This window comes from Bos taurus, chromosome 8, assembly GCF_002263795.3.
Source record: "Bos taurus isolate L1 Dominette 01449 registration number 42190680 breed Hereford chromosome 8, ARS-UCD2.0, whole genome shotgun sequence".
In the NCBI taxonomy this organism is placed as follows: domain Eukaryota; kingdom Metazoa; phylum Chordata; class Mammalia; order Artiodactyla; family Bovidae; genus Bos; species Bos taurus.
This window is the reverse complement of record NC_037335.1, coordinates 73,509,222-73,629,834: the sequence shown is the minus strand read 5'-3', so window position 1 is coordinate 73,629,834 and position 120,613 is coordinate 73,509,222. Positions and strand designations below refer to the sequence as shown.

The following is a 120,613-nucleotide window of genomic DNA, read 5'->3' as shown; positions in this document are numbered from 1 at the left end:
TCCTGCATTGCAGGTGGATTCTTTACCACTCAGCCACCTGGAAAGCCCTTTATCAGCTTACTTGAGATATAACTCACATACTCTACAATTAACCCATTACAGAGTTGTGCAGCCGTCTCCACAATCTAATTCTCAGTTTATGTCACCTCCAAAAGAAACGCTATGCTCATTAGTTATGTCTGATTTTTCCTAACTTCTTACATTTGATACTTATTCCATTCATTATTTATTTGGGTGTTTAAGAATTTTTCTCTGTTCAGAGTATGTTTTCGTACTACTTCTAGTTTGGCGATTTCTCTTAGGTTTTCTCTGGCGCCTAATTTATGGTTAATTTGGGGAATGTTCCATGAATATTTGAAAAGAAGGTATGATTCCTGTGTTGAAGACAGCACATTTGACATATCTATTGGAACTACCTTAATAATTATTTAAGTTTTTTGTATTTTTTCCCCTCTGTGTATTTCAAGAGGTCAGTTAGTATTTCACTCCTGATATGTTTCTGTTTCTTCTCTTTTGTTGTAATTGAGGCTTCACTATTTGATGCATAGATGTTCATAACTGTGTCTTTATCATTATGAATTGGTCATAGTTTTGTCCTCAGTCCAACCTTGTCTGATATCATGATTCTGGGTTTTATTACTGTTGTTGATGTTTGTGTTTAGTTGCAACATTTTGAGAAGGCAATGGCATCCCACTCCAGTACTGTTGCCCAGAAAATCCTATGGATGGAGGAGCCTGGTAGGCTGCAGTCCATGGGGTCGCTAAGAGTCAGACACCACTGAGCGACTTTACTTTCACTTTCCACTTTCATGCATTGGAGAAGGAAATGGCAACCCACTCCAGCGTTCTTGCCTGGAGAATCCCATGGATGGAGAAGCCTGGTTGGCTGCAGTCCATGGGGTCGCACAGAGTCAGACACGACTGAAGTGACTTAGTAGTAGTAGTAGCAACATTTTGATGTACTTCTACCCATTTTTTTTAACTTAAAAAAAAATATTTATTTTTAGCTGTGCTGGGTCTTTGTTGCTGCATGGACTTTTCTCTAGTTGTGGCCAGCGGGGTATTCTCTAGTGGTATGCGGGCTTCCCATACCGCAAGAGAAGTGGTAGCTTCTCTTGTTGCGGAGCACGGGCCCTAGAGCACAGGCTCAATAGTTGTAGCACAAGGGCTTACTTGCTATGCGGGAAGTGGGATCTTCCCGGACCAGGGATCAAATCCATGTACCCTGCATTGGCAGGCAGATTCTTTACCACTGTGCCACCTGGGAAGCTCAGCAGCTAAACCTATTGTGCACTTAATCTGAGCCAGGCTTTATGAATATCTCATTGAGCTAATTTCCTATTTAATTCTCCCAACCACCTTAGGAGTTAGGTATTGTTACTATTTTATAAATAAGAAAACCATGACACTTGCTAAGTACCATACACATGATGGCGATACAGCTGGTACTTGGACCTGGAACCATTTGACTGCCAAGTACAGACTCACCACTACCATGCTCCCGTTTCATTTCCACACACATGTGAATGAAGCTGCCAGTGTATTCTGATTATCGTCTTGCTTCTTAGCCTCCAAGGCACTGTCTAGAAAAATGGTTCCAGTTGAGCCAGATTCCTCTTGACCCACATTTAGAGATCCCACCTGGATACAGTCTGCGTTACCCTAACCAGCTGCACTGCCAGGCACCCTTCCTTTGGAACTTTTTTACTATAGATCACAGAGTTCCTACTTATCAATTATGGGCTTATGCAAAGTTCAGTATGTTAGGTGTAATTATTTACCATTTCATTGGTAGGAAAGAATGTTTCCTTTCAGACACTAAAAAAAAAAAAAAAAATGCTGCCTAAATGCTGGTATGTTAATCCAGGGAGTGATTTCTCTCAAATTATAGTTTTACTTTGCTTTCAAGAGAAGAGCCATAATTGTATCATGCAGAAAATGTTTTCCCTTGATCTCTGAAGTTTTGTCAAGTTTGAGAACACTGCATTGTTATTGCCTTTGAAAAAATAAGGACCAAGTGATACAAATCAGTCAGGAAATGGACATTTTGGTCCACAATTTTTGGAAATTGCTTTGGTACCTATAACACTGATAGCTAAATTAGGACCTTAACTTGTCTCATTATGTAACAAATCTTTGTCTACAACCATTCTGGTGCAGACTGCATCCAGATTTTAAATGTAGTCTATTGGTCTAGAACTTTCACTTTTGGGAAATTGGCCTAACAAAATAATCAAAGAGGTCTGTCCATGGATAATCACTGCAGTATTACTGGCCACAAAAAAACATAGATAAAAAATCTAGATGTGGCCAACAGAAAGTCAATAACAGTGGTACTTACTTCCTTGTCATGTAGTCATGAAGAATGAAAATGTTGATCAGTGATGGGAAAATGTGGGCCATCATGTGAAAACAGTTTACACAACAGTATGAATAGCCCTCCAGCTTTTGTATCTATATGAAACCAAAAGAAATGTATCTGAGAGGAAGAACTGTGGATAGACTTGATTTTTATCTTCCTTTCCTGGCAGTCTATTAAAGAAGTGGTTAAGACTGTGGGGTCTGGAGATGACCCAGTTGGGTAGTATTTACGAGTCATGTGGCTCTGGGCAAGTTACTTTGAGAAAATAAGTTAATTTGTGTAAAATCCTTAGTAAAGTGCAATTATCATCATCATTACCATTATGAAATGGAAATTAAGTAAAAATACATATGTCTTTAATATCAGAGAGGCATCGTGTATAAGATAGAGCAAAAAACATGGGACCCAGAGTAAGAAAAACTGATTGAGTCCAGGCTTTCCAGTGATGAGATGCTGGGCAAGTCACATCCTCTCTGAGCCTGATCGAGGGTGAGCTAGGAAAAGTAATCCTCTTTCACCATCTCGGGTATGTAGTAGGCATCAAATGAGATGTTTGTAAGACATAACCATGATGTACTCTGCAAACCATTATTGTGTGTGTGTGTGCTCAGTTGCTCAGACGTGTCCAACTCTTTGTGACCCCCATGGACTGTATTCCCACCAGGCTCCTCTGTCCATGGGTTTTCCAAATAAGAATACTGGAGTGGGGTGCCATTTCCTCCTCCCAGGGATCTTTCTGATCCAGGCTCCAACCCACATCTCCTGCGTCTCCTGTATCAATTGGCAGGTGGATTCTTTACCACTGAGCCACCCAGGAAGCCCATTATAAATTATATTGAGTGTTGATTGCATATTGTACCCAATTACAAATAATTTTGCCTTGTCTTGGCCCTAAAGCAGAAGAGGTGTGAACTCAGTGGTTTCAGAAGGGAGGAAAGGAAGCAAACATGGTAGAATCAAAGCATGAGCTCTGAGAGGCCTTCTCATCCAGTGACCAGATCAGCTTCTCTGCAAGGCCCATCAGCACTCAGCTGCCAGCTGAGACAGTGAAGAGGCTCAGAGGAGGAAAGAACTTTATAGTATTTTCTTAGACTGGCAGCATTCCTGGTGTGGCATTTCACCACATCCTAATCACCTTGTTCTTTCCTACTGAAGGCAACAGCTACCTGGCCTGATCAGTGGATCCTTTCAGGCAGTACTAAGTAAACTGGGCAGCAAGAGTTTGATCTGGATTGGGGCTAATACATTAACATTTTCAAAGATCCTGTGAGGAAGCAAAATGTCACTTGGAAAACTTCAAATTGTGATGGTTCATTCTGCCGACTCTGCTGAGAGATTCGGAGGATAATAAAACAATAATACATTTGAATTCTCGAAAGGGACAGATACTGCAGTTTTCTTTGTAGTGACTCACAATTAACATGACCCTCAACACAACAATTTTATATTGTGTCATCTTTAAAATGAGGAGTTTGGTTTAATGAAGTTTGAGGTCCCTTTAAACAATAAAGTAATTCTTTGATGTATAGGTCAAGATTAATTAATGCTAATGAGGGACATTATTTGGTATTTTGAAGTGAACACTTCACCTGTAGTAATTTTTCTCTCATAACCTTTAATGGAGTTCAGAATTAGAACAAGAACACCAGTAATAGAAATTAAAATGTATTAAGAAATAAAAGCATCAAATATAAATATGAACATAAAATAACTTTTTCTCATTTTAAGCTGGGGAAGACCTAACTACAAATGAATAACTCTTTGGTTTGACTATAAAATAAAAAATTAAATCCCAGTTTATAGTATTTTGAGCAGATTAAAAAATGAGTGTTATTAACTGTGGTCTTAAACCTGACAGTTTGTAAAATGGACAATTTCCTTGAAGGGAAAACAGCCAAAACTCATTTAAGTAATAGATAATTTGTATAACTTTATGTCTTCAAAAAAAATTAAACTCAGTTAACGTTCTAAAGAGACCCAAAGGGCATCACTTGTGAATTCTATCCAACACTGAAGGAAGAAATTATATGAATTCTGCCTACAGTCTTTGATAACATAAGTAAGAAGAGAAACTCATTTTATGAGGTCAATACTACACAGACCAGACAATGACATTGAAAGATAAACAAACTATATGTTAATATCCCTCATGAACCTTGCAAAAATACTCAACAAAATACTAGCAAAAGAATCCAGCAATGCTCTGGGAATGCAAGGCTGGTTCCACAGTTAAAAGCCAATGTAATTCACTATGTCAACATCATGAAGAAAAACTACATGATCATTTTTAATAGATACAGAAAAAACATCTGGCAAAACCCAACATCCATTCATGATTAAGAACGCTCAGAAAACTAGGAGTAAAGGGGAATTTCCTCAGCCTGGTGAAGACTATCTACAAAAACCTACAACTACTAAACTTAATGCTAAAAGACTGCATGCTTGTTCCCCTGTATCGGTGATGAAGCAGGTTGTGTCTAGCATCACTACTCTTTACACCATCATACTGGAAGGTCTAACCAGTGCAGCAAGACAAGAAATAAAAGGCATTGGAAAGGAAAACTGAAAAGACTGGGAAAAATAAAACATTTATTATAAATAATAATAATCTGCAGACATGGCTATGTAGAAAACTTTAAAGAAATCTACATAAGTAATCTGGCAAAGTGTCAGGATACAAGGTCAATATACAAAAATCAATCGTATTTCTAGATATTAGCAATGAACATTTTGGAAATTGAAAATTTTTTTAAAGTACCATTTATAAAAGCACACACAGAGAAAACCAGAAAGTACTGATAACGTATTTGCGAGATCTTTATGCTAAAATCTAAAAACACTAATAAAAGAAATCAAAGACCTCTATGAATGGAGCAATATGCTGCTGCACTCATGGACTGGAGGGCACATATTAAGATGTCCTCTCTTCCTGAAGTGGTCTACGGATTCAATGCAAATCATTAGCAAAATCCAAGCAAGTGGTTTTGTTCTTGTCAACAGGCTGATTCTAAATTGTATATGGCAAGGCAAAGGATCTAAAATTAGCAAAAGTTCTCAAAAAGAACATAGCATTTATGCAAAGCTACCGTGATCATGCAATGTAGTATGAGTGAAAGTTCAGACATAAACTTAACAGAATAGTTCAGCAATAGACTAATGGTGTGTCAACTGATTTTCAACAAAGGTTCAAAGAAAAATGAACCTTAATCTATGTATGGTACATATGATTTTTATATGTAGCACATAAAAACCAACTCAAATGGATTACATTCACATCACTAAATGTAAAAACTGAAAACTATTAAGTTTCTAAAATATTTAAAAAACTTTGTCACCTTGTTAGGCAGATTTCTTAGATATGATACCGAAAGCATAACCCATTAAAGAAATAGTTGAAAAAGTGAACTTTTGTGAAAATTAAGAACTTCTGCTCTTCAAAAAGCTCTGTGAAAAGAAAAAGAAAGCAAGCCTCATTCTGAGGAATATTTATAAAGCACATGGGTGATAGTCTTGTAGCCAGATTATAGGAAATAATATCTGACTAAAAATATGTAAACACAATTTGGCTTATCATTTTTACTTTTTCTGATTAACAAAGATAAAACATGAGATTTTTATCCTTAGTTAGGGGTATATTTGTGACAGAACTTCCATTTTTGGAATGGAAATTTGACAATATGTACCAAACTTTAATACAGTAATTTCTAGGAATGTATCCTAAAAATCTTACACACCAAGGCTGGTGTGTATGTTCACTATTCCAATACTTCCACTTGCAAAAATGAAAATAAAAATCTCTCTTGATGACAGGACTAGTAAATAAGTAATGTATCAGCCACAAATTGAGGCTATTCGAAGGGGAAATCTGGCTTCAAGTATGCCCAGAAGAGAGCCAACAGAAGTACATAAAAATATGAATGGGAATTTTCTCTGCATGGTTACTTCTGGGTATTTTTTATTCTTTCTGAAGAATAAATTCAGAAGAAAAGTTAAATTTTTTTTTTAAAGGAATTTAGACATTCCAGAGTTAAGAGCAACATGAAACTCCTGGTCTTCTTTATGGTACATAAGGATCTGATTTTGCAAGAAGAGGGCAGGCTGAGTAATCTCTGACTAAAAGAAAAGGCAGCTCATAATTTTCAGTGTCATTTTTGCTACTTCTGCAGTAAGGCAGACCATGGACAGATAGCAGTTGACATCTGGGTCGCCCCTCAGTCACTCACTCTAGGGTTGTGTTAAATAGTGGTTTTGTTTGGGCATAAATACACTTTTAACTTCCCCTTTGTTTGGTTCCCAGTTTGGTTCTTAATAATGAAGCTCTTTTGGTATCTCATTTATGCATTCTCAAAAACACCTCCTAAATGTTGGTCAAGACTCACCTAGTGCCCCCTAGTGGGAAAGTCCTCAAATAACTGGCTGCTATTCACATATTTTTGTTTGCTGAATTCCTTCTTTTGGAGAAAACTAAATTTTGTAGTGTCTTCCTTTTTACAGGTAGCGTGCTAAGGTGGCCTTTTCATATGTATTATTAACTTTAGGCGTGCAATTCTTATGTAGTAGGTCACATAGTTTAAAACCATTATGCAATAATCTGTCAAGCAGACAAAACTCAATTTATTACTACACTTACAACATTTGAGAATCCCAAGATTTCTCTGAACTTCTGATTAATACTAAAGATGTCTTGACCTTATATGCATAGTTGTAAGATGAAGCAGAATCAGTTTCCAAGGCTTTTTGGAGAGGAGGGGTGTGTAAAGAACTTTTTTTTTTTGTAAAAAACCTTTTTAAACCGTGGTGTGTCTTTTGCTCTCACAAACAGCTTTACTTATAAACCATCTGAACGTGTAAGTACCTAAAATAGTAGTGCTCTTATATACTATAGTAAATGGGCTTCATTCTTGATTGCCTAGCACTACCTTTCTATTCTGAAGGTTGGAGCTTGGTTTTGTTCTTCTATAAGTACACACTACTATCTCCATTTAGTGTCCCCCAGCAAGGTAATGGCCTAAATTTCACTAAAAATACTTTTATCAGTTAACTGTTTCGTTTTCACAAATAATTTTCCAAGAATAAACACATTACTTGTATAAATATTGTTAAAAAAGGTAAGAACCTCAATTTTATTGTTTTCTTTAGGAATGTCTATGACCAGAATAATTCTCACATTTAAGGTTTTTTAAAAATCCTCACTTAATCTGAAAGGAAAAAGTGTGAATGCACTTTTCTATTCCAAAAGTCTAAGGGCTTCACAGAAGAAAGCTTAACATCCAACAGTTACATGAACATGTTTATATAGATACAGAGATTTAGATAATAACTATTGCCCAGCCACTAAAGATCAAGATTAAAAGAATGAAAGTTCTCCTACTATTATTTTTCAAAAAGGTTGAGCGAGAGGGACAGAATATGTATGTTTATAGGTGTCAAGAGAATGGGAGAATATTAAGCAACTTGACAAGACTAAGTTTAACTTTTATTAATAAAAGGATTAACCATGACCATGAGTGGCTGGGCTTATAGTTTGCTACATCAAAGAAATTAAAAATTGATTCTTAAGAATATTTATAATAGCATTCATTTTATAGAGGCATTTTAATTTTTAAGCAATGTTTTTTGTAAATATATAAAACTAACCCTTAGTGTCATGGAGGAGAATCATCATAACTACTGCTAAATCAAAGAAGAATTTCCGAGAGCTGCCTGACAATGTTCATCTCAACACCTACACCCAAACTTTAGGGAAACAATCTCTCTTTAGGGAAAGATCTGGAAAACTGCCTGATCAGAGTCATCAGTGTCTGCTTGTAGCCAGGGAATAGCCCACTTCCAAGTCAAGCATGAAGAATAACACAAAGTACAAATGTACCCAAGATCCCCAAGTAAATTAGGAAAAGTGCCATTATTTTAAGAATTATCAGACATATAATCAGTGTTTAAATACAAATTCCGATTTGTTAAGTCCAAAAGATAACAGTAATTTTATTACATATAATTTCTCCTGTGTGCTAAAAATGTAACTTACAAGACACAGTACTTGTATACCTGTGGAGGGGTTACGGTGGAGTTGTTGAATCATTTTTCATTGATGAGAACAGAACGACAAGGTAGTGGACAGATAAGCACTTGGGTCCTCTAAAATTCAAAGCGGTACTACTGCTCAACCAAAACACACTACCATTCTGTTAATATGAATGCCTACTCATTTATCTTTTAAAAATAAAGTCCATCTTTTTCTCCATTAAAGCTTCTGCAAGATTGACACAAGGTTCCTTCTACCTGTTAAAATAGGGGTGCTCTTCATCTTTGGACAAGGTATCACCATTTAGGGAAAATGTAATCATATACATTACTAAATTTTTACTTGAGGCAGCTGTTGGAGTCCATTAAGCACTTTTGGAACACTGTACCTTTAAAGTTTGTCTTTAATATTAATTGCTTTGGAAAACCAAAAATAGAAGAAAAACATCTATGGCAAAGTACATTTCATTCAGATTTGACAGCAGTAAAATACGCGCCCCCCCCCCCCAAATATTAGTGCAGTGTCAATTTTGTCTATGTAAATCACTTGAGGATAGTTTTGTTATGGTATGACTGAATAACCAAAAAAGTTTTAACTTGTTTAAAAAGTTTGTCTTTGACTTAGTATTCAGTAATGCAAAAATGAAATTAAGCACTGTAAAAAGTCTTTAAAAATGAAGTTCTACAAATGTGGTTCCCATTTACAACAGTTTTCATGAACAGATAATGAATTAAGTGTAGACACAATGTATCCAGTACCCTTATAACTACAATTAAAAAAAATCTCTAGTAGCATGTATATAGATCGTGATATCTTTAGGAATACCAATATATAGTCAAAATATGTTCATACAGAACCAATACCTCTCCTTCTCCATGTAAAGAACACTTTTTAAAAATAATTAACAAAAATACCAATTAAACAGTGGAACCTCATTTCACTTGACTGCACCCAAAGGTATGACACAAAATATTGGCTTAAAGAGGTAGATTAAAAAGAAAAAGGAAACCAGATTCTCCATTCTTTGTCACTTTTATTCAGTAGTAGTATTTTTTTTCCTTATTTTCAGTGCCAGACACGGCAAGGAGTGATTACAGCCAACTGTTATTAAAACATTTGTTCGCAACATGTACCCCCTTTACCACTGACCCCAAACTGACTCGTGTGCTTTCGTTCTTTCCTTTTTATACCACCACCAAGACTGGGTGGAGGGGCAAGGGGAAGAGATGGAGGGGAAGAGTCCAGGAGCCAGAGAGGAGGAATGCTACAAGCCACAGTAAGAATGAGCTGTATTTAATTTAAAAAAGGGGAGGAGGGGTGTACCCCACAAATGATACAGTAATGAGGATACACAATTAAATCCCATAAGCATGACTGAAGGCTTTCACTGTGTTTGACGTCATCACAATGGAAGGCATAAAAAGTGGAGTAAATCAATGTTGACACAGTCCAATCTAGTCCATTAGGCAAGATGGTGCAAGAAGTCATTTAAATTAAAAGTGCCCTACCCTTACCTAAATGGCTAGCAGACATGGAGAACACCACAGGGAGGGATCCACAGAGCTTTCTCCATGTAGCTATGGAAAATGTGTTGTCGAATGGCACATTGTCAAACACTGGAAAAGGGGCGCCACAATGGACCTCTCTCTTTTTTAAGTACGAATGCTAGATTCAACTATCTCAACTAAGCAGGAAGTGGGTTCTTCTGCTAGGAAGGCCAACCCTAATTCACTTTGTCTTGAAATATATACAGATTGTTTGTAGTAGCTACAGCAATGATATTTTCCTTGGGGTGCCAGGCTGTGTGAAGTATTTTCTTGTTGAAGTCTAGGCTGTCGACACTGATTTCATCTTTCTTTCGCTTGCCACTTGCACACACTTTGCGTGGCTTCAGAACCGTGCGAGGTTTATTGTTTTCTCGTGATGCTTCCAGGGTTATGTCTCGCTTTGTGTTCCGGTCAAACATTCTGAAGAAATTATTGTAAGATCCAGTCATGACAACACTGGAAAAGGAGACAGAGCATCCAGTCAAATAATGAAAATGAGTTTTCGATGAACATTTCGCTGGTGAAACTCAGCCTACTGCTCCAAAGCAGGAGCTACTGCAAGCAGATCTGGGTTTAGGGAGAGGGCTGCTGGCACCAACCCAGAGACCGATCACTGGAATAAACTAGGAATACGGTATTAGTACTTTGATGTCTATTCATGACTCCTTTCATGACTGCCCAAACTGTCACCAAAGTTGAAAGCATCCTCAAGTAAGGCTTGTAAGTAGTAGTGAATGGTCTAAATTGAAAACATTTACAACCCCAGTCTATGCAGTCCTCCAGACCAGCCAACCAACAACAAAACATAAAAGTATGGTATACACTTCTAAGAAAACAAAGCTTTATTCTCTGATTTACATTATAAGCTACTGATGTTCCCAGGACACGTCAGGTTCAGAAAACAGCTTCTTATGAATGCTTTAAAGAAATCTGCATCAAAGAATATAAAACAAGTAGCATATATGATTTTTATTAATAAAAAACTCACTTAACCTAAACAATATATTGTAAACAAATATTTTTGACAGATATTTTTATAATTTCTGTAGTTTAGACTGGCATTCCCATGTTACCTGCATTTGTGAGGTTTTAATGGATTTTAATGGATTCTGACACCTAGTCTATAGCTATTTAAAAGGTGTTGCTAGCCAGCATTTCTATGGTATTCTTGCCAAGTATAACCTGAATCTAATCATGAGGGAGTATTAGACAACACTCAAATGAAGGAAAATTCTATACAATGAATGGCCTGTGGTTTTAAAACAAGCTGAGATCATGAAAGACAAGGGAAGAATGAAGAACTGTTCCAGATTAAAGGAGACAATGAGATGGGACAAAGAACACGATTGAGGGAACTTGTGATATTTACAGGGATCTGTGGATTAGACAGCAGTACTGCATCCATGTGAATTTTTCTGCCTTAGATGCCCACACAGTCATTATATAGGAGAGCATCTTTCCAAAAAAAATTTTTATGTTAAGGGAAACAAACAGTTTTTCTATAGTGTAAGATGCTGTTCAAACACAAGGAGAATGAGCTGGTGTAGCTGCGCGCTGCATCCTACTCCAGCAGCGCCTTCCCTTTTCTGTTCCCCTGATGCCTCAGGCAGGGCAGTGGTGGTCAAAGGCGAAGCCTGCTTACTCCTTCAGCTTTACTGTGGCCAGCCTACTACGTGGCCTCATATTATAACCAGATAAAAATAATTTAAAAAAAATCAGACAACAGATAAATGATTCAAGTTCTGTTATCTTCAATAGCACCAGGAAACCTGAATCACTTATCAGGCTTCAGTGATAAAACTATTGTTGAATAAAGTACTCTAATGAATATCTTGAAGGTAGGTTTAGTAATTCCAGAATTATGTTTTCTTTTACTATTGTCTGTTCTCCTGGAACATAATGAATGGTAAATAAATACATGGAACAACAGACTGGTTCCAAATCGGGAAAGGAGTACATCAAGGCTGTATATTGTTACCCTGCTTATTTAACTTATATGCAGAGTACACCATGCGAAATGCCGGGCTAGATCAAACACGAGGTGGAATCAAGACTGCCGGGAAAACGATCAGTAACCTCAGATATGCAGATGACACCACCCTAATGGCAAAAAGCAAAGAATTAAAAGAGCCTCCTGATGAACGTGAAAAAGGAGAGTGAAAAAGTTGGCTTAAAACTCAACATTCAGAAAACTAACATCATGGCATCTGGTCCATCACTTCATGACAAATAGATGGGTAAACAATGGAAACAGGGACAGACTTTATTTTTTGCGGCTCAAAAATCACTGCAGATGGTGACTGCAGCCATGAAATTAAAAGAGGCTTGTTCCTTGGAAGAAAAGCTATGACCAACCTAGACAGCATATTAAAAAGCAGAGACATTACTTTGCCAGCAAAGGTCCGTTTAGTCAAATGTGATTGTTTTTCCAGTAGTCAGTCATGTATGGATGTTGAGAGTTGGAAAGCTGAGTGCCGAAGAACTGATGCTTTTGAACTGTGGTATTGGAGAAGACTCTTGAGAGTCCCTTGAACTGCAGGGAGATCAAACCAGTCAATCCTAAAGGAAATCAGTCCTGAATATTCATTGGAAGGACTGATGCTGAAGCTGAAGCTCCAATACTGTGGCCACCTGATGCAAAAAACAGACTCATTGGAAAAGACCCTGATGCTGGGAAAGACTGAAGGCAGGAGGAGAAGGGGATGACACAGGATGAGATGGTTGGATGGCATCACCAACTCAATGGACATGAGTTTGAGTAAGCTCCAGGAGTTAGTGGTGGACAGGGAAGCCTGGCATGCTGCAGTCCATGGGGTCACAAAGAGTTGGACATGACTGACTGACTGAACTGAATAAATACTGACAACCAAACTGAAAAGATTAAGACTTATCCTTTGAAATAATGATGCACATTTTGATGGCACAGTAAAAAGAAACTGTACTATGGCAAAGCTGTGGATTATAACAAGCCTAATCACTCATGGTAATATGGTTAAAATAATACATAGTAATTACTTCTTCTCTTCTATGAGGTATTGATGTAGTATCCAGAAAAACTGGTGTGTAAAACTCCAAATGAAGTATCTATCACCTAAATATTTCTAAAACCAATTTAACAGCAAAGTAACAAACACACTGAAATTTCACCATTTAAACTACTGGTATGTAAAAAAAGTGATTGATATGGTTCATTAAAGGGATAAATTAACATTTATATAATAACATTATAAGTTTCTAGTGTATTTTCACATTTACTTAATGAAACACAATGTTTAATTTTTATCTGCCAATATTGCTGTAAGATTTCAAGGAAACCCTGGGGAAAATAAAGTTGGGAAATGTAATTTATCTCAGTTGAAAAACACATTGGCCATTAGCAAATGTGGCAATCATACTAGGAGTGAAATAGTAAATTTCTTTCCTCTAACAATTCACATTTGAATAAGATGTTCGGTTCAAATTAAAATCAATTTACCTGTCAGATCCATTCCAACAACATTCAAATTTGTCAAATATGCAGTCATTTTCATACAGTGAACAAAGTTTACTTCTGAGGTATTCATGCACCTGGGGCGGGGCAGGGGAGAAAAAAATATTATACACACACACAAACACATGGGTACTTAGCTTGTATCACATGATCTACTGCTCTTGAAACTGGAAAATGATTCAACAAGTCTGTATCTTTTTAAGAAGGAATATATAGACACATGGATTGAGTGAAACTCACTCAGTCGGGTCCAACTCCTTTATGACCCTATGGATTGTACCCACCAGGGTCCTCTGTCCATGGAATTCTTAGATCATATACATACTTTAATCTCATTAAAACTCAATTCTCAGAACAAAACAAAAACTCAATTCTCTGAGAAAGAGTAAAGGTACCGAGCTCCCCGTTCCACAAATACACATTTTTCATTCATACAACTGAGAGATATACCCTCTTGGGGATGGCACATTTACTCTTTGTAAGTTTGACTAAAATAGGCCAGAAAACATCTTAAAATGGCACAGATAAGACACTGATTAAAGAATATATAGCAATATTTGAATTTTCCAACACTTGATTTTCTATTAATTGTTGATTAAAAAACATATAATACTGTGGCTTTACTTCCTTTTTAACTACCGTTTTTGGGGCATAACTAACTGAAGCCTACAGTACCATTAAATGCATATGTTATGCACTGCATGACCCTGCCCTGATCCAGTGATAAATTATATGGTTACTTCATGTATGCATCATGGAAATATCTGACACACTTGTTATTGCTTACACACAATATGTACTCGGTCACTCAATCATGTCCAACTTTCTGTGACCCCATGACTGGCCCACCAGGCTCCTCTGTCTATGGAATTCTCCAGGTAAGAATACTGGAGTGGGCTGCCATTTCCTCCTCCAGGGATCTTCCCAATCTAAGGACTGAACCTGCATTTCCTGTGGATTCTATATTGGCAGGTGGATTCTTTTACACTGAGCCACCTGGGAAGCCCATTTCTTATATAGTACCCAAAGCTAATGAAAATAGTTGTTTTTTTTAAAGTACAATTCTATATTCATTAGTTTTCCACAAAGGGATCAACTAGAAAATAAATTTTTTAAGTATTCTTAGAAATGATACATTTCTATATTAATATTACTATGTTGTGATCATAAGGGAAAAAAAAGAGTCTCCATCTCACTGTTCTTTTTCATTTAAATGAGAACCTTAAAATGAAGTAATGATAGAAAAGAACAAGTACTTTCTCAATGCTTAGAATTCTCTATGAAACAACCTAACTCATTTTAAGTGTCTGTTTTATCTTTAATGGAATGATTCAGACCACTGTGTGTGACATTTTAAGTGAAAATCTGTTAACACAGAGGATTTACAACACTTGTGGGTTAGGACCCACCATGAGTATGTGAGGCAAATAGTAATGTTAACATTACCCTTCCATCACATAACAGGTCAGCTAGATGCTTATACAAACTCAGTGGGAGTTGAATCTGCACCTGCTACACTGAGTATGATGTGAGTCTACTCCAATCACTAAGCCAGGCCAGCACAGGTAGAAAAACTGCACCCTGTCCCAGCTGTGCACATCTTCATTCTCTTCTCCAGAAGAAAGGGACCCACGGGAGCAGCTTGGCTGACAGGGAGAATCCAGAATTGACATTCTATGACAGACAGGCAGCCCCCAAAGCTGTCTGCTGGGTACTCATATGCCCCTCTCCTTCAGCTTAAGACAACAGTTACCAGCCAGTTCACCTGACTGGGCAACACGCCAGGGTTAACCTCTAATTCAACTAGCACTGTCCACACTCCATCTGGGATGCCTCTAGTGAAGGCCTGGCTATTCTCCCCCGTCTTCTCCCCAGACCTCGGTAGAGACCTAAATTCCATCCTCACTTCAAATGTAGATAACAGTAGGAAAAAAAAGTTATCACTGAAACAAATTGGTAGCTTTACATTTTAATTGTAAAACTAAATAGAAAACACAATCTATAAAAGTAGATATAAATTTAACATAAGGAAAAGCAGTGTATTCATGGATCTCTGAAGGAAAAAGCCCAATGGTGAACATACACTTTGTACTAGGGTTAACACATACAGGCTATATACTCATTGAAAGAATTCCAAATACCTGGTATGTTTCCACAGGCCTGTTTTCCATATTTAAGTCCCAAATTTTGACTGACAAATAGTCTCTAGTCATCATATATCGACCACTATGGCTGAATTTTACATCAGAAATTGAAGAGATGATTTCAGAAAAAAAAGACCTGTTACTGGGATCTTCAGGTTCTTCAAACACTGAAAACAAGCAAAAAAGGTTGGGACCATCTGTAATTACTCTGGCTTGGACAAAGCATTTACACAAAACATTATTCACAAACTTCCTAGCAGTGAGCTAAAAATGACAGGCTAATAAAGAACTGGAAAACATCTCAAAGAACATCTGTAAGATTGTAACCTCCCTGAGAGAGTTTCTTAGGAGAATGAGAATACAGAAGCTGAAGAAGCAAAGTACATTATGTAGCACAGCACTTTCCAGAGTCACGTGGCTAATTCACCAGAACCAGACTTGTCTGCCACATCTGACATGTGTCAGCTCTGTGGTCCTACATATACCTCACTGACTTTGCCTATACCGTCACCACAAGACACAGACCACCTTCGCCACTCCCATGCATACCCACGGTTTTCAGTGGTCAGGTAAAATTAGATTGATAAGAGGTATGTAACAGTCTTTGTAAGTTTTTTAAAAATTCAACATGGAGGTAAGAATAATGCAACCCCTGAATTTCTTAACCTTGTACTCTTCAAACTTAAACGAGCCAAAGAAACCTCTTCTCAGGAAAAAATCTTCCTAGGAAGCCCCAAACAGGAAGGAAGGGAGTGGGGAGAAAAAAGAGGGAGGCAGGCAAGAAAGGAAATGTTCTACTTGCAGACAGGACTGGAGAACCCAAACCCAAGTTCCCAAAGAATAGCATTCTATTAAAAGTACATCTACTGAGACTCAACAGATGTGCCCCAGAGATAGTCTTCTATGTTTTTCCAGTAGGAGAACCTGTAAAGTCTCAGGTTACCAAAAGGTACAGGAGGTTTAAGACCCATGTGCTGTGCTTAGTCGCTCAGTCCTGTCTGACTGTGCAGCCTCATGGACTGTAGGCAGCCAGGCTCCTCTGTCCATGGGATTCTCCAGGCAAGAATACTGGAGTGGGTTGCTATGCCCTGCTCCAGGAGATCTCCCCAACCCAGTGACTGATCCCAGATCTCCTGGAGGTGGATTCTTTACTGTCTGAGTCACCAAGAAAACCTATGTACATGTAGTTACAACGTCTGAAGACAAACAGAAAATGTTATCATTTGAAAATAAACTTACGTTTAGAATGCCTATCACAGAGGGCGGATGCCCTCATGTCACATAACCGAATGGTTCCTTTACTGCTACTGTATACAAATGTGTTACAGCTGTTGGGATGGAATTCTGCAGCTGTAATCACCTCTGTCAGCTCTTCCATATTGGCAGGCTTGATATCCACAATATCTGGAGAGCATTTTATTAAGGAATTTCCACTTAAAAGAAAGGTCAAGTATAATTTTATATTTCTCAAATCTACAGCTCATTCACAGACTTAAGCACACATATTAATTCTATTTTAGAATGTAGAGGGTTTTTTTTTTTTTTTCTGAGTATGATATAAATCCCAGAAGACATAAAGAAAAGATTGCTAGGCCATCATCCTAAATATCAAGAGCTTACCATATTTCCAAACAAAACAAAAGGAAAAATCTGGAAGGCAGCACAATGGGGAAGCTGCACACAAACAATGGAGCTGATTTACCTGATATTAAAAAGGTGCTTAAAAAAAAAAAAAAACCTCCAATAAGAATATATGCAAATCCAATGAAAATTTTGGAAAAGAACAAAAAGAAATGGTTGAAAAAATATGAAAACATGCTGAAGTCTACTAAGGATGAAAGACGCAAATGAAAACAACTAGAGACCCTTTCACTAACTAGACCACGAAAGGTATAGGAAAGCAGGCATTTTTTATGCATTACAGGCAGACCTTGTTTCTTTGCTTTGCTTTACCGTGTTTCACCTATCAGTTCACTGCACTTCACCTATGATTTACTGCATTTTTTATAAATTGATGTTTTGCAGCAACTGTGCATCAAGCTAGCCTATCAAACACCATATTCCCAACATCATCAGCTCAAACCTTTACATTATTATTACATTTGTTTCGGCGATCTGTGATCAGCTCAGCTATCTTTGATCCTGTAATCGTGTGGGGGTGCCATGAACTACACACACAAGGTGGTGAATTTAGTCAACTGCTGAAAGGACAACCAAGGGCTGAGAACATTACAAAAACTTAGCTGATAAAGCAGTGGCAGGGTTTGAGAGGGCTGACTCCAGTTTTGAAAGAAGTTCCACTTGCGTGAAATGCTGTCAAACAGCACTGCAGACTACAAAGAAATAATTCATGACGGGAAGAGTCAAAATTGATGTGGCAAACATCACTGCTGTCTTATTTCAAAGAAACTGCTACAGCTACCCTAACCTTCAACAATCACCACTGATCAGTCAGCAACCTTCAACGAGGCAAGACCCTCCAGCAGCATAAAGATTACCGCTTGCTGAAGGTGCAGGTGATGATCAGCATTTTTCAGCAATATTTTTAAACTAAGGTATACATATTGTTTTTTTTTAAAAAGACATAATGCAACTACATACTTTAATAGACTACAATGTAGCGCTAACATTTATAAGCACTGGGAAACCAAATAATTTGTGTGACTTAATTTTAGGGCAGTATTCACTTTATTCTTGTGGTCTGCAACTGCATCTGTAGTATCTCCGAGGTATGCTTGCACTGGTAGAGTATGAATTATAGTACAGTGTTAATTTTTCAAATGATATCTATTTGGAAAGATATACATTAATAGTAGTATGATAATTAACATTTATCAACAACTTAAGTACTTAAAAACAAACATGTATATACATTTCTATATATGTGTGTGTGTATATCTCATAATCACAGAAAATTTTTAGGAGGATAACATAAACAATGAGAAGTATTTAGACCATCATGCATCATGCCACGGATCTTTTTCCAACCTTAATGAGAATACTTTTATAATTAAAAATATTTTAAAGATAATACTCCACATATTTGTTTCTGTTACAAGAAACAGCTATTAAAAGTTTTTCTATTTTCATAAGTACAGAGAAAAATTCGTTAAAATTCCAAGAATCCAGTTTTTAAATTGATACATTATAAGCCTTTTATCAAATAATTTCACCCAGTGTTTAATAACACAAAAAAGTGCTACAAAATAATAAGCTATTATGTAAGAATCAAAACACCCCAAGGAGAGAATGAAAATAAATCCAGTATGAGGATAACATGCCTTCTTTACCCAACACCGAAAAAGGAAACCAAATGGATACTAAAACTCCTGTCTGTTATTTCCAGATGCCAAAGATTAATCCGCAAATCATCTGCAGATAAATATGTTTCATAATCACTATTAATAGAAATTGAGTTGATGTGATATGTATGAGCATTGGCAAATATTCTTCGTGGACTGGCCTCAACCATTAGATCCATGGGCCGAAAGACTGGCACCTGTCAATAAGACATGAAAAAGAAGTGATTACAAAATATTCACTTTCTACAAGAGAACTGAAGGTTCAGAAGACTTCATTACTCCAGTTTCTGAGGTAATATTAAACACCATAATACTACACAGATTTAGTTTTATAAAGTAACTGATATTGGTTGTTTAAAGTGCTGACAGGGGAAGAAAAATGAAAACAAATTTGCCTTCCTACGCTGGGGTGGAGGAAGCACAAGCTGGAATCAAGATTGCCAGGAGAAATCTCAATAACCTCAGATATGCAGATGACACCACCCTTATGGCAGAAAGTGAAGAGGAACTAAAAAGCCTCTTGATGAAAGTGAAAAGTGGAGAGTGAAAAAGTTGGCTTAAAGCTCAACATTCGGAAAACTAAGATCATGGCATCCGGTCCCATCACTTCATGGGATATAGACGGGGAAACAGTGGAAAGTGTCAGACTTTATTTTTTGGGGTTCCAAAATCACTGCAGATGGTGACTGCAGCCATGAAATTAAAAGATGCTTACTCTTTGGAAGGAAAAGTTATGACCAACCTAGATAGCATATTCAAAAGCAGAGATATTACTTTGCCAATAAAGGTCCGTCTAGTCAGGGCAATGGTTTTTCCAGTGGTCATGTATGGATGTGAGAGTTGGACTGTGAGGAGAGCTGAGCGCCGAAGAATTGATGCTTTTGAACTGTGGTGTTGGAGAAGACTCCTGAGAGTCCCTTGGACTGGACGGAGATCCAACCAGTCCATCCTGAAGGAGATGAGTCCTGGGTGTTCATTGGAGGGACTGATGCTGAGGCTGAAACTCCAATACTTTGGCCACCTCATGCGAAGAGCTGACTCATTGGAAAAGACTCTGATGCTGGGAGGGATTGGGGGCAGGAGGAGAAGGGGACGACAGAGGATGAGATGGCTGGATGGCATCGCTGACTTGATGGACATGAGTTTGGGTGAACTCCGGGAGTTGGTGATGGACAGGGAGGCCTGGCGTGCTGTGATTCATGGGGTCGCGAAGAGTCGGACACGACTGAGCCACTGAACTGAACTGAGAGCAATACTATCAGAATTTATAGTTTTTCCTAGTTTCAATCTTTTGCTTGAAAGACTTGCAAAGCTAATAAATGTTTATGATTTAAAGTGGCTAAAAAGGAAATCAGCCCAAAGCATCAAATTCTTGGTATTTTTCATTGCAACTAGAAGATTTAGTCCATTTTTATTTTTTTGATCTCCAAAGAAAGTTAATCTTGAAACTTAACCTTCTAATAGCTGACAACCAAACCATAAGAACAAAAGAGAGCATGGTGGCATAGTGAAAAACAAAACAAATCAAAACACAGTCTTGTGTTGAGTCCTGGTTCGGCCCTGGCCACGGTGAGACTCATCTGTAGGTCGGGGTCTGTTTAAAATTTGAGTCTTTAATGTTGTGTCTGGTCACACAATCTTGGGAAGGGGCAGAGTGTAATTATTCCTATTCATGTTCTGTTGAGGATCTAGACTACATAATAACAGTACAGAAGACTATTCATTGGAATCAGATTTTTTTTAACATGTACTTACACGTAGTGTAGTGACTGTAGTAGGATCTCTATACCTTCCATCTTCCTCTTTCAAGTTATACCCTTCCGGTCTTTTGTCCCTTTCACTGATTTTCCATAACTTTATTGTTTTATCTGGGAAAAAATAAAGAAAGTCTTAAAAAATGAGAGATTAACCTCGACAGAAGAAACACATTTTAAGTATACTTAAACATGTGATTTCATATCTCACCCAAAAGGATCCCAAGAATAAAATCCCTGATCCGACTCAACAAAACACAAACTTTCTACTACCAGGTGAATAAAAACATCTGTACATATAAAAACAGCACAGAAATAAAAAAAATCTATGTTAATGCCACTCATTAAATATCACTTAATATTAAAATCAGGTCACAGCCAGGTCCTTATCCTTCAAAAATTATTATAGCTAGAGGGGGCGGGGGAACTCTGTGTGTGTGTGTGCGTGCGCTAGAGGGGGTGGGGGAAACCGTGTGTGTCTGTGTGTGTGTGTGTCCATCCCCTGGAGGAGGGCATAGCAATCCACTCCAGTATTCTTGCCTGGAGAATCCCCAAGGACAGAGCAGCCTGGTGGGCTACAGTCCATGGGGTCACAGAGTCGGACACAACTAAGTGACTAAGCACATGCTTAGTCATATGTCTATATATGCATAATGCTTAATATTTAACTTTTACACACACAAAAAGTCAGTTAAAATAGCCTAAGGGTTAGTCGCTCCTTCATGTCTAATTCTTTGCCACCCCATGGACTGTATAGCCCACCAGGCTCAGTTTTTCCTAGTTCATGGAGTTCTCCAGACAAGAATATTGGAATGGGTATCCATTCCTTTTTCCAGGCTATCTTTCCAACACATGGGTGGAATCTGGGTCTTCTGCACTGCAGGCAAATTCTCTACCATATGAGCCACCAGGGACTATTTAGAGTAAAAGTTACATTTGTGATTCAAGTAAGTACAAGGCCCTGAAAATAGTTTACCAATTAAAAGCATACATCCCCAAGTCCTTCAAGACAAAATTATTCAGTATCGAGAATATATAAAATAGTGTTTTTTACAATAAACTTTACCTCTGAAGTAAGTCTGCAATGAGTGTTTCCATATACTCTTTACCCAGTTTTTTCCTTATGTCAGCATCTTATGCAACCACGGTACATTTGTTGAAACTAAGAAATTAACATTCCACGTTACCATTCACTAGACTTCAGACTTTACTCTGATTTCATCAGGTTTTCCACTAACGCCTCTTTCTATTCCAGGATCCAAACAACACTGTATTTAGCTGTCACGGCACCTTAGTCTCTCTGCAACAATTTCTCAGCCTTTCTTATTTTTCTTCATCCTGACAGTTCTGAGAAGCAGTGGCAAAGTGTGTGGAATGTACCTCCACTGGGCATGTCTGTTGTTCCCCTCATGATCAGATTGAGATCATGGGGTATCAGGAAGAGCCCAGAGTGAAGTAAATATATACATAGTACTGACATGACTTTTCCACCGGTGATCACTTGGTTAGGAAAGAAACTGCCAGGTTTCTCCACTGCACACTTACTCTCTCCCGCTTTGGAAATGAGGCATTAAATCCATCTATGTCTAATAGGACAAGTTACAGTCCGGGCAGGGAGGAGTATCCATCCACATGTTATTTGGAATTCTCTGTAACAAGCACTTTCTCCCCACTTATTTACTCAACCAACCATTTACATCACGATGGAATCAAGCACATTTATTTAACTCTGTGTGCCCAAGTGGCCCAGTGTAAAGAATCCACTTGCCAACACAGGAGATGCAGGTTCAGTCCCTGCGTCGGGAAGATCCCCTGGAGTAGGAAATGGCAACCCAATCCAGTATTCCTGCCTGGAGAATCCCATGGACAGAGGAGGCTGGAGGGCTACATCCCATGGGGTTGCAAGGAGTCGGACACAACTGAGTATGCATGCCCATTATAAGCTTAAAACTGGACTTATAAAATGCCACATCTTAATGGCCCTTCATATGCAAATGAGTATACCAGAATCTGAAAGGCAGTGTATAGAGTAATTTGTAGTGCTCTATACAGAGACATAGCAGGGACTCCTCCAGCCTGGCCACCCCTCTGCCCAGTGGAGAAGAGCACGCTAAGCACCACTGTGGGTGCCCCAGCAGAGATGACATGTACACAGAGAGCAACTGCCAACTTTACTAGCTTGCAGCTAACTATTTCATCTGAACCCTATGTACCTGGAGTTTTCAGGTATATTGCAGTTAAGTTGGAGAAGGCAATGGCACCCCACTCCAGTACTCTTGCCTGGAAAATCCCACGGGCAGAGGAGCCTGGTAGGCTGCAGTCCCTGGGGTCGCTAAGAGTTGGACACAACTGAGCGACTTCACTTTCACTTTCCACTTTCATGCATTGGAGAAGGAAATGGCAACCCACTCCAGTGTTCTTGCCTGGAGAATCCCAAGGACAGGGGAGCCTGGTGGGCTGCTGTCTATGGGGTCGCACAGAGTCAGACACAACTGAAGTGACTTAGCAGCAGTTAAGTTATATGTGTTTTCTATGTGCCATTTGGTTTACATATATTTATATAATTTAGGTAAAGAATGACAAATTTTAGAGTATTTAACCTGTCCCCAAATCTATCATATAAATGAGCCATGCCTGAATTCTACATTTTGGAAGAAATTCTCATCTAAAGATTATAAGGATGAACCCCTCCAACACCATCACACACACATTCCCATGATTTCTTATGGCCTGCTCAAATTCATCATCCTTATTAAAGATCCAGATAAAGAAATCACAATAAACTTATCAAACATTTCAAATAAGATGTAATTAGTTTGTGGTTCCTAGTAGTGTTATAGAAAAAAAAGAAAGAAAAAGAAAATAAACTGGGCAAACAGGTTTTTGAAATAAATTAAACTTCAGAACAAAAAATTTTAAGTGATAAAATCTGTGACTTAAGAGAGTGCTAAAAACTTTTAATGGCATAAACAAAAGACCGAGAAGTACTACACAGTATCAGTGCAGTACTTGTGAAAAGGCAGGTTGGGAATTTAAAAAAAAATCTAAATTCTTATATGTTCTACAGTATTTTTTAGAACTTTTGGCGGGGGGGGGGGCTGTGCTGCTGGGCTTGTAGGTTTGTTGCTTTCTTTCTTTTTTTAAAGATTTATTTATTTATGGCTACACGGGGTCTTCGTTACTGTGAGCAGGCTTTCTCTAGTTGCAGCACGCGGTTTGGGGGGCGGGGCAGAGGCCTACTCTCTAGTTGCGGTGTGCAGGCTTCTCGTTATGGTGGTCTCTCTTGTTGTGGAGCATGGGCTCTAGGGTGCTTTAGTAGTTGCTGCCCATGGGCCCTAGAGCAGAAGCTCAGTAGTTGTGGCACAAGGGCTCAATTTTTCCACAGCATGTGGGATCTTCTTGGACCAGGGATCGAACTTGTGTCTCCTGCATTGGCAGGCAGTCTTTACCACTGAGCCACCAGAGAAGTCCAGCAGTTACTTTTACCTGGAATTTTGGGCTTGTAGTTGAAGGTACATGAGAATAATCAAAGTCCAAAAAACTGCACACAAGAGTATGTGAATATACTCATTTTCTGTGAAGAGGGTTATTAGATTCCTCAGAGAATTGTTACAGTCAAAAAGTTAAGAACCATTGCTCTACAGTGTTCCCCGACATTGTGAATACTGATATCTCAAGTGTTTCAGAAGTTCAGAGTCCTGGTGTTCCCCTCACCACAGAGGGTTAGAACAGGGAACACCAAAGCTACCAAGTTTCCTTTCCAAGTGGATGTGCGGCTTTTACATACAATCCAAAAAGCTTCTTATTAATAAGCTGTTAATACAAGCTATTCACAAGTGAACTTTTATTAATTCTATATTCAAAGACCCATGGTCAACAGATTTTAGAGCTGGATGTTTCTGCAACATACAGAAACTGAAGAGAATTCAGAGAAAGGCAAAGGAGGTTAAAGAGAAAGAGAATAAAGTCACCCGAATAAACATTAAATGAATAAAGTTATAAGAAGAGGACTATGAAATTATTTAAGTAAAAACAATCTGGGAAATACTTGAATAGCGACGATCACAGAAAGCCAATGCAAAGATGAAGACTAATTCTGATCACTCAAAGTTGGAACGTTTGGTCCTATTCTCCCTCAGTCTCCCCAGCAGTTTTCTAACCTTTCTGTGAGTATAAAGACTCATTACACTATGAAGAGAGAAAGTACAGATATTATGCTGTCTGTCAGAGAAAACTCTACCAAATAATACAGAGACACTGCTCAGATTTAACCGAAGTTGACATTTTTCCATATTTGCCTTCTCTCTTTTCAAAGAATAAAGCTTTTCAGATGCAGCTCAAGTCCTACTCCTCTCATCGCTTTTCCTATTCTCAGCACCCCCAGATACTGTGGTTTGTAAAATTTCCATACTTGTTACATTCTTCCACATTGGACTCTACTTTTAGCACAAAAAATAATACAGCTACCATCCCAAAAGTTGTGTTTTACTTAGTATTCATTAACAACAACAACAAAAAACCCCAAACAGGTACAATGCATTGTGTATTGCTCTTAAAAATAAGCTGTATTACTAATCAATGATTTTTCAAATTTACATAATCCTATTTGGGGAACACTGTTTTTTCTGTCTACACAAAAACAGCACTTAGATTCACGTAACCCCTGACCCAACCCTTGGAATTTCCAGTGGTTTCTCCTGCCACTGAGCTCTTGTCGAGTTCAGTGTCTATAAAGGCTGGGCTGATTATATGATGCCTTATTTATTTCAAATCACAAAGGAAACCTGCATGGATAACACGCAGAGATACAAATGAGAACTGAGATGAAATGGGGTTTGCTTTCAAATAATACTGAGAAGGCAGGGTAAGAAGTACCAACGAAACACAACTGGTGATGAACTGAGAACTGCTGAAGCTGGGTGTTTGGTATATGGGACTTCATTATGCTACTTCAGCTTGTATTTTAAAAATTCCCCTCTATAAAAAATAAAACAATTTAGCCTGTAGGAAGTGAACTGCCAAAATTACTACGAGCAAACACACTTCCTGGGACATTTACTTCCAAAGTAGAAACTGCCTAAATTGTATAACACATATTGCATGCATGCTTAGTCACTTCAGTCATGTCCGCCTCTCTGTGACCCTATGGACCATGGTCTGCCAGACTCCTCTGTCCATGGGATTCTCCAGGCAAGAATATTGGAGTGGGTTGCCATTTCCTTCTCCACAATAATACACAGTGGATGTCAAAGAGCAGTACCTGAAGTGCTCTTTGAAAGAACTCAACTGTACAAATCAAAACTGAACCAAGATTAGAAACCAACATACAACATGAATAAACATATAGCCTCCATTTATAATGTTGTAAATTACAAGCTTTAAATCATTATTTCTATGTATTTTTTTTTAATAAGGAGAGGAAAATGCAGTTCATGTTATCAGCCTGTGGTATCATTCTGTGGAATGCATTTCCAAGAATTTGACACAGTGGGTGAGAAGGCCTAAGGTGACGAAGTGAAGTGAAGTGAAGTCGCTCAGTCGTGTCTGACTCTTTGCGACCCCATAGACTGTAGCCCACCAGGCTCCTCTGTCCATGGGATTCTCCAGGCAAGAGTACTGGAGTGGGTTGCCATTTTCTTCTCCAGCACTTAATGTTTTCCACTGTGTCAACCAAAGTCACCTGAGTTTAGATTCTGCAAGTGCTAAAGAATGGTGAGTTCTAGGTGCTAATATCTGATTTTACTAATACCAAGGGGATGAGAAAATGGAAGTCTTTCCCCAATCCTTGTTCCAACATCAAAAAGCTTTTAATTTAAATTTTTACAGACTGGCTACCCAAAACACCTGGAAGTACTCCTCAACCATGCTAATGACTCTCTTTAGACCCAAATCCACAGGGATAAGCCAAGTCACAACTCAGGTGAAAATAAGAAGAACAAAAAGAAATGACCCACTTCTTAACCTGTCATAAAGGACTTTAAATTCTTATAGTCATTATATAATTCTAACCTTCATTTAGTAACTCTTCCTACAGAAACAAGACAGAATGGCAATGAGGCAACTCCAGTTTGTGTCCTTCCTGAACGAGGATCAAGTAGGACGAGCACTCTTCTATACAGTGTCCTGGAGTGGGGACTGTCCTTTGACAGTGTTTTGCATTTATAGTATGAAATACTCTTTGGAGAGTTAGGCACAGTTAAAAAGGAAGAGGGAAGGAAATGAACACATACTGAGCACTCACTGTGTACACCAGGAGTCATCCCCACAACCAGATGGTAGTGCAAACCCACCACCCTGAGTGTGCACACGAGGAGACCCGAGCAGGGTCAGCAACCTGCCCAAGGCTCCTAAGCCAAGAAGGAGCAGGAACAGAATCTGACCCAAAGCAGATGTAAACCTCATTCTTTTTACTACAAACAGTGTGTGTACTAAAGACAAGGACACCTAAGGAGCTCTTTCAGAGAATTTAAAAACTGAAAGAAAATAAAAAAGGAAAAGACAAAAAAGAGTTTACATTCTATATGAAGAAGAATATTTCCAAATGTCTATCTCCAGAGCCCTCTTAACAACTACTCCTCTTTGAAAAGGGGAAAGAAACCCACAGGATATGTGTACATAGTGGGTATATGAAAAGAAAAAATGTACACTTACCATTGGTAGACAATAAAAACTGAGCAGCATTTTTCTGGGGTAACCACCTAATTTTGTTGATCTTTTCTTCTATTTCTAAACTTTTCAAGTAGTCAAACTCTGGTTCATGGCTCTGAAAGGTGCTGTAAACATTATATTCTCCTCTGCTATGAGACTGGATTTTGTTCTAAAATGGAAACAAAAATATTTGGACCAGTTGAGAAATATTTCAAAGTAATCAAACATTTAATCAATTCTAACAGACCCTGTATCATCTTTTATACAATTCTATTGTTTTTTATATTTAAAGCTTCCAAGGAATCAATACAAATGCTTTCAAGAAAAAAAGGAAAAGCTAGATAAATCCTTTACTTAATTAGGCCCAATTTATTAGGAAAAGTGATATTAAAATATGTATCATTTTGATTGCTACTTTACCGTTATATATGACATACTTAATAGAGGACTACTGAGCATACATACCAAGTTTCATCGAAAAAGTAAAGACTAAATAAGAAAAACTCATCAGAAACAGCAGAAAGAAGGATGAGGCACACCTTGTTTCTCTGCCTTTCTCATGCCTGTCTTTAGGTCGTTTCACTGCTGGAAGCTCTTGAAGAGAAGAGCCCTCATAAGTGCAATGGAACATTTGACCCCAACCTCCCCTACTCAAGACCACATTTACAGGGCTGTACTACTCACTGAGACCACATCCAACACTACCCAAAACGCTAACCCTCCTTAAATTATCTTTCTTAATTATGAGCCTAGCATACACCAATGATTTATTTAGTATCAGTGCGAGTGAATATAACATAAGCTACTGGATAGAGACTACTTGTGAACTTCTTCAGTTAACACTAATACCTTAGCAAAAATGAAAACTGTAATCATTTCTAGAGTTTGACTTATTAATCCATCATCACACAATCAAAAACATTTCCAACAAAAACATTAAATGTCTAATTCAAAGAACCAATGGAAAATTCGTTTAAAAGAAAGGTTAGTATTTATAATCAACTATTTCAACTAAATATGAATTAACAAATGAAATGTTTAAGATGATGTGATACTAAGAATAGCCTATTGGTCATTATTATTACTCTTTATAAAAAGAAAATCTTATTGAATCATTATCTCATAAGCATAGGTTTTAGGTTGTTGCTTCCAGTAGTTTGATTATCTGGATTGATCACTCATGGTCACAGTTGTATCTGGATTAATTATTATTGAGTGCATTCACCAATACTGAGAATGCAGAACACATCACAGAACATAATGCACACTGGGGATGTGGAAAGGGTAAAATTCAAACTGAGAATCTCGGTCTCATTATAATACTCTTACACCAAATCTAATAACCCAACCCATTTAATAGCTATATACCAAATCTCTTTACAAGAAATTCCATATATCTTCCACTGAAAATTACTTATTCAGTCTCAAAACATTTGTCATATTATTCTCCAAGAAAGTTACAATAAACAGCAATTCAATTTTTTTTCTTTTTTTTTTTCAATTCAATTTTTAATATGAATGCTATTTTCAATGTAAGCAAAAGACTACAGTACTATGTACACTGGGTCCCAGAGGTGTACAGAGATTTAATAACAGAGAATCTCAGCCTTCAGGTAACTTGTGTATAAGAAACTTTAGTCAAGAGTAGAAACTGAAGTTCATATAATTCAGGTAGGCCTGAATTAGGACAAAAGTGGAACTGCTGGGCCAGGATGGTCTTTTCACTAAATAGTTTTCGGTTTATTGGTTATTCATCTATTCAATATAATAAAACAAACCCTGACCCTTACTACACCCACCTTAAACCACTCATATAAATTGACTTCAGGTGAATTATCAGGAATATAACTGTAAATGCTTCTAGTACAACACTATCCAAGAGAGCTTTCTGCAACAATGGAAACAGTCCTTATCTGTGCTGTCCAATATGGTAGCCACCAGTCATATGTGGTTGTTGAGCACCACTGTAGCCACTGTGACTAAGGAAGTGAAGTTCACATTTATTTTAACTAATTAAATTCTAAATAGCCACATGGAGCTAGTAACTACCATACTGGAAAGCACAGATCTAAACAATAACAGGAATATATTATCTTCCTGGACCTTGGGGTAGAGAAGTATTTCTTTTACAGGAAAGAAAAAGCAGTTAAGTCTAGAGAAAAACATAGATAAACTGAATTATATTAATAACCTCTACTTATCAAAAGATATCATTCCGAAAAATAAAAAGGTAAGTCATAGAATGGGAGATACTTCCAACAAATACAACTGACAAAGGGTTAATATTCAAAAGGTGCTAAGCCTACACATCACTGAGAAAAACGACAGACAATCCGGTAGAAAAAAGTGCAAGAAATTTTAGTAGGTACTTCACAAAAGATGACATCCAATGGCCCATAAACCCATAAAAAGATGCTGAACCTCAGTATTATTCAAGAAAGTACAAATTAAAACTATAACAAGACACCCTCATAATCTCAAAATGCTTAAGTTATAAAATTAAGGACAAAGCATTGGCAAAGATGTGGAAGAGCCAGAATTTTCATACATTGTTCATGAGAATAAAATGGGCAGAACCACTTTTTAGTATTGTTGTTCAGTCGCTCAGTCGTGTCCGACTCTTTGCGACCCCATGGACTGCAGCACACCAGGCTTCCCTTTTTACTATGCTTTTTTCTTTTTAACTTTTTACTATGTTGTCTTACAACTTTTTATTCTTTATAGCCAGCCACAAACTGAACCAACCAAAACATCCACATCTGTAACAGAATGGATAGATAATGGTACAGTAATACAGAAGACCACAATACGGTAATGCAAGAGAGCAAATTATTACACCAACAAAAACTGAGCAAAAAGGCCAGACACAGAATGCTTACTGTAGATTCCATTTATAAAAAGTTCTAAAACTACAGGCCAAACTAAGTGTTAAAAGACTTATGAAGAGGAAAGAGAAAGGAGTGGCTTGGAAGGGGAATGAGGAGGGTTGATGGAAGTGGGGAAGTTCTAGCTCCTGACTGAAGTATCTGCTGCGTGATAATCCACTAGTGTTTTGTGCATTTTTCTGTGTATATTTCAACAGAGTTAAAAACAAACAAACAAACAAACAAAATAGCATACAAATTGTGTGGCCACTTTGAAAATAGTATGGGGGTTCCTCAAAAATATAAATAATAGGGACTTCCCTGGCACTGCAGAGGTTAAGACTATGCTTCCACTACAAGGGCCATGGGTTCAATCCCTGGTTGGGAACTAAGATCCCGTATGCCACATCGAGGGGAAAAAAAAAAGGAACTACTGGATGATCTGGCAATCTGGGTATATATCCAAAAGAAGTAAAAAAGGAATCTCAAAAGACATTATTCACAATAGCTAAGAGGTAGAAATAATCTAAATGTCCACTGACGGATAAGTGAATAAAGAAAATGTGGTAGGTGGGTATGTGCCCACACATGTGTATATACATATAAATTATTCAGCCTAAAAAAATAAATGAACTCCTCTCATAGGCTACAACATGGATGAACCTTAAGGACATTATGCTAAAAAAAAAAATAAAGCCAGTCATTAATGATAAATACTGCACAATTCCACTTACATATATGGATTATCTAAAGCAGTCAACCTCACAGAACAGGAAGTAGAATGGTGACAGCCAGGGACTGGAGGGGGGCAGGAAGCTGCTGTTCCTTGAGTACAGGGTTCCAGTTATTCTGGGGGTTTTGCTGCACAGTAATGTGCATGTGGTTGGCAAGACTGTGCTGTACACATGGAAACTGCTGGGAAGTTGAATGTTATATTTTGCCACAAATAAATACAGTTCAGTACACAAAAACAAAACGAAAATTACAAAAACACATTCAAACAGTTATCTATGAAGTGAGAGGTGAATGGCAGCACGTTATGCAAATCAAAGTTCATGTGTGCACTACTGCACACCTATATGCAGGTTTACTTAAATAAAGGGCCTGGCCATGACCTCCAGTGGCAGTGTCACGAACTCAAGTATGCCCCTGAGATTCAACCAACCAAAACAGAAAACAGCAGTAAAATCCAATGGTGTTAGAGCCAAACAAACATTTGGAAAGAGAATTAGAACTTCATTTCTTACACAAAAATAAATTTCAGAGGGAGCCATTCTTCGATTCCAATTCAGTGTGGGTGACAAAGTGAAATTTAGAAGTTGTCTACTTGATATTTAAATCTTTATTAAATCTTTCTTTAAAAAAAAAAAAAGTACATAAAAGCAGCTAAGAGAAAGTACAGTAGTGAATTTCTATATAATTCTCAAGTGAAAAGGCGCTTCTAAATACAAAAGTGAAAGCAAAGAGCAGAGAAAGGTTGACTTCTGACAAGGTAAGAAGAAAAATATTTAAAAGTTAAAAAAAAAAAAGCACACTAGGGAGAAAAGTGCATCGTAAGACAAGGTTACTACCTTTCATGTGTAAAAAATGTTACTATCTTTTCAAGTCCTTAAAAATAATTAGTAAAAATATTAACACTCTTCCCCTTGAGAGATGAAAAGGTCAACAGTTGGTAGCTTAGCTAAAAAATGGTCAGCAAATATATAACTACTCATCACTACTACGCAAAATTAAAGAATAATGTTTTGCCTTTAAACCGGTGAAGAATTTAAAAAATGATAATGGTCATTGCTTTAAAGATGAGAATATGGACAAAAATTATACACTACAGGGAGAAGTATAAATTTACACAGCTTTTCTGGAGAATAATCTGTCAATACTTATTGAAAGCCTTAAAAGATGTACTCAACAATTCCACTTCAAAGTATACCCTAATGAAAAACAAGGTACGCAAAGATGTATTAACATAGGGGTTATGGTGCCAAGTTTCTGCACAGTGGGAAGTCCAGGTACAACTTGTATTTGGTCCTCTATATTGTGGATTCAACCAACCATGGGAATGTGTAAGTTACAGTTAATACAGTTGATCCCTGAACAGTGCAGGACTGCTTTTACATGTGTATTTTTAATAGTAAATACAACTGTACTATGTATCAGGGAATGCAGAGGGCTGACCATAAATTATACAGGAATTAACTCCATGTTGTTCAAAGGGTTAAATGTAATGCTTTAAAATGTTATAAAATCTAAAAAGGTTAAAGTGCTATGATTCAGACTGTATCAGTTCAGTTCAGTCACTCAGTTGTGTCTGACTCTTTGCGACCCCATGAATCGCAGCATGCCAGGCCTCCCTGTCCATCACCAACTCCTGGAGTTTATCCAAACTCATGTCCATCAAGTCGGTGATGCCATCCAGCCATCTCATCCTCTGTTGTCCCCTTTTCCTCCTGCCCCCAATCCCTCCCAGCATCAGGGTCTTTTCCAGTAAGTCAATCCTTCGCATGAGGTGGCCAAAGTATTGGAGTAAGTAAGGACTTCAGCATCAGTCCTTCCAAAGAAAACCCAAGACTGATCTCCTTCAGAATGGACTGGTTGGATCTCCTTGCAGTCCAAAGGACTCTAAGAGTCTTCTCCAGCACCACAGTTCAAAAGCATCAATTCTTCGGCATTCAGCTTTCTTCACAGTCCAACTCTCACATCCATACATGACCACTGGAAAAACCATAGCCTTAACTAGACAGATCTTTGTTGGCAAAGTAATGTCTCTGCTTTTCAATATGCTATCTAGGTTGGTCATAACTTTCCTTCCAAGGAGTAAGCATCTTTTAATTTCATGGCTGCAGTCACCATCTGCAGTGATTTTGGAGCCCCCCAAAATAAAGTCTGACATTGTTTCCACTGTTTCCCCATCTATTTCCTATGAAGTGATGGGACCAACTACCCAGGATAATTTAGTTCTAAACCATGACACAGAATAAAAGGCATAGAGCAATTTTAATTACTGGGAATATTAAGAGGTAAACTGAAACTAGGAATCTGGAGAACAGATGGCTGAACAAGAGAGGTGCTTGGACAAGTTAATGGATATGAATGAGGACTAGAGCCCAGGTCTCTAAACTCTCGAGGCTTCCAAACTCCAACTTTTCTGTCACTAAACTTCTACAGAGAAGACATCATTCCTTAATGGCTATTATTAAAAAGTCTGAGGACCAAGTCTTTTCTCATTACTATAAATGAAACGGATTTTCTTGATTTATAAGATTCATTACTTAGAGGAGTTAAGACTTGTTTTTCATTGTGGATATTCATCCCAATTTATACCGAATTAGCTTTTCTTTTTTTAACCCACTTGACTAGCTGTGTGATCTTAGAAAAGGCATTTAACTTAGGTCTCAATTCACTTATAAATCTGTAATAAATTGAGATGTAGTAAGTTAAGCATAACATCTCCATTACTTTACTGTGAAGATTAATAAGATTTAGGGAGCTTGGCAGAGAGTGTGGCACATCAACTGTTGTTGCTAAACCCGGGTCAGAAAAGGGAATGCAATGGGCAGGGAATCGGGAGCAACAGCAAGGGTTCTAGAGTAAGAGTTCACTTCTTTGTTAACTGTACCACTTCTGACCAGTAATCTGTCTGAGCTCCTCCATTTCTTTATTGGTAAAAGCAAATTGCATTGCCAGGAGTTGCAAATCTAGGGACCCCATACTACTCAACTCCCAAGAGAACGCTACCCTGTCACCCTAAAACAGCAGGTTCTATCCCTTCACTTTAATGAATACACTAAACCAAGCCCTTTGTATATATGATATTAAATTCTATTAAACAATACCGTGCGGTTGAGTCTCATTCTAGTCTTTCCAAATAATGTAGAAAGGGAATACAAACATATAAACAATACTATCCATCTTTTGAGATAAACATGCTAAAGGTTTCTTCTAAACCATGTTAGTTAAGTCAAAGTCGCTCAGTCAAGTCCGACTCTTTGTGACCCCATGGACAGTCCATGGAATTCTCCAGGCCAGAATATTGGAGTGGGTAGCCTTTCCCTTCTCCAGGGGAATCTTCCCAACCCAGGGATCAAACCCAAGTCTCCTGCATTGCAGGCAGATTCTCTACCAGCTGAGCCACCAGGGAAACCTAAACCGTGTTCAGTTTTAGGAACACTACATTAAGAACAGAAAAGTGAGAAAGAAATCCTAGTAAGTAACCAGCAGTGGTAGAAAACAGAGAACAAAGGCTGCATAACAATCCAGAAAAATCAGTAAGAACAACCTTTTTGTTCACCTTTCTCCTTAACTGTCTATTAAAAATATTAACCCTCCCCCAACATTTTAGCTTATATGTATCAAAAAGCCTCAGAGAAACCAGAAGAAGGTCTGAGCAATCCAAAGCCAACAGGAAACCAGTTACTTCAACAAGTGCTGACCACCTCCTGTGAGCACCCATAGAAATAAAGATTCCTTAAAAAGTATGGAACACCACAGTCTGACAGCTGCTTGGGCTCTCCCTCCACATTACCATCATCAGAAAGAATACTGCCCCATCCACTTTGATGTCAAAAGCTATTATTTAAGCTGTTACAAAAGTAACTGCAGTTTTGCACCTGTTGAACTTTGCTGTTTTGATATTGCAGTCAATTCAGTTCAGTCCCTCAGTTGTGTCAGACTCTTTGCAACCCCATGGACTGCAGCACACCAGGCTTCCCTGTCCATTACCAACTCCTGCAGCCTACTCAAACTCATGCCCATCGAGTTGGTGATGCCATCCAACCATCTCAGCCTCTGTCATCCCCTTCCCCTCCTGCCTTCAATCTTTCCCAGCATCAGGATCTTTTCCAATGAGTCAGTTCTTCACATCAGGTGGCCAAACTACTGGAGCTTCACCATCAGTCCTTCCAGTGAACACTCAGGACTGATTTCCTTTAGGACTGACTGATTTCATCTCCTTGTAGTCCAAGGGACTCTCAAGAGTCTTCTCAACACCACAGTTCAAAAGCATCAATTCTTTGGCACTCAGCTTTCTTTATGGTCCAACGCTCATGACCATACACGACTACTGGAAAAACCATAGCTTTACCTAGATGAACCTTTGTCAGCAAAGTAATGTCTCTGCTTTTTAATGTGGTGCTAGGTTTGTCATAGCTTTTTTTCCAAGGAGTAAGCGTCTTTTGATTTCATGGCTGCAGTCACCATCTGCGATGCTTTTGGAGCCCCCCAAAATAAAGTCTGTCACTGTTTCCATTGTTTCCCCATCCACTTGCCATGAAGTGATGAGACCAGATGCCATGATCTTTTTCTGAATGTTAAGCTTTAAGCCAACTTTTGCTCTCTCCTCTTTCACTTTCATTAAGAGGCTCTTTAGTTCTTCTTCACTTTCTGCCATAAGGGTGGTGTCATCTGCATATCTGAGGTTATTGATATTTCTCTTGGCAATCTTGATTCCAGCTTGTGCTTCATCCAGCCCAGCATTTCGAATGCCGTATACTGCATATAAGTTAAATAAACAGGGTGACAATATACAGCCTTGATGTACTCCCTTTCTGATCTGGAACCAGTCCACTGTTCCGTATCCAGTTCTAATTGTTGCTTCTTGACCTGCATACAGATTTCTCAGGAGGCAGGTCAGGTGGTCTGGTATTCCCATCTCTTGAAGAATTTTCCAGTTTGTTGTGATCTACACAGTCAAAGGCTTTGGCGTAATCAATAAAGCAGAAGTTTTTCTGTAACTCTCTTTTTTTTTCTATGACCCGATGGATGTTGGCAATTTGATCTCTGGTTCCTCTGCCTTTTCTAAATCCAGCGTGAACATCTAGAAGTTCTTGCTTCATGTACTGTGGAAGCCTGACTTAGAGAATTTTAAGCACTATTTTGCTAGCGTGCAAGATGAGTGCAATTGTGCGGTAGCTTGAACATTCTTTGGCATTGCCTTTCTTTGGGATACATCCGTAAATAAATGTGGTTATGTTATATAGCATTTTAATGTGCATTTCCTACTTTATGTTTTTTTATGCTAATGATTTATTACTAGGTGTTTATATTTACTTTAGACTATGGAAATGATGTCAGACAAAAGGCAAATTCGAGCTACTTTTTTGAGTTCAAAATGGGTCATAAAGAAGTGGAGACAACTCGCAGCATCAACAGCACATTTGGCCTAGGAACTGCTAACGAATATACAGTACAGTAGTGGTTCAACAAGTCCTGCAAACGAGACAAGAGCCTTGAAGATGAAGAGCACAGTGGCTGGCCATGGGACGCTGATAATAACCAATTAATTGAGAGTCATCATCAAAGCTGATCCTCTTACAACTACATGAGAAGCTGTAGAAGAACTTACTTAACATGGAGCATTCTATGGTCATTCAGTATTTGAAGCAAATTGGAAAGATGAAAAAGCTAGGTAAGTGGGTACCTTATGAGCTGACCAAAAATAGTTGTTTTGAAGTGTTGTCTCCTTTTATTCTACACAACAACAACAAACCATTTCTCAATCAGATTGTGACATGCGACAAAAAGGGGACTGTATATGAAAACTGGCAGTGGCTGGACCAAGCAGAAGCTCCAAAACACTTTCCAAAGCCAAACTTGCACCAAAAAAAGGTAATGGTCACTGGTGGTCTACTGTTGGTCTGATCTACTACAGCTTTCTGAATCCTGATGAAATGATTACACCTGAGAAGTATGCTCAGCAAACCAATGAGATGCATCAAAAACTTCAACACTTGCAGTTGGCATTGATCAACAGAAAGGGCCCAATTCTTCTCCAAAACACAAAGCTTCAAAAGTTGAACAAACTGGGCTACAAAGTTTTGCCTCATCTGCCATATTCACATGATCCCTTGCCAGCCAACCAACCACTTCTTTAAGCAACTCGACAAGTTTTTGCAGGGAAACTGCTTCCACAACCAGCAGGAGGCAGAAAATGCTTTCCAAGAGTTCGTCAAATGCTCAAGTATGGATTTTTATACTACAGGAATAAACATTCTTATTTGGCAAAAATGTGTTGACTGTAGTGGTTCCTATTTTGATTAATGAATATGTGTATGACCCTAGTTATGATTTAAAATTCACTGTCTGAAACCACACTTTGTACCAACCTAATACACACAAGCTGTGAAAATCAGCAAGATGGGTGCCTTATTTCAGGACATACTACACAGAGCACTGGGTGAAACTCCAAAGTCTGGACTCTGACTGTGTGATGGGTGTGATGCCTCCTGGAAACTCGATCTACCCTGTGCCTCAATTTCCCTACATGCCCTGCTTCTATCAGAGATTCTGTCAAAAAGAAAATCATTCAAACATGTTAGTTTAAAACACACACACACACACACAAAACAGTAGACCATGCTACAGAATCACCAGGCTGAAATACACTTGAACCAAATGAAAATCTTGTAAATGAGCACCCAGTTTCTTTGCCTGGGGAACAGATGGACAGGCAGCAAAGTGTGCCCGACAAGATGACAGGAAGGGGACCTGCCACACCTTAAGAATAAAGTGAGACAGAAAGGTGGGATAAAGCCATCAAAGTCTGATGTGCAAGGTTCACTGCTACTGTAGCATGACCTTTTCTTCTTAATTAAGTAAGGTCTATAAAAGGAGTGAGTGGAAATATTTAAGTCTCCAGTCAAGTGAATTTTAGCAAGGAACCCTGCCACTGTAGACACAACAGTTCAAACATCATTGTATTTTGCAAAGAGAACTAGCAGGTTCTTAAAACTGCTCACTTGTTAAGTGTCAGCGTACCCTGGAATGTATGTATAATAGCTGTGGTGTTTAGAAGAAGCTACTGAAATTTAGGGATCCAAGTTCTAATCCCAGGCCTTTGCTATTAAACTGAGCAATGTAACTTTATGTAAACTTTTGCTGAAATTTACCTAAACATTAGAAAAAGACTATCTCTAAGTTCACTTCCAAGTTTCAAACTCTAACACTATTTTACAGACATTTAGCTATGAACTCATAAAATCTAACCTAAATATGTTAGCTACTGATACAAGGCACATACATTTATAATTAACATAGGTACTGAATGTCCTGAAGACAGCATAATGTCAGAAGCTCCAGAATAAGGGCTTTAAAAATGTAGAAAATATATTGGGTAAAATGCATCAAATTAACATTAACAACATCAATTTCAAGAAGGAGAATAATTATCATCTTTATTATTTATCACTAAAAAACACACTGAAATTTACACTAAGTAATTCTCAAAAGACATACTACTAATCTGAAGTTCTAGATAATGGATTTCTGTCTTGAACACTTACATGCAGTTAAGAATGACAATTTATACTTTTAAACAACACAAAGCCCCCATTAAAAATGTAGGCTCAGAAACCCACAATGTAAAGCCCTTCAAGATGGAAATGCTTGGGAAGCAAACTTAAATTTAAATGTTTATCTCCAAACACCTTTTGTTTTTAAAACAAAAATATATAGAATGTCATTAATTTTCAGTAAAAAACCAAACCAAACCACAGAAGGGCAGAGAATGTCTATAGGAAATCCAGCTCTAACTTCTAAAGAACAACATTAACACTCACATTTTGGTGACTTAACCTGAAAGGCACTGGAGTGCACCGAGAGGGGACATGCTGGAAGTTCTGGGTTCTGGTTGTGAGTCTGGATAATCAAGTGATCTCTTAACAATCTGCTTTCTCATTTGGAAATAAAGGTAAACTATAATGATCTGTAAGGCTCTATTTCGACTCCAAGTTTTCCTAGATTGTTATGGTCAAGTTTTTAGCTGCTTGAAAACAGAACAGAAAACTGATTTTGCCCCCACTTCCCACAAAAACATCCTTTGCCAAGAAAACCTTGAGTCTTATTTTCATATTTCCTTCCAACCAAAAAGAAAAATAATAAAAGGAGACATATTTAGTGCTTGTGCACCTTCTAATCAGACACTATTAATCATTTCTTTTAAAATTAAATTACCTACCTCACTGGGTGTTGTGAGGATTAATTCATTAGTGTTTGTAAAGCACTTTGAGATCCTCAGGTCAAAGGCGCTATAGAAGTGCAAAGTAGTAGTATTATTACTAGATTCTTGCTTATTTAAGGAATTTCACAATCCTTTAAAAGCTAACTCTGTGTTATGATTTAGACATCTGTTCATAAAACCCTGCATTTTATCCACAGTACTTTCAACTCTTTTTGAAGATAGTATAGACAGGGACAGAATGTTTGGAAGCAAATGATAAATTAGCTTTGATCTACAAATGTAGAGGGAGACTAAGGGAAAATCTAGTGTGACAAATCTTGTTTAGTATAAAATTTTAGTGAGAAATCTAGTCAATCAGATTTAGAAGTGTGCCTATGTTGTACACAAAACCAAACCAACCCTACTTTAATCACAGATTCTGCAATGAGAAATCCCTTTCTTCAAAGAGAAAGGAAAACAATTTTCAAATCCACTTTAAAGAAGGGTAACTAAGCTTATAAATTACGTACATTACATGTGTATACATGCAACTATCATTTAAAACCTTTATACTTAAATTGCAGTAATTGTATTAGTATAAACTGATATCAAAATAGTTGAGCAGTTTTTTCCTTTAAACCAGGCTCCCACCCCTAATTACACAAGGAAAATTATTCACTGAGAAGAGGTCAAAACAATTTTACTTTATGGAATTTTAGGAGAAAAAAAAGTGAGGGCCAAGGCTGTAAAATCAATTAAAATCTTGTATAACACACTTCTCACTCCTTTCTCTAACCAAATCCTTTCACAATTAAATCAAAACAACACACACATGTACACAGACACACAAAGCTAAGAGAACTAGAGCTACTTACACATTCAATATTCTGCTTGATATACAACAAATTTTTAAAGAAAAATTTGCCAACATCCTCTGATGAGATTCTCCAGCATAAGCTCCAGTCCCAAGAGCAAACTGAAATTTAGATACCAAACTTTAAACACTTACCTCCTGCTCCTGCTGAAAGATGACAACTCTACCACCTTTATCTCCGGTTGCTAGTAACTCTCCAGAATGATTAAATTCTACTGTAGAAATTATATCTGCTGTATAATTGAAACAAACAAAAAAGACATTAGTTCTTCTCTCCCAACTCACGAAAGAGTTTCTTAGTAAGAACTCAGCATGTTTTCCTAATATATTCCAAGTCTATATATCAACCTGCCCTCAGAAATAAAGTAAATCTAAAGTTCTTTCATGAAATTTTGAGTCATGAATATTTGGTTCACTCCCCCCACAAAACTCTTCCCAAAGTAAACCAATGACACTATTTTTTAAAAAAACAGGCACGTAACAAAAAATATCAGTGCTTTATTAATAATTCACTAAATTCATGAATATAAAGAAATCAACAATTCATGAAACATTCCATGATAGCACATTAAATGTTAATAATTATTGTGCTAATTTTTTCTTATATACTTCTGATAAGCTGATATACACAAACCCAAAGGACTGTAAAATTAAGACAGATATAACTAAAATGGGGAAATTCTTTAAATGCAAAAATAATTTCAGATAGAACTTTAACAATCATAAATAAATAAATTCAAATTATGGCCTCAAACAAATGTTTGTAAATAGAACACACTTATACTAGCAATGCTTTGTGCTATGCACCTTCAAAATGCACAGCTCTTCTTGTGGTTCCCACACATAGACACAGCAGGGGCTACTAGAATCAGTCATGTTACACTCAAAGTTGGTGCTAATTTCACAGTCAAGTTCAAATAAAATTATCAGGTTTTTTCCCTTGCTTTTTGACACCAGTCATTTTCCTAAAGAAAAAAATCTAAGTTACAGAATTGGGCATTAAGATAAAGCAATCACACTACACAATTCCCCACTGTTACAAGTTCTTCACTACTAAGCATTATGCTAAATTTTATGTAACATCCATCAAACGCATGTTACATAAAAAATCAAACTCTTACTATGGGAGAAGGGTCGTTTTCTTGCCAACATTAGATCACTGTAAGAATTTTAAAAGTGACTTTATATAATAATGGAGAAGGAAATGGCAACCCACTCCAGTATTCTTGCCTGGAAAATCCCATGGATGGAGGATCCTGGTAGGCTACAGTGAGCAACTTCACTTATATAATAAAGAACATTATATACTTTAAATTTTAAAACTTACTGACCAATGTAGCACATCAATAAACTGACCAGCACTGCATTTTATCATTTTCATTTCAGTGATTTTTTCCAAGTTGAGCTTGATTTTGCAAAGCTTTCTTTGCTTCCTCCACTGTCTAGGTCCAAGGCACTTTATCTTTTTGGAACTCTCTGAGAATGTACTCAAAGTTATACACACTCTCCCAAGGAACTGTACACATTTAAGTACACACAAAAATTTGCATGTAATTTCAAAAGGTCTTGGACAGCACCCCATCTCCAGCTTAAAACCTTTGGCCCAAACAACCCACCATGGTTGGTGCTATCAGGAGGAAGGAATAAATCTAGTGTTTATGCTACATGCATATGTAACACCAAGATGTAAAACTGAATATATTGTACTATTTACTCTATAAAGCCCTACATCAACCAGTACTTAAAAGCCATTCTATTAGGTGCTCTGTATTTATTTCTGTATTGAGTATAATAAGGGATTAAAATCACACAGTCTTTGCACTAAAAGCACATTATAGTACAGTTACAGAGAGAAAATAAGCAGGGGCTAACTATTTGACAGAGCAAATGGCTGCATGTTACTTGTAGGTCAGATTATAAAATCAGGGAATAAGGGGGAAAAAAACTCCCATACATAGTAAAAATTATCTTTAAATTCAAATCCCTCAGACAGGCACCACTTTGGAGATGCAAACGTTCTCCTGTTCTTTTAAATCCAACTCAGCCAGTTTCCCCTACAGCATTCATACTTTGTATTTCCCATGAAATGAACTAGTTAATTTGGCTAAAAACTCATGCTATACCAAAAACTCCTGACCTCTGGACTCCAGGATATACTCTTGGCTTGGTGAAATGCTCACACTTTATACCAAAATCCAGATTCATTATCCAGTTCACTCAATGGAGTAACAGGAAGTCATACAGGCTGAGGAACCCTAGAAACAACTGACCTAAAGCGAGAGGCTGACTGTCAGGAAACGACAAGAGCCAAAGATTTACACCATAAAAGTCAACCCACATTAAATCCTTGAGGGTGGGAAATACAGAGAGAAAGGCAAATAATTTTCTCATTTCAGCTATTTTCAAGGCACTATTGTTTTGTGACTATTTATCTTGCCAAAAGCCAATGAACAAACATAACATTTTAGAAATAGCTAACTAAGCCACTGATGCTTAGGTGAATAGTAGAGTAGAATTTTATCTGGGGGAGAGGTATGCAGATTCATGGCTTCCTCACTATAATTTTTTTACTGCATGTATTTAATATGGTCATATCTCAGATAGGTAAATTATTTTCATGACTTGTATGGTGAAATTAAATAGGTACATGTCATGGTGTTCCTTCCTCCCTCCTATCAAATAAAGGAGAAATGACACACCATGACTTCTGCCGGCTTGGCCATCCATACGTAAAGTGAGAGAGCCACTAAGTACAGAAGCACCTATTAAATCTCCAAGTGTGTGAATGCTTTCAAAGTTGTTCTCAGTTGTAAAATGCCTAGATCTCACAAGGTCTTCTTGGGAATATGACATATAAAAAGGATGAGTAACAGGGAGAATAAAATCAAATCCTGCTTTACAGTCCAAGAGGAATTTTATCCAGGAATCCATTAAGGAGTACGCTATGAAACTGAGCTTTGAGCTGTATGTGCCTCTCTGCAGCACACTAGTATGCCAGGAAGGGGATATGGGTTTGCAACCACCCAAACCTAAGACTTCCAGCCTGGAGCCCACACTTGACCTCAGAGTGCCATAGAAACATTTTTGCTCTCAAGTATGCCACAATGTGGAAAAGATAAGGAAGCATGGCTCTAAAAACAGTGCTCCCATTTCGTGAGGAGCGATACCCAGATGAGTGAGTGAGTGAGTGAAGTCGCTCAGTTGTGTCCGACTCTCTGCGACCCCATGGACTGTAGCCCACCAATCCATGAGATTCTCCATGAGACTGGTCAAGTACTGCTATCTCGTGTTTTTGAAAATAACAATAACCCTGCTTCTAGAAAATATTCTTCATTGCTCTGATTTCTATACCATTAAAAAAAAAATTACACAGTAGATGACTGCAGGAATAGCACTGTTTGCACAATAGCACTGTTCAGCAGAAATCTGTTACCATAGAGGGGTCCTATATCCGTGCTATTCAATACAGTAACTACGAGCCACGTGTGGCTCCTGAATTTTTAACTTTAGCCATATATGGCTAGGGGCTACAGTACTGGAGAGTCTAGGTCTAAAACATTACAGAGTGGACACTGACTTTTAAAAGACAAGAATGCTGAAGCTAAGAGAATCCTGAAACTTTAAACAGGTAAAATAAAACTACTGTGTACGCACACACCCAGATTGTTACCTCAAGGAGCAGGCTGAAAATATGAATGTACTTCATGAAAATTCAGATTCCTGCACACTATTCTTAAAACAAAGTATTAATGAAAGCCTTGAAAATTTGCTAATACTTTACTCTTGAGATTAAAATAACTATCACATACTTTAAAAAGACAAGGACACTAACCTCACCGTTAAGAGTCACGTTACTGAACTCGAGGCAGGGTCCAGTATAACACATCAATTATGTCTGTTCTCATAAAGGATTCCTAAGAATCCTTCCTATGACCAGTACAAATGCTTTTTCACAATGAAAAAACAGTGCCTGTTTAATATCATATAAAAGAACATTCAAATACAGTTAATGAAAAGGAAGGACTCTGGATGAGAACATCAGTCAAGGACCCTCTACTGTGCATCCAGTCAACACACAGCATTCTAGGCACCTTAAAGACAAGGCTTGAAAGGCACAATCTGACTGCTGGCAAGAAAACTTAACCACAGTGTTCTCGACCTTTGATGTGAAATTCTACATAGTATTAATAAAAACCAATAAATTTATAATGTGTTATATAAAATGGAACTCAATTTCTTCAACCCTTTTTTCCTAAACCATCAGCATCCAGGTTTCATCCTAAGAAGATGATATGATTGCTTTCTTTTGGGGGCAAGAATGGTTAAGTGGTGGTGGTGGGGATGACAACACTATTTCTGGTCTGTCTTTACTTCATCAGGCACACCACACCTTTCCCTTGTTACTCACCTTCTCTACTTCTTATGTACTCTAATCAGTGGAAAAGGACAGAGACAGCCAGTCAATGGTTAAAAAATACAACTCACTCAACATAAAAATCTCATGATGGAAAATTAATAGACAATATATATGCATAAATGGTAGTAATTAACAATAATTACTATATATTAAGTGTTCAAATTATTATTAGCTCTGACATTCTCTAAATACGTCAACTCTTGCACTGTAAGACACTTTATGGGTTACTCAGTGATTTTATAATTCCACTTGAGGACTACAGTTCAAACAAATTATCTGAAAGAAACCAATTAAAATTAGCACCAACATGGTTATAGGTGAATTACATATATACAGGCATACTTCATTTATTGTATTTCCCTTTACTGTACTTCATAGATACTATGTTTTTAACAAATTGGAGGCAATCCTGTGTAGACAAAGTCTATCAAAGCTACTTTTCCAACAGCATTTGCTCACTTAATATCTCTGTGTCTCATTTTGGCAATTCTCTCAATATGCCAAACATTTTCATTATTATGCTTTTAACAGTGATCTGTGATCCAGTGGTCATAAATATTATACTGCAAAAAGACTATAATTTGCTGAAGACTCAGATGGTAGTTAACATTTTTTTTTTAGCAATAAAGTATTTTTCCAACTAAGATATGTACATTTTTGGGGACATAACTCTATCTCACACTTAAGAGACTACAGTACAGTGTAAACAACTTTTATATGTGCTGGGAAACCGAACAATTCATGTGACTCTATTTACTGCAGTCATCTAGAGCCACATCCTGAATATCTGAGATGTGTCTATAATGAAATAAGACGAACGTATTTCAAACATCCAATAATGAGGAGATATAATCGCAATCTCTAGTACCTAGGTTGGAAAATTATGGCCCGCCAGCTATTTTTGTAAAGAATGTCTTATTGGAACCCAGCCACGCCCATTTGTTTATATATTGTCTTTGGCTGCTTTCAATTGACAACAGCAGGGCTGAATAGTTGAGACAGACTGAAAATATTTACTACCTGGTCCTTTATAGAAGATGCTTGTCAACCACAGTTCAAGTATATTAATACGACTGAATACTGTGCTAAGTCGCTTCAGTCGTGTCCAACTCTTTGTGACCCCATGAACTGTAGCCCTCCAGGCTCCTCTGTCCTTTGGATTCTCCGAGCAAGAATAAATGAATATTAACATTAAAAGAACAAATATGATTTATGTGGGGACAGAGACCCGAATAACCAGTGTCAAAGCACACTCTATTTACAGAAAGATTCAACTATAATATGCCAAGCACTGTATTAAATGAGCATTTATATATATATTCTCATTTAATCCTTATAATGCCACTATGATAGAGACAGCACTTTCAATTAATAGGAGAGTGTACAAAAGCACTGAGGCATTAAATAACTTGCCTTTCACACCTCTGTCAAGTGTCAAAGCCAGGATTCAAATTTAGCAGGTGTGAACAATCATTACGTATAAGGAGGCAGCATAAAATCCTGTAAGCCACTGGATGATGAATAAATAAATAATATAAGTGTTCAGTTTACTGCTTCTTTTTCACTGCCAAAGTGCCTGTGTTCAAAAAAACATTTAAGGTCAAACTACATCAACTTTACACTATTTACTAATGATCTCATTACAATTACTGGTCTGGCCCTACAATAAAACTAAGCATTTTTCCAGCACCTGCTATACTCCAGGGGCTGGGTGATCCAGAGTCTAAATTGTACCCTTTAAAGAGGTTTATAAGCAAAATGTTATTAAAACAGGTAAACAGCTAACCAAGAAAAGATTTAGTAAATGTTTAAAAGAACCAAAGAAGGAATATTGTAAGCATTATAAAATGAATTCTAAGACATAAAGACTGAGTAAATATATAAAGAAGCTCCCTTTATTTTAAAAACAGAGGGGGAGGAAATCAACTGGAAGAAACTGCTCACACGTATATTTAACCTTCTGCTACACAGTCCCCAAAGGTTCACCTGAAACAGTTAACAAAGCATCCACTGACTGTTGACACACCTGATTCTGTTATTTTTGTCAACAGGCTTACTCTCTGTTTTTTAATTTTTGCTGACTTGGAATTTTTATTGTTAAATATATATATAAATGAAACAGGAATGTGCAGTGTTCTTTCAATAAAATTGTCAGATCAGAAACATTTTACTTAATCCTAAATTCAACTTTATCTTTACTGCACCCAGAAAACAATGCAAACTGTATCTTATCTTGCAAATTCACCTGCTCACAAAAACTTTACTTCACTCTCACTGTGCTGTCACTGAGACATCAGTAGTAAAAGCCCCTATAAAAGCAGCTCCTATTTATACACTGCTTGCAGGGCACTGTGCTCAATTCCCTCAATACGACTAGTCTTTAAAGCCAAGCAACAGAGAAGAAAATTTAAAAGGTTAAAACTCAGAAAATACTATAAACATTGTTACAGTAAATAGTTCCAAAAATTCAGGCAGATTTGCCTTATGCATCACGAGACAGCATAAATCTCAAGACAAGAGGTTTGAAATATTCACAGAGAAAAACATGAGGTTCACAAGAATTCTAGGAATAACCTCTGCTTCTTAAAATTCTACATTCTGAATATTATCTCAAAAGGGACTGCTCTGGGGGGAAAGTGAGTGTCAGCAAAGACTTGCTGCAAGAGCCGCTGCCAGCATGGCCTTCTAGGTATCAAACGAAACTTTCAGGTCTGGAAGAAAACGAGCTTATTAGTAGGTTGGATATGCTGAATCTTATCTTTCTGCAAACAGTACTTAATTACCTATAAAACTCTACCAAGGTAATCAGTCTTCTTTCCTTTTTGTTATATTTCAGTAAAAACAAACATTAACAAAGAACATTAAGGCTACCTGCATAAACTGTCTCCAAAAAATACCCAATGAAAACATGAAGCAACTTTTAGCACTTCAAAGTGAAAGAGAAAAATCAAAATTAAAAATCTGTAATTGGTCTTCTGCTTCTGGCCATGGGGAAGCAAGACCATCTGGATTCAACCTCTAGCTGGGAATGACTAGAAAATGAACAGAGAGAAAGTTCAAGGGATCTACAGAAATCACTTAGAATCTTTAAAGGGTTTAAGACTGATCTGAGGATAGGAGGGCATGGCAACCCACTCCAGTATTCTTGCCTGGAGAATCCCTTGGACAGAGGAGCCTGGCAGGCTACAGACCATGGGGCCACAAAGAATTGGACACGACTGAAGCAACTGAGCATGCACGCACGCACACACGTAATGGTGTAACACTCCACAAGGCCTACAAAAGAACTATCAGGAAGCTTAAAAGGTCTCAAAATAAACAGAGATCCCACTCAGCCAGAGGAGGCTGGTTGACAATGGTTTAATCGATAATTTGTGTCTGACTCTTGCGACACCATGGGCTGTATAGTCCCTCAGACTCCTTTGTCCATGGGATTTTCCAGGCAAGAATACTGGAGTGGGTTGCCATTTCCTTCTCCAAAGGATCTTCCTGACCCAGGGATCAAGCCCAGGTCTCTTGCATTGCAGGCAGTTTCTTTACCAACTGAGCCACCAGCCAGAGTAGAAAAATGTAATTAACATGGCATCGAGTGGAGTCCTCAGAAGAGAATCACCTCAGAGACCAAGTCAGCGCCAAACTGAATTAATCCTGACAAAGCTTCACATTGAAGAATTGATCTCAAATAATTATGTGCAAGAACAAAATCCAACACTCACCAACGCAAATTCACATTGTCTGGGGTCTAAAATCATCAGGAATGTAAGAAGGCAGGAAAATGTGACAAAATAAGCCAATAGAAACAGAACCAGAAATGCTAAAAACGATGGACGAATCATTTCTGGAAGACAAGGACTTTAAAACAGCTGTCGTAAATACGCTCCATATGTTTAAGACAAAGGAACATGTTAAAATGAAAAGTATACTATCTGAAATGAAAGATACATTGAATGTGATTAACAGATTAGATGTTGCAACAGAAAAGATCAAGAACTTGAAGGTCTCCTAACAGAGTCAAAAAAAATGATGCAGAGGGGGAAAAAAAGAACAAAGACTTGCCTAGCAAGAGAAGATCTAGTGTTCCAACATACGTATCACTGCAGTCCCAGGGGAAAAGTTGGGGAATATTTGAAAAAATGACCAGGATGGAAGTCCTCCAGCATGATGACATTATATGCAGAATAATCAAACCAAGGTATAAAGGCAGACTTACAAAGGTACACAGTAGTGGCAACTCAATAAATTAGTCTTGTTTTTAGGATATGACTGTAAAATCATGAAGAATTCCGACATTTCAAAGCATAATATTTCCCTAATTTACAAAGTAAACTTTAGTATATAAACACATGCAAAAAAACCAAAAATACAGTTGGGTTTTTAGGCTTAGAAAATAGTTTTTTTCAACACCACAAACATGGCACAATATTCTAAACCATGAAGACTATGGAACAACTTTTTCTAGTTCAAGATTGTCCTGAAAACTTCAGAACAGCTAGTACACTCAAGCCTATGACTAGTAAATGCCAATAATGCCTTCACTCATTGGTAAAATTAGATAAAAAAAGAATTCAATAGGACAAAAGTTTATATTATGTTTATATTTATTTGATAAAAGGTACAGTGAAGATGTAACGGTCATAAATCTTTATGCGCAAAGATTGTTACTTTATATATTTCAGGGTTACCAGGAGTAGAAGAGTTGACAATAATTGTCCAGAAGCTGGACAAATCATTTTCCATGCCTGACAGATTAAAAATAGGTGGGGCAGGAGGCAGGAAAGCAGGGAAAAGAAGGGACAGACACATGAAAAATGTAACTGATACACATACAGAATTTATACCAATACAAAATACGTTATTTCTTCAAATGAGCTTTGCGATTTAAAAAACTCACATTTACTGATAGAGTCCCTTAAGGAATTCTAAAGACCACATTGTCTAAGCACAATAAAATTAGCTACTGATAAGTAACTACTGGTTCTAATCAACTACTTAGTAACCTTAAAACCCTAAGGGCAAGGACAAAAATCAGTACTGCAATAAAAATATTTTTAAAGATTTACAGGAACACAAGTATATAAGTATTTAAGATAGTACTGTTCTTTTTTAAAAAAAGAGATACAAGGATCACTATAAAACTAACATAAAAACTGAAATAAAAAACCTGAAATCCCACCACAAGGAGTAACAACCATAAAGTAATAAATGAACAATATTTTAGCAAACACGCAAACTGCAAAATACGTATCAGATGTATTAATATATAAGATCAATTTCAGTAATGGAATTACAATTAAAATTTACTTTTTTTTTTTGATCACACAAATTACTACTTTGTTTAAAAAAAAAGAAAGAAAGAAAAAAGATAATCATTCACTCTTAACCCCACTTCTGAGAAAATTTCAGTCCAGTATACCCTTCCAAAGTTTGTCCACATGTACTTGCTGTCCTCAGTACAAAAAAAAAAAAAAAAATCTATTGTACTGAGAAAGAATGTTATCTATAATATATATATTTTAAAAGTTACAAATCATGCTTTATCCTATTGGTGCAACATAAACAAATCCATCAGAGCATTATGGAATTGTTGACCAGAGCTTAGATAGGAGACCAGGTACAGATACATTTTCTCATTCACGTAACAGTAACATAGAAACGAACTGACTAATCTCTACAAAGTAAAAAAAAGTAGTGAGGTTAGCACTACACAGTATTCAAATGACAACCTTTATTTAAAAACTGACAGTGGCTGGTGCTGGTATTGAGGAACTGCAACCCTCCCATATAGCTGGTAGGAATGCAACCCTCTTTGTGGGAAGAAACAAGTTTTTCAGCACTGCCAAACACAATGCAACCCAGCAATCACTAGATATTTACCAAGTCAAATGAAAACTACCATTCATACAAAATTCTGAATGCAAATGCTTACAGCAACTTTATTTGTAATCACCAAAAACTGGACACAACCCAAATGTTTCTCAACTGGTGAATGAATAAACAATATGTGGCATATATCCGTACAATGAAGTACCACTCCACAACAAAAAGGAACAAATTATAGATACAAGCAGTAACATGAATAAAATTCAAAACACATCATGCTAACGAAAAGAAGCCAGATTCAAAAGGTTGCACACTATATGATTCCATTTATCTGACATTCTGGAAAAGGTACAACTAGAGGGATAGAGCGGAGAAGGCAATGGCACCCCACTCCAGTACTCTTGCCTGGAAAATCCCATGGACGGAGGAGCCTGGTCGGCTGCAGTCCATGGGGTCACTCAGAGTCAGGCACGACTGAGCGACTTTACTTTCACTTTCATGCACTGAAGAAGGAAATGGCAACCCACTCCAGTTTTCTTGCCTGGAGAATCCCAGGGACAGAGGAGCCTGGCGGGCTATAGTCCATGGGGTCGCCAACGAGTCAGACATGACAGCGACGACACAACACAGATTTACATCCTGGAACAGATTCTCATTTGGCCAGCTGAGGTTCTGGAAGTTAAGAAGCTGTGTGTGTTAGCCAACACACTTGGATTTCTTAATTCTAATCTTCAGGTACTCACTGCTTTTTTTTTTTTTTCAGATGTTGGGGAGATGGGGTTAAAACACAGCAGCAAACTACTCTGTTACAGTCATGGGCCTGCTGTCAAGCATTCTGGCACGTTAACAGCACAGAAATGAATTCTCATTTGATCCAGTTTGTTTCAACAATTAGAGCTCTCATTAAGAAGCATGTTATCTTGTTTGGAAACATGACCAATTTTTACAATCTTTTCTCCTCTATTCATTTAATACAACCTATGTGGCAAACACTGGACTTCAGGATTGGCCCCACATAGCTAACTAGAATATAATTCACCCAGATTTCTTCCCAAAGGTAACTAATTCCTCCCCAGTATAAGACAGTATACTTTGTTGGATAATGCAGCCATAAAATGCTAGTTTCCTGATAAAGGGTTGGCAAGCTTTAAGTATAGTTATTTCCCTTCACATTACTATGATGTTCATTTATCTCTGTTGACCTCTAGAGGGAGCTCAAAGTTCTTATTACATTTTCCCCTCAAGGTCAGGACACTCCTCCCACAAATTTGATGTGTTCAAAACTTAAGAACATTTTATTTCAGCACTCCGAAGGGAAAGCTAAGTGTGTGCCATCCCCTTAGGAACTGCTTGCTTCTCAGGGCTGAGTATGACATGACCTGCTTACCGGCTCCTGGGGTGAGCAGACCCCAACCATTTCTTCCTTTCTCCCTCCCTGACTCCTCTTTCCTGCTTGGCACTGACTAGGGCACATCACTGTCATCTGAAAGGCTGTGAGCACTCCCTGCTGCAGCCAGTGCACCACCTCCTCCCTCCAGTGGAGAACATTAGCACAGAGGGGAGAGGAGGCTGCTCCCAGCCGCATTCAAGAACCCACCTCCAAGGACTGAGGGACTGTTAACTTAGCACACCTGCACCCCATCCTTGGGGCCACATCTGCAGGGAACTTGGGCAGCAAATGAACAGAAGCCAGACCGGTCATTTCCCCACTGTCAAATCACTACTTCTCCTGTCCATATGATCCTGAGGAAGTAACAGCACCTTAAAGACTTAGCTTCCTCATCTTAAAAAGACCTACCTCAGAGTTGCTTTTAGGGCTAAACAAGCAGTAAATGCAAAGAAATAAGCCTTGAATGAGGCACACAGTAGGCACACTGCTTGAAAAAAAAAAAAGACATGGGCTGGAATCTGGGCTTTGTTGCATGAAGCAGAAACAAGCATTTAGCCTTATTCGTTTCTAGACTATTCTGCTGAATCCTAGCCTAAGTAAAAAAGTTCTCCAAATGGTCCAGCGTAGCTCCCAGGAGCCTGAGGCTAAAGCCCAAGCTAGGAACAAAGTCCTGCAACTGCCTGGCTTGCTGCTTCTCTGCACAACTTAGGAGGCCTCAGGCTGAAGCACAACCGACCGAGAACAGGATCTTGCACTCCTATCTCTCGGCCCAAATACCCCCTCAATACACCATCATTTCCACAAACAACGTAAAGTGCTAGCGGCCTATAAGCCTTTCCCCAGCCTCTGACTCAGTGACCTGGAACATGTTATGAGATAAGCTCCACAAAGACCACTGGCTGTCGATGCTCACACAGAATCTACACTGTAATGTTGCCATGAGAGTCAGGATCCATAGGGTAATTCCAGAGATGTGTTCTGGAACCAGTCTCCCTTCTTTTTAACTTGTTCCTGGATAATCTGATATCATGTTTGGATAAAATGGAATGGAACCATACCCTCCTGCAACAAAGCACAGAAAGATACACAGTTGCTAATACATTTAGTCTACAAGGGTGATCTTAACAAACAAGCCCTGGTGTATCAATGTTACACACAATGTCTGAAAGAAGAGCTCTAAATTGACCATTCTAAACCTAGTTACCATATTCATTAGATGTTCACCAACTTTTAAAGAAGTCATAATTAAGTCCATTAAACAAATCATCTCATTAAGCTGCCTTATCAAAATGGACTGTAAATAGTTTCTCGTGGAGATCATACAAACAAGCAATACTGCACAAAGCTCCTGCATCTTCGCATGTATTAAGATACTTTTACAACCAGAATGGTTATCTGGTTGCTGATATCTCTCTAAAATCTTTACAAACTAGGATTATTATGGCCATTTACAAGAATCAGGAAGCACTTCACTGGACAGGTCTTAGCAGACTCACAACCAAAGCAAGTGTGTTTTCCGACAGGATTCCTTCAGCTCACCTACAGACTGTGTATAAAGAGGCAGAATATTTTAGAGAAAGAAGTTAAGAGAACTTTACGATAGAAAAAAATATTACAGACTTTATTCCAATGACAAAAGGAAGCCCACTGGGTAGATATGCACCTTAGATTACTCACAGCTGAAGCAGCCTGGGAATTAGGAGAAGAGTAAGCAGGGGGCAGTACAGAGACAAACCCAGCGTCATTCCAGAAATCCTGCTATGTGATGACTAGGACCCAAGTGAATCAGTATTAGCACAGTAACGATGTTATCAAAAGTAGCCAACATTTGAAATTCAGGTTAAGTATTTCATCTTCACAACAAACCTCTGAAGCTGGTTATATTAATATATCCATTTAAGAGATGAAGAAACTAAAGCATGGAGGCAAAAGAGGGGACAGAAGTCTATACACTTTAAAATCTATTTATGAAGTATATAAAGCAAGGCTTGATCACTGCTAACGTGTGGAAAACCGAAGACGAAAGCAAGCAAAATGTCCAGCTCCTCAAGCTGGATGAATGTATTAATACTTACTATTATCAGTGGACAGATATTTACCTTACATTAGGTATTATTTCGGAGAAGGCAATGGCACCCCACTCTGGTACTCTTGCCTGGAAAATCCCATGGACGGAGGAGCCTGGAAGGCTGCAGTCCATGGGGTCGCTGATGGTCAGACACGACTGAGCGACTTCACTTTCACTTTTCCCTTTCATGCATTGGAGAAGGAAATGGCAACCCACTCCAGGTTCTTGCCTCAAGAATCCCAGAGACGGCGGAGCCTGGTGGGCTGCCATCTATGGGATCACACAGAGTCGGGACACGACTGAAGTGACTTAGCAGCAGCAGGTTATTATTTAACAGCATCTACGTGGCAGGTCCCCTGAAAAAGAGGAAATAGCAACCCACCCCAATTTTTGCCTGGGGAATCCCTTGGACAGAGAGCAGTCTCGCAGGTTACAGTCCATGAGGTCGCAAAGAGTTGGGACACGACTTAGCAACTAAACAACAACCCAACTCGCAGGTCCAACTTCAGGTAAAAGAAAAAAGCTAAGCTCCATTAGCTAAGTTAAAGATTATGTCAAGAATGATTTCATGAAAACTCTTGAACCAAAAGGGATACATCATATGTTACTAAAAAAAAAAAATTAGCTCAGAACATTCTTTTTGCTCATTTTTCCTGTCTTAAATCTTTTTCTTCTCAGTTCTACATTAGTCTGCGCAAGGTGATAATTCCCTGACCTTCTTTTCAACTGTATTTACACTGTAATCATTGTTTCTACTATACTGTTTAAACAACTATGTTGGACACTCCCGGTTATGCCAGCATTTCTAAGTGCTAGGGATACAGGAGTTCATAAGACATCCCAAAAGATCCCCAGTCTCATGGACCATAGATTCTAGAGATGGGGGTATATTATACAAATTAAAGATAAATATAAAACGTATTTGGTAGTGCTAAGTACTATACAAACACAGTAGGGTAGTAAGAGAAAGCCTATCTGAGATGACTTAGGTAGAAACCAAAATGAATAGGGAATCACTCATCCTACCTTATAAGGAAAGCATTACAAGCAGAGGACCTAAGTAGAAATGAGTTGATAAGACTAATGCAGAACAAGGTGGAGGAGAGATGGCACATTTAACAGATGACATACCATATTCAGCCTATAAGCCAAGGGAGGACTAAGACTTTGTCATAACAGTGATAAGAAGCTACTGCAGAGTTTTAAATTTGTTTTAAAACCCTTATCTGGTTCTTAAGTTATTGCAGTAGCCTAAGCAAGAGATAACGATGGTCTGAACGCAGGTGGCAGCCAAAGAAATGGATGAATTCAGAATACATTCTGAAGACAGCACTGCAAAACTTGCTGAGGTCTCAAAAGAGGTGTCAAAGGATGATTCCAAGGTTTTAGTACCACATCCAATGGAACAGCCAGTGCCATTTACTGAGGAGACACATACCAGGAGAAGAGCAGCTTTGGATTAAGAAAGGAGCCCAGAATTCCATTTTCCATCTGTGGTGTTGATTTCGACCAGACACGTAAGTGGAAATGTCATCTAGGAAGCTAGACAGATTTGACAGTTTAGGGAAGGAAGAGGAGATATAAATTAGCGTATCATCAATTAATAGAGGCATTTAAGGACTAAATGTGATTTCCTAGTGAACAAGTACAAATAAGAAAACAAGAGGTTTGGCCTCAGGACTAAACCTTCAGGTTCTCCCATAATTAGCTGAAAAGGATAAAGCAGATAGGAAAGAATACCCAGGTGCTACTGGTGTGGTAAGGAGACGTTTCTAGAAGCCAGGTAAGAAGATCTTTCTAAAGGGAGGCAGTAATAGGGACTTCCCTAGCGGTCCAGTGGTTAGGACTCCACGCTGACACTGCAGAGGGCACAGGTTTGATCACTGGTTGGGGAACTAAGATTCCGCATGCTGCGGTCATAAATAAATAAAGGAGACAGTGATGAATTGTGCCTAGAGTGCACAGAAATCAAGCAAAGGCTGAGAAATTAAACTTTGATTTGGTGACATGCAGATTTTTGGGGTGATTTCAACAAAAGTGGTTTCAGTGGATTCAGTTCAGTCGCTCAGTCGTGTCCAACTCTTTGCGACCCCATGAACTGCAGCACACCAGGCCTCCCTGTCCATCACCAACTCCTGGAGTCCACCCAAACCCATGTCCATTGAGCCAGTGATGCCATCCAACAGTCTCATCCCCTGTCGTCCCCTTCTCCTCCCGCCTTCAATCTTTCCCAGCATCAGGGTGTTTTCCAATAAGTCAGTTCTTCGAATCAGGTGGCCAAAGTATTGGAGTTTCAGCTTTAGCATCAGTCCTTCCGAAGAATATTCAGGACTGATTTCCTTTAGGATGGACTGGTTGGATCTCCTTGCAGTCCAAGGGACTCTCAAGAGTCTTCTCCAACACCACAGTTCAAAAGCATCAATTCTTCAGTGTTCAGCTTTCTTTACAGTCCAACTCTCACATCCATACATGACTACTGGAAAAACCATAGCCTTGACTGGATGGACCTTTGTTGACCAAGTAATGTTTCTGCTTTTCAATATGCTGTCTAGGTTGGTCATAACTTTCCTTCCAAGGAGTAAGCGTCTTTTAATTTCATGGCTGCAATCACCATCTGCAGTGATTTTGGAGCCCAGAAAAATAAAGTCAGCCACTGTTTCCCCATCTATTTGCCATGAAGTGATGGGACCGGATGCCATGATCTTAGTTTTCTGAACGTTGAGCTTTAAGCCAACTTTTTCACTCTCCTTTTTCACTTTCATCAAGAGGCTCTTCAGTTCTTCTTCACTTTCTGCCATAAGAGTGGTGTCATCTGCATATCTGAGGTTATTGGTATTTCTCCTGGCAATCTTGATTCCAGCTTGATTCCAATCTTGATTTCAGTGGATGGGCATCCTTAAAATAAAAGTTATTTTCTGTGGCTTTATTCTACAGTTGTCAGGAGAAGCAGCTCTGGCGCTAAGCTGGCAAGGTTGAAATCAGTGCTCTGACAGTCTGAAATGTGGTTTACAGAGGGCGTCCTCTTTATGTCTGACATGGATGAAGATCTCCCCTTACTTTTATTCAATCTATGTCTTGGGTTATTCTGGGAACCAGAGGGTTAAGCAAACACTGAAGCTGACTCACCATGCTCCTGAGAGGCTGATTTCTCAGGGGGCTGGGTGCACTGACAGTGGTGTTTTTTTCCCAAGAAAAGCACTTGAGTGATATACTTTGAGTCACTACAAGCCTGAAAAATGCTATTTTGTTGCCCTATGTGAAGCACAGTCTCACCAACCAAAGATTCTTGGGTTACACAGCTTTCCTCTTAAGTTCTCTAGATGCCACTCCACTGTTTTTCACCAACACAGCAAAAGTGAGGAAGAGAGCATTCTCACGTCAGAGGCCTAGCTGCTCCCCTGAGCTTCAGCACTCTCTTCTTTCTGATCTTATACCTTTCAATAAAGCCACTGAGTAGGCAGATTTGGATTAAAGGAGGGAACCAGGAAAGGGCCCCCCAAGTTTTTAATCAGGCAAAATGCTACAGTCTAGCTTTTCACAATTCTGTTTTGGACTATGAAACACAAGCTAAATTAACCTAAGGCTACACTGCTCTCCTTTGTCATTGCCCCTTATGAATACATCTCTTTGTTAAGTCCCATGGGAAAATGGCATGGCCATGTTCAACAAGGTACTCCTGCATAGTTCAACAAGGCTTTCTGATCACAGAAATGTTCTATTCTGCACTGTTCAACATGGTGGCCACCAGCCACCCATAGCTACTTACTGAGTACTTGAACTGAGAGGAGCAAAACTGAGGGAATGAAATGAGTTAAATTTAACAGCTGCATGAGGCTAGTGGCTACCACTAACTGAACAATTCTAGCATACAGAAGACAAACTCGATGTCTACCTGATATACCTTCCTTCCTGTCTCAATACTCGAATTATTTATTTCCACATCCTAAAATTTAGAAATCCACTAGGCTATTTCTAGGTGTGGATCCCACTTATTTTCTTGGTATGCACTTCAGTTATCTGTAAAAGGGTAATATCAACAGATCCTACCACGTGGAAGCTGTGTAGACAATTTTAAATGAGTTTCAACTTGCCCAACACAGGGTATACACTAAGTGCTCAATAAATGCAAAGTATGTTCCCTGAATCCATTTGATCTGTTCTGACTTTTCACTTTGAACTCTCATTCTAAACGGAAATCTATTATTTGTGTTTCTTATATTTGTGTCCACATTATTCATCTTTATTTATTTCCCCTGAGCTGCAAGAGTATTTCTAGAGCCCTGCACCTACCTGCCTGCCTCCGAAGAGTCAATAGGTTAAGAATCACATATTTCACCAAAGAACTTTTTCTGTTCTCTGTTACTTCTTCAAATGCTCATGAGTCTCCTTGAGAATACTAACTAGTTTTTCTTTAAATTTCAACGTTTTCTCTTATTTCTTGCAATAAATCTGTCACCTTCTCTTAGACTGAGTCTATGTCTATCTTTTCATGTATTTAACTTTAAAGAGAAAGGTCTACGTTTATGCAACACTGGGAACTGTACTGGGTTCAGTCAAAAAACATTCAGAAAACCAAGTTAAAATCTTTAAGCATGGGGAGATGTTTACATGGTTACTTCCTATATTATTGATAGCTCGCAATTGCTGCCTGACAAATTACCCTCAAATTTAGCAGTTTAAAACAACAAACTGGCATCAAGAACCTGGGTGTGCTGAGTGGTACACGTGTGGCTCAGGATCTCTCAAAAGGCAGCAATGTGTCAGCCAGGGTCTCTGTCATCTCAAAGCTTGATGCAGGCTGGTGGAAGGATTGGCTTGTAAACCAAGCTCGTGCACACGGCTGCTGGCCAGGCATCAGGTCTTCACTGGCTGCTGGCCAGAAACACCAGCTCCTTGCTGCACAAGCTCCACAGGGAAGCTCACAAAATGGGAGATGGTTTCCCTCAGAGCAAATGAGCAGCAGTCCAACGTGGAGCCCAAAGTCTTTTCATAACCTAACCTTGAAGATGACATCCCATCACTTTTGCCACACTTGTGGAAGCAAGTTACTACGTCCAGCCATTCTCAGGGGAGGGAATAACACACAGGACATGAGCACAAGGAGGCAGGGTCACTGGGGCCACCTTAGAAGCTATCTGCCACACTTTATCCTCAGTCAGCTGCTCGACCCAGTCATGTGCAGTCAGGAAGCAGGATTAAAAAGCCAAGGTGGCGGCCTCAGAGCAGGGAGTTTCAACACTGTGCTTCACGGTTAGTCTCTCTCCTACAGCCACAGGGAGCCAACCCCTCTCCACTTGTCACATTCTCCTTGGTAAGAACCAGTCTGTATCACTGGTTTTTTTTGTGTGTGTGAGTACTATTTAAGTTTTTTATTAAATAAATGAAACAGAACGCAGGGGGTTATGTCTGATCAGCTAATATATCCAAGTAGTTGGCTTCCAGATACAACCAATGTAAGGACACCAGTTAAACAAGGTTTACTCCATTTTATTTCTGGGCTCAGCATTTGATCACTTTTCAAATTTACCATTCAGCTTTTAACCCAGCTTAAGTACAAAACATTTCACCAACCAACTGCCCCATGAACAACTTTCAATTCTAGCTTTAGCTGCTTGAAGTAGGTTCCTGTAGCGCACACCACAGGAGGGCCTCTCAACCACATAAACGCACCCAACGCGGCCAGTAAGGACTTTCCTCACTCTGTTTCTCATTTGCACTGTTTCCTGGCAAAATTCTTTTCGCTTTGTTACGGCACTTCCAGGGTTTCCAAGGAGACTGCACTCTCCCCATTATGCTTGTTGGTCATTTCAGTGTGTCTGTCTGTCTGTTTTAACACATAAGCTTAGATCATCTTCCTCCACTGAGTGTCAACACAGCTATTTGTTTAACTAAAGCACTTTACACACTCTTTCAAAGACTCTTGTTTTGATAAATACAACAAGAAATGCTTGTTGATTTTCCGAGTCATATAATTCAATTCCGTTGTTGGATAAAACAAAGATTTCAATCTATACCATTTCCCAGACTTATTCTATGGCAATTTAAGTAACTATATTTTGCTGATTTCTAAAAAAATGCAGTGTCACCAAACTTAGTTCAGCTTAAGATGTGACTAATTAGAAAACTTAACTTCTCTGGTAGCCCAGCTGGTAAAGAAAGAATCCACCTGCAATGCAGGAGACACTGGTTCGATTCCTGGGTCAGGAAGATCCACTGGTGAAGGCATAGGCTACCTACTCCAGTATTCCTGGGCTTCCCTGGTGGCTCGGATGATAAAGAATCCACTGCAATGTGGGAGACCTGGGTTCAACACCTGGGTTGGGAAGATCCCCTGGAGAAGGGAATGGCTACCCACTCCAGTATTCTGGCCTGGAGAATTCCAAGAGGGGATGCAAAGAGTGGGATACAAATTAGAAAACTTAGTAAGCAAAGAAACACTTTAACAATATCTTTAAGGAATCACAACACACAGCTGCTCAGTGGGATGAACTAATCACAAGAGGGCTGTAAAGACGTCCCTGCCACTGTGTCCAGCAGGGGGCACCGAGCGCTATGGGATGGACACACAACACTTAGAAGACAAATGTGGCTGTCTAGTCGCTCAGTCGTGTCTGACTCTGCGACCCCATGCAACCTTGTATGAACTGCAGCATGCCAGGCCTCCCTGTCCCTCACCATCTCCAGAAGTTTGCCCAGGTTCAGTCAAAACACCAACAGTATTCTACCTCACAAACCAAAATATCCATTTTTGGTTTAACAATAAAAAAAGATTTTCCTATACCATATTATTCCTCTTACCCTATCCTCATTCCTATGAAGACAATTTATTTGCCCTATTTGCTTACAAAACTAACAGAGAGAATAGGAAGAGAACCAACAAAAACTCAAGGGACATCCCGGCAATCCAGTGGTTTAAGACCTTGCCTTCCGATGCAGATAGTGCAGGTTCAATCCCTGGTCAGGGAGCTAAGATCCCACATGCCTCGGGGCCAAAAAACCAAAAATAAAAACACAGAAAAAATATTGTAACAAACTCAATAAAGGCTGTAAAAATGGTCCACATGAAAAACAAAAAAAAAAAGAAACTTTCAATCAGATGTCAACGAATTTTCAGATCTGATACTCTGGTACTGAACAAAAGGAAATCAGTTTCTTTGATGAATATGTGGAAAACATAATTAAGAAGGGACTTAACACAAATGCCTTAAGTTAACACAAGGCCACCACACGCTGCTGCACAGGACCTAACCTACACAAGCAGCATCCTGCACAGACAAAAGGTACTGCGCCCCAGGGTTAAACCCTGTATCTGATCTGATCAGATTTCTAGGTGGTATGTTTTGAGTCAAACAGGATTTTCAAACACTTTAGCACTTCACTTACTGTTCTGCATCCACCAATGTAATAACTGCCTCAGGCAAGGGCCATCAATGATTCACTTATTGATACAAAAGAGGGAAATGGCCTTTTTTTGGGCAAGATTTAGCATATACTACATGACCAAGTGATCTGGCCAGAAATGTTTAGCATGGATTTCATTATGGGAAACAATTGGTGAAATCCAGAAAATGAGGTATTTTATAATAGGCCTTGACTCTTCAAAATTAACCAAACAGTTTGACTCAATCCTGAATTGAAAACAAAAAAAATTTTAAGGATGATTTTTAAGTCAGTTGGGAAAGTTTAAAAATGGACTGTGTAATAGAGAGCATTTCTGAATAAATTTCTGCTAAATTTTTTGGGTAACATAATGGTATTGTGGTTGTAAGAGAATATTCCTGTTCTTAAGAGATAAAAGCTGAATTATTTAGGGGTAAAGCATCATGCTTTCTAATTTACTTTCGAAAAAATTTAGGGGTCAGAATGCAGGTATAGATAAACCAAATGTGGCAAAATGTAATTCGTGAATATAAATAAAGAATGGTTATCAAATTTATTTTTCAGCTTCTTTGCGGGCTTAAAATATTTCAAAACAAAAGATGAAAAGGAAGGGATTGAGTGAATACAGCAACTCCAGATACATTCTCTTACATCATAGCAAAAAAAGGAAGTGCTCTCCTCTCTGGGTCTTATTCTAATGGGCTGCAAAGCCTTTCAGGGAACCAACCACCCTTCTGGTTCCTGCCTCCAGGAGACAGCACTTCATATTTCACTGTATAGATCTAATATTATCTATCTGACCTCATTTCACATATAACTGAGTCCTAAAACTATGAAGCCACCTATAACGGCTAGGGGCAGCAGGGGCGGGGGGCACACTGGCTTTTTCCTAACTAACCAGCATGAAAACCAAGATTTAAGTTGGCATATTTCCCTCAAACCCTTACTAAAACAGAAAGATAATCTGCCCAATTCTAACCAAGCTATACAGGGCACTTGTGACTGGGAAAGATGAAGTCACACCTCTTAAAAATGAGATGTAGGCCTACTCAACCCCACTTCAAACAAGACACAACCAAAAGTTCTAATTTTAAAGAGATTTAATTTTATTTTAACTTTTAAAAGTTTAATTTTTAAAAGATTGTTAACTGTTACTACTCTAGAACCTATTCTGTTCTGCAAATAATCAATATTTTATCTGACAATGAAAATTACAGTAACATTTTTGAACTTTTTTATGCCTTGAAGAAAATATCTAATGTTAAAGGCGCAGATGAGGTAGGTAGGAAGGAAAGAGCACTGAACTAAGGCGACAACACTGAGTAACACTGCTAAGAATGATGAGCTATAACAAACTCAATGACCCTGCAAGTGGCCATTTCCACTTTGCTTAGTAACAGAACACCCTGGTACTCCCCACAGCCCCTCACCCATACCCCTAGCAAAACCATGCACACAGTTTTAACAGGGAAGTAGAGATTACATTTCTTGGGCTCTCCTAAGGCCATGTGACCAAGCTCTGAACAATGGGATATAAGTATAAAATTCCCATGTCACATCCTTAAAAAAAGCTCCCTGTCTTCCTCTCTTTGGCTACCTCACAAGGAGTAAGCACAGATGTGACCCAGACCTGGCCATGCAGACAAGAGCAACACACTGTGGAAGGGTAAAGACAAAGACAGAAGAAACCCGGGGTGCTGGATAATCCCTGGGAAAAAAGCAGCTTATCATAAAAAAGTCACAGGGTTTAACCCTGGGGCGCAGTACCTTTTGTCTGTGCAGTCATAAAAAAGCATTTATGACTCCTCTCTACCACTGGTGGCTTATGAGAGAAATAAGCTTGCAATTTGAGGAACCACTGTGTATTTGGGTCTTTTACAGCAGCATGGTCTGTAACAGCTTGTATGACTTGGGGTATTTTTCTGGGTCTCCTTTTGTGAAAGTGAAAGTCACTCAGTCATGTCCGACTCTTCGTGACCCCATGAATTATACAGTCCATGAATTCTGCAGGCCAGAATACTGGAGTGGGCAGCTGTTCCCTTCTCCAGGGGATCTTTCCAACCCAGGGATCGAACCCAGGTCTCCTGCATTGCAGGTGGATTCTTCACCCGCTGAGCCATCAGGGAAGCCCAAGAATACTGGAGTGGGTAGCCCATCCCTTCTCCAGAGGATCTTCCCGATCAGGAATCAATCCAGGGTCTCCTGCATTGCAGGCGGATTTTTTTTTTTTTTAAAGAATCCGTCTGCCAATACAGATGTGGATTCAATTCCTGGTGCAGGCAGATTTTTTACCAGCTGAACATTTTACTGGTTCACAAAGCTGATTAGAATGATATGAATGCTATTAACTTCTTTAGCTGGCTGTATCTTCTGTTATTAAATAAAAGCACAAATATATACTTTGGGTAAAATAAAAACTGAAGTTTTACATATATTTGAATAAATGGGATGACATATGAAAATACTCTGCACAATTTATCTACCCATTTAACAAATAATTACCAAATGCCCACTGAGTGCCAAATACTGTTACATACCTGAGACTACTCAAGATGTTAAGAATAAAATGGTAGAAATAAAGAAACAAGAGTTCACTGCCTCATGCATGAAAACTTTATAAACGTGAGAGGAAGCCTACAATAAACAAACAAATAGTAAGATTATTTCAAATAATAATATGGGGAAAAGGAGGGGGGAAAAGCAGATAACACTGAGTACACTTTGGAATTGGGAGGGGACTCAATTTACACAGGTACTAAAGCCATGCAAAAATTTAAGATATTCCAGGTTAAAACAGCAAACTCAAAACCTTCAACAAGGACAAGACTGTGTATGTTCATGGAACACAAGGATGAGATGACAGACAAGATCTCAGAGGCAGGCAGAGGCGCCCTGGCACTAAGTGAACAAATGTACAGTGCTGGTTTCAGGGGATGAATGCTCCGGATGAAAACCGGAGAAGAACTATCACTCCCTCAATTCTGTCTTGGTTTCAGTAAGTGATGTTCCCAGGAGAAAATTATGAACTCAGCTGCCCTGCAGTCAATAACTGACTACAATTTTATTCTATTTACTTTGGGACAAATATTTCAATTAATTAAGTGATTTTAGGAGTTGGAAAAAAAAAGTAAAAGTCATCTCTAATAGAGCAAAAGCTTTCTCTTGATATTTTAAAAATGTGAGCAAATTTCACATATAATTTTAGTCAACAAATTATCTCATGAGCAGCTATTACATATGCAGACACTGTTGCAGGCGCTGAAGGTATCACAGTAAGGAACTGGTCCTTGTAGAGTTTAACATATCAGAATACATTTCAAAGTTTAAAAATGATAATAGTAAATTTTTAAAAACTTCACTCATTTTGGCTGACTACTTAATGTCTAAAATTTGGTTTGAAAACAGTGTATCTTAATTTCTCTCTTTTTTTGCTGTAGGCTTATTATATTGAGAATAAAAGGACACAATGTTAGAATTTACATCTAAGAAAACAATTAAATCTACCTTTACACTAAAAGAATGAGAAATACTACTGTGAATTCTCCTATTGCAAGACAGAGAAAGTGATTATCAAGTGTCCTTTCCTGGCACACGGAGGAAACAGACCTATGTTTATTCATCTACCTGTTACATACAAAGATTCAAAACACTTCATTTATCGCTCCCCTTTAGAGCCCACTAAAATGACAATGAATAAAAACAGCTTGAGACACTAAGAACAAAAGAACATGTGGGCAAACAGCAGAAGACAACAAATGTGCTAGAAGACGGAAAGAGGTTAACTTAGCAAATAAAGGAAACTGACAACAAAGAGCATGTGGAGGGGGTTGCCAAGCAGACGGTGCCCGGGGTCAGGAATACAACAGTGAGACATGAGATTCAAAATAAGACTGTTGGTTGAAGGATCTACTTAAGAGGCAGAGAAGTCTAATTCTCAAGGAGAGAACTAGTTTCTGAAGAAACCGAGCCACAGGAGATATGGGTTGGAGCTGAAGGCCAAGTAACAAACTGAAAATGAGACCTAGTGAAAGGATGCATAGTCAACCATGAGCTGACCTTCCTGGCTCTCAGAATGTCAGCAGCCAGGCCTAAGACATGACATGCCCCCCCACACACAGAACTCCCTGTGAATGGGATTCCTTCTGCTGAGACACTGAGAATCCCCAGTTCATCACCTTACAGTGAGCCCACCAGCTGATTCGCTCTGCCAGTGAACACAGCCCTTCCAATCTCCTCTGAGCATCTCACAACTAAGGATCATCAGATACTGCAGTCTACTAACACAAGAAAAAAAGGAACTCAAAGGAAACAGAATGCCAAGATTAGAATTGATCCTCTCAAAGACACTCCAATCTACAAAACAAAGGTTGCTGAAAAAGGAATACACCACAAAAAGCTTTTAAAAAATAGTCAGATTTGTAAATATCAGTGAAATAGTTGTAAACAAAAGTGGGGAACTCTCCCAAAAAGAAACAAAATGTAAAGCTGATGGAAAATAGAAGGGGGAAAAAAACCCCCACAAAAACTAGAGGACCAATGCAGAAAGTCCAAGATTCACATGTCAGGAGTTCCAGAAAGAATAAGAGAATAAGATAGAGAAGGAAAAAAAAACTCGAAGAAAATGAATCTACAAGTTGAAAGGGGCCAATGGGTACTAGCCTAACTAGTGAAAAAGATACACCATGCCACATTGTCCAGAGAGGGAAAAAAATAGTGAGCAGAACAGCACGAGGTTTCTTAAATGCCACACTGGACTCTTAACAGACAGAAGAAATGCCTTCCAAACTCTGAGGAAAAGTGATTCCCAATAACTAGCCAAACCCAAAAGTGTGAAAACAGAAAGACATCCTTTCCAAGCAGGTAAAAACTTCTACTAATTGGGGGGGGGGGTACGAAACAAAACATGCCACCCCAAAACTGTTAGATTCAACACAGGAAAGACAAAAGGAACTCCCACAACGGTGATGTGAATATGATAAGAACAAAGAAAAATCCCAAAGGTATGCAATAAACCTAGAAAGCACCCTCTGTCTCAGAGGGACAGAATTCAAGGAAAAACTGAAACTGGTAGAACATCCTGATGTACTTTAAAATACTATCAGGAGAGCTAGTCTCTTAGAGGATTTGAGGGTGATTCAATGACAGATTCAAGAAAATGAATCACTCCAGACTGAAACAACACTATGGAGAACTCCAGGGGTCAAGGGGAGATAAACAACTGATTATCTGATTCTTTTAGCCATGTAGAAAATTATATTGAAAAGCTGCTGAAAGGTGCAGAAAGAAAACAGGGATGGCAGATTGAAACAAACAACAACAACAAAAAAACAAATGGAAAGACATGATAATTAAAAACTCTAGAGAAAACAATGTCGTAACAGCAACGATATAATTCATCATCTGACAGTGGTGAACAGTATCTATATGGACATAATAACGTCTACTTCTGTACTTCTTTCGCATGACTACTGTAACAAATTAACCTTAAATCGGGTGGCTGAACACAACACAAATTTATTTTCTTACAGTTCTGGAAGCCTGAAGTCCAAAATCAGTTTCACTGGAATAAAGGTATTGGCTGCCTAGCTCCTTCTAGACGCTCTAAGAACGGGATTTCTTGCCTTTTGGAAGCTGATGGAGGTCATCATTTGGCTTGCAATCCTTTTCCTGCATCACTCCAACCTCTTGCTTCTGGGGTTGCATCTACTACTTCCTCCTTAGATCCTAATCTCCTCCTCTTTTGCTTACAAGTACCCTTGTGATTATATTCAGGGCCTAGTAGGATAAACCCAAATAACCACCTCATCTCAAAAAATTCCTAATGTAACCACATCTCAAATCCCTTTTCCAAGTAATATGCACTCATTCCAGGGACTACAAAGTAGAGATCTTCTTTGGGGGAGGGAGGCCATTATTCAGCCTGCTACAACTCTGAGTACTGGTGTAAACAATGATAATGGGACAACAATCCTGAGGAAACAGCAGGAGTGGTAACAGGAGCAGAACAGAGCTCAATTCTAAGCTACTATTTACATCTCAGGATGTCTAGAACAACTGTATGAGCATACTGTTTAGAAACAAAAAAACAAATACCAGAAGAAACTGCTAAGAGAGTCCAGGTGAGGAGGGACAGAAAACTTTTAATCTTCCTCAAAAGCATTGTGAAACTACTGATTTGTTAAATTATATACATGAACTATATGCGTAAAATGAAAATCAACCTAAAATAAAACTAAGATTAGGTGGCTGGGGAGTGAGAAATTCTGGTAGAGAATGAAAAGGTAACTCAAGGCTAGTGAAGCAGAGGAATCACAAACATAAAAATTAAATGGTTGCTCATTTATACTTATTAAAAATCTGTGTTAGAGGTAATGAAACAACCAATTAAGGAGTTAAGACTTCACTTCTTAAACTCATCCTTTTCACAGAACTGGAAGGCCATCTACTTATAAAAGTAAATCATTAGCAAAAGCAAGGCTATAAGTATAGTAAGATCTTGGCCTGAGCCAAACTGCACTTGCAAACACAAACTTAACCCAACAATTAGATGGCTGAAGCATAGTACTATGATGCAAGCTGTTCTGTTAACACTAGTACAAAGCTCTCCAGGAGGTGTTTATTCATTTATTGAACAAACGTTAAATGATGTGACAACTGTACAATGGATCTATTCAGTCTGTCAGAAATGCTAAGTCAACAAATTAAGTTACTACCCTACCTGTTCTCCTTCCCCTAAAAAGGGCTATAAACCGCCTGGTCGCTCAATCTGTGGACCACAGTCCACCAGAGCAGCAGCAGCATGGCCATCACTGGAGCTGGTTACAAACGCAAAATCAAAGGCTCCACCCAGGAAATTCACAAGCACATAAAGCTTGACAAGTACTTGTACTGGGCTAACTCCATCCCTTCCGACAACCAAACAGCATACTTCTAAATAGAATGGAGGAGACAAATAAGGGTGCTCACTGGTATAATAAAACTTTCTCTTCAGACTCGTGCAGAATTTTTTCTGAGTCATACATATATTCATCAGTCTACTCAAGGTTTGGTAAAAGACTCAGATCATCATAGAAACAGCTAAAGAGTGAGGGAAAGAATATTGAGAACACTTAAACAATATAGAAGGATAATGCACGTATAAAGTTGCCTTCGACATGGGAGGGGGGTGGGGGTGGGGGGTATGAGAAAGCTTTTTAGAGCCTCAGTAATTAAAGGATCAATACTTCTAAGAGGATTTTCCTCATATCACAACCTCAGGTGTCCCAAACTCCACTCTTAAATGCCAAGGGAAAATGAAACTGATGGTGAAGGGTGCTTCTGGGCTCTACTGCCTGTCTCAAGTTCCCCCTCACTCCCAAACTGTAGTATTCTTCAGAGAAGATGCAGAGTATACAGAGGGAAGAACAAAACATGGAGGAACTTGAGATAAATGGGAAAAGGAAGCAAAAAAAAAAAAAAGGTTTGAAATTTTGTTGCCACAGAGTGATTTAGTTAAATTAATAGGCAAAGTGTCAAACCCCAGCCTAACCCCAATTCTGATGAAACTAATCTTCCCACTTGTGTGTTTGGATTTTCCAAATTCCTAACCCAACCAAGTTACAGCTGTATTCATGGCAACATACCCTGGTTCAAAGTGTCTATCAGTTCAGTTCAGTCGCTCAGTCGTGTCCGACTCTTTGCGACCCCAAGAATCGCAGCACGCCAGGCCTCCCTGTCCATCACCAACTCCCGGAGTTCACTGAGACTCACGTCCATCGAGTCAATGATGCCATCCAGCCATCTCATCCTCTGTCGTCCCCTTCTCCTCCTGCCCCCAATCCCTCCTAACCTGCCCCAAGTCTCAAAACCAATTAGGCTTTTTAAAAAAAAATTTATGGGCTCAAATAGGCTTTTATTCTTATGTTAATCGCTAACCTGTTAGCGTTAAATAGCTAAATAACTGCACCTAAATTTTCTGACCACTTAGTATGTAGTCAAAACTAAGGACACACAAGTGTTTAATCCGAATAACAAAGCAAGTCTAGTAATTATCCCCATTTATAGACAGAAAACACAACAGTAGTTCTCAAATGTTTGGTTTCTTACCCTCTGGCCTTCCTTTGCCTGTCAAACAAAACCACTTCTTTTAGAAAGTTTCACCCATTTACCCTAGACCCAAATTATTTCTTCTCTGTGCTTCCATACAACCTCGCTCAGGTATCACATGACTGGGAGCGGGGTGCGGGAAGGGCAGGGGGTAAGGTGCGGATGGTCATACATATGAAAAAGACAAGCGTCCCCAAAGAACAACAAAGGACAGGAACAGAATCTACACACTTAAAACATGCACAAATAAGTGGAAAAGATTTTTCTGAATGGTAGTATTGTGCCAGACATTGTCAACAGGTCAGGAAATGGGCACTACCATTCACTGGTGGAGAAAGGGAAAATCAACACCAAGTTCTACTGAAATTTGATAATACATACCATTGCACGCATGCCAAGTTGCTGTAGTTGTGTCCGACTCTTTGTGACCCCATGGACTGTAGCCTGCCAGGCTCCTCATCCATGGGATTCTCCAGGCAAGAATGCTGGAGTGGGTGGCCATGTACATACCATCAGCCATTAAAAAAAAGATCACACCTTTTGACTACTAGCTTCTACTGCTAGAAATATGCCCTAAAGTAATAATAAGATTCCCACAAGGATGTTCATCATAACTTATAATAGCAAAAATTATAAATATGTCCAAATTAAATATATTAGGCATCCCTGGTGGCTCAGACAGTAAAGAATCTGCCTGCAATGCAGAAGAACTGGATGCGATCCCTGGGCTGGGAAGATCCCCTGGAGGAGGGCATGGCAACCCCACTCCAGTCTTGCCTGGAGAATTCCCATGCTACAGTTCATGGGGTCACAAAGAGTCGGACACGACTGAGCAACTAAGCACAGCACAGCATACAGCCAATTAAGTATCATATAGCCATTTATCTTCTTAAATGTTAACTGGGGAAAAAAGCTTAATACATAACTATACATGTAATGCCAGCTTTGAAAACACATATTCACAGCAGAAAAAGGACTGTACATTGGAAAAATCTATGCGAAAATGTTAACAGACGTTACCTAAAAATAGTGAGATTACAAGTAATTTTCTTCATTAACTTATGATGGTTTTGAGATCAAAAGAACCAGGTTCATCCCCTGGCTCTCCCATTTACCAACTGTGTGACCTTGGTCAAGATACTTTATCTAATCCTTGATTTCCTCATCTACAAAATGAAAATGATAATATCACCCACCCTCAGAGATTAAACGAGACAATGCATGCAAAGTGCTTACACTATAGGCAATCAGCCATGTTTCTTGGAGCTTCCCTGGTGGCTCAGGTGGCAAAGAATCTGCCTGTAATGTGGGAAACCTAGGTTCAATCCCTGGGTTGGGAAGATCCCCTGGAGAAGGGAAAGGCAACCCACTCCAGTATTCTGGCCTGGAAATTGCATGGACTGTATAGTCCACAGGTTCACAAAGAGTTGGACACAACTGAGTGACTTTCACTTTATGTTCCTTGAGCACTTATTTTTTAAAACATATTAAGAAAGAATAAAATTTTTTAACATTAGCAAATAACCACATAGCAAGAGTTTGATGAAGCTATGTTCTCATCAACCTGAGCAGTGCACTAACGTTAACCAAATTTTGGCATTTTATACAGTGTTAACCAATTCCCAAGAAATTCAGTTGAGAATTAGAGATGGTGGATATACGAACTAAAGGACCTACGTATTTACTCAACAGTCAGAAAAACACATTAAAGAAAAAAAATTAGGTCCTTGGGAACCAGCCTACTCTATAACATCTAGAATAAGCCTAATGAAAGAATCACCAAAAAGACCAGGTGGCTTCAGACTCTACCAGGAACAGTAAAATTCAACTAAAAACAGCTCAAGGTCTAATTTAAAAAGGAGTAAGACATGGACACCAGGAATCAATAAACCCAAATGTTATTTTTAAAGACAATGATCTCTTAGAAGCTAATTATTATAAATTTTACTTAGCTGTATTTATAGCACACTGATCACATATCTAGATTCACATCTCAAACATGTACACTCTTCTCAGCGACTCTTCAGACTGAAGCTATAGAAATCACAGAGCAGTTAAAGAAACGGTAGCTACTTGGGCATTCATTAGATCCTCTTTAAGCATCCGGCCTACAGACCGTGCCCATCATGGGCTTCTGGAATATAGTTACCCACTTTAAACCTAAAATGATGAACATGCTGCATTAACTCAAAAACATCAAATATGAAATGTTTCTGCACTAATCAATATGAAAGTTCTGACAGTGTATCTGGGACATAGGACCTAGGAGAATGGGTAAGAGGGAGAAACGTTTTCACCGTATACCTCCTGTACAGTGTGGATTTACCACTGTATGTGTCTGTGTATGCAGTGGTGGTGGGAGGTGTTTATATTAAATCCTGGTTAGTAAAACACAAAAATAACTGTCTTACATTTGGTTTGTAAAAAAGATATGCAAACTAGATTTGGTTATTACAGAGGGGAAAGTCAGATGTAGATGTGCTGTGTGTGTGAGAAGTACTACTTTTTTCTTTTGTGAATGGGAGTTTTTTTAATTGGCTCTAGAAATTTTTTAAGGAAGAGAATCCTACTTTGTCTCTGTTTATTTTTTAGTTTACTTACAATTATTACGTTTTCAAATTTAGTGTACATTATAGTAGTTTTTACTAAATTTACAGAATTTTGTGACCATCATCACTTTTCTAATTCCAGAATGCTTCCATCATCCCTTAGAGAAATGCTGTACCTGCTGGTAGCCACTTCCCTTTCTCCCACCCTTCAAAGCCCTGCTGCTGCTGCTAAGTCGCTTCAGTTGTGTCCAACTCTGTACGACCCCAGAGACGACAGCCCACCAGGCTCCCCAGTACCTGGGATTCTCTAGGCAAGAACACTGGAGTGGGTTGCCATTTCCTTCTCCACTTCAAAGCCCTAGCAACCACTAATTTATTTTCTGCCTCAACATATTTGTCTACTGTGGACATTTCATACAGAACCATGTAACATGTGGGTTCTATGACTGCTTCTTCACTTAGCATGTTTTCAAAGTTCATCCACATTGCAGCATGTACCAGGCCTTTGTTCCTTTCTATGACTATACAATGTTCCATTGTGGCTACAAACTAAAAAGTGCTTGCTCCTTGGAAGGAAAGCTATGACAAACCTAGACACATATTAAAAGGCAGAGACCTCACATCACTTTGTCGACAAAGGTCAGTATAGTCAAAGCTATGGTTTTTCCAGTAGTCATGTACAGATGTGAAAGCTGGACCATAAAGGCTGAGCACCAAAGAACTGATGCTTTCAAACCATGGTGCTGGAGAAAACTCTTGAGAGTCCCTTGGACTGCAAGGAGATCAAACCAGTCAATCCTAAAGGAAATCAACCCTAAATATTCATTGGAAGGACGGATATTGAAGCTCCAATACTTTGGCTACCTGATGCGAACAGCCAACTCACTGGAAAAGAAAAGACTGAAGGCAAAAGGAAAAGAGGGTGGCAGAGGATGAGATGGTTAGATAGCATCACCGACTCAAAGGACATGCAAAGAAGCTCTGGGAGATAGTAGAGGACAGAGGAGCCTAGTGTGCTGCAGTTAATGCGGTCCCAAAGAGTCGAACACAACTTAGCGACTGAACAACAAAAATCCTGTTTTAGTTTACCGGGGCCACCATGACAAAATACCACAGGTGGCTCCAACAACAGAAATTTACTGTCTCATAGCTACTGAACAACAATAATAATGGCTTACATCACCTTTTCTTTATGCATCACCAGTTGACAGATATGAGGTCTGTTTCCACTTTTTGGCTATTAAGAACAATGTTGCTATAAATATTCAGGTACAAGTTTTGCGGACACAAGTTTTCAATTCCCTGAGGTATATACATAGGAGTAGAACTGCTGGGTTATAGGTATATAGCAAATCTGTGTTTAACTTCTTAAGGAACTGCCAAAATTTCAAATGAAGATTTTGAAACATAGGATACAAAGGAAAGAGACAAAAGGGCATGTAAACTACCACAAACATCTGCCTGGAGAAATCTCCAGTTTTTCATTAGTAAATCCAACTCACAACCATTTGTAACCACAGTTGTGTCTTAAAAAGACTTGAGATATATGTGATTTTTTGAACAACTATGTATTCTACTAAACACCATCTCAGTATCAGGCAGAGTAACCTCAACCTGAAACGCGGGAAATAATTTACTACTCCCAGCATTATCTATAAAACTTTTACATGGGCTTAGTCAAGGATCTCCTGGTAATATGAACAAGTTAATACCAAAGGCCACAGTGTTATGGAGAATGCTTACTGTAATAAAACTGACCTTTCTTAATATACCTAAAGTGATGGAACCATGTCCTCTATTTCCCTCACATTCTCCAAAATACTGGGCACTCAACAAATACTTATTGACTGGTAGATGAATAATTAGGGTCTCACCTGAGCATTACTCCCTATGATTACCAGTGATTTATATGTAATCAAATAGAATTTTTTAAAAGTGAACCACAGAGAAGCAACATGGGAGCCTAAAAGGCAGAAAGAATAGTTTTTCTGACTAACTCATAATCTTAGATTAACATTCCTCAACTTCTTTTGGCTTCAGTGTCCTTCTGTACAAAATGACAATGTCTACCTCAAGGGCTTGTTAAGAAATGCAACCTTGGTCATCACTTATCTACAACTTCATTACAAAGAAATGCAATGTAGTTATCAAATTTTCCTTTTATGCTGAAGACTTTGCCTAATTAAAATACACACAAAACAATGTACTGTCTTTATTGTTAGTTTTACAGTAATGAAATGTGACACAAAATCCATGGGATTTTCTACTTTTAACCAGAAACTGAAAAACAAATAAGGTGAAACTCTGGTCAAAAATGTAGATTTTGCTTAATCTTATCCTGAAATGGCCTACAAAATAACCCAGTTCTTGTCCCCAAACTGTTAATCTGGGATAACAGACTTGTATCACAGCAGTAACAACCTGTATTTTTCAATATCCTCTAATCTGACACTTACATTTTCTGCTTAGGGCTCTTCCTGTCTACCTTCAACCACTTACAGAAAGTTCTTATAATGTTCTTCCCCCACAGAACCCCAGGTGTATCTATAAAGAGGCTGGGCACACACAATGGCTACGAAGTGCAAAAAACCTAAGTGTCTGTTCAAAAGATGAATGGAAAAACAAAATGTGGGATAGACATACAATGGAATATTATTCAACCTTAAAAAGGAAGGAAATCCTGTCATATGCTACAACATGGGTGAACCTTGAGGATATGAAATAAGCCAATCTCAAAAAAACAAATATTATGATCCCATCGGTATGAAGTATTTGAAGCAGTCAAATTCACAGAATCAGAAAGTAGCCTGATGGATACAGGATTGAGGGGAGGAGAGAATGGGGAGTTGTTTCAAGGGTCCAGTATCTGTTTTGCAGATGAAAACCTGTTCTGGAAACCTGCTTCACAATAATGTGAATACAGTTGGTACTACTGAACTGTACCTTTAAAAGCGGCCACAAGAGTAAACTCATGGGGTTTTTTACAGTGCAAAATACATAAAAATATCAAGGCACTAAAAGAATACTTAAAGAAGTTTTTCTGCTAGGAAAAAAATAATTCTCCTTTCAAGGAAAGAAAGAAGACTAGAAGCAATCCCTTCTCTACTACCAAGTCTGATAATAATCATTTTTAATGTTGCATCCCTGGGTAAAGACTTTGACAAGAATTATTGATTGCCTACCACAGCTTGTTTTCTTGAAATACAGCCCTCTCAATCTATTAGCCAACAGAAAATATTAAAGATTCCTCTTATGCTATTTTAAAAACACACCTACTTCAGGCCCACAAGACTCTCAGCTTGAGATAAACTGGGAGGGGTGGGGAGCTGAGGGGTGTGTGTGCATGCATGTTTAACACCAAAAAGGCTGTTTCCACTTTCACACAGAGCAGACCTGAAACTCTACAATGGCAAGTTCTAAAAGGTAACATTGTTTCAGAAGTTCAAATAATTTAAAAAACATTCCCACCAATAGGTTTTTAATAGACTAATAAAGAAAATTTAGATTCCTTCTGTATGAAGTATAAACAAGTAATCAAGTAAAAAATCCAATATATTCCTCTAATATTTTTATCCACGGTTAAAGAGACAACAGTTTTTAATTGAAAAAAAAAATTAAGATGGGACTACACTAAAGCTGTCAAGTCCAATATCTTAGAAAATTCATCCCTCTAAAATTATATCAGGAGAGTTTAAGTACTAAAAAGATTCCTAAGAATAATCCTCTTAATAGGATTATTAAAAACTATCGTTCTCATATAAAATATCCTTGACTCCTCCAAATTAACCATATAGGCGTATTAGCCACAGACAAATTTTTAGATTAAAGCAGAGGTTCTTAAACAGGGTCACTGGTCCATGAATCCCCTCAAACTGGATAAAAGAGATCATTCAAGGACTTCGGAAAAGAAAATTCCAGTTAATATGTGACCATTCAGAGAGAAAAGCAACATACAGAAACTAAAATTACAAAAGTCTGACCTTGGTACAGTGGCACACTGAAGCATTCAATAATAAATTGCCAAGAATTCCATGTATGTCACAGGCAAAGATCTAGACAACATCTTAGTCAGCTACAGCTAACATTAAAAATGTCCGTATTAGTAAAAAATTAGTTGTTTTTTTTTTTTTTAATAAACTCAGTGTTTAAACATGGATGGAAAATTAGTAAAGCTAGTTTTAAAAGTCGTACACAGGTTGACAAATTTTTAAAAAGGATAGAAAAATAGCCACAAAAATACTGAAAATACTAAGCAATAAATAGTTGAGACTGCATTCTTAGAATGGAAAACTCAGCAACTATTTAAAAATAGGATTATGCTGCACTTTAAAGCAGAATTTAAAAAAGACTGTTCCTTCTCCTTTCCTCTCCCTTAAGAGTTGAGAAATAGTTACCATGCCAATTCTGTGTAGCTCTCAGAAGGGGAGAAGAAAAAAAAAAAACACATAAAAACTGCTACATGTTGGGTTCAAAATAAAACACAATGGCAAGGGAACCAACTCATCTCCAGTGACCAGGCAGCCAACCCAGAAATGGCACTAGACTAGGCATTAAGGAATTTTTAATCCTACATTAATGATAGTGGACCTCATCAGAGATAGTGACAAAACCCCTAAAAAACTTAAGGGGTATTTAATTTGGTACCTAAAGAACAGCAAGGGAGTACGCTGAAACAATCTGAAGTTACAGGAAAGCTTTAAACATTCACACACAAAAGCAGCACTTTATGATTCTTTCTGTTTGTTCACTTATCTTGTTGTTCAGGAGACTCATCTAAAGCAAAGGTACAATGAAATTAACAGACTAAACCCACAGTTGTAAGCTATTCCTGGATAGCAGGATTTCCTTACACTATTAAAATCTGAGGACCCCCAAAGGCCTTTTAAAATATTTATTCATTTAAAAATGTAATAAGCAGCCCTACATGTTAACAAAGAAGTTATAAAAAGAAAAAGACTATCTCCCCTCCCTCCAAAATTAGTGTGAAGAATGCCATTTCAGTTCAGTTCAGTTCACTCAGTCGTGTCCAACTCTTTGCAACCCCATGAATCGCAGCACACCAGGCCTCCCTGTCCATCACCAACTCCCGAAGTTCACTCAAAGTCACGTCCATCGAAGTCAGTGATGCCATCCAGCCGTATCATCCTCTGTCGTACCATTCTCCTCCTGCCCCCAATCCCTCCCAGCATCAGGGTCTTTTCCAATGAGACAACTCTTCGCATGAGGTGGCCAAAGTATTGGAGTTTCAGCTTTAGCATCAGTCCTTCCAAAGAACACCCAGGACTGATCTGCTTTAGAATGGACTGGTTGGATCTCCTTGCAAGAGTCTCCTTGAAGAGTCTTCTCCAACACCACAGTTCAAAAGCATCAGTTCTTTGGCACTCAGCTTTCTTCACAGACCAACTCTCACATCCATACATGACCACTGGAAAAACCACAGCCTTGACTAAACGGACCTTTGTTGGCAAACTAATGTCTCTGCTTTTGAATATGCTGTCTAGGTTGGTCATAACTTTCCTTCCAAGGAGTAAGTGTCTTTTAATTTCATGGCTGCAGTCACCATCTGCAGTGATTACACTGCTGCAATCTTTTCAATGTCTCACTTAACAAAAGATGCTGAGATTCTCTCAACTCCTTCTGCAGTCAACATACTACACCATGTTGTGTAGGTTAAATATATGAAGAAATCCAGTCGTACTCAGATATGTGGTTGGGAAGGTAGGAACAGTTTCCAGGTTTTTCAGGTAGTTACAGATATCCCTTTGATACTATTGCAAAACTCAACATGTGACAGTTTCTTACAAGTTTGTGGAATCTGAAACCATTATCAGTTGTCTGTTATATTAAAATCCAGCCTGGGAGTCGAAACTTCTGAGGCCATGTGCTGCAACTACGGAAGCCAGTATGTATTGGAGCACCAGCTCCAGCACCAGCACCAGCTCCAATACAGAAGCTACCACAATGAGAAGCCCATGCATCACAACAAGAGTAGCCCCTGCTCACCACAAAAGCCCAAGCAGCAACAAAGACCCAGCAGAGCCAAAATTCAACAAATAAATAAATAAAATTACATACACTGAAAAAACCTACTGCTCTTACACTTCAGCTTATGCACAATTCTTTAACATCACAGGTACTGGCCATTTGTAAAATACTGATTCAGTTATGTAGATCTTCCAAATGTTGACACATTTCATTACACAGTATCAAAAATCACTATCATTAAATATTACTACTGATCTCATCTAAAATTATCTGTAAGTATTCAGAAGTTATCAAGCTCAGGAGATGCACGTTTTCCAACACTTTCTGAGTTTTGCTTGGAAACTTAAATTTTATCAAGAGCAACACACACTGTCCAATGCAATAACAGATTCACTGTTTATTTGAGAAAATGTCTGCCAAATATTCAAGTCTCAACAGTCTGTCAGTACAGGGGGCTTCCCTGTTGGCTCAGATGGTAAAGAATCTGCCTCCAATGCAAGAGACACAGGAGACATGGGTTCAATCCCTGGGCCAGGAAGAGCCCCTGGAGGAGGGCACGGCAATCCACTTGAGTATTCTTGCCTGGAGAATTCTATGGACAGAGGAACCTGGTAGGCTACAGTCCATGGAGTCACAAAGAGTCGGACATGACTGAGCAACTAACACACACATAGCTCTTTCTAGTAAAAATGATGTCCCCCAAAAGCAGCTAGTTAGTTCATCTTGAAACTCAAATAACTGCACTCACTAATGCTTTTCCTCCAACCACTGTATTCTGGTTTACAACACTTCAGGTGTACTTTCCATTTTGCCACACAGAATGTTCAACACGTGTACTCAAGAGTCAAGACTTTCAATAGTAGAGACTTGACAAAATCCATTTTTACTGCTTCATCAAAGACATTAAGTAAAATGTGCATTTTCAAATGGCTGATACATGCAATGAAGATGACTGTGGTGGTACTGTTACCACCCTTTGGTGCCAAGGCCTTAATACAGGCTAAGAAGTCAGCAGATTGACCCACCACTGCTTTTGTATCATTGGCGCAAATGTCAACATAATGAAAAAGGCAAATAATGTCTTAGTATGATTATGAAAATAGTTTTAACTTCAGAGACCTTTAGAAAGAGAGGCTGCCAAACCACACTTCAAAATGGAATAAATGACCACTGTTTTGACAATGCACCAATGTACAAGGACATACATTACATGTTCTAGCTTAAGAATTCCATTAGCAGAAAATTCAGTAAATCTCCAAGTTGGATTCAATTACTTCAAAACAATAATCTGCTAGGCATTATAAATTAACTCTAAACCAGTCACATTCCAACAATCTCAAACACCTTCACCTTAACTAAAAGGAGCTCAAGTTTTTAAGTAAATAAACTTACATTAGGGAAATCTAAAGTTTTGAGGTGAGAATCCTAGCTCCACCACCTGCTTACGGATACAGTTAGTAAATTAACCTTTCCGGCCTGTTTCCTGTCTCTGTGGAAAAACAACAGCATCTACGTATTTCACAGACTACTAACATACATGAAGCACCTACAACGACACGCGGCACATAATTAAGAAAGCTGATTTATGTATGACCAGGCCTTTACTTCTCTTTCCTTCTACTAAGGGAGCAACTTGCAAACCTGTGGTTACTCAATTTTAATTTCCATTATCACCCAAGAGAAGGGAAAGAAGTCGACAGTTGCGGGCATTAGCTAAAATATCTATTTACAACCCTTTCGTTTTCCTATTTAACAACATAAGAAGCTTAAAATAAAGTTTACCCTTCTCCCTGCAACTCAACTAAACTGGGCAAATACAGATATATAAACACAAAATATATGGCAATCTTTTTTTTTTTTTTACTGATTTAATAAAATTAATTCTTTGCTTCAATCTCTCATCATTCTGCTTATTCCACAATTTTCAAGAATTTTAAAGTATAGTTCACTAAAAGAGAGTACTGAGAAAAACCTAAGTGTCATTTTTGGTTTATAGGCTGAGACAATCAACACCATTACTTCGTTTTTCCTTTTTTAAACCAATAAAGGAGTACAAAAAAACTCCTTAGTACCTTAGGAGAAAACAAGGATACTGCCTACTACTAGAGAAATACAGTCATCCATGTTGTTTAATGGGCAAAGTGACTACTCTATGCAATGGCACTGCATTAGTACCAGACTTCTGTCAGCAGTAATGCTAGTGTTAAGAGAAAGAAGTTGTCACGTGTGTTACAAAGTGAAAATGTTAAGACCTTCACCCCGAGTCATTAAGTTCTGGAATACAGCCGATGTGCCAATACTCTAAAATTTGCAAAAAACTAGGTTCTACTAGTTTTTTCTACGAACTGACCCTAGTGCGTAAATCTAACACGCATACTACTCTAAGAAACATAGAACACAAATGATGTTAAGTTCTGTGATACTATAGCATTAAACATGCTGAATGGATTTAAAACTGTGAAATTCTGTGATGTCCCAAAGACTGTTTCTTAAATTTTATTTACTTCATTACTTGGGGAGTATTTAGATTCTCCCACTGCAAATTTTTTTCCCAAGAACTAGTCCACAAGTCTAAGTCCAAAAATAAACAGGAAGCAGTGTTGAAAAGACGCAATACATTTGGATCCAAGTTTCACTGGCTCATGTAGGAAAATCATACCCTAAAATAATACCCTATGAAAGAAAGTTTAAGATGGTCAAACTTGGAGATGAGAAAAATTACACTTAATGAAAATAATAAAAATTCATTATTTAATATTCAATATTAAATAGTGAAAATCTGCATCAAAATAATTAAAATAACCATATTGGTTAAATTTCTATTTTTTTTTACTCAAAATTACACACTTCAGATTGCCCACATGTATCTGAATTTTTAACAATCCTATGTTCACAAGTCAAATTTGAACAAATTAACGAATTAGGAGAATTGTCACTGCAAAAATTTATTAGGAAAAATTCCTTACTGTTTCACATTAAAATGATGAACTTTATTTTCAAGTTTGTTGAATCTAGATTTTAAAAACAAAACCAATGGTATTTCTATTACTAAATAATAAGAGCTGGGAAGGAGTCAAGAGATCCACAGCACCAGCCACATGTCAATGTTGGGTGATGAGAGTTCATCACACTATTCCATCCATCTACTTCCTGTAATGTTCAAAATCTCCACAATGAAGTATTTTAAAAACATTTTTTAAAGAACTAGGCAAATTATAAAGGAGGCAATCATTAGCTTCAGAGAAAATAAAGGGATGCACAGAAAGTGAGCAACATCGCAGAGTAGTGTTGGCTCAGGAATGAATTATTTGCATCCTCATGACAATGCAAGCACTGATTTCTAATTTGACCATAACACGTGATGCAGCACTGGGGCAAGGGGACAACCACATCAACAGCTAAATCTTCATCTACCAGGGAAGGAAGTCAATCGGAAATGTTTAAAATCAACGAGAAACAGAAATATCATTTTATTTACCAAACAAAATGTAATTAAGCCCAATGGAATACAGCTAGAAGAGTTCAATATAACTGCCCTTAGGAGAGGGACTAGAGAGGATATGAGACAGAGTGTGGAAGGGACTGTCGTTTTTCATTCAAATCCTTCAGTACAGTATTGGATTTTTTAGAAACCTTTTTTACTGTGAAGTCTACTAAATATAGAAAATTAAAATTAATCAATTATTACGAACATCTGTACAACCATCATTCAGGTCAATTCACCATCCCACTTATACATACATATTCTTTGACTCCACTCATACAGAGTTCAAAAACACACACACCATTTTCCTCACTTTGGCTGGTAAGTTTTTAGTTGCCTTTAAAGACAACTGCCCACTTTCCTACTCTCCCTTACTCCCCATAAATGTTCAAGTAATAACAAGAGCTAAACCCTTACTATGTGCTAGGTTTCTTTTCTAGGAACATTAGCTTATTTAATCATCAAAACAACATCATAGGACACATTTTACTGTCATCCTCGTTTTACAGAGGGGAAAACAGGTATAAAGAGGCTGAGTTAACTGGCCCAGGACCACACAGCTATCAGGCAACTGGGTAGTATTCCAACCATGCAGCCTAGCACTAGAGTCTGTGCTCAAACTACTATCTCATAAGAGAACAGCTATCAACAAAGGAAAAACTTAAAGCAGAAGATATGATAAAATGTAGTTAAAGCTACCATGAAGGCTAAAATAAAAACTACATGACATGAGACTACGTGAGTGCTAGGGGTTTTAGTGCCGCATCCTTCTCCAAGACAAGCAGCTACATCAAAGGTAAACTACTTGAAGTGCCTGAAGAGCACAGGGCACAGAATAAGCACCCCAACACTGGCTGTAAACATTCTGAAGGGCTTACTTGGACCAAAGGACAATAAGAGAATATGATCAAATGTCAAAATTCTGTCTCAGTTCTGAAATCTGACAGTCGCTCAGTCCTGTCTGACTCTTAGCAACCCCATGGACTATAGTCCTCCAGGCTCCCCTGTCCATGGGATTCTCCAGGGAACAATACTGGAGTGGGTAGCCATTCGCTTCTCCAGGGGAATCTTCGCAACCCAGGGATCGAACCTGAGTCCCCCGCATGGCAGGCAGATTCTTTACCAAATGACCTATCAGGGAAGTCCCCCTGAAATGTTCTGAAATGTACTTAAGGAAAAATCCTGAGCCCTGAGTAACCAAAACCACTGTCTTCTTTTTAAATTAAGGCCCCCAGAGAATCCAACATCTCAACCAACTTAACTTACCAGTAGTAACAACATGAGGCTGTCTCTTTTCTAAGACATCTTTGAGAATTAACAAGATTAGAGGACCAGGAACAACAGAAATCACCTAATCCAGTTCTGTTTTCTAAAGGCTAAGCATACTGGAACCCAGAGTGACATATACTAGCCTGTTACTAGGACAGAAACTCAAGGTCGCCTCACTTCTTCCTATTATATGGCTATATGTGTATCATCAATCCACTTAAAAAGCTGCCAAGTAAAAAGTATGTCTCAATCATCGTATCTTTCATCCATATTTGTCCTCCTTCATAATCCCGTAACAGTACATTTTTATCCCTCCATTCAATAAACACTGAACACCTACCGGTTCCAGGCTTTGTTCTAAGCATAGCAGTTTTTATGTAGAAAGTCCCACATAGAGGACAAAGATACAGCAGTCCTGCACTAAGCTTATAGAGCAACAGTGAAGGATGGGATTAATATCTAAATATTATAGATACCAAGTGCTAAGAAGGACGATTTTAAATATTTCTGGAAACGGGAGATGAGTATAAGGGTTACAGACGTGACGTGAAGGATGAATATGATTCTGATAAGAGAAGAGTGGGAGGAGTGTCAGGCATTCCAAGGGAAGAAGCACAAAAAAGAAAAACAAAAACAAAACGAAGACCTCAAAATAAGTACAGGGCTTGTCTGAAGAACAGTATCCATTCACCTGGACAGTAAAACATGTTGGCAAAGAACAAAGAAGTAGGAGTCATATTGGTGAGAAGTCTCACCTCACATTCTAGGCTAAAATATCATTCATAATCCTGTGGATACAGTGACCACTACAAATGTCTAAGGAAAATAAACTTGGGCAGCATTTAAGATTAACTTAGAAGCAAAACATTTAACAAGAAGCAAGGAATCCTTTAGGAAGTTACAGCAATCCTGATGAGAAATACTGAGAACCTTAACCAAGGTGAAAGTGGGCATGGAAAGAAGATTAAAGCATTCCAGAGGTAAAAAGGGCATGCCATGACAGCTGACTGTGTGTAGGAGGAAAAGACAATTTGGAGCCTTTGATGGAAAAGAACTTGGGATGTATCGTTAACAGAAAGCAGGCAAGCCCAAGACTGAGCCAGATGTAATCATTTACAGATCACACTCTGAAGCCAGGGGAAAATGTACTAATCTTTTTTTATTTCAGAAAAATAAACCTTTTCTTAGTAAAATAAACATATCAGACTATAGTATGCAAACTACAGTATGCAAAAATACCCAAATTAAAGCTATGTATTTTGAAAATTGAGTGCTTTTTATACTTACTACATTTGTATGGACACAGGTACTAGAATAAATCATGTTTTTATTAAAATAATACATACCACACTTCGGCATGTTAAAATGCCAAGAGTATACTGTGTGTAAAAGTAACACTTAACAACCTCATATGAAAATTATGTAATGTATCAGTAGCAAAATGCAGCTATTAAGTATAAGCAGAAGAAAACTCCTACTGATCCATCATATATGTCACAAACTATCATTTGGTTCAGTTAGGTAAGTTTGAAATCATCAATTTCTTCTGATTAAATAAAATTCATGTGGTCTTTGCCTGTTTAACAAGCAAACTATGAACTCCTTCAGGGCAGGGTTTATATTCTAGACACATTGGATTCCTAGTGTGTTTAGGACCTGCAGATCTCTGATAAAGGGAATAAATGGAAATCAACAAAGGAATGTTTTTCAAGGATCCAGGACTTTCATAACTTGGTGGGTATTACACAACAGCACAGAACTAATGATCCAATATTTGAGTGCCTACTGTTCAACAGGTAATGGAGTTACAAAATGAGTAACACATGACTCCTCCCTTGAACTTAGGATTTCTTTCTCTGGACAAGCTGAATGCCACAGGCTTCACCAGAAAACCTTGATTTGCACTATTTGTATGACCAGCAGTGAGTCTCGACTCCTTTAAGCTTCCAGTTTCTCATCTGCAAAACGGATGAGGATTCAAGAGAAGGAAACGTGAGAGAGCTGTCTCAGAAGTGCCATGGTAGCCAGCTGGCTCCCCCACACGGCTCCACAAACTCTGATCAGGTACTTAATCAAGAATGACACTGACACGAGCAAATCCAAGCATTCAACTGGCTCAACACAAGGCCATCATCCTACCATCACCTGGAAAAACTGTCAGAACAAACGGTACACTGACAGGAGGTCAGAAATAGGACCTTATTATGAGGACAATACAATCTAGAGAATTTATAAATTTTCACTAGACAGACTTTTGAAAAGTACCTATTTTAATTTATCTGAGTTTTAGACAATTCCTACTGTAATTCAAGACACAAAATACTATTAAAATTCATACCTTAATATTTCTGAACAATGACATAATACAACTACTCTAAGAAAAATGTCTCCTCCGTCTAAGACCATCTCAAATGCCATCAAAAATCAAAAATCTTGAAGTTTCAAAAATTGAGAATTCTGAAATATGCTAATAAACAAATCTGGGGGGAAAATAAATACTTAAGAAATTCAACTGATCAAATCCAGTTTCTAAGAATACAGAAGACATGCTCTATATCCATTACACTGTCTTTTCTTATCCACCTAAATTAACCTTTAAAAGACAATTAAAGGCATCATTTGAGCCAGCACTTCTTCACAGAATATGCCAATTTCAACACCACACTCTCAAAGTAGGCAAGTTAAAAAAAAAAAAAACTAAAAACGCCCCTTAAAAATGAAAGATGCTATCAAGAATATTTCTGAGCTAAATGCTGATGGCATCTATTTCAACTATGTAAAAATACAGTGTATAACCATGAAAATGTATCATCATTTATTGGTACATGAAATTTACACAGCAAAGATATTTTTACCATATGGACCTTAGACTCTTCTTGTGACAGTTTTATATACATCATTATCTAGTGCTCCTTATTTTAATCAGGAAAAAAAAATAAAACACACATAAACAATAAAATATTTTAAGACTATCTTTTAAAACTGTTCTCCCACTGCTTGGACAACAAACATAAAACGTTCTTAAACTATTACAGACTCAGCTGCAAGGAAGCCCTTCAGCAACTGAGATTTTGAAAAGATTCTATATCCAAATTCTGCATTATTAAAAGCTCTCTTACCTTCTGCTACATCATCGTCTACTGCTCCTTTCACCTGAGAAAAACACCACTGAATATCATTCCCTCCTCCAGCTCCTGGAAAAAGAAAACATACCAATTAAAACTGAGTTCTGCTCATGTTTACTCTCGTAAACACAGTGATGGTATCCATGGCTGGCATGAGACTAACCGCCTGGTACTACCCACAGATACAACCACCACCTCAGAGCACTAATTTGGAAAAAGGTTAGTCCCCAATAGTTGGTATTGTGTTCAAAAGAGAGAGATTCCAGGTCTGAAATATTTATTGTCCATGTACTATCATCACCACTGTACATGAGTGCAAAACTTTCCTTCCAGTTTTCCTTCCCCTCAAATACAGTAAAAGCCTCACTTCAAGCAAGACCTACCAGAAAAACGTAAATACCAAAAGTCAGAGTTTTTCTTTAAGGGTACAAAAGCCTGCAGAAGAGTTAATAAGGTTAAGCTACCATAAAACACCGAACGAAGAGAAAACTTCAGGAACATTACTGCCTGGGTGAGGAGCAGTGATTCATATGAACCCTATCACCACAGGCGCACATACAGCAAACACAACCTCACCACCCATTTCTTTGCAGTTCATTACCAGCAAATCACTGGCTCCAGACTGAGAGGAAGAGAAACTGAATTGAATGCTGAAGGGACTGCCACAGGAAGCTTGTTTCCCCTCCCTTTCACCTAATCCCTCAGAAGCCAAAGGACCTTGCAAAGAATTGAATTCTGCTCATTTGTCATCATCTTGTGCAAAACAACTGTAATTTCACATTAATTATTCAACGAGGCCAAAAAGCAACTTATTCACAGCAAATCTTAAGTCGATCCAACGTGTTAATTTTTTTACAGACTTAATGATCTGTCTAAATATTGATGAAAGCATAGAAAACTGGTTTAGTCCCTGAATGTTTCTATGTCACTTTCAAGCACGGAGAGGGAAATGTCCTGGATCTATCAAGAAACTGGATCGGGATCTAGAATTGATTCTATTAGATGAATGAAGATATTCAGCAACATCAAAATGTACAAAAATAATCCTCAAAGCAATTGCCTTTCTCCCCCTTCACCTCCATTCTTTGCTAAATATTCCAACCTGGTTTTCTCTCTGCATCTTTTTCCCCCTCCAAGCTTTTACCTAAATCTCTCTTCCGTTGGCTATTTATATCTCTGAACTCCACAACTATTTTAACTAACTCCATGAAACCCTTTTGGGAAAAGGACATCTGCACAAAAGCTAACATGCAAAACGTAAGTTTAAATTACATTTTCCACGCAACTTGCTGTAGTAGAGGCCTTGCACTCTTTGGATGTAAAGGGTAAGAAACCAAAGGCAGAATGGTTCCAGACCCTCCAAAAAATTCAGGCTTACAGTCTCAAAAATATACGTACCCACAGTGGAAAGAAATACACTATGTCCCCATTGTATTTTAACTTGTAAAGCACTCTTCCTTCTCGGTGCAAAATAGATTTATTCGTAAAAACACCGGAGAAGGCTTGCAGAAGGAAGAAAAATAGGAACTACCGGAAGGAAGAGCCGCAAAAAAGCCCCCCGGGGGGGGCGCGGGTGGGCGGGGGCGGAGGTTTCTCCCGGCTCCCAGGCCGCAGGGACAAATCGGCAGTCGCCCCCACCCCGCCCCACCCACGCCTTACCCCTGGGCTCGCCGGCACACACCCCACCCCCACCCATGCCCAGGCTCCAGCCCTCATTTTAAAAGCCACTGCGATGCCACAGCGACCACTCGCCTCCCCAGAACCCTCCCCACCCCCACCCCACCCGACCAATTCCCTGAAATCCGAGGGGCGCCCCGTGGCTCTCCGATAGGCGCAGGCGGTCGCTAGGGGGTGATGGAGGGAGGAGGAAGGAAGCGGTGCCTTGTCAGTGGAGAGGGTGATTTCTCCTTTACCTGCCATGTTGCGCTGCAAATGGTGACCCTGCTGGGTTCCTCGGGGTCTCCGCTTCCTGAACTCACCCCCCTCACCTGGGGATGGGGGGGTAAAGAGGGCGGATGGCGGCGGATGGCACCTGAGGGGGGAGGGGGCAGGGGTCGGGGGAGAAGGAAGGAGGGGCGGGCAGACCAGCCGGCGGGATGGTGGATTTCACTCAGGGGCTTCCCCACTCTTGCTCTTTCTCCAGCGGCGGCGGCGGCGGCTACGACAGCGACGGCGGCGGCGGCGGCAGGGCAGGCGACTCCACTTTCAAAATGGCGCCGGCTGGCCTGGCCAGTGACGTCACCCGGAGGGCGGAGCCGCCGGGCTGGGCCGGAGGGGCGGGGCGGGGCTGTGGAGGGGAGCGGAGGGGGAGGGGCGGGGGAGCGGCCCGGCGGGCTCCTGGCCCCGCCCCGCCCCGCCCCGCCCCGCCCGCTGCGTCCCAGCCGGCCGGGCCCGCGCGTTTCTGGCTCCTGGCTGTAACCCTCCCTGTGCTCGCTTCCGTACCAGTCCGAGGTCCTGCTGCGCTTCGGTGCCCACACCTTCGCGTCAGTGCCTGCACTCTGGGGCAGGCTCAGTGGTCCAGTTAACGTGCTCGCTCGTAAGAGTTGATGGGGTCCTGTGTCTTTTTAGATAATACTCGTACTGTATTGCTACTTAAAATAATGACTATCGGGCAGCCCCGAGACCAATAAAATACAGGGACGGTGGTGCAGACTCGCTGCTCAGCCAAGGTGAAAGTTCGCGAATCTGAGAAGGACGTGGCTGGGCGGGTGCCATTTGGGTGAATTAAATTACCTTCTCTTGGGCCCGGGAACGAAGGCGAGAGCCCTTGATAAGTGAAGGCAGTTGAGAATGGTTTCAAAAAGAAAAACTGAGTTTGTTAGTAGATTATGGTCGAAAAGGTGACCCAGATCTGTTCTTCCAAAAGTGCAGAAACAGTAGTTAAGTGCTGGGCTCTGAAACCACGCAGCAGATCCTGACTCCATGCAGGAAATGAGGGTAACAATCCTACCTTATAGGATTGTTTCAAAGATTAGATTATTTGAGTACGTGATAAACGTGAGCTGCCAGTATTATTAGATTTGTATTGAGAGCATCTTCAGTGGAGTTAGAAGGTTTACGAATAAAAATAAACTGGAAACACCCCTCATCAGCCCAGAGAGGATGCGTACTTCTTTAAAAGATGCGCTAATGATGCATGCAGCCCCTAAAAACATACATATTACATATTTCAGTCTCTGCAATACTCCAACAGAATAGAGAATCACGATTTCCACATAAGAAACACCTCGAAAAACATCCAGGATTTGACTTTAAGGCAGAAAGGGGTGATAAGGCATTCAGAGACCAAAGAAAAGTTTATGATTATTTGCACCTCCTCTACAATATTTCCACTTTCTGCCTAATTCTTCTTTTTGGGGGCTCGGGGGGATGGCTGTACTGGGTCTTCCTTGCTGCTGGGACTTTCCTCTAGTTGCGGGAGTGGGGACTACTCTCTAGTTGCCGAGCTTGGGCTTCTCTTTGCTGTGGCTTATCTTGTGGAGCACTAGCTCTAGGGAGCCCTGGGCTTCAGCAGTTGTGGCTCTGGGCTCTAGAGCACAGGCTCAATAGTTGTGGCTCACAGGCTTAGTTGCTCCAGGGCATGTGGAATCCTCCCAGATAAGGGATCAAACCTGTGTCTCCTGTTTTGGCAGGCCTACACTTTACCACTGAGCCACCAGGAAAGCCCACTGCCTGATTCATGGATCTGCAGAGGAGTTTGATAGTAAACTGTTAGTCGTTCAGTTGTGTCCCAACTCTTCTTTGCAACTCCATGGACTATAACCATGCCAGGCTGCTCTGTCCATAGGGTTCTCCAGGTAAGATTACTGGACAGGGGAGCTTCCTGTCCCAGAGATTGAACCTGGGTCTCCTGAATTGCAGGCGGATTCTTTACCATCTTAGCAAAAAGCAAATTTAAAAATCCCTCTAGATGGAACAGTTGCAGTGTTGTATTATGTCTCCATTTCTACATTAGTATTTCTTGCTTAACCAATGAACAAACCCAAACTAAAAATCCACCCTGTATATCTTTCAGCTACCTGAAAGATACAAAAATTCAATGCAGTGTGTCATCTTGATTGTTTTAGGTACAGTTAATCTTCAGTTCCAGGATCATTTGTTCCCATTTCTTTGTGATCAGTTCTTGGAATTGTGGCAGCTCGTCCTGGGTATACTCTGGTTATCAAGTAGTTAATGTCTCCACATGGTGTTTGAATATCTATAAGACAGCTTACAGGCTATGGCTCAGAATATTATCTATGGCCCTTCAGAAAGAACTAAAAGTCCTTAACTATGCTTAATGAGTACGTTATTCTTATTTAGTCTCCTTTGATTGTTTTCTTTTGTTTCCCTATTTCTCAGGTCTCTGATTAAATTTATTCTTTGACTAAAGTTTTCCACAGACAAAAGACAGGTTGAGGACTCGGGGAATGGAAGGGATGTGGCAAGGACCATAGGATCCTGCTCCGTTTCACCTTCAGCTGTGTTAGGTGTCCTTCTGAAACAGTCTCATAAAATCTAATGCACTTCTCTCTTACTTGATTATGTTCAGTTCAGTTCAGTCGCTCAGTCGTGTCTGACTTTGCTGCAGCACGCCAGGCCTCCCTGTCCATCACCAACTCCTGGAGTTTACCCAAACTCATGTCCATCGAGTCAGTGATGCCATCCAGCCATCTCATCCTCCATCGTTCCCTTCTCCTGCCCCCAATCCCTTCCAGCATCAGGGTCTTTTCCAATAAGTCAACTCTTCGCATGAGGTGGCCAAAGTATTGGAGTTTCAGCTTCAGCATCAGTCCTTCCAATGAACACCCAGTTCTGATCTCCTTCAGGATGGACTGGTTGGATCCCCTTGCAGTCCAAGGGACTCGCAAGAGTCTTCTCCAACACCACAGTTCAAAAGCATCAGTTCTTTGGCACTCAGCTTTCTTCACAGTCTAACTCACATCCATACATGACCACTGGAAAAACCATAGCCTTGACTAGACGGACCTTTGTTGGCAAAGTAATGTCTCTGCTTTTGAATATGCTATCTAGGTTGGTCATAACTTTCCTTCCAAGGAGTAAGCATCTTGATTATGTTAGAATTACCTAAATATGTGTCTGTTACTAGACTGAGTTCTGTGAGGGCAGGAGATTTGTTTTAATCATCTCCGTATCATCAGCCACATAATTTGTTGGATTGATGGATGAATGAACACATCTCTCTGGTTTAGGAAGAAAAATGGTGACTTGTTGGCTCCTTACTGCTTTGTTGTTGTTGTTGAGTCACTCAGTCATGTCCAACTTTTTTTGACCCCATGGACTGTGGCTCATCTGTCCATGAGATTTCCCAGGTATGAATACTGGAGTAGGTTGCCATTTCTTTCTCTAGGGTATCTTCCCTACCCAGAGATCGAACTCATGTCTCCTGCATGGCAGGTGGATTCTTTACTGCTGAACCTCCAGGTCATATCACAAATTGAGTGGGTGTTTTCACTCACCCTTCTTAATCCTGGAAGAAAGAGACATTTTACAAATTATCCTGGTCATACCAATCTACATTTGTTAGGCAGTAATTGGTTAAATATGTAAGTTGCTTATAGGTAGTCATCCCCACTACTTCCAGTGGTCCTGTGTCCCTGAATACATATTACCCAAGAGAATCCCATAGGGCACCGTTCCCTCCCTCACATGAACCATATGCTATTATGCAAGCATTTTTCCATGTGAGCCTGAGCCAGAACATCAACAACTGACCACATGTAAGATGTACAAAGTAATAGTTGCCAGCAGAACTGGGTTTGGCTTAGTTACACCAAGAGGAAAATTCCCTCTGGGTTTTCCTGAGGGGGTCCTACAAAGACTGTAAGGCCTGGACATGTTTTGCTTACAATCTGAACTGAAAGACTCAAAGGACAACCACAGTCTCACCAGTAGGACACAGATAACAAGACTTATCTGTGGGTTTTTGCAAGATGGCTTTTTAAAGAATTACGTGATGAGGGGAGAATCACTTGAAAGTTGTTCTTTTCCTAGGAGTTAAGATGAACACAAACTTCCTCCTCAGCAAATAGAAGTGGCACTATTTAGATGCTCCTTTCCTCTAGGCGATTAGGACTGAGGGTGTCTAGGAAAGATCATCAACTCAAAGGTGAGAGGAGAGGTCCCTGGGAATTCCCTGGCTGTCCAGTGGTTAAGATTCCTCTGCAGAGGGCACAGGTCTGATCCCTGGTTGGAAAGATCCTGCATGCCATGCAGTGTGGCAAAAAAATAAATAAAAATGAAAGAGAGAGGTTCCTGATTAGAAAATGATTTGGTTTAGGAACTGTATTCAATATCCTGTGATAAACTATAATGGTAAAAATATGAAAAAGAGTATATATGTGCTTAGCTGAATCACTTTGCTGTACAACAGAAATTAACACATTAGAAATCAACTATGTTTGAATAAAATGAATTTAAGAAAAATAATATGGTTTAAAATTCTGGCATACCCATCAGGGTCATGCTTTCTGATATGGAGCAGGTTCAAGGACTTTACAGGGAATATTGTAAGTGGTGCGTATGTTCAGACTCTCAGTCACGACGGACTCTTTGCAACCCCATGGACTATAGCCTGCCAGGCTCCTCTGTCATGGAATTCTTCAGGCAAGAATATTGGAGTGGGCTGCCATTTTCTCCTCCAGGGAATCTTCCAGACCCAGGGATCAAACCCCAGTCTCTTATATCTTCTATATTGGCAGGCAGATTCTTTACCTCTAGCATTACCTGGAAAGCCCATTACAAGCAGATGTCAGCATTTTTTTACGTAATTTCTTAATATTTACAAATTTGGCCTGAAAGACAGTTTCCCAAAACTATTCATTCCACAATATTCAAGATGTAGAACTCACTATCAAGATGCCCTCCAGTGTTCATTTTGTCTTTGCTTAGGAACTTCCAATTAACCAAAAACTAAAATCCATTCTATTTTTAGATAGCTATAATCACTAAGTCATTCTTCCCTATATTGTACAGAAATGTATTAATACCTCACTGCAGCTTTATACTGCAAACTCTGGCCCTCCCACAGGGGACCTCTTCAACATGAACACAAATACGGTTTAGATACTGGAATAGAACTACATCTCCCACATTTTCTCTTTTCCATAATAATCGACTTGACTTCTTCAAAGCTTCCTTCCTTTATCCAGATTTGGTCTATGTATCAGTGCATTATCTCAGTCAATATCCTCTGTATAAAATCTAATTATTCCAAATGTATCATACAGAGATGCTCAGAAATAAATATAACAATTCAGGCCCAACAATTACCCATTTGAGTAAAACCGTTACCTGCCCTCTTCTGTGCAAACTCTATTTCCATTAGTATTGCCAGGAGTCCACTGGACTTGATAATCAAATATTGTAATTTGGGGAACTTTCCTGGTGGTTAAGATTAACTTTCCTGGTTAAGATTTTACCTTCCAATGCAGGGAGTATGGGTTTGATTCCCAGATTGGGGAACTAAGATTCCACATGCCTCACAGCCAAAAACTAAAACATGAAACAGAAGCCATACTGTAACAAAGTCAGAAGAGACAAAAAAATAGCCCACATCAAAAAGTCTTTAAAAAAATATTGTGATCTAGGCCCTTTTACATGCATAGGTGTTAATACACAACTCCTTAATCTTTCTTCCCAATGGCTCATCTTTTGGATTGATACGTATTCTCTGGAACATAGTAGGAACTTGATAAATATTTGAATAAATAAATAGAAAGTTTTATCTGTTTCTCCTTCATAAGTGATACCTTAAAAAATATTTTATTTATTTATTTGGCTGCTGCCAGGTCTTTGTTGAGGCTCACAGAATTTCTAGCTGTGGCATGTGGGACCGGGGCTTGAATCCGGGCCCCCTGCACTGGGAGCTTGGAAACTTATCCTCGGGACTACCAGGGAAGTTCCTATAATTGAGATTTTATTGGTAATAGTTTGGTGATCAATTCATAGAAATGACAATTAATTTGTACAGAAAGTCTAAAAAGCCATGTAGTTGTAATTCTTTCGAGAGAATTATTCCAAAGATTTTTCACCTTAAGATTTGGTGACAAAATGTTTTTTAAAAGAGGATATCAAGGAATTTCCTGGCAGTCTGGTGATTCAGTTCAGTTGATCAGTTGTGTCCGACTCTTTGTGATCCCATGGACTGCAGCACGCCAGGCTTCCCTGTCCATCACCAACTCCTGGAGCTTGCTCGAACTCATGTCTATCAAGTCAGTGATGGCCATCCAACCACCTTGTCCTCTGTTGTCCCCTTCTCCTTTTGTCTTCAATCTTTCCTAGCATCAGGGTCTTTTCCAATGAGTCGGTTCTTCGCATCAGGTGGCCAGAGTCCGGTGGTTAGGGCTCCACAATTCTACTGCAGAGGGCATGGGTTTGATCCCTGGTTGGGGAACTAAGATCCCAGCAGCTGCCTGGTGCAGCCAAAAAAAAAAAAAAAAAGATTTCAAATATATTGTCTTAAGGCATTTATAAGTTATTATATCCAGAGCCCTGTGATTTCATGATTATCAGTCACATTACATGCTCAAAAATTTGTACATTACACGTTAACAAATTATTACCAAAAAGTGGACTACCACAACCAAAGATAATATAGCTGGCTCATATATCTAACAGGGTAAGCCTCTTAGAAAGAGAGCTTCCAGGCTCCAACTCCAAATATTTTGATTTACTAGGTCTCTTAAGAAGCTTCCAACCATACAATCCACCAACCCCATTTCTGAGTATATATCCAAGGGGAATTAAATTAATTAAAGAATTATCTGTGCTATCAAGTTCATTGCAACATTATTCATAATAGCCAAACTCCAAAACAAATCTTAGAGTCTGTCAACAGAAGAATGAATTTTTAAAATGTGATATGTATATAGGAATATCATTCAGCCTTGAAAAAGAGATCCTGCCATTGGAAGCAATACAGATGAAACTGGAGGACATTATACTAAGTGAAAAGCCAGGTGCAGAAAGAAAATACTGCATGATGTCAATTATATGTAAATCTAAAACTTTGAGTCAAACTCACAGAAGCAGAGAGTATAATGGTGATTGCCAGGGGCTAGAGGGAAAAGGGAAGAAGGCAATGGCACCCCACTCCTGTACTCTTGCCTGGAAATCCCATGGATGGAGGAGCCTGGAAGGCTGCAGTCCATGGGGTCACTGAGGGTCGGACACGACTGAGCGACTTCACTTTCACTTTTATGCATTGGAGAAGGAAATGGCAACCCACTCCAGTGTTCTTGCCTGGAGAATCCCGGGGACAGCGGAGCCTGGTGGGCTGCTGTCTATGGGGTCGCACAGAGTCAGACACAACTGAAGCGACTTAGCAGCAGCAGCAGCTGCAGAGGGAAAGAGGAATAGGGAGATGTTAGTCAAAGGGTACAAAGTTGCAGTTATATAGGATGAATGAGTTCTGGAGATCTAATGTACAGCATGACGACTATAGTTAATAATATATTTAGGGACTTCCCCTGGTGGTCCAGGGGTTAACACTCCGCACTTCCACTACAGGGGGCACGGGTATGATCGATTCCTGGTCCAGGAACTGCTATAAGATCCCAGATGCCATGATATTTTTTGGTATGGCCAAAAAAAAAATTTTGCCGAGACAGTAGATTTCAGATGCGCTCATCACACACACACAGACACACACACACCCCAGTAACTATGTGAGGCAATGGATACATTAGCTAGATTGTAGTAATTGTTTCATTCTTTGTGTATAAAATACCATAGTGTATACCTTACATATATACAGTTTTTATCAATCAGTCAATCCTCTAGGTGAATCTGATGTGCAGTCAAATTTGAGAATCACTGATTTAGTATATCCACACTTTTGATCAACATGCTATAAAGTGTCTGATGGAAATCATTAATAGCAAATGTTGAAGGTCAGGCTTCTTACAGCAGAAGTACAAAGCAGTGTTCCTCTACCTGTTTTCCACAAGATTTTAAATATTCTATGGGAAAAAAAGGATTCTATGGTCAAAAACATTGGGGAACATGAGATATAAATGGGTTCTTTACTGCGTGATTTTTTAAATATACAGTTGACCCTTGAGCAACTGGGTTAGAGGTGCCCACTCTACACAGCTGAAAATCTGCCTTTAGCCTGTAGTCGGCCCTCTGCAAATGCATCTCCTCCCATCTGAGTTTCCAAGCCATGGACTCAACCAATCACAGATTGTGTTGTACTGTAGTATTTACTATTGAAAAAAAATCTGCCAAGTAGTGAAGCGGTGCAGTTCAAACGTGTGTTATTCAGGGGTCAACAGTACATTGTGAATCCTCAGCAGAAAAGATCTAACTTGAAACATCACCAAACTTAGGGGACAAGAGACTTTGATCCATGAGCCAGAGTTATTTGAGTATAATCTTTCAATAGTGAAGTAACTTAAATGAAGAACCTAAACTCACATTTCTCCATATTTTCTTATAAGTAAAAAAATATTTCACTGCTATTCCTTCCTTCCTTTTTCCCCCCTTTTTTATCTTGCCCTAAAAGTACTCTGATGTTCCTTCACTCATTGCTGTGGTTGCTTACACTGGCTTTTAAGAGCTGATTGTTAAAATTTTCAGGAGTTTTGTGAGCTGGTTGTTAAAAAAAGAAAAACAGCCATTATTAAAAATAAATTAGATGGACTGCCCTGGTGGTCCAGTGGTTAAGACTCCAAGCTTCCCCTGTAGGGGGCGTGGGTTCGATCCCTGGTCAGGGAACTAACAAACATCCTGGATGCCTCTTGGAGTGGCCAAAAATAAATAAATAAATAATAAAACTTTACAATTAAATCACGTAAGTTATAAACGATGGTAATAAGTAATAAGTATTCAAATGTCATCATTTCCTAATTATTCTACTACATCTTACTATTTACTAGGCTTATTTATGTCTATTGTATTTGAAGGGAACTGTAAACTGGCCTTGATGGGAACATTTACACCTCAGAAATAAACAAATGCTAGGGTTCCCTCCATCCCACATCAGAAAGTCGGAAAAAGTTGCTAAACATTTACTGGCACACCACTGTCCATTCACTGGGCAGCAACGTTCCTACATAAGTAAATCTCTGTCTGACAGAGATTATTCTGCTTTCCTTCCTAATTGGCGTATTTTTATCCCAAAGTGTTTCATTGCATTGATGTATTTCAGTTATGATGAGCCTCATCTCCGTAATAAGTCTGAACTTTATATTTTAAAATTCCAATTTTAGGGGAGTTCCCTGGTGGTCCTGTGGTTAAAACTCTACGCTCTCACTGCTGGGATCCTAGGTTCCACCTCTGGTCGGGTAACTAAGATCCCACAAGCCACTCCAAGCAGCCAAAAAAAAATTTCAGTTTTAAGATGTTTACTAAAACAAGCCTATACATTGGGTATGAATCTTTTTCCTATCTAGATGGCAAAATAGTGATGTTTGAACATGTGTGGTCATGAATAAAGATGACTAAACAACATCGAAAGGTATCAATGCTTACAAATTGACGTTGTTTTTGAGTTGCAATAAAGGTTGATTTGGACATGCTTGAAGCTGTTACTTATTCGTTTCTAACCCTCTTGCCAGTCAGTGTTGCTTCCATAATTTACCCCCAGACATCCATCCACGACCCTGCTCCAACGTTTGATAATGTACTTTAGAACTTACTTAGGTTATTGTTTCTGTGCTTCAACCTCAGTTTGGACATCTGTTATATTAAGTTTATTGTTAATACATTGCCATTATCCTGTCCTATGCATATCTAACTCAGAGCATTCTGTAGTTAAGTCATAAGAAATTCTTGAGTGCTAATTGTTCTTCCGAGCCCTCTGGCAGGAGAATTGGCATTGTCCTTCATCCTTGATAGCTCAGTTGGTAAAGAATCTGCCTGCAATGCAGGAGACCCCAGTTCAATTCCTGGGTCAGGAAGATCTGCTGGAGAAGGGATAGGCTACCATTCCAGTATTCTTGGGTTTCCCTTATGGCTCAGCTGGTAAAGAATCCACCTGCAATATGGGAGACCTGAGTTTGATCCCTGGGTTGGGAAAATCCCCTGGAAAAGGGAAAGGCTACCCACTCTAGTATTCTGGCCTGCAGAATTCCATGGACAGTCCATGGGGTCATAAAGAGTCGGACATGACTGAGCTACTTTCACTTTCACTTTTCATCCTTCTACCAGATTCATCAACGACACTGATGAAGCAGCTCTTCCATGAGTTCTTTTTAAAAAAATTTTTTTTATTTACTTATTTTTGGCTGTGCTGGCTCTTCATTGTTGCACATGAGCTTTCTCTAGTTGCAGTGAGTGGTGGGATTATCCTCTAGTTGAGGCATGGGGGCTCTGTAGTTATGGTGCTCGGGCTTAGCTGCCCGAGTCATGAGTAATCTTCCTGGACCAGGGATCAAACCCATTGTTCCCTTCATTGGCTGCTGCTGCTGCTCAGTCATTCAGTTGTGTTTGACTCTTTGTGACCCTATGGATTGTAGCCCCCAGGCTCCTCTGTCCATGGGATATCTCAAGCAAGAATACTGGAGTGGGTTGCCATTTCCTTCTCCAGGAGATTGTCCTGACCCAAGGATCAAACCCATGTCTCTTGCATCTCCTGCACAGGCAGGCAGATTCTTAACCAATGGACCACCAGGGTAGTCCCTGTGAGTTCTTACCTACGTATATTTCCTTACTTACACACATTCTTAGCCATGGAACACTCAACCCCAAATCCTAGATCTTTGATGTAGGATGAATAGACTTTTTATTCATCAGTTTCACACTATTTAGATAAGCTATTGGGTCTGATAAGCTATTGGGTAATTACAGTGGCTCAGATGGGAAAGTGTCTGCCTACAATGTGGGAGACCCGGGTTTGATTCCTGGGTCAGGAAGATTCCCTGGAGAAGGAAATGGCAACCCACTCCAGTACTCTTTCCTGGGAAATCCCATGGACGGAGGAGCCTGGTAGACTTCAGTCCATGGGGTCGCAAAGAATTGGACACAACTGAGCAACTTCACTTTCACTTTTCACTTTCATTGGGTCTGATACATTCAAGAACCTGGGGGTTCTCTAATATTGATTACTGAATCCTATTCAACCATATCCAAGTTCAGTCCATGTTGCTTCAAGGCCCTTCAGCAACAGTCAGTTTAATTGTCATCTAACCATCCAGAAAATAGCCTTTGATATTGACACACACATTTGCCAGTGTCCAACCTCAACAATAGCACTCCTGAATTCAAACACTGGTCCAACAATGAGTCTGCCTTAAGCACTGAAAACTCCTGAAGGGTGGGGGGCAAGGATTGCCAATGCAGGTCTTCCTACGTTCACCGTGCAAGTATTTGAGTGAGCTGAAACCCTGCTCATCTCCGCTTTTACCACAATTCAGGTTTCAAACCTCACATTATTATTTATGACAACAAAATCAGCAATAATATCTTGCATTGAACAGCTTTGTCATGTATATTATCTCAAAGATGTTCATAAGATAAATGAGGACACCTTGGGGTTCTAAGAGATAAAGGCATTTGTTATTAAATGCTGACAGCTTGTTTGAGGTCACCCAGCTGGTTAGTGGAGAGGCTGGGAGCTGTGAACCAGTTTTGGGCTCTATCCACTCAATCTAGTGTTTCTCCTGTCATCCCACCCAGCTGCTTATTTCTCTGCTATTTTCCTTGATATCTTATTTTGTCCAGAATACTTACGGAAGATACATCCTCAAATACATACTTTAAAAACAAACTGGGACTTACCTGGTGATCTAGTGGTTAAAGTCTGTGCTCTCAATACAGGGGCCCTGGCTTCGATCCCTGGTCAGAGAATTAGATCCCACATGCCATAGCTAAATTTCCATGTGCTGCAACTAAAACCCAGTTCAGCCAAAACAAACAACAACAAAACACTCAAACTAGAACTGGTCAAGTAAAAATTCCATGAGGGTAACACATATAAACTCTCTCTAGCCTGCCAGGCTCCTCTGTCCCTGGGATTCTCCAAGCAAGAATGCTGGAGTGGATTGCCATTTCCTCTCCAGAGGCTCTTCCTGACCAACCCAGGAATCGAACCTGAGTTTCTTGCATTGCAGGCAAATTCTTTACTGACTGAGCTGTGAGGGAAGCCCCAATGTACATAAACTCACCTATGAAGCTCCAAAATAATAGTCTAATATGAGTGTACCTCTCATCTTTACTTTTTTTTTTTTTTTTTTTTTATTTGACTGCACTGGGTTTTAGCTGCAAGATGCAAGCTCTTAGTTGCGGCATATGGGACCTAGTTCCCTGACCAGGGATCAAACCTGGGCCACCTGCATTGGGAACTTGGAGTCTTAGCCACCAGACCACCAGGGAGGTTCCCCCATCATCTTTAGAACAGACTCCCCTTTCGCCCCCTAAAAGCTTAAAAACACTTCCACCAACACTTGAAGATGGCTTTAGAGAAAATTGAAAGCTTAATGAATCACATCCAGCTTACACTTAATAGACCTGCAAAAACCTCTCTGACATGGTATGTTGGTAGCTTTGCAGTAAAAATTTAAATTTAATAACTTCTTAATTTGGAAGGCAATAACGCTACAACAAAAGTTAAACTTCAAAATTGCTTTTGGCAAGGGAAATTAGCTGAGGCACCTCTTTGCACATGCTATTTGAAGCACCCACCTCCACAACCTAACCTCCTCCACCATAGCAAAGTTCACAATCCCCACCAAACTGCAAAAGGAAAAATCTGTGGTTCTTTGGAAGGTCACAAGAGGATGCTATCGAGTGCCCCACCTATGTCTGCTGCCAGAGTCCTTTCCAACTTAAGAAGATTTCCATCCATCACAAGTACTTGCCTCAACAATTTAGCCTCTTTTTTTTTTTTTTGTATTTTTTTTTATTTTTAAACTTTACATAATTGTATTAGTTTTGCCAAATATCAAAATGAATCCGCCACAGGTATACATGTGTTCCCCATCCTGAACCCTCCTCCCTCCTCCCTCCCCATACCATCCCTCTGGGTCGTCCCAGTGCACTAGCCCCAAGCATCCAGTATCGTGCATCGAACCTGGACTGGCAACTCGTTTCTTACATGATATTTTACATGTTTCAATGTCATTCTCCCAAATCTTCCCACCCTCTCCCTCTCCCACAGAGTCCATAAGACTGTTCTATACATCAGTGTCTCTTTTGCTGTCTCGTACACAGGGTTATTGTTACCATCTTTCTAAATTCCATATATATGCGTTAGTATACTGTATTGATGTTTTTCCTTCTGGCTTACTTCACTCTGTATAATAGGCTCCAGTTTCATCCACCTCATTAGAACTGATTCAAATGTATTCTTTTTAATGGCTGAGTAATACTCCATTGTGTATATGTGCCACAGCTTTCTTATCCATTCATCTGCTGATGGACATCTAGGTTGCTTCCATGTCCTGGCTATTATAAACAGTGCTGCGATGAACATTGGGGTACACGTGTCTCTTTCCCTTCTGGTTTCCTCAGTGTGTATGCCTAGCAGTGGGATTGCTGGGTCATAAGGCAGTTCTATTTCCAGTTTTTTAAGGAATCTCCACACTGTTCTCCATAGTGGCTGTACTAGTTTGCATTCCCACCAACAGTGTAAGAGGGTTCCCTTTTCTCCACACCCTCTCCAGCATTTATTATTTGTAGACTTTTGGATCGTAGCCATTCTGACTGGTGTGAAATGGTACCTCATAGTGGTTTTGATTTGCATTTCTCTGATAATGAGTGATGTTGAGCATCTTTTCATGTGTTTGTTAGCCATCTGTATGTCTTCTTTGGAGAAATGTCTGTTTAGTTCTTTGGCCCATTTTTTGATTGGGTCATTTATTTTTCTGGAGTTGAGCTGTAGGAGTTGCTTGTATATTTTTGAGATTAGTTGTTTGTCAGTTGCTTCATTTGGTATTATTTTCTCCCATTCTGAAGGCTGTCTTTTCACCTTGCTAATAGTTTCCTTTGATGTGCAGAAGCTTTTAAGGTTAATTAGGTCCCATTTGTTTATTTTTGCTTTTATTTCCAATATTCTGGGAGGTGGGTCATAGAGGATCCTGCTGTGATGTATGTCAGAGAGTGTTTTGCCTATGTTCTCCTCTAGGAGTTTTATAGTTTCTGGTCTTACGTTTAGATCTTTAATCTAATCTGAGTTTATTTTTGTGTATGGTGTTAGAAAGTGGTCTAGTTTCATTCTTTTACAAGTGGTTGACCAGATTTCCCAGCACCACTTGTTAAAGAGATTGTCTTTAATCTATTGTATATTCTTGCCTCCTTTGTCAAAGATAAGGTGTCCATATGTGCGTGGATTTATCTCTGGGCTTTCTATTTTGTTCCATTGATCTATATTTCTGTCTTTGTGCCAGTACCATACTGTCTTGATAACTGTGGCTTTGTAGTAGAGCCTGAAGTCAGGTAGGTTGATTCCTCCAGTTCCATTCTTCTTTCTCAAGATTGCTTTGGCTATTCACAATTTGTATGGAAATACAAAAAACCTCGAATAGCCAAAACAATTTAGCCTCTTTGATTAAAGAATCAGATTGGATCTCTGGTCGGAAGATCCCTGGAGAAAAAAATGGCAACCTACTCCAGTATTCTTGCCTGAGAAATTCCATGGACTCCAGAGGACCCTGGTGGGTTACAGTCCATGGATTGCAAAGAGTCAGACATGATTAAGCACACATAGACATAAACCCCACTATAGGTTTCCTGGCCCAGGAAACTCATTCAGGGGAAAATATTGCTTTGTGCCTGGAGGGAGAGGCTGATCAAAATGACACTGTGATAAGGTAGCAATCAGTTCAGTTCAGTTCAGTCACTTAGTCGTGTCCAACTCTTTGCAACCCCATGGACTGCAGCATGCAAGGCTTCTCTGTCCATCACCAACTCCCAGAGTTTATTCAAACTCGTGGCATTGAGTTGGTGATGCCATCCAACCATCTCATCCTCTGTTGTCCCCTTCTCCTCCTGACTTCAATCTTTCCCAGCATCAGGGTCTTTTCCAATGAGTCAGTTCTTCGCATCAGGTGGCCAAAGTATTGGAGTTTCAGCTTCAGGATCAGTCCTCCCAATGAATATTCAGGACTGATTTCCTTTAGGATGGACTGGTTGGATCTCCTTGCTTCCAAGGGGCTCTCAAGAGTTTTCTCCAACACCATAGTTCAAAAGTATCAATTCTTTGGTGCTCAACTTTCTTTATAGTCCAACTCTCACATCCATACATGACTACTGGAAAATCCATAGCTTTGACTAGACAGATCTTTGTTGGCAAAGTAATGTCTCTGCTTTTTAATATGCTGCTAGATTGGTCATAACTTTTCTTCCAAGGAGCAAGCATCTTTTAATTTCATGGCTGTGGTCATCATCTGCAGTGATTTTGGAGCCCCCCAAAATAAAGTCTGTCATTGTTTCCATTGCTTCCCCATCCATTTGCTATGAGGTGATGGGACCCAGATGCCATGATCTAAGTTTTCTGGATGTTGAGTTTTAAGCCAACTTTTTCACTCCTCTTTCACTTTCATCAAGAGGCTCTTTAGTTCCTCTTCACTTTCTCCCATAAGGGTGGTGTCATCTGCGTATCCGAGGTGATTGCTATTTCTCCTGGCAACCTTGATTCCAGATTGTGCTTCATCCAGTCCAGCATTTCTCATAATGTACTCTGCACATAAATTAAATAAGCAGAGTGGCAATATACAGCTTTGACATACTCCTTTTCCGATTTGGAACCAGTCTGTTGTTCCATGTCCAGTTTTAACTGTTGTTTCCTGACCTGCATACAGATTTCTCAAGAGGCAGGTCAGGTGGTCTGGTATTCCCATCTCTTGAAGAATTTTCTACAGTTTATTGTGATCCACACAGTCAAAGGCTTTGGCATAGTCAATGAAGCAGAAATAGATGTTTTTCTGAACTCTCTTGCTTTTTTGATGATCCAGCGGATGTTGACAATTTGATCTCTGGTTCCTCTGCCTTTTCTAAAACCAGCTTGAACATCTGGAAGTTCATGGTTCATGTACTGTTGAAGCCTGGCTTGGAGAATTTTGAGATTACTTTGCTAGCGTGTGAGATGAGTACAATTGTGTGGTAGTTTGAGCATTCTTTGGCATTGCCTTTCTTTGGGATTGAAATGAAAACTGACCTTTTCCAGTCCTGTGGCCACTGTTGAGTTTTCCAAATTTCCTGGCATATTGAGTGTAGCACTTTCACAGCATCATCTTTTAGGATTTGAAATAGCCCAACTGGAATTCCATCACCTCCACTAGCTCTGTTCATAGTGATGCTTCCTAAGGCCCACTTGACTTTGCACTCCAGGATATCTGGCTCTAGGTGAGTGATCACACCATCGTGATTATCTGGGTCATGAAGATCTTTTTTGTTTAGTTCTTCTGTGTATTCTGCCACCTCTTCTTAGTATCTTCTGCTTCTGTTAGGTCCATACAATTTCTGCCCTTTATTTTGCCCATGTTTGCATGAAATGTTCCCTTGGTATCTCTAATTTTCTTGAAGAGATCTCTAGTCTTTCCCATTCTGTTGTTTTCCTCTATTTCTTTACATTGATCACTGAGGAAGACTTTCTCATCTCCTTGCTATTCTTTGGAACTCCAACAAAATTGGAAAAGAATGCCACAGATAAAGAATAAATGGGCTTGGGACTTCTCAGGTGGTCCAGTGGTTAAGAATCTGCCTGCCAATTCAGGTGACATAGGTTTGATCCCTGGTCCAGGACGGTCCTGTATGCCTAGAGGCAACTAAGCTTGTAGGACACAAGTACTGGGCTCAGTACTTGTGTCCTAGAGCCCATGCGCCACGAGAGAAGCCACTGCAATGAGAAGCCCATGCACCACAACTAGAGAGCAGCCTCTGCTCATCGCAACTAGAGAAGGCCTGTGTACAGCCACAAAGACCCAGGGCAGCCAAAAATAGATCAATAAATAGACTTAAGCTATTTCCGTTTAGCAAAAGGACAGTAACAGCCAACTGACTAAAGAGCACCAGTGCTTGGTAAGTTGCTCATTTAAGATCATTGAATTAACCAGATGCTGTTAGGAAATCTGAAGGTGAGACAGCAACACCTAGGTGGATGTTGAAGTATTAATAACTGAGATCTAAATATTTTAAAGGGGTTGTGTTGACTGACTCCTGTTCCCAATTGGTCCCAACCATGCTGAGAAATGGAGTCCCAAAAGCCAGTCTCACAAGTTTTATACTAGCAATTCACTCCATATCAATGCAGTGAGATCATAAAGGCTTATCAAACATCTCAGAGTATGGTAACTACATTGGACCCCTTGGGGGAAAACCTAGGTGGTGCAAGAGAGATATATAATAAGACAGCAGTCTGTTCTTGGAAGGTCCCCAAAGGGTAAAAGACAACAATTTAACTCATGAGAATTAGCATCTACAGAAATCTGACTGGAGGTCCCACTGATGTTGCCCAAGATTTGGCAGATATTGAAATCCAGCCCTAATCAAACAGAGCCTAATTTGGAAAGAAGGCAGATCTGTTTTTGTTTTGTTTTGTTTTTCACCTTTTTAGTATATTTTTATGTGGTGCTGGAGAAGACTCTTGAGAGTCCCTTGGACTGCAAGGAGATCCCACCAGTCCATTCTGAAGGAGATCAGCCCTGGGATTTCTTTGGAAGGAATGATGCTAAAGCTGAAACTCCAATACTTTGGCCACCTCTTGCGAAGAGTTGACTCATTGGAAAAGACTCTGATGCTGGGAGAGATTGGGGGCAGGAGGAGAAGGGGATGACAGAGGATGAGATGGTGGGATGGCATCACTGACTCGATGGACATGAGTCTGAGTGAAGTCTGGGAGTTGGTGATGGACAGGGAGGCCTGGCGTGCTGCGATTCATGGGGTCGCAAAGAGTCAGACTGAGCGACTGAACTGAATTGAACTGATGTATTTACAAATATTTTTGGCTGCGCTGGGTCTTTGTTGCAGTGCGTGTGCTTCCCTGGTTGTGGTGTGGTGTGTGCACTTCAGAGTGCAAGGCCAGACCGAGTCCTTGCAGCGCTCAGGCTCTCTAGCTGTGGCTCCTGGGCTTAGCTGCCCCATAGCATGTGGGATCTTGGTTCCCTGACCAGGGATTAAACCTGTGTTCCCTGCGTTGAAAGGCAGATTCTTAACAACTGGACCACCAGGAAAGTCCCAACCCTGTTTTTTAACAAGCAAAAATCATACAGAAATTGAAACATCATCTTCTCAAAAAGAGGACCTCAAAAAAAAAGAAAAGAAAACCTCTGGTGGGAAAGAGAACAAGTGCACTCATCTGGGAAGCAACACTGCATCTCTGGGAAAGAGAAGTCAACTCAGAGAGACTTCATACAGAGTGAGGGTTTCATAACCATAAACTCCACAGGAAAGAAGTGAAGCAGGAGGTACAGGGCACACATCTGAGATTTTACTACCAAGGAAGATGTATTCATGAAACCACTCTCAGAAAAGTCCACGTGTTACTGCCTTGGAATGCTAGGGTCCAGATGAAAGAGGGAAAAAAAGAGCAATAACAGGAGTTACCAGCCAGTTTGATTTTTTTTTTTTTTTCTTTTTAAGCGTTTATTTGGCTGCACCAAGTCTTGGGATTTTTGTTCTTTGTTTAGTTGCATGCAGCATGCAAACACTTAGTTGTGGCATGTGTGATCTAGTTCCCTGACCAGGAATCAAACCCTGGCCCCTGCGTTGGGAGCATGAAGTCTTAGCCACTGAACCACCAAGTAGGTCCCCAGCCAACTCTTCTTTTGATTGACAACTTAGTGTTCTCAATGGAAAGAGCTGGCAGATGACTTGAAGGGCATTGAAAAGATACTAACAGCCACTCTCCAGAATCATTGATGGTAGAATTATTAATATGGTGACTACTACTAAGTCACTTCAGTCGTGTCCGACTCTGTGCGACCCTATAGATGGCAGCCCACCAGGCTCCCCCGTCCCTGGGATTCTCCAGGCAAGAGCACTGGAGTGGGTTGCCATTTCCTTCTCCAATGCACGAAAGTGAAAAGTGAAAGTGAAGTCGCTCAGTCGTGTCTGACTCTTAGCGACCCCATGGACTGCACCCTACCAGGCTCCTCCATCCATGAGATTTTCCAGGCAAGAGTACTGGAGTGGGGTGCCATTGCCTTCTCCGAATATGGTGACAGATAACATCAAATGACAAATAATGGCAAATGGATTTTAAAGGGAAATAAATCTAGGTTTGCCTGTTTGTTTGTTTTTTCTTTTTCCTCTCAAAAGTGCCTAGGTTTGGATGATAAGGTGTATGGTCACCTTATTAACGAGTTACATTAGCTTTCTCTGTTCACCAGATCTCTTTCGGCCATAGAAACCCCAATCAGCCTGGCATCACAGAAGATGAGAAAACACTGAATTCAGAAGATCTGGGCCCTGTGCCTGATCCTACTACTCCAAGCTGAGATCTGAGGCAAGGGCACCAGCTTGGGTTGCTTTCTCATCTATAAAATGAAAGAAATGGCACTTGACTATCTCAGTGGTCTCATTGAGTTCTAAAATTATGACTACAGGAAAAAACTTTTTGTTTTTTGACTGCTCAATCCCACCTACTCAGTCTTCACCTTACTCTTCACCTCCTACGATGAAAGGAACATCCCTCCTTAGATGTTTCTGCCTTGTCTCTGGACGTCATGCAGATATAACTGAGTCATCTACCTTTTCAAAATCAGCTTAAAAAAATTTTTTTTTGGTCACCACCTCCTCTTTGTCTTTTGCTCTTTCGGTAAAGCATACTGTCATGAGATTGGATGGAGTTCAATAATCCAGCAAAGGTTTTCTTTTGCTTCTTTCTTTTTTTTTTTTTTCTGTTATAACTTCTGAGTCAAATGAAGTCTTTTTTAAGCAGAAGTTGAAAAATACATTTCTTAGTGACATGAGGTGAAAGACAATTATTAGCTTAAAGAGTATATTGTACCAAACACAGAAAAGGTACAAAGTCCTGGTGGATCAGTGGTAGAGAATCCGCTTGCCAGTGCAGAAGACACAGAAGATTCAGGTTTGATTCCTGGGTTGAGAACATCCCTTGGAGAAGGGAATGGCAACCCACTCCAGTAATTTTGCCTGGAGAATGCCAAGGTCAGAGGAGCCTGGCAGACTACAGTCCATGGGGTTGCAAAGAGTCAGACACAACTTAGCAACTAAGTAACACAATTTAGAATAGTGAATATCCTTATATCAGTAGAATATTGGCCCTTTCAAGGATAGACATTGGGAGTCATTGCTCCTGGTTGAAAAAAGTATCACTCACAAGAAAGCAATGTATATTTTCTAGGTCCTCTGCTCTGATGAAACAGGGTTAATGCCACCTGTTCTGTCCCACAGGTGTGTCATGTGAAGCAACAGCATGGCCGGTGCCCAGTGAAAATGAAGCACTTTCAGGAGGGAACAACAAAAACACAGGACAGCAAATATTGACCTTGCACTTACCAGCAGTGCCAGACAGGGATCTAAGCCCTTGATGTACATTAACTCATTTGTGCTTTCCAACAGTCCTAGGAGGGAGGGACCATCACTCTCATTGTACAGGCAAGAAAACGAAGCACAGAGACTATAAGTAACTCAATGAGGTCTCTCAGCTAATAAGAGACAGAAGTGAGATGTAAACATAGATAGTGTGACTCCAGGGTCCATCTTTAACTAAGTGTCACAGAAACGAAATGACCGATGGGACTTCCCTGGTGGTCCAGTGGCTAAGACTTTAAGCTCCCAGTGCAGGAGGCCTGGGTTCAATCCCTGGTCAGGGAACCAGACCCCACATGCTGCAACCACCAGTTCACATGCCACAGCTAAAGATCCCTTATGCTGCAACTTATGCTGGGAAAGATTGAGGGCAGGAGGAGAAGGGGGTGACAGAGGATGAGATGGTTGGATGGCATCACCAACTCAATGGATGTGGGTTTGGGTGGACTCCAGGAGTTGGTGATGGACAGGGAGGTCTGGTGTGCTGCAGTTCATGGGGTCACAAAGAGTCAGACATGACTGAGCGACTGAACTGAACTGAACTGAACTCATACACACAGCAATGAAGATGCTATGTGCTGCAACTAAGATCCAGCACAGCCAAGTAAAAAAAATAAATAATTTTTAAGACAGATGTTTTAAAAAAGAAATGGTCAGGTGAACAACCAATAACAAAATCTTTTTTGAAAACCTTTCACTGCTGCAAAGCAAGTCATGCTCTTCTTTCTCATGACCGCTTTTGCTGGGCTAGAGATCTCTGGGGACAACAGTACGACTAAGATGACAACACCGTGGTTGAAGGAACTGGAGTATGAAGCGATGAAATGTGCTCTTTTTCTATTTATTTACCAAGAATTTCTACTCATCAGTTGCTGCTGAGAAGGTGACCTTCCTTCTAAGGGCTCATGGAAGACAGGCCTTGGGAGAAAGGCAGATCAATTACTCCACACCTTGAACATGACAAGCAGGCTGCTTTGGTTTGACGTTGTAGACTCATCCCCATGCTTCTTTGTCACGGGACGGAATTCCTCTGCAGAAAGCCTGACAGCACAGTCATGATAAGAGTGCCATTTCATACCACCCCCATCCACTGGCACACCATCAATGATTCCACGCTAAATACAGGTCCTACGGGTTACCCAAGTACCTACCGCCTCCAGGCCGGGCTTGGAGATGTGCTTCACAGCTCACAGGAGGAAGAACTTGGGTATTCTTTAGGGTGAGCGTCAGGTCCTTTCAGGGAAATTGACTGTTGGGTCAAATCTAAAATATCTGTGAGCTCCATCATGTCACTCCAGCTCCTAAAAATTCACAGAAAGTGCTACAGTATTCATTCATGTTGCTTTCGTTTTTGTTTTTTTTTTTTTTGGTCAACTGAAGCTTTGCAATCTGGAGTTTCACCGTGAAATCCTGAACTTTCTTCTGCAACTCAATAGCCTACACTGGTTTTATCAATGACATCTAGGAGATCTCTCTCTCCAGTATCCCTAAGGACACGCTCTCCTCTGTCACCAGACAAAAAATCCTGGGGAAACTCTGCAGCCAGGTTACTGATCTTATCTGCCTGTGTTGCCACCAGAAGTCACAGAGCAACACAAACAAAGCATGGGGAAAGGCAGACATGTGACAACCTCAGCCTCCCAGGAGAGTTGAAAACATTTCTGCAAGTGTCAGAAACATAATAGAACTGTCAAAAGTTGACGGAATAGCTTAGGTGTTGTGAAATGTCACAGGTTTTTTGTTGCTGTTGTTCAGTGACAATGTAAAAGCCACAAGATTTTTCATTCAAATAGAAAAGAAAAATGAAGAAAAACTATAAAGGTGCTGGGATAAGTCAACAGATGATTGTCCCCACGTGGCTGTCACCACATTTGTTTACATATCTGCTCGAAGGCTTTGCATTTCTACACGCACATCTTTCTGATTCTCCCTCTGGATCGCACTGCTGAGAGATGCCGAATCTCTAGAAGGACTCCTTGGGTTCTTCCCTTCAGTTAGTTGGTTTTTTTGGAGGATGTCCTGACTACTCAGTGAGAGAGAATTTGATCCAGTTCAAAATAGACCTGGTTCCCTCCTCTGCTCCAGCACTCCCCACCCCCCACTGGTAGTAATGTAACAGATGAAGTCTAAAAATTGACCTGGGAGAGAAAGAGAAGAAATATGTGTGGGGACATAAAAGGGGCCTTTTTGTGATCTGATTAGTCTCTCTCAGGTGATGAGAACTAACGTACCAGTGAGCCAACTGGCTACTTGGGACATCAGTATAAAAGGTGTATTCAACCACCACCGCAGTAGAGTTGAATAATCCCACCCCGTGAGAACAGGTCTCGTACTGAACTGATGAAATATAAATCAGTCCTGCTACCACCAAAGGACAGGGCTTCCCAGGTGGCTCAATGGTAAAGACCCTGCCTCCCAATGCAGGAGATGAAGGAGACACGGGTTCGATCCTTGGGTCTGAAAGATCCCTGGGAGGAAGATATGGCAACCCATTCCAGTATTCTTGCCTGGAAAATCCTATGGACAAAGGAGCCTGGTGGGCTACAGTTCATGGGATTGCAGAGAGTTGGACACAACTTAGTGACTGAGCATGCACGCACCACCAAAGGAGAGTGTATTGTTTGGAGAAAAACAAAACCCTCCACCCTTATTCTTTTAGCATTTTTGTGGCACATGCGTGTAAGGCCCAGATACAATTTTATTCAGGTCCTCCCCTGGCCTTGAAGGCAGTCAGTTGACAGTTGTCTGAATAATGGATGACACTGTGTTGTTTACCTGGAATGATTTATTTTTATTTAAATTGGAAACTATGCTCTCTGCCTTCTAAGAAGCTATCTGGTTCAGAAATTCAGAAAAAAGGTCTCATAAATCTATTATTTTGAACACAAAGAGGTATACACTATGTATCTATTTGTTTAAAAAAATGAACTCCTCTTTAACCGCACTCAATATGTTATATAAAAAAACACATCTGTTTAAAAGGTACATAATTATTAGTCTCTGGGAGATGGTGAAGGACAGGGAAGCCTGGGGTTCTGCAGTCCATGGGGTCATAAAGAGTCGGACATGACTGAGTGACTGAACAACAACAAATCACTAGTCTGCCTAAAGTACCATTTGTTTAAATCAAGTTCTATATTATTCACATTATATCAGCCTAGTAAACCACTCTGATGACCTGTAGTCTTTTGTTTATTTATTTATTTGGCTGTGTTGGGTTTTAGTTTCAGCACACGGGGGTCTTGTGTTGCATCGCACAGACTCTACAGCTGTGGCTTGAGGGCTTAGTTTCCCTGCAGCATGTGGGATCTTAGTTCCCTGACTAGGGATCAAACCAAGTCCCTGGCGTTGCAAGGCAGACTCTTAACCACTGGACCACCAGAGAAGTCCTGATCTGTAGTTTTTTTGAAAACAGTCAAAATGTGTATCAAATCACACTACCTGAGAACTGTTAGAAGTACCTGGAATAGTGAGGCTTACACTGTGTCCTGTATGAGTCATCTGGAAAGCTTTTCTCTTTTTTTATTATTTTCCTCTCTTCTTTTAAACTACAAATTTATAGGTCCTAACTGAGACCTCCTGAATCATTCAGAAATGGAGTCTGGGAATCTGTCTTTTAAGATACCTTCTTGGGGACTTCCCTGGTGATCCAGTGGCTAAGACTCCATGTTCCCAAATCAGGGGGCCTTGGTTCGATCCCTGATCAGGGAACTAGACTCCACATGCTTTAACTAAAAGATCCTGCACGTGGCAACTAAGACTCAGAGCAGCCAGAAAAAAATCCCATTGTGATTCTTCTATAACCCAATGGAGAACTAGGATTTGAGAACCACAAATTCAATCAATGGACCTCGATGAACCAACCTTATGTAGATGACAAATGCAGCCCCGGAAGGTCCCAGGCCTTCTTCTGGTACCTGTCAGTAGAATGCTTGCTGCATACCAAATACTGTTCTTTGTGCATAAGCTACATCAGTGGACAGAATAAGACCAAATCTACTAGTTCAATGGTGTGTTCAAATTGTGGACCTAAAATATATTCACAACCTTCCTGGAGAAGGAAAGGGCAACCCGCTCCAGTATTCTTGCCTGGGAAATCCTATGGACAGAGGAGCTTGGTGGGCTACAATCCATGGGGTTGCAAAGAATCGTACATGACTGTGTGTGTTGCAACCTCCTTCTCACAAATTATTAGGGATTTTAATTATATGTGTGGTTGTGTGTTGTAATTAATAAAATGTGCCTATATCATGTCATACACAGAAAAATATTCACAACCTAAAAGTTGAAAATTATGTTTTATTTAGTGGGAATCTTCAGGACTTCAGGCCCAGGAGACAGCATCTCAAGTAACCCTGAAGACTGCTCTCTGGAGGCAAGGGAAGGAGCCAGGTTATATAGAAGTTTTGCAGCAAAGGGCAGGTAGTCTGAACATCAAAAACTTATTGTTAATTAGAGGAAAGTAGATAACTCAAGCTCATAAATTTAGCGCTTTTCTATGTATGGGAATATGCAAGAGTCTGGGCTCACTGAAATCATCCCTTTGATATGCACCTTAGCTCTCTAGGGCCAGTACCCTGTGTTTTTACATCCTGAGCTTCCTCAGGACTCACCATAGGGAGCGACTGCTGTCTGATGGCAGGTATTCTTTCCTTCCTTAGTTCTCTCAGGGCTCACATGCTCACATTGGAGGGCTGTAATTGCTGGTCACCGTGACATCCTTTCTACTGATATGGCAGGAAATATTCCATTTCTCAAAAGTAATCATTAGGTGATTACATGTGCTTATGCTCAGTCACTTTAGTTGTGTGTGACTCTTGCAGCCCCACGGACTGTAGCGCACCAGGCTCCTCTGTCCATGGATTCCCCAGGCAGGAATACTGGAGTGGATTGCCATTTCCTCCTCCAGGGGATCTTCCTGACCCAGGGATCATACCTGTGTTTCCTGCATTGGCAAGTAGATTGTTTACCACTGAACCACCAGGGAAGCCCCCAACTTATTACATACCTATCGTGTATTTTGTTAAGTTCTGGAAATACAAAAATAAAAGGGGCATTGTCTCTGTCTTCAAGGTGCCTTTAGTCTAGTGTGAGACAAGTATGGAAACACATTATTACAACACAGTTAGATAAATTCTATATAGTAGAGATACACATGAGGCAGGACAAATACAAGTAGAAACAGGGAGGACCAGAAGCCATTCTTGCCCATGATGCTTTTTACATCACTCTCTGTTTTTCTGTAGTTTTATGATTCTGTTACTATAGCAATTAGTTAGTCATTTGAGAGCTGCTAATGAGATATAAGATTGGAATGCTGATTTAAGTTTTCAGTGTCACTAAGGCCTCTATGATTAAACTATAATACAATGGCATGAAATTAATTGCTAAGCTGGAAGGTACTAATAAAAAGTGCCATTAAGGGGTAAGCAAATAGTACTGTGGGTTGGACTGGTAAGTGGAGGGAATCCTAGGTGGGAGGGGAAGGGACTTCTTTTTAAGATTTTTTTTTTCATGTGGACCCTTTTTTTTTTTGTATTGGATTTGTTGCAACATTGCTTCTGCTCTATGTCTCAGTTTTATGATTGCCAGGCTTGTGGGATCCCGGCTCCCCAACCAGGGATCAAACCTGCACCCCTGCACCACCCCATCCACGCCCCATTATTGGAAGATGAAGTCTCAACCATTCGACCACCAGGTTAGTCCCAAGAATGGACGTCTGTCTATTCTACTCCCCTGGCACATCACACCTGCTGCCTTATGAAAACTTCATTCTAACCTTCAAGGCAGTTATTATTACCAATTAGTGTTGTTTAGTTACTCAGTCATGTGTGAGTCTTTGCAACCCCGTGGACTGTGGCCTGCCAGGCTCCTCTCTCCTGGGGATTCCCCAGGCAAGGATACTGGAGTGGGTTGCCGTCTCCTTCCCCAGGTTTCTTCCTGACCCATGGGTTAAACCCACATCTCCTGTGTCTCCTGCACTGGCAGGTGGATTCTTTACCACTGAGCCACCCGTGAAGCTCTATTATTACCAATATCCCTCCTCTTATAGAGGAAGATTCAGAGGTTCAGAGAGGCTGAGAAACTTGCCCAAAGTAACAGCTCCCAAATGACACAGCTGGCATGTAAACTCAGGTCTCTAGGACTCCCAGTGATGGGATTCTACTAGTCCACCTCCTTAGGATCTTGCATTTCCCCAGGTCCCCTTCACCGGTCTCACAAAGCCTTAGGCATGATCCTCTGTGCTGGATTATTGACGTGGAAGTTGCACTGGCAAGGAACTCAAACCTTGCACGGGGTGCCCTGAACCTCTGAGCACGGAGCTTTCCTAGGCGTTAGAGTCATCACCCAGGGTTCAGCCAGAGGAAAGCATTGTTTGAGGAACCAGGCGCCTGCGATGGCCGGGGTGAGATAAGGCTGCTGACGATTGCCGAGAGCCTGCTGCAAGGCCTGCTCCATTCAAGCAGGAAAATGTGTCACTTCCTCCTGACTGCTATATCATTTCTCCGCGGGGGAGGAGGGGAAGGGAGCCGAGCCTTGAAAGAATTTAGAATGGGGCCGGGTGGGGTGAGGGGGAAGGCCGGTCGGCGTGGAAGAGTAGGATTTAACCAGCTCTGGCTACACCCTATTTAAAAAAAACCCTGCATATTTTTACTTCTTGGCTCCTTGGCAGCCTACCCTCCTAACTGCGTCTTCATCCTTTTTTTTTAATCCAGTGCTGGAATCTCAGCGCGGTGACTCCTCCCCCATCTCCTTCTCATATGCAAAAATCTCACTCCTCAATCTTGGCTGCATTTATTTTTCTGCAAAGCTGAAAACATGGAGAGCTGGCTGAATGTGTTCCCCACCCCCCACCCCACCCCCGCCTCCCCCCACATCCCTTCACGGCCCCACCCCAAAGAAATGTACATACACACACATACACACACGCACACGCACACACACACACAGCACCCAGTGCCTGATTCCCACAGAACAGCTATTTTCAACAGTCCTGCTTTTGCTAACAGCCCTCATGATCTCATTGGAAAAGTAATGAAAGGCAAGGAAAAAGTGGAGTTAATGCTCAATCTATTTGCATTTGCAGAGGAGCTGCAATATTTTAAAACAATATTCTAAAACAATATTTTAGAGATGGAAGAGCTTATCATGTTTAACTTTCTTTCTGCGGAGGAGAAAACTGGGGCCCGCAGAGATTAAATGACTTATTCCCAGGCTCACAGCTGGCGAGGAGTGGAGCCGCGGCAGCAGCTTGGGTCCTCTCTGTGGACTTTGCTCTGTTGTTAAGAGATCAGGCCCCAGACGGTCCAGTTCCAATGCCCACAGCTCCCCTTCCTTCTGTAATTCACGACTGCGTGCCTAATTGCACCACTTTGGTGGCATGTAAGGGACTTCCTTGAACCCTACTTTAAAGGGTTTTTCCCTCAAACGTTCTGTATTTGCTGCTCAGGTGCATTTTCAGTTTTCACAGGAGGTAACTCCTCCAACCTCTCATCCTGAAGTCACCTAGACTTTGGCAACAGCTAGTTTCCTTATTTGTCCCGCTCCTAATTAGAAAGCCCTTCAGCTTTCCCCCAAACATGTCGGGACCATTTTAATTGGTGAGGTGTGTGTCAATGCTTCCAAGCATCCTGGCCAACTTGCATTGTTCACCTTTCAAAGTGGTTCTAGGAGAGAAGCCGGTTCCCTTCCCAGCCCTTGCTCGATACCACACACACCCAGCCCACAGGATCAGAAGGGCTTGTGCGAGGAGAATTTCCTGTTCTGCTGACTCATCTCCTGCAACAAGATGGAAGACAAGTTTATGTTTTCTTTTCCAGCTTTTAAAGGGAAATGGGAGTCTTACATGTTTGGGTCGCTTGGAGATGAAGTCCAGCCTAGGCAATCCCTGGCACGTAGTAGGGCTGATTACATGAGCATTGTTGAGTGGATTTCTGGTGGCCCAAAGAGTCCTGGTGGCTCAGATGGTAAAGAATCTGCCTGCAATGCAGGAGACGCGGGTTTGATCCCAGGGTGGGAAGATCCCCTGGAGAAGGGAATGGCTATCCCCTCAAGTATTCTTGTCTGGTGATTTCCATGGACAGAGGAGCCTGGCGAGCTACAGTCCATGGGGTTGTGAAGAGTTGGACACTAACACTTTCATTTCACTTTCAAAGAGCCGACTCAGAGTGGGGAGCGCTTAGGGGAGGGGTGTGAGACTGGCTGGTGGTGGAACAGGGCTAAGAGGCTCTGACCTTCCATTTTGAAGGGAGGCTTTTGACTAATGGCCAAGGGGACAGTTTCAAGAAAGCATTCCTGGGTTGCACTTGTGAATGGGTAACAATGCAGCAGCCAGACTTGGTACCCATATACTTTTCCACTGAAAACAAAGGCATTCCTCTTTTCTAAGCAAACCTAAATCGAGGGAAGGATGATTCAACTCCCTGTAGGAAACAGCAGGAAATCCGTCAATAGCATTTACATCTGGGAGGCAATTGAGCCAGATTTCTGCCAAACAAGACTGGAATTGGGGGATGGGGGAAGGATCCGGATAAGATTTGTGCATTTCAATATACATTTTACCTGAGGGGGGGAAAATATATATATATATACACACACATATAATAATGATGGAGTAGGGGGTGGGAGTGATGGATACATGAGATTCTATTATAATATTGTCTATTTTGTAACATTTGAAATTTTTCATAATAAAGATATTTTAAACACTTGGATCCTAATTTTGGCTCTAATTTTCAATGTTTCTTCATGCCTTTTATTTCTGTACTTCACCATCTTCATCTGTAACATAGGATTAGCTCAGTGTATTGCTTTCTTGGTAAGGATGTTCAGAGTATTGGTGAAATCATGAATAAGAAAGTACTTGGTAAATTATAATGGTCTAAGGAATGTGCTGGTTAGAAAGGATACACGTTTACCATGGTAAAGGTAATCTGCAGACTTGCCTGGTGGTCTATCCGTTAAGACTCTGAGCTTCCACTGCAGTGGGCATAGGTTTGCATCCTGGTCAGGGATCTAACTGGTGGCTCAGACAGTGAAGAATTTGCCTGCAATGCAGGAGACCCAGGTTTGATCCCTGAGTTGGGAAGATTCACTAGAGTATGGAAACCTACTCCAATTCTCCTATTCTTGACTGGAGAATTCCATGAACAGAGAAGCCTGGCGGGCTACAGTTCATGGGATCACAATGAGTCGGACATGACTGAAGCGATTAACACACACACAGGGATCTAACATCTCAACTGCAAAAAAACAAAAACAAAAAACAGAAACACACATACAAAAAAGCTAATCTGGGCACATACCAAAAAAAAAAAATTCAAGCCAAAGAAAGGTAATGTTGAAGATTCTCCCAGTACTTTCCTCCAGAAGCAATTGTTGTTATCATAGAGACCTACATGTATGAAATTTCTATTTTCATATAAAATTTTTAAGGTAACTTGAAACTTCTAAGCCAGGGGATCTCAGATTTTAGGAAAGACTGAATGAAGGAGAAGCCAGAACTGCACCTTTCTCAGCAGCCTCCTTGACACTGGGAAAGATTGAAGGCAGGAGGAGAAGGAGGCAACAGAGGATGAGGTAGTTGGATGACATCACCAACTTAATGGACACAAGTTTGAGCATGTTTAGGAAATGAACTCCAGGAGATGGTGAAGGATAGGGAAGCCTGGCATGCTGCTGTCCATGGGGTTGTAGAGAGTCAGATACGACTTAGCGATCCAACAACAACTTTCTAGGTGCGCTCCTAAGCACCTATGTAAATGAACGTTGTCTTCTCTCTTGCAGTTCTGGCTTTCGTCAACTGAACTCACAGGCCTTCAAGGACTTAATTTACCTCCCTGTTACCTATGTATAGTACCTCAGATACGATAGAAAACTCTTGATGGAAAGTATTACTTCTTTTCTATTTGAAAAAAATTTAATTGTGGTGGAATGCACATAACGTAAAATTGACCATTGTAACCATTTTTGAGTACAGTTCAGCATTATGAAATATATTCATGTTGTGTCATCATCGCCAGGACTTTTTCACCTTGCAAAATTGAAACTCTGTACCTGCTGAAAAAACAACTCCCCATTTCCTCATCCCCCTGGGCCCCCAGCAACTACCATTTTACTTTCTGTTTCTATGCATTTGAATAATCTAGATGTTTCATATAAGTGAACCATACTATAAATGTCTTTTTCAAACTGGCTTATTTCTCTTAGCATAATGTCCTTAAGGCTCACTCCTTTATTTGGAATTTCTTAACAGAATGAATACTCATTCATAGAGGTATTTCAGAATTAGTGTCCTGTCAAGTTTCCTCTTGTCAGATTTTATTTTTGTGAGGATGAGTTTTAGCTCTGTGTGTGTGTGTGTGTGTGTGCGCACACACGTGCATTTTTTCATGTGCTCACGTGCACGCCTTGTGCCTGTCTGTACGATTTGTTTTATTTTTTCTTGTTGAGGCTGGTATTTCACCATCTGAAAGGCTCTAAGTGATTCATGTCATCTTACCTCACACTATTGCTGTTAAGTCATGAAGCTAAAATAAATAGATATTTCAGAAACAAGTGAGTCGTTGGTTGAAAGTCAGATAGCTGGGCTATGTTCTGTTTGTGGCTAAATTGTCTCCAGCATGTTTCTAGAGGAGACAAAGCCTTGTTGTAATCCCTGAGTAGGTCAGCTGGGTGTGTTCCGTGGGTGCCATGGCCATTCTAGCCCTGCTCCCCTCTTGACTTTCAAGGGTATGTGTGACCATGACTACAGGGGGGTATCTATAAGTCACCCAAGGCTTGTGTCCTATGGGTGCTGGGATGTGGCATCATCTCTACAAATAAGGACACATTCACGTCCCTGGCTTCCTCCCAAATGACCTTAGATTCCTGCCAGAAGGGACTGAGAAAAGTGAAGTTCCATCTTCCTGGAAACTGTAGTATTTTTATCGCTGTGAGTGCTGATCCTCTTAGGAGGCAAGGCCAGAGGTCTCCCCACCACCACCCCAGGGGACTGCGACAGAGGGTGGGGAAGGACAGAACCTGATTTCCAGCGCTGGCACTGCCACTCACATCCTAATGGAACATACCAACTGCTGGGCCCCAAAGCCTGGGCTGTGCTGGACTCTGAGTCGGCACCCAGGAACTATTTTTAAGTCTTTATTGAATTTATTACAATATTATTTCTCTTTTCTGTTTTTTTTTTTTTTTTTTTTGGTCTCCAGGCATGTGGGGTCTTAGCTCCTGAACCAGGGATCGAACCCTCACCTCTGCACTGGAAGGTAGTCTTAACTTTTGGACCACCAGGGACGTCCCTACCTAGCAACTATTTACCAAGAAAATGGAGTGAGTTTTCCCACATGACCCTGGACACACCAGTCAACCTCCCTCATCTTTAATTGCCTTCTCTGTAAAATGAAATAACAGGAGAGCTCGAGCTCTGTTTTCCCTCTCAACTTGAGTATTCTTTGATTTGAGAAAGAACTTTCTAAATTTAACCATTATCACTTCTATGTCAGCATGTTCTGGGTAGGGATAAATTCCAAGAGAATGGTTTTTTAAAATTTATTCTCCCAAAGAATTAAAAAACAAATTTTTTCTCCTTAGGGTAACGCTTTGGAGTTGGGGGTTGGGTGGAGAAAAGGAACAGAATTTTGGAGATTAGTCATCAGCCTAGAAGAAGAGTCTACAGCCTGTCACTGCCTTGGGTTACTTTTGGGACAACAGGAATATCCTGCTAAGACAAAAAGATGCTCTTAAAAAAAAAAAAAAAGAAGATTCATTACTAAAGTGAGGAATCAATAGTTAAACTCTCCAAGTTATCCGACAAGGATAGTATATGCTTATATGCATTTGAAAGGCCACCATGCCTTTTACAGTTTACTGAATATATCTGTTATAAAGGAGTTTGATCAATTTTGTGCTTAAAGGAATTTGCTCTTAGAACAACAACAAAAACCAAACCAAAACAAAAAAAGCCAGAAAAGAAAGAAAAGGAAATCTGTGATCAGCAAGGTTTTTTTCCTCTGTTAAGTCAATTGTTCTGTGAAATGTTGGAAAACTTACAAAGACTTCTGCCTTAGGGCAGGACAATAAGACAGCCTGTTGTGGTCTTATTTTATAGCTGGGACATTTCCGGTGTAAGCAAATTCAGTATAAAATGAAAGTATAATCATAGCGCTGTTCAAAATGATGTTATTTTCACTCTTGGAAAAGGATGTGTAGTTGTCATTAGCAAACCCTGAAAAAGAGACACTGGAGCTAGAAGTGTAGATACTTGGGAGCTCTAAGTTGAGCATTTTTTTTTTTCTGTATAATTATCAAGTGCTTTCATTATTTAAAAGGGATAGAAGGAGGCACAGAAATTTGTTGGACAAATAAACAAGAGACTTGGCACAGAGCCTGCATCTGGGGAAGTGGATTGGTGACTGGGAGACTGGAGTCGGGGTTGAAAAAGAGAAACTTAGTTCTCATAATGTACTTTTTCTATTCGAATTTTTCAAAACCACATGCATGTAGTACATTTTCAATTTTTACAAAGAGTCATACATTATTACTCAAACTGTCGGATAAAGTTTGGTCTAAAAACAGGGAACAAACCATCAACAGGCTAGTATGTAATAAAGCCTCACAAGACAGCAGAGAAAATAAAATTGGAAAAGACACTAGAGCACAGTGAAAACAACTTT

General features: G+C 39.7%; 1 protein-coding gene across 5 annotated transcripts; it reads right to left on the bottom strand.

The window, feature by feature from the left end:
• Positions 1–9,397: 9,397 nt before the first annotated feature.
• On the bottom strand, positions 9,398–87,718 carry PPP2R2A (protein phosphatase 2 regulatory subunit Balpha). 5 transcript variants are annotated; one of them, XM_024995546.2, is made up of 10 exons: positions 87,425–87,718; positions 85,506–85,580; positions 40,075–40,172; positions 27,273–27,438; positions 20,623–20,735; positions 18,887–19,064; positions 16,805–16,969; positions 15,563–15,732; positions 13,407–13,498; positions 9,398–10,387 (listed from the first exon to the last, which is right to left on the bottom strand). In XM_024995546.2, the coding sequence occupies exons 1-10, from the start codon at positions 87,429–87,431 to the stop codon at positions 10,108–10,110; spliced, it is 1,344 nt and encodes a 447-aa protein (XP_024851314.1). In that variant the 5' UTR covers positions 87,432–87,718; the 3' UTR covers positions 9,398–10,107. The 5 variants fall into 5 exon arrangements, with proteins under 5 accessions (XP_024851314.1, NP_001178462.1, XP_059744983.1 ...); NM_001191533.1 differs by lacking the exon at positions 87,425–87,718 and adding an exon at positions 85,976–86,037; XM_059889001.1 differs by lacking the exon at positions 9,398–10,387 and adding an exon at positions 10,394–12,562.
• Between the last annotated feature and the right edge of the window lie 32,895 nt (positions 87,719–120,613).

Excerpts from the sequence above, each read along its gene's own strand:
- PPP2R2A (NM_001191533.1), bottom strand. The coding sequence starts at position 86,012 with ATGTTCCTGAAGTTTTCTCTTCGTTCGGTGTTTTATG. Across the intron at positions 85,581-85,975 it reads TCTTCGTTCGGTGTTTTATG|GAGCTGGAGGAGGGAATGAT; the intron begins GTAGCTTAACCT and ends TTCTTTTTCCAG. Across the intron at positions 15,733-16,804 it reads CTGTGATAGGCATTCTAAAC|TGTTTGAAGAACCTGAAGAT; the intron begins GTAAGTTTATTT and ends GCTTGTTTTCAG.